The sequence below is a fragment of the Callospermophilus lateralis genome, chromosome 13, assembly GCF_048772815.1.
Source record: "Callospermophilus lateralis isolate mCalLat2 chromosome 13, mCalLat2.hap1, whole genome shotgun sequence".
NCBI lineage: Eukaryota > Metazoa > Chordata > Mammalia > Rodentia > Sciuridae > Callospermophilus > Callospermophilus lateralis.
The window spans coordinates 65,344,543-65,456,705 of record NC_135317.1 but is presented as its reverse complement, the minus strand read 5'-3'; the positions used below and the strand labels follow the sequence as shown (position 1 = coordinate 65,456,705).

The 112,163-nt window shown below is 39.9% G+C and overlaps 1 protein-coding gene and 1 non-coding gene across 2 annotated transcripts; one reads left to right on the top strand and one right to left on the bottom strand.

Annotated features, from left to right (window-relative positions):
* Positions 1–4,453: 4,453 nt before the first annotated feature.
* On the top strand, positions 4,454–89,275 carry Tgfb2 (transforming growth factor beta 2). Its single transcript, XM_076873061.1, has 7 exons — positions 4,454–5,524; positions 57,128–57,291; positions 80,188–80,320; positions 80,441–80,551; positions 82,050–82,227; positions 83,327–83,480; positions 86,821–89,275. The coding sequence occupies exons 1-7, from the start codon at positions 5,179–5,181 to the stop codon at positions 86,977–86,979; spliced, it is 1,245 nt and encodes a 414-aa protein (XP_076729176.1). The 5' UTR covers positions 4,454–5,178; the 3' UTR covers positions 86,980–89,275.
* LOC143379772 (U6 spliceosomal RNA) lies at positions 68,516–68,618 on the bottom strand. Its single transcript, XR_013088550.1, has one exon. It is a non-coding gene; the product is annotated as a U6 spliceosomal RNA (small nuclear RNA).
* Positions 89,276–112,163: the final 22,888 nt, after the last annotated feature.

Here is a 112,163-nt window from a genome sequence, read left to right as displayed (position 1 = left end):
TGTAAAAAAATGTATGCAGGGCATGAAAAAAAATGGACTCCAAACATTGATTTTGGATTTTGGAATCGGATAAATTACAAGTAAGACTGTAAAAACATTCAGTGTATTTTTCATATTAAATGATTATTTTGCATTTATCAAGTGTTACTATTTGATGAAAAATGTGATTTATTATGGGGCTAGGGTTATGGCTCAGTGGTAGAGCGCTTGCCTCGAATGTGTGGGGCACCAAGCTCAATTCTCAGTACCACATAAATTTAAGGAAAAAGGTATTATGTTCATCTACAACTAAAAAAAATTTTTTTTAAATATGATTCATTATAGTACTTTCCTATATTTGTCCTCTGCACCTCCTGGTTTTAATGCCAGAAACTTTTGAGGAAAGCTTTTAAAACTTAGAAATGAAGTTACCCTTTGATGAGAATTAGGACTTATTAGATCAGATGCTCTTGCATGGCCCATAGGGGTGAAACTGCAGGACAGGGATGAGTTTTGTTCAATCTCTTGTAGGAATTGCACATGACTGAAATGAGTAGACCCATTAATGAACAGAGGAGAGCTACTGGCTGAATAGCTGCACCCTGTCCTCTGTTCTGGAAACAAAAAAAAAAAAAAAAAAAAAAACCATTTTAGGGCATTAATTAATAAGAGAACTTAATGTTGAATGCTTAACCACACTTTGGTAGTCATTTAGCCTTCTATTTGCCAAGTGTGTTTTCTTGTCCTTTCACAGTAACTGGGTACAAAATATTTTAATGTACATATGATATATATGATAATTAAATAATGATCATGTGCCCAAAGAAACTGCTAGGAGGAACAACCATGAAGCAAATTCTTATTGAGTTATTTCCTGGCCTTTTCATTCTATTTATGTTTGCTAAAGAGTGGAGGCCAGATGTATTTTACTGCAAATTTCCTGACAATTGAAGAAGGAATAGGATAAGGTAATTGTAAGTAACCTTTAATGAGCACATACTAAGTCCCAGGTATTTTCATAAGTACTTTATCTACCTTGTGTAATTTAATCCTCACAGTAATGTTATGTGGTGCATACTCTGTAAATAGCTAACAGTGAAGGAGCTAACAGTATCAAAGTAATTGGTCAAAATTACAAAGCCAAAAAGGGACAGGAATTTGAACCCAAGAAATTTTGTCTCTGGAGCCTGCCCTTTTGAACACTGTGCTCCTCTGCCTCCTTGAGGTAATCAAGACAGTGTATATAGTTTATTCTTTTAGAGTCCCTAGCATACAGAATCATAGAAAATTTAGTGAATGATTTGCTTTTTGAATACAGAGATGAAAAGGCCTTGAGTTATTTAATATATGAAGGATTCCTTTATGATAACCAGGGAGAAAGCTCTTGCAGTCATGCCTGTTCCACCCTGAATAAACTGCTCACCTAAGATATAGAAAGGGGGGGTCTCTTCCTCTCCTACACAGGGGACACTCTGCCCATTCCCCTCACCAGAAGAATTTACCACTCCCTTTCTGTCTCACCCTCCTTGACTTTGGGGAAATTAAAGCAGCCTCTTATAAAACAGGTCAGAGGTCTCAGGTCTAAGGGGCATTAAGTAAGCAATATGTGTTCAACAAACTAAGCATTATGAACCAAGTGTGGATGTTTATGTTGGGAAGGGGGTGGTTATCAGAAGAACTTATGGCTTATGTTGTTTTCCAGAAGTATAGATGGGCTTTTGCTTCTCTACCCACACTCTGATCACAGTCCATGAAAACACAGGTGCATCTGTGTAAATACCACAAAGGTAGTCTCTAAATACAGTGAGAATGCTCACTGACTTGACGGGAAGCTGAACCCACATCCTCCACGGAATATGCTGACAGCTAACTCAGGAAGCCAACCATATTCCGAAGTGACATTGTACTCAGCAGCTCTTTTGTAGTTCCTGCTGTATGTTCTATAATTGCTCCAGCCATAAGAATCTTCACTTTTTGTCTTCTGTATAGCTTGATTACTGCAGCTCTCAGACTGAAAGGAATGACTTCACTTGAAGTGAAGGAATGGCTTCACTATGAACCTCCATCTTCAAGGGAGTTAAGTTTTCTGCACAATTTTCAGAGTTTTTTAATGTAATAATGAGAATTATGATTCTCTATATCTCCCCAACTTTTTGACCATAGAATTCTTGTTTGTCAGAAAGTATTCTGGGATTGGGGTTTCTTTAAAGTACATAATGCATAAGGATGTAGTGGATTCTGATGCAAAATCCAGCTCTACCACTTACACTTACTGTGTGTGTGTGTGTGTGTGTGTGTGTGTGTGTGTGTGTGTGTGGTTTTTTTTTTTTTTTTAATTTGTTTTGTTTTTTTGTTTGGTACTGGGGTTTGAATCCAGGAGCAATTTGCCACTGAGCTACATCCCCAACCCTTTTATTATTTATTTTGAGACAGGGCCTTCCAAGGCTGGTCTTGAACTTGCTATCTTTCCTGCCTCAACCTTCTGAGTCTCTGGGATTACTGGTGTACATCACGTGCCTGACTTACTGTGATGTCAAACAACATATTTAACTTCTCTGTGCCTCAGTCTCTTCATCTACAAAATGTGGATAATAATGTCCTACATTACTATGTGTGATGTATGTTAGCTGTTATTGTTATTATCCAGTCCTCTACTGATATAGGCCCCATACACATCTAAAGTTTAAATCACAAGGAATTTTCTGAAACGTTTGAACTAGGGAATATCTGGACTAGGGAGTAATCTAGAGGTCTTGAATTTGGGGGAAAACTCAACAGAGTTTCCAGTTTAAATCATCTGTCTAGTCAGTATGGCCACAGAGTCATGCTAAAATTAAAATGTTGACTTTGAGCAACTAAAGGTAAAATAAAAAGGGAAAATTGAACAGTGGCAAGAATTATGCTTGTATTCATTAATTTGGACAAGGTTGAAGTAGAAAATGTCAAGTTATGAGTAGTGTAAAACAGTAGACATCAAACGCTTAAAATTCCAGTTTCCTGGATATAAACTGTGGAAAGAATGAAGTTGGTTGACAATGTCTAGTCTAGGAAGAAGAGAAAGCCATACAAGAAATGGTCCAGGCAGCAAATTAAGAAGATGACATCCATGCCTTCAAAACAGTGAAACAAACACAACATCCTTTAGGTTAAAAAAAAAAAAAAAAAAAAAGATGGATCTCTGTTTTCCAACCATCTCACAATCAAACGCAGGATTAGGTTGTAAGCAACAATCTAATAATTTTTTAAAAGGCTTCAGAATAACAGCCAGTTATGGGATCCATAAAATTAAGGATAGGTCAAGAATCAGACTGGAAGGCATGTTTTCAGAGCTAGCCTAGCCCTCAGTGCACTGTTGCTTCCGTGTGTGTGTGTGTGTGTGTGTGTGTGTGTGTACACTCGTGCACAGAATACAGAAGAGAAAACTTAATTCCAGAGCCAGCTATTCAATCTAGGAGGCTGCGAATGAACCACACTAAATAAAAACGGAATGCTTGATAGACGTTCTTCAATAGACACAGCCAAAATGCCTATAGACAGTAAATAACCGTAAATCACTGTTGTCAAGGCGCACGCTCCACTCTATCCCTCCCTTCCCAACAACAGTCCTCATTTCCACACCCCCCTCACAGTTCGGGAGAGCTCGTGGTCTAAGTAACGAGAGGACTTCTGACTGTAATCCTAGCACGTCACTTTGTTGAAGGCAAACACGTGGTTCGGAGAGAACTTATAAATCCTCCCGGCAAGATCCTGATGTTATCTGCTGGCAGCAGAAGGTTCGCCCCGAGCGGAGCTCCAGAAGCTCCCGACCAGAGAGAGAGAGAGAGAGAAGGACTGGAGGCGAGAGAACGAGCCAGGGAGCAGAGCAAGGGCTCAAATGAAAGAAGCATGAGAGAGGGATGGAGAACATTAGTATAACGGTCTAGGGAGCCATTCTGGGATAAAGTGAGGTGCTGGCCGGCTGAAGAAAGGAGGAAAAAGAAAGAAAGTGTATTTCAGGGCGGCAAGTGCCTATCTAACCTTAGACAGAAAGTCCAAGCGGGATAGAAGCCAGGAGCAGTTGGGGAAGGGTGGGAGTCCAAGGGAACCCCTAAGCAACTCCCTTAGGAATAAAGCTCCGCAGCCAGCGCGTCCCTGGGGCTGCTGTTGCAGTCCGTAGCGAGTGAAAGCGACCGGGGCGGTTGATCGTCAGTTGCCGGGTTGGCCTTTGGAGCGAGAGGAGAAGGAGGAGCAGAAGGAGGGAGCTGGAGGCTGAACGCGTTTGCAGGCGGCGGCGGCGGCGCGGCAGCAGCAGCAGCAGCAGCAGCAACGTGGAGTAACCGAGCGGGTCGGCGCACGAGGGCCCGGGTGTAGGCCACAGCGCGCCGCTCCGGGAGCACTAATTTGCGGCCTCGGTAGCCTCTGCTGGCCCTACGGCACCGGAGCGAGTCCCCAACGCGCGGTGCGAAGCGCATCTGCCTCCCCGCGGCGCTCCAGGCTCGCCCGCAGCGCGTGCACGCACACGCGCCCGCGCGGACACACACACACACACACACACACACACACACACACACACGTGCGCTCCTCTGCTCCGGAGCTGCTGCTGCTCTTGCTCTCAGCGCCGCAGTGGAAGGCACGGCCGAATCTCTCCTTCTTTAAATATATTAATTACAGCCCGGGTCAGCATCGGCGGCCGCCTCACAACGCTCCCGACGCCCCTCCCGTCAGTTCGCCAGCTGCCAGCCCCGGGACCTTTTCATCTCTTCCCTTTTGGCTGGAGGAGCCGAGTTCAGATCCGCCACTCGGCACCCGAGACTGACACACTGAACTCCATTTCCTCCTCTTAAATTTATTTCTGCTTAATAGCCACTCGACTCTTTTTTTTTTTCCTCCCCTCATCTCGTCGCTCCAAGAAAACTTTTTCTTACTCCGTAAAGTCAGGGTTCCATTGCCCATCCTATATTAATATTTCCACTTTTGGAACAACTTGCATTTTCTTTTTTTTTAAGGAATTCAGGCAAGATACATTTTTTTCTACTCAGCATTGACTTGATTGTTTGCAAAAGTTTCGTATTAAAAACAAACAAACAATTCTACCCAATCTATGCTTTGAGAATTATTGGCTTCTATTTCTTTTCTTTTTTTTTTTTTCTTCTTTTTTTAACCAGAACAAAACAAAACACTTTTTCCACCTTTTTTTTTTTTAAACAAACAAACAAAAAAATGCACTACTGTCTGCTGAGCGCGTTTCTGATCCTGCATCTGGTCACGGTCGCGCTCAGCCTGTCTACCTGCAGCACACTCGATATGGACCAGTTCATGCGCAAGAGGATCGAGGCGATCCGCGGGCAGATCCTGAGCAAGCTGAAGCTCACCAGCCCTCCTGAAGACTACCCTGAGCCCGAGGAGGTCCCCCCGGAGGTGATTTCCATCTACAACAGCACTAGGGACTTGCTCCAGGAGAAAGCGAGCCGAAGGGCGGCCGCCTGCGAGCGCGAGAGAAGCGACGAGGAGTACTACGCCAAGGAGGTTTACAAAATAGACATGCCGTCCTTCTTCCCCTCCGAAAGTAAGTACTGTTTCTCGCTTCCCCAAGGCTTAACGCTGGCCCGGAGCTCTCAGAACCGCAGCAGCTCTGGGAATCGCCCTTCCCTCTCTGGGTCCGGGTTTGCTCTTTTCCGGTTCTGTCCTTCGTCCCATTCACCTCCCATCCAGTCGTGTGCTGGAGACCCTCAGGCTTTAAAACGTTCACTGTCTGCCGTGTTTTTTCTCCACCTCTCCCTTCCCCCAACGCCTCGGTCCTTTTTAAGGAGTTATTCTCCTTTGCTCTCCCCTGACATCCTCAACTCGGCCACCAGTTAGGAAGCAACCTTCTTCTGTCAAACTGTTGGCGTTCCCCGGAGCAGGAGTTAAACTCAGAGGATCTTAGTAGCTTGTTTTCTTTGCCCCATTGGCGTGGGGCGCGCCAAACTGGAGCACGAAGGGTTAAAAAAAAGTGGCTCCAAACTAGCCTCTCCGGAAGGCGCCCCCTTTCCGAGCCGACCTATCAGCTGGTTCCCCGGAGCCACCTCTATTGTCTCTCACTCCCCTAAAAATGTCAGCATCGCCAAAACAAAACCTGATTTGGAGACTCCTCGAAAACCCCTTAAGTACTTGAGGTATCTATTGCAAGCTCTAGGTGTTTACATTCCCCCTAGGCAAACCCTTGTAATCACGTCCCCTTTTGACTTCACCTGGAGCAGTAGAAAGAACAGCTTCGTTTCTGACGTTTTTTAAGAAGGTTTTACTTCACTTTGTTTTTTCAGAATTCACCAACCGTGCCTTCTTAAAATCGCTGGGTAGCAGGTCATTTTTCTTAGGGGTCTATCGTTGATCATTTTAAACCTTGAGCTCTGTACTCCTGCCCTTTCATAAGTTTTCTGCAGTGCCTTTGGTGCATTCCTAAATCTGAGAAAAGACAGCTGATTTTAAAGTAATAATAATGTTTATTATTATTATTATTATTATTATTATTATTATTATTATGCTTCCCTGAAAGCAGTGTCCTCAAAACTGGCTGGCACACAGTAGCACTGAGAGTGAAATGATTTATTGTGGAGTTCTTTGGGGAGGAGATAGAATTATCTCAGATTTCTTTAAAGAAAGAGCAACAGCAGCAGCAGCAGCAGCAGCAGCAGCCAGTGATACCTGAAAGGGTTAAATACCAGGAAGAACTAGAAGAAAAAAGTGAAATACACTTCAGCATTTGAGTATTCCAAATCCTAAGTCATAAACTTTTCATTGGTTGCCCATTTCTCTCCTCCCCTTTCCATACCCTATATACTTGCTGGCTGCCTTTGGGAAGTCTCCGGGTCTGACTTAATAGATAATACAGCCATCTTGGTAATTTTATCACCGAAATTCTAATTACTGGGTGGTGCTTTTCTTTTTTAATATTTATTTTTATTTTGACAAGTCTCAGCGATGTGACTTGCCATGTCTTGTATTAATGGCCTTGGAATGTCTGCCCATATGTCTATCCCCAGTCTTTCTGGACACCTTTCTTTTGCTGCAGTTGTCTTCTCTTGTTATTCAATGGCAGAAAGAGATACAGGGAATCCTGGCAAGCAGGATAATTTTATTATCGTAATTATGGCACTGTCCACAACATCAGTGACAAAATACACTCCACCCTGGTTATTCCCCTTGGGAAGCAAAACTCTCTATCTGGGATGGAGCCAAGGAGATATTAGGAAAGAAAGTTCATTGTACTTAGTCCAAAACCATTGAGACTGAACAAAGAGTTGAGTCAGTTTGCTCTCTCTAGCACATGCACTGGTTCTACTGGTATTTGGGGAGACAAGCAAATGTTATGTAGGACCTGGATAACTCATCCTTCAGTGTGTACATGCAAAAGCTCAAATGAACTGCCATGTGTTACAACACTGAGAGGTCTGATCTCACCATTCTATGGATGTGGAAAGAGCAAGTTATCCAAGAAGGCATTCATTCTGAGTTCTCTCGAGCATTCTTAAGTCTGAGAGATGAAGATGAGCTGAGACAATCCAATCCAGGATCATGGTCATCAACAGATTGGAAAAATTCTTGGATTATTAGGAGGATTTCAGAATATGGCATCTAAGACCAGTGTGTGGGTTCTCCTTTCCATTCTGTCCTCAGCTTCCAGACAAATTAAAACCTCTGATGAGATAAGGATAAAAAATAGACTATCGATGTTCAATAAACAAATACAGGCTGTAAGAAGCCTGTGTACTGTATGGAAGTTTAGGAGCAGAAAACCATATTAATAGCAGAGTTGATACTCTGTGCAAGAACTGTGGATCATTTTATAGAAAGTAGGTTAACTGATTTTCCAGCACTTTCTAGTTATTCTGGACTACAGTGAACTCTTCCAAAAAAAAAAAAAAAAAAAAAAAGGAAGAAAAGAAAAAAAAATTACTCCACCATATTTTTTAAAAGCAAGTTAAAAGTACAGCATTGGTTTTTATACCAACTTTCCTTCTTGAAGACTTTTCTGCCTAGCTTTTAACTCGCCCGTCACTGAATTGCTGCAGGGAGGGTGTGCGCCTGTCATTTCTTGCAGTGGATCCGGTGAGGGTCACAAGTCTCAGAGATGAAGGCATGGGAAAGATCACTGGTTCATTTTTTTACCACCGACTTATTAGTGTTCAGGGAGTGACTTCAGTTCAAATATTACAAATATGCTCTAATTATACTCAATGAGCTATATATCACTACAGATTGCTGATAGCCCTTTGTGGGACATTTTATGAAGTTCAGACTAAATATTTTTAGCAATGTGGAGATTTAAAAGTAAAAATATAAGAGATATTGTATATGCCCTCAGGCATATTTTGTCTTAAATATTATCCTTGGCTAAGTGTACTATATAAATACAGTAAATATGAATAGAACTGGTCAGGTGCCAAGCTCCTAGTATGAATTTTAGTCAAGAATGTATTTATGGGATATAAATAATACTGTGTCAACATTTAAAGAAGGGGTCTGATTAGTTTTGAATTTATTCATATTGATCTTTTCACATGCTGTTAGTTTAAGACTCAAAGTGGAGTTAGGCTAAGGTTTACCGATGGTTTGCCCATTGGGAATTAAGTGAACTTTGAATAGTTTGACAATCCATTTGAAGTCAATTCAAAAGACACTGCACAAGGTTTTTGAAATTTAGAGAATGACTGTTGAATCAAAGTAGCATCTGTAGAGGCTTGGACATTCAGAAAGAAAAAAAAAAAAAGGAAGAGACAGGTTTTCAGTTTCTTTCTCTCCTATTTTCATTGTAACAAATCAGGTAATGTTCCAACCATGGAAACCCTCACCTTCCCACCCCCACCATCTCTGCAGGGACAGTTGGCAATGTCTGAAGACATTTTTTGGTTGTCATGACTAGGGGTGGGGTAGTACTACTGGTATTCATTGGGTAGAAGCCAAGGATGTTTCTAACCTTCCTGTAAAGCACAGGACTGCTCCTCCTTCCTCCATATATCAAGAATTATCTGGTCCCAGATTTCAGTATTGCCCATGGTTAGGAGCTCTGGAACCCTGGTATTTATCTTGGCCCACTGAATTCTGTTAGTAGTACCATTTTAGAAGTAATAACAAAAGTAAAAGATCTTTGTGACCAAATAATATTAAAATGAAAGCATTGAATATGACAATCAGAAAGTTATCTAATTAAATAGAATATTAATTAGACCATTTTGTATTGTGTATACTTGAATATTGTGATCTTAGCATCACCTACATTAGGGACATCGACCTTTTCCTTTTATTTAGTTAAGAAATGGTGTTGACCCTTCCATGAGTAGCCTCACCCAGCAACAGTAGGATGTTAGTCAGAACACAGCAAAAAAAAAAAAAAAAAAAAAGTGAGGAATTACCTTGGATTTTCCTTTCAAGTAAAATAAGCTGTTTTGTGTTAATGAAGAGTGGCATCGCCAACCTAGGGAACTGGAGAAAATAATCATTTTTGTTTATTCTACCATACTAATTTAGATAAACTAAAATATTCAGCTTAAAAAAAATCACAATGAGGTTACCTTTGTAATTGTTTCACACAAATGCTAAACATTTAATACTAAGCAATCTGCTTTTCTATTTTCCTGTAATTTTCCTAGTGAAATTTTGGAATATAAAATGAATACCAATGACACTGGTTTTGGGGAATGTGACTTAGTCTTCTCTTCATGAATATGTCTCTCTCTATACAAATGGCTGGTCTGTTGGCCAACTGCCCAGTGAAGGAAAATGTTAGCAGTTTCTGGAATACAGTAGCATATTTGGCTTATGTAGTATTTTTGTTTTATTTTTTTTTAAAGGTTTTCTCATTGTGTTTGTGTGTGTGTGTGTATGTGTGTGTGTGTGTGTGTGTGTGTGTGTGAGAGAGAGAGAGAGAGAGAGAGAGATATGAGATCAAAGAACAGACATGAACTCTTTGACTTCTAGAAAGATTTATTTATGTGCAACAGACCAAACTTTAATTCCTTCTCTTTTATTGCATCATTGCTTGTACTAACTCTGGTACCTAATTGTGGTTACATTTAAGTTAGGCCACATTCTCCTCTTTCAGGATTTCCTCTTTTTTACTTTTTAGACTAGAAAAAAAAAAAAAAAAAAAGTCCTCAGTTTTTCACTGAAACAGTTAGATAGTCTTTGTTGCCAACGTAGGCCAGCCGGCCTTATGCTTCTCCTGAGGAGACCCTGCTGGATAGAGGCTGGTCTTCAGAGAAGCTTGAGGGGTGTCCCAGGACCACTTGACCTCTTAGAAGGAACCCTGGGGTCCTCTCTGTCTCCACAGCGACCCCTGTGGACTACCCAAGGAGCTGCACTTTTTGAATTACAGTTTCTCCCTGGTGAAAAGACGATGATGTAACCTAGTCACAGCATCTTCCATATAAAGATATGAAAGAATGACAGATCATTTTTCCTAGAGGAAACGGGAATGTGAGAAAAAGGCTAATGACTCACTGTTGAACCCACATCAAATCTGGGTTAGAACTGAGGAGTTCATTGACTCCTAGGCCTTTGCCCAGAGATTACAACACACTTCAGGCTGCAATTTTAGAAGGTTCCGGAAGATAGACTGGAGGAGCCTACCTCTGGGAGAGGTGTGCAGGTCACCATTTGGGTGCAACTCCGGCCTGACTTTTACCCCACTGCCACCCCTACCCTTCTTTGGAGGTTCAGGAGTAAGGTGAACTGCAACCAGGAGAATGTGCTGAAGATAGCCCTTGCTGTTCTCTTGATGGAGAATTTCCGGTCCTGAGGGGATCCTGCAGAGATCACTTGGATCTGCCAGATGTGCTTTCCCTGCTTCGGCAGCCCTTCTGCTTTAGGGTGTATTCCATTTTGCAGATTCTGAACAGCTTGATGAAACATGGCCCTGGCTGAGATAAACAAATATTTCCATTGTAATTTTGAAAGCACATGGTGTGCTTTTAGTTTTTCGAGTGTCCTTTAAACAAAAATGGTTTTTAACCTAGGAATTCAGTGTTCTCCAAGTATTTTACCTTAACTTTGATAATACATTAGGGATTCTTTGATGGGCTTGTTTAGACTGAAAGGCTTGCTTCTGTCATTTGTTTACATGAAATCTGCATCAGACTCCAACCACTAGCTACTTCTGTTCCTCATTCATTTTGTCTCTTTTCTGATGTCTGATATCCAGAAATGGGTGTTTGACTGCACTTCTCCAGCACCTTGCTGCCTGGATCGGCTGGGTGGCCTTAACTCAGCACAGGGCTTGCTCCTAACCTCTTCCTCCCAACCTGTGATTTGTCTTCTTGCCCTTTGCTATGATGTGCATGGAAGTCTACTGCTTATACATCATGTCCCTGTTCCACACTCGGCTGAGTCTCTGGGAGACAGAAGCCACTTCACTTTAGTGGGCCATAGTTTCTTCACTGGGCCACCTGCTTCCTGGAGGTGCAAAGGATTGAGATGATGTTTACGAGGAAACACCTGGCACAGCTGCATTGGACATGTAGCAGAGCTCTGCAGGGCAGCTCTTATTCACTGAATGGCAAACACCATTGACTTTAAGATGCACTGTTATTTTATGTGCCACTGAGAAAGAAGTATCACTCTAGTTAATGCTAAGGTGGCATTGATGAGAAAAGAAAATCTGTACTTTAGAGATATTAAAATGTGATAAAAAGTGACACCTGGGAACCGATTCCACTTCAGACTTCCATTCCCTTTTTTCTTTGTAAGTTCCAATCAGTGAATCTAGTTTCCTTGTTCACTCTAGTTTCCTGATTCTTTAGGTGATCTTTGCCATTTATGGTCAGGGCACATAGAATGGCAGGGCTGGTAATCTACTATATGAGAAAGCCTTGAGAGTTTAGGCTTCTTCGGTTCTGCTTTCTTAGATGACATCCAAGACCTTTCAAGGTCTGGCCCCACCTTTGCTCAGCCCCTTCTCTTACTAAAGTCTGACATGAAAATTACATTCCCACTATATCACCTTCTTTGGTATACACAAACGGGCCATTTATTTTTATGCTCCTGAGCCATTGTTGATGCTGTTTCTTCCACTGGGAGTATTATATTTCTTCTTCTTTTTTGCATCACTGGAAATTGAACTCAGGGGTGCTCTACCACTGATGACATCCCAGCCCGTATGTATGCATGCATGTATGTATGTATGTATGTATGTATGCATGTATTTAAAGTCAGGGTCTCACAAAGTTGCCCAAGCTGACCTTGAACTTGGGATCCTCCTGCCTTGACTTCCCAAGTAACAGGGATTATAGGTGAGTGCCACTGTGCCCAGGTGAGATCTGTCTTTTATCACTTATTATAAAAGCCCTTCTAGCTTTAGTAAGATGCCACCTCCTTAAGAGGCCTTCTTTGGTTTCCTAGTCTTGCTGAATTGGCTCTCATACTACACCGTCACTATCTTAAGTTTTATCTCTATCTCTGCCTCTTTTGTTCTTCGTAATTTCTCACTGTGCTCTGGGCTGTCTTCTTTATTGGTTTGTAAATGTTCTCGGAATAGGAACTGAGCGTCTAACTTCTTTGCACTCTTACAGAACCTCGCATAGTGTCTTTGTTCAATAAATATTTAACAGATGAATGAGCCCTAAGATTGAACCACCAGAGGATCTGAGTTCAGAGGGTCTGGACCAGGTGACATGGAACTGAAATCTGCTCACCTTCAATTTCAGGGAAGATATACTTAATGGGTATCACGGGCCAAGAGGCAGCCTAGGGCTTCTCGTGACCTTACATTTCCTGTTGCCCGTTTTTCAGACCATAATGAAAATGATGGTGATGATAATGGTGAAAGCTAACCTTTATTGATATGTCCTCTGCAGAGATTTAAATACTCTATGTGTATGTTCTAGTTTCTTCATCTTCACAAGCATCCCTTTGAGGTTAGCACTGATTTTTTCCCCTTTAATATCTGAGGACATGGATATTTCTATTTCTAGCAGTGATGTGTTATAGAAGTAAGGCTTTCAGTGACCACAGAGAGAAGAAACCATAATACAGACTAGAAGCCCTAATACAGAACCCAGAAAACGGAGAGCATAACTGTTCTTGACCTCTTGAAAAATAATGTAGTGCATCTGGGAGAGAATGGTGACTCTTCTAGCAAGAATTGAATTTACACAAGTTGGCTTTGTTTTCCTTGCCTCTAACATATTCAGCTTTTATCTCTGTATTTGATTGATCCCCAAATTGGAGATTTATCAAGTCCCTGGTTTTGATCTTTCCCTGTAACCTTTTTCCCCCAATAAATTTTTGACAGCTTTGATTGATAAGACATTCCTCTAGTCTCTTTCAGAGAATTGTGTTTGGGAAAGCAGGATGGTGCCATACATGAGCATGGGCTTTGAAGCTGGACAGATCCAATAAGTAAAGAAGGAAGAAGAACAAACAAGGGAATTGCACCAAAGGAATCTCAGAGGTTAAAAAGGAAACATCAAAGCCAAGAAATCCTACTCTAGGAAGGGTGTGGTGGTGCACACCTGTGATCTTAGCTACTCAGGAGGCTGAGGCAGAAGGATCACAGATTGGAGGTCAGCCTGGACAATTTAGTAAGACCCTGTCTCAAATAAAAGTTTTAAAAAGGCTGGAGATATAGTTCCATGTTAGAGTGCCTGCTTAGCATGTGCATGGCCCTGGGTTCAATCTTCAGTACAAAAAAAAAAAAAAAATGTCCTACCATAGTCACAGTTGTTAAGAAGTGGTCCTGTTTTGGTTACAGATTGGCTCTCTCCTTGAGAGTTATCAGAACTGTCTCATTGATATTCAAGTTGCTTCCTGCAGAGTTCAGATCTGGGCTCTGCCTTTGTTGGCATAGTAGCTGGGTTTGGAGCCCCTTCTCTTGACCTGGCCTCTGTTATTTCACTGGGTGAAGACGGCCGTAATAAAGTCTTGGTGAGGAGGCGTGTGAGGAAGCACCTAATGCAGCTACTCCTGGCCCTTTCAGTCCCACCCCTCCTCACAGGTTCCTTTTCTTCCTTCTTCCTTTGGCGAGAGTCTCTGTGGAGGAAGAAGCCAGGACATTTGGAGCCAAGACTGAGTCTGTTTTGGCAGCTGTGGCTAGACTTGGATAGACCTCATTTCACCTTCATAACCTAGCATTAGCCACAGCAGTTTCTGAGCTGTCAGGTGAAAAGGGCCTTAGCAGTGGAGTGACATTAGGAGAACAGGTCTCAAAGAGGAAGCTGCATGAAAGGAAGTGGAGGAATTGTTCAGGAGAAATGAAAACCTGGGTGCTGGTATCAGAAAGCAAAACTACCCTAAAACCTCAGAGCGTTGTTGGCAGTGCAAGGTGTTCACTGAGAACCGAGTTAGCTTCTGGCTTTGCTGGGGCTCCCCAGGAACACCACTTCACTGATGTGAGAAAACATTGCTGTCTGACAGGAATTGAATTGCTTGGATTTTGTGTCTCTTACAAGAAGGGAAAGCCTTATGGTGCTGAGAAAGAGATCCTCTGTGGACTGGGACCATCCCTTCCTCTGTTCTCTCAAAAATGAGCACTTGGATTTGTTATGCCTGATAAGTAAGAAATGTTTGGCTTAGATGTTCCTTTAACCACAGCGACTGAGAAACAGAAGGCAAATGGAAAATGCTTTTTGGATGTTGTGAAGCCCAAACTTTCTGAAAATAGTTTGAACACATTTCCAAGCCTCCACAGGCAGCTGTTTTCCTTCACACTGCATGTTCCACACATCTCTGTTCCCTGGGAGAGGGTCCTTGTTGCCTCAGGACTTCCTGGGTCCTTGTGTGTTGGTAATGGGGAAGCAAGTTGTTCCCAAAGAAGAGACACTGTGTTTTTGAAAGAAAAATCATGGAGCAGCTATTTGAGCAGAGGAGTTGCTTTTTTGGAGTTGTTGTTTGTTTCAGGAAATACTACAGCATCTTTCTGGTTTCATGAAAGCAAATGAAAGATGCTGGGACTTCAACCTTGGCTTTGGCCACCTGGCTTTCCCTGTTAGCACCCTGACGAATATCACATCTGTCTTGACAAATTAGTTCACAGATAATCACTCATTCCTGACTTTAGGCTATTCAAGCCATCTTTGTTACCTCATCTTGTGAACAAGAATGCAGAGTTTGGTTGTGAGAAGGACACTGAAATGACCACAGGGTCCACTGACCTTTGTAAAAATTTATCTGAAAAAAAAAAAGATCATTGTAATTTTGTAGTGTATTTTATGAGTACTGAAATATTTCCTGTTGCCAGAATATAAATGGGAATATTCTGGAAAGTATCATTTAATTTTTAAATTTTGGACTCATTTCAGTATTGGTTATTTCAATCCTTCTTAGAACAAGTTTATCAGAGATGATTCTGTCTACACCATTGTAGCTGTAACTTTGTCATTCCTTCCATTGGGGGGATTCTTTCTCATACAGTCATTAGTTTCTTTCTGTTGACTTAGTCACATTTTCACTTCTGCTTTGACATCTTCATGGCAATCTCACTGGAGTCATTTTTACTTGTTTTATAATGAACTCTTATAATTAAGCTGCTGGCTCATAAAGCCCAAAAGAAAGAAAGGTCTGATTTTACATTATTATTATTATTAGTAGTAGTAGTAGTAGTAGTATTAGTATTATTATTCTAGAGGCATTTCACCACTGAGCCACATCCCAGCCCTTTCTTTTATTTTTTATTTTGAGATTTGGTCTTGCTAAGTTGCTTAGGACTGAGCTAAGTTGCTAAGGCTTGCATTAAACTTGTGATCCTCCTGCCGCAGCCTCCTGAGCCACTGGGATTACAGGCATGCACCACTGCATCCAGCTTGATTCTACTTTAGAAGGAGGAAAAAACAATCATAGACAGAGGACATTTCATTTCTTTGCAGAGGATGGATGATTTAGTGAAGGAACTGTCCCCTTGGATGTCTCTCTTTCAGAACTTTTTGGGCAAATCTTTCCACATCCAGGTGAATCATCCCTTGGTACTTTTGGCTCTGAAATTTGGGAAGGATGAAGAAAGGAGTGCTTCTGAGCTCCCAACTTTTACCTGCAAGTGGCAGGGCAGAACCAGAGCTGAATTATAGCCATCCTTTTAGGTGCTGAAGCAGCAGCCCCCCACCTCTTTATGCCTGTCCATCAAACTCCATCACCGTAGGTTGCTGGCACTGTCTACACCCTGTTTTATATCTGAGACACCTTGAGGCATTTTTTAAAAAAATCTTACCTATTTGAAAAGTAATTTTGCCACTCATTTGGTCCTCTTTAGTATTAAACCTTCAGTTGTTAAATGTGTGGGCCATAGCCATGAACTAAGGTCTGACTTACCACTGTTTTACCGACTAGACTTGAGTTTCTTTCTCCATGGAATGAGGTGACTAGTGCTCATTTGTCTTGGAGAGAGATCATTTCAGAATTCCACTGTCAGAAAATATCACCATCAATAATGAAACTATGCATGTAGAGTCATGTCAAATGTCATTAATTCTTATTCTAAAATAGGGTCTCAAACCAAGTTGACCCCAAATCATTGTATATTTGGAACAGTTTTCCCTTTCTCAGTAATACTTGCTGGAAATTCTCTAAAAAGAGTTTAGTGTCAGGAGGAAAGATGGCATCCATGTTTAGAATTGTTAAAATTACAAGAGATACATTGTGTTGTTGGAGGGGTTGGGAGGACTAGAGCAGGAGCTAATTTGACATAAAGTTTATTGAAGCAATTTTAATGGGATTGAAGCATTTTAAGGAAATTTTTAATTCTGAGACAGGATCTCACTAAATTGCTGAGGCTGGCCTTGAACTTGTGATACTCCTGCCTCAGCCTCTTGAGTAGCTGGGATTACAGGAATGCACCACCACCACTGACTGCATTGAAGCATTTTTAATTCTGCTTAAGGTATTACAGCAAGAATGGCTTTATTTCTAGTTAATAAACATTTTCACATTATATAAAACTGTTGCTTACTCAGAACATATATAAACCTTATGAGGAGATACTTTTTCCTTGACCCACCTAGATGGATTGCTTTGAGGTCAAATGATGTTTTATAAATGGCCTTTCTAACCTATAAGTCACAAAGACCTGGACGAATGATTCTCAAATTTACCATGTAAAAAATCAAGCATGGTGCTTATTAGTAAATGTAAACTCCTAAGCCTTTGTCTCCCACCCCATCTCCAAATTATTATTCAGTGGCTTAAAGTTAAGCTTCAGCAACCTGCATCTTGACAAGCAGGCCAGGTGATTCTCTGTCAAATGATTCAGAAACATACTCTGGAAACATTGTTGCTTTGTTGTTTTATTTCTGAGCTGTGTTGTCACAGGCAAAACTGAACCCCAACACTTACAATTCATATTAGAATCATTTAGTTATTTTGTAAATCACCTATACCAAATTTGAATTCTAGGACTCCTATTTTATAACTTGTATAACCCATAGTTGCCCATTTATTAATTATGAGTGCCCAGAGTCTTCTAAAAAGCACTGTCTCTAAGACTATAAATGTCTCAGATGTTTATAGTGTTTCACGTTTTACAAACCATTTGGCATATATCTAGAGCTTCACTGATCTTAAAAAAAAAAAAAAAAAAAAAAAATCCATACCCCAATACTGCTTCAGTCATGTAGATGACTGAAAATTGATAACTTAAAAACTAAGGACTGCTTTCTGAGGCCTGAGTAGTCACTATTCGCATCTTTATGTCTTCATCCAATTCATGATCTTTTTTAAAAATATTTTTTTTAATTGTGGATGGACATAGTATCTTTATTTTATTTATTTATTTTTATGCAATGCTGAGGCTTGAACCCAGTGCCTCACATGCAAGGCAAGCACTCTACCAGTGAGCTACAACCAGCCCCAATTCATGATCTTAATTGCTAAGGCTCTGCTTGAAAATAAAACAGAAAAAAAGAAAGGAAAGAAATAATTTTAAGATTGCAACTTCATAGCAGAATGAAAGTAAACCAAAGGTGCATATTTAAGTCGGACATGCTGGAAATTGTAAATGACAATAGTCACGTCACCTTGTTCCTACCTGTGACCTGGGTGACCTAGGGCAGTGTCAGGGATCTGAATCCCATGGATAGAACTGTCCCTCTTCTGTACCACGACATCCAGTGGCCTGAAGAAGGTGCTGTTTCCCAGGAAAAGGATTGAAATCCCCCCAAGAAATGCATAGGGCCATAGTTTGGAGAAAAAGTATCACTAACCAAGCGACTCACTTTGCATCTTCTACCTTCCTTTGGTTATTTTCTTGTGGATTTTTATTTAGGATAACTTTCAGCATCTCTTTTTAAAGACCAACTTTGAATGAGAAATCTTTGATTGCTAATCTTGTGACAAACAGTTTACACCCAGTGTAGCTTCCTGTCTTTGCTGACTGGTTATTTGAGGGAATATTCTCCCTATCAGGCTGTGGAGAAAGCTCTTAAAATAAACAGCATGGTTGCTTCTTGGTAGGAACATATGGGAACAGATGTCAGCTGGAAGCAGCATATGGTGGCATCAGGGTAGCAGAATGTGTTTCTAGCAGCCCAGATGCTAGGCCTTCATTTCCATGCCACACTGGCCACAGAGAACCCCCATCTCAATGAAAGAGTGTGTTGGCTAGACCGCATAATCCATGTATGTGTGAAAAAGTGTCACTGGGGTCTTTGTAGGAGGCTGAATGTTGGAGATGGTAAGTTGCAGAGTATGGGAAAGGCTGACACTATCCATGTTAAAATTGAGTGATAAAAGGCACAGATCTGACAAAAAAAAAAAAAGAGGATTCCATGAAGCCTTTGTTTTTTATCCAAAGAAGGGTTCAGTTCAGGGAAGGATTCAATTCAGGTCTGAATAGTGACAGTGTTACTTGCAGAAGATATGCCCTGCATATATAAAAGATGCATAGTTTCTGTCTATGCAAGGAGCCAGGACAGAATTATATCATGCCAGGCCTAGGAGGGCTCAGTTACATAGCTAATATGATTGCATTCCTTAATCACTTTTATTTGCGAGTCTTTTTAAATATAACATCTCATTCCTATCTTATAAAAACTCTCAGAGATAGCATTATGTCTGCCTCAACTTGTAGGCCCTGAAGTTCAGGTAAACTCCAGGGCTTGTCCAAAGATTCATGAGAAATCAATGATAGAATGGGGATTTTAGCCTGTATCTTCTCATCCAAAGCTCCTGTAGGCAGGAAAGCCTTTGAACACTGAAGAATTCTTTTTTTTTTTTTTTTTTTTCAATTTGAGACTTTTTTTTTTTTTTTTTTTTTTTTTTTTGGTGTAGTTTTGTCTCTAAGAATCAGGTGGGAAATATCCAAATTGCTTTTATTTTAAGGAAAGTGAAGCTCAAAATTTCTGGATGTCATACTCTGAGGGGAGAAATGTTTAATCCATTTCAGAGAGCTCCAGCTTTTGAAACTGTAGCTAAGCAGCTACAACCAATATGCCCTTGTACTTTTGACTCATTTCAAGTCAGAGTTTTCATATGCCAGTTAAAAATAATGACAGGTGGTTTTAAGAACTCTAAAAATCTAGGCCAGCCAAAGAAACACCAGGTATTATTCTTAATGGGTAGGCTGTCTTTGTCAAAGAGGGCTAAGACTTCTCTTATTCATCTTTAGTATAATTCAAGGTATTTATTTTACTGTTTTAGTTTATAAATTGTACATTGTCATTTTAATGTTAGAGTGTGTTAAAGGGAAAACAGAATCCAGGAGTCTGATAGCTGGTTAAGGGAGGCCAGGAGATCTGGGAGACCAGAATCCAGAATCCTCTATAGATCTTTGTGTGTGATCTCCTGACCCTGGGTTGCAGGGACCTTGTATATCTGGGTGGGGGCAATAAGAACATTCAGTGAGTCCCTCTTCTACTTTGAGTCTTTGTATAGTTCTGTGTCGGGCCTCTCTTCAGTAAAATAGCTAATGACTGTGCTTTTTAAAACTCCTAGCTGTCTGCCCAGTTGTTACAACACCCTCTGGCTCAGTGGGCAGCTTGTGCGCCAGACAGTCCCAGGTGCTCTGTGGGTACCTTGGTGAGTACACTCGTCTGCTTTATTCCTCGTTTGACGTGGTGATATCAAGTCCGTCTTTGGTTTCTGTCTCCTGTGGGATGCACATTAGAGGCTAAATAGGATTCTGAAATGCAGCCTTGTAGCTGAGTTTATCACAAAGGTGCCTGACATTTCCTAGTCAGAGTTTACATGAGAAGAGCTGATGAACAGCTTGGAAGATGTGCCATGACTTGACTGTAGCTTGTGAAAGTATTACTTGGGGGTAATGAAATATGTGTTCCAAGGGGACACAGAGGGATTGGAAATATTGATCTCCTGATCCCCAGGGAGGCTTCTCTGGAGTGTTGAACAGTATAGCCTGAATGTAAAAGGAAGGTTGTTTTTTCATATCTTGTTTATGTGTGTGTTGCTATTCCCGACACATAGTAGTTGCTTAATTAATGTTTTTGTTCTGAACTTAAGGGGAAAAAGGAGATTTTTCTCTCCTTTGAGGTTTTTGCAGGAGGCCTAAGGGAGAGTTATGCTGATGCCATTATTTGTGACTTTCATATTGACATATCTGAGTTGCATTAGAAAATGGACTGACAGGGGTCAACCCCCAGCTAATTGGACTTGAGCTTGCTGCTTGCTTGAACTATTTATCCCTGACCCTCACACGAAGTGCAGGCTTCTCAGAGCCAGTGCAATGGGTTAGGAAAAGGAGCACCAAAGCCAGAGGTCTCTACCTCTTTCTGATTTGGGACATTATTGTATTGCCACCAGCATTTATTGAATGCCTTCTGTATGCTGGGCAATGAGTCTGGACCTAAGAATAGAGCTTGAGTGATCCTAGCATTCAATAAATTCAGTGGCTGAGTTGTCCCCAAATCCTGCTTAAGGAAAACAAGAAACAGACTCACAATCCTGGCATGAGTTAACCACCTGTATTTGAGGCCCTGAGAAGGTTTTGATTATGTTGATTGTAAATGTGGGAGGGTGGTGACCTGGATAGAGACAAAGAAAAATGTTTCTATTTTTCTGGTAGAAGCCTGGTTCCCTGGATATCCTATTCTGTAACTTACCGTGCTTAATCTTTCTTCTTAGGAGTCAATATAGTTTATTTACAGTGGCCTATGCTGGGATTTCCTCAAAGGGGGAAAAATTAAAGAAAAAACAAAAACAACAACACCCTGATTCTGTTGAGAGTACATGTTTATTTTACTACAGAAAGCCTCAGAGTGGCTAGAAGCCGCTATATGAATGAAGAGTAAAAGATTTAATGCATGCTTTTAAAGCCCCCTTTAAAGCCAGTTTGTTGGTTCATGTCTATAGTCCCTGCAATGGGTTGGAAAGAGGTAGGGAGGCGGAGGCTGGAGGATTGCAAGTTAAAGAGGCCCCAAGCAACCTATTGAGAACTTGCCTCAAATTTTAAAAATAAAAATAAAAAGTTTAAAAAGGCTGGGAATATAAAAGAAAGGAAGGAGGGAGGGAGAGAGAAAATTTGAAAGAAAGAAAGAAAATCCAAACTCAATAAAGTAAGATAATTAAAACTCCCTTTTGTGAGACAAACTATATTTGAATTTGAATTTTATTTCACTCCTTAAACCCAAGAGTGGAATGTCCCGTTTTTCCCTACCCACTGACTGGCTTGTTGAAAGGAAGAGAAGGGGAAAGAAGAAGGAAAAATTTGTTGGAGACACCTCATGTTGCTAATCCTCATCCTGATTCTCCTTATGTTGCTTGGGCAGGGAAGGCCAGGAGGGCAATCCCCAATCTTCAGGAAGTTGGGGTTTGGAGAGCTAAATGCCTCCTTCTTGGTCACAGATCTAGATGCTGTCACCCATTCATTAGGTCCCTTTCTTCCCTCCTGCTTCGGACTGATTTCCTTTTCATCCCTCCCTCTGGTAGTAAAGAGGTCTTCCTTGGTTCTTCCGTTGTTTTTTCTTCTTAGAGTCTCCTTCTTACTTGGGGTGATTTTTCTTAACACCTTTATTCACTTGTTTATTTGTATGTGGTGCTGAGGATCGAACCCAGGGTCTCGAACGTGTGAGGGGAGCGCTCTACCGCTGAGCCACAACCCCAACCTTTGGGGTGTTTTTTTTTTTTTTTTTTTTTTTTTTTATCACTTGTTTGTTTTAAACTTCCCTTTTTCTTTGGGGAAAAACACAGGGAAGCCCACCTGCTCTGAAAAGACCAATTGTTTCTCCAAGCGTGTGGCCAGGTAGATGGGGCTCAGCTCCAAATGGATTCCCCTGAGTGGGAGGCTCTTCTACTTTCCCAGCCCCCTGCTGACCCTTCTCAGACCTTCCATGCAGGACAGTGGGGCTCTGCATGTCTTGTCTTGTCTTTCTTTCTTCCTTTCTTTCTTTTTCTTTTCTTTTCCTTTTTTTTTTTTTTTTTTTGTCTCTGTTCTTAGAAATAGTAATTGAGTAAAAATGTAAGTGAGCGTATGCCAGGGGGCAAGCATCCAGGGTCAGGGTGAATTTCTCCATGCTGAGTGTGATTCTGAACACTCGTTAAGTGGAGTGGGCCCATGCCAAGCAGCTCGAGGGCCATCCCTGTCACCTTGGGTGACCGCCTCTCCGTTCCAAGGAGATGCTGGGAGTGGCTGGAGGCATCGTGGAGCCTGTGGCGCCTCTTTCTTTCCTCCCTCTGTAACCGAAGTGTGGTTGATAACTGCATGTCAGACGCTGATGCTGATGGTGGCTCTGGGGCTCCATTGCCTTGAAATAAGAACAACAGGGAAGATGAAATGGTCCACGTCCTCACAGACCATGTGGTTGCATAATCACTTTTCTCTTTCTAAATTAATTACCCCCAATAACATTGGTGGAGGTTAGGATGACCTGCCTAAGGTTTCCTAATAAGATAGAGGAATCCAGGGCTGGGGTTGTGGCTCAGCTGTAGAGTGCTCGCCTCACATGTGCAATGCCCTGGGTTCGATCCTCAGCACCACCTAAACATAAAGAGCAAATAAAATAAAAAAGATATTGTGCTTAACTACAACTAAAAAAAAATAAATAAATATATTTTTTTTAAAAAAGATAGAGGAATTCAGAGGACAGGCAATAGAGACAGTGTCTCTACATGAATGAATGGATGTACAATCATGAAGGTGAATTCCACTTTTTAAGTACTTACTGAGTAAGAGGCTTTTAAGTAACTCAGTTAAGATGTAAAGATGTTGTTGTTAAAGCGTGGCTTGTATTTGTATCTCCTGAGGCATCTTTTTTTTTTTAATTAATTTTTATTGTAGGTTGTTCAAAACATTACATAGTTCTTGATATATCATATTTCACACTTTGATTCAAGTGGGATATGCGCTCCCATTTTTACCCCATATACAGATTGCAGAATCACTTCACTTGCACAACCATTGATTTACATATTGCCATTCTGGTGTCTGTTGTATTCTGCTGCCTTTCCTATCCTCTACTATCCCCCCTCCCCCCTCCCCTCCCCTCTTCTCTCTCTACCCCCTCTACTGTAATTCATTTCTCCCCCTTATATTTTTCCTCCTTTCCCCTCACTTCCTCTTGTATGTAATTTTGTATACCCCTGAGGGTCTCCTTCCATTTACATGCAATTTCCCTTCTTAAAAGCAGATTCCCTGGCCCTGTCTCAGACCTGTAGAGTCAGAATGGCTGGGTGGGCGGAGCTGGGGACTTTGCATAGTCCAAACAGGCAGTGCAGGTGCTTCTGGCCTTGAGGATGTTTGCAGCTGTGTGAGGCAGCAGATGCAGGTCTGTTTACTTGTAGACATCCTGCTGGGAGGATGCAGATCAGTGAGGCCTCTGTTTGATCAGCTGGCCCTGCAAGCATGGGACCCTGAATCTACAGCTCTAGTGGAGTTTTTGCTAGGTGCTTTTCATTTTCTTAAGTTCATCTAAGTACTGAGGTAGTCCTGTTGCTAATAGTATCACACAAATCCCTTGCTCACTGTTCATCACAGAGGGGGGACACTGACTGTGCAAGAAAGTAAAAAGGGTCATGTAGAGAGGGTGGCAGATGCCCAGTTTGGAGATTATGCATGGGAGTGAATTCTTTCACCCAAGTGCCTTTCACTCCAGGCAATCATGGAGCGGGAAGGGGATTTTTGAAGTGAATATTTAATGCATATGTGACACATACTCTATAATGTATAAGTTAATGTATAATTCCCTGGGGTAGTTTGGTCAAAGCACTGCCATCCTCTTTACGGCCAGAATCCCCGTTCTGACACATTCCATGGGGTTAGGATCTAACCAACAATGGAATGTAAACTCTATTATCTCAGCCAAACTCAGTTTCAGTGAACTACAGTTTTCTCATTCCAAATGGTGTTTTCTTCAAGCAGAAGTATTAGAGCAGGTGGGAATCTGACCAAGCTATTAATAAGTAAAGTTAATGATAAATGACTTGGTATTTGATTTGTGCAACCCTGGGCCTCCTGGTATTCTGCTGTGATTTTTGAACCACCCAGTATTTTGAATCCAACCATGCAGTATGAATATTTTATGATTTTGGTAGTGTATGTGTGTGTGTGTGTGTGTGTGTGTGTGTGTGTGTTTTGTCATCCTACCATTTAATGAAATATCTAGTTCTCCTAGGTGGTATGTATCATATAAAGCCTATGTGGCTATTAAAATATGAGAAAAAAATAACTTTCCAACACATCTTCAACCAAAAGATCTCTCTACATTATTTACAAATATAGATAGGGTTCTAAAATAAATGTCCAGTGCATGTAGAGATCTTTGGCAGGTAAAAGAGGACATTCTTATGATATACTAATTTATTCAGTGGTATTTATTGTATGTCTACTTGTATCAGGCACCCATGGATGATAGGCATGGATGATACCCAGTGAGTAAAACAGTAAAAATCCTTGCCTCTGTTGAGCTTATATTCTGTGGAAGAAGGAAGAAAATTAATAATAGAGGTTAAATAAGAATGATAGCATTTGATGAATGTTATGGGGGAACGAGTAGAACAAGTTTAGGATAGAGAAGTGAATTACGATTTTAAATAAGCAGGCGGTAGAAGAGTTAAGGCAGCATTTAAACAGACTTGAAGGAGATCAGAAAGTTATGTGGGGAAGAGCGTTTTTGGCAGAGGGAACTGCTAGGCTATTTCTGGCCTGTTCTAGGATTATCAGAAGTGTCCTCAAAGATGAGATTAGAAAGATCATGAGTGACAATTCATGTGGGACCTCGTAGGCCATTCTAAGGTCTGTGACTTTTTTTTGTCTGAATAAGATGGGGAGAACGGTGGTTTTCGCCAAGGGCCCACTATGGCTATTAGATTGGGAGTGGAACTTAGGGTGGCCAGGGTAGAAGTGGTAAGTATATGAGCAGCCTTGGTAATGCACTGGCTGGAACTTGGTGACTGCAATCCTAGGTAAAACCACACAGGAATCTCAGACATTCCTTGTGCCGAGTTCTTTCTTCAGCAGATAGTTTGAGAGGTTCTTTATGTAGATTCTGGTTTTTTGTCTGTTTGGTGGTTTTTAATAGTCCTGAGTTATTGGCAACTCACCTCCTTCCTTTCTGGCAAGGAGTTGGCGCTGTGTGAAAATAGCCCTGTAGGTCTCCCATCTTGTGCTGACCAGCGTGCTGCAGCAGCTGTTGGAGTTTATGCTTGCTGTAATGCCTGGTCATAGCCCCCCTGGACTCCATAGCCAGGGACACCTGGCACTAAACTCATAGATGACCATGCTTTAGCCTTCAAGAATGACAAACTACCTTTCCAAGTCAGACTTGGAAGGATTTTTGGATCTGTCCAGCTGTGCCTAGTGCAGGAAATGGAAGTACCCTTGCTTAAATGTTGAAATGGGGTCATAAGCCAGAGAATTTGTAAAACTATGTCTCTTATCAGTCAAAAAGCATTTCTTTTGGAGCAGAATTTGCTTTCTAATTCTTAAGTTTTGAATGGCAAGAATTACACTGGGATTCATCCATCTGTATAAGAAATATTGATTGAATCTCCTGGGTGCCACATGAAGCGTAGATCCTGTCCTTGGGGAGCCTACAACTTAGTGAGGAAGTCAGGCAGCCCAAACCAACCAAACCAAAATGCCAACTCTGTGTGGTTGATCACAAGTGAGACATCTGAGAAGCCAGAAGAAGAATTGTTTAACTTGGCCCAGAAAGGTGAAGGAAGTCTTCTTGTGGGAGATGATATTTGCCTCCTGAAAGATGACCTTTGAGATTGTAGTTTGGCCATCAAGCAGCAATAGGAAGCTGTTTTATGTTTTCTGGAAGGAGAATGTGTTAGTCAGCTTTTCATCTCTGTGACAAAATACCTGAGAAAAACAACTTAAAGAAGGAAAGATTTATTTTGGCTTATGGTTTCAGAGTTTTTAGTCCAAGGTCAGCTGGCTCCATTGCTTTGGGCTTGAGGTGAGGCAGAACATCATGGTGGAAGGGTGTGGTGGAGGAAAGCATCGGCTCCTGAGGGCCAGGAAGCAGAGAGAGAAAGAAAAAGGAAGATGTCAGGGACAAGATGTATACTTCTAGGGCACATTTCTAGTGGTCCCAGCTCCTACAGTTCCCACCTCCTTCTGAAAATGTTATCAAATTATAAATCTATCTATAGATTCATTTACTCCTGAGGGTGGAGCCCTCATGGTCCATTCGCCTTCCCTAGAGTTCCCACTGCTGAAAACTGTTTCATTCGGGACTAAACCTTCATTCAACACATGAGCCTTTGGGCAACACTCAAGATCCAAACCATAACAAAGAAGGTTTGTCCTTGCATATTGTTTCTTCCTATGTGAGCTTGCATAACCCCTATCTTGATGAATCATGAAACAGCAAGAAAGCTTAGTATGGTCTTTGGAAAAATTGATTTATTTTTTAAGGGAATCTTGAAATGCTGGGTCTGGAGAATAGTCCAATATGTTTATGTCAAGTATTTATTATTCAAAGCGAATATGTTCAGAAGACATACTTGGCCTGTTGTATATGAACATCCATGTAACGATGTGCTGTGGTATAGTGGGACTCTGTGGAATAAAGCACTGTTTTACAATTTCAAGGTCACTTTCTAGGGCTTTTCTCTCAGTCTCAGTTGTATACAATTAAAAAATTCTCTCTTATGCATAGATTTTTCATTCATTCAACTTTGTGCGTTGGCTAAGCTTTGCTTGTGAAATCTCCATGCTGGGACCCAGGCCAAGGGAACAGGCCCCCTAACCTGAGCATGCTTATCCCATGGTGGTTGCCCCAAATCACATTCAGTGGCTAAAGCAAGTCAAGTGGCCATGCCTGATTTTTGTTGTTGTTGCTGTTCATGCACAAGGGAGAGGTAGCATGGAGATTGACCTAGAGAAAAGGGACAGCCAAAATTTTGAACAAATGATAGTTTAATATAGATAGTAGAGGAGATGGGAAAGAAGATTTCACCCCTGTTAAAAACTTGATATTGTGAGAAGGACATGATCAGAGCCACACTGTTGCTGTATTGGTGAAATTATGGGAAGCTTGATAATAGATATTTACTAAATACTTAGCAGGTTGATTTTATACCGTCAATATAAATGTTAATTCCCTCCATTTTTATAAATGACTTGCTCCTCCAATATAGAGCACGTTTATCTACATAAAAAGCACAGTTGGAAGGACCAGGTTTCTGAAGCAAGTCCTGATGTGTTATGTGAAGTTTATGTATGTCAGGGAAAGTGAAACTCAGGCTCACCTCCAAAACATGTAGTGACATCCCTTAGCCTTAGGGTCTTAGATTGCCACCCTGGTTCTGACATGCCCAGCAGTATCTGGAAGATGTTGTCCACAGTAAGGATTCAGGCTAAGTTTCCATGAGAGTATAAGTCTGGAGATGTTTAACTGTTTGCTAGAAGGAGCATGATTTTCCTGCCTCTTATCTCTCTTGTGTGAGTCCCATGCCAACTTACACATCACATACTGTGTCAGTCCCTAGAATGTTGTCTAACCTGAACCTTGGTCCCCTGAAAGTGACCCAACAGGTAGATTGTTTGTCACACTCCTAATCTGTTGTATCCAGTGAGCAAACTGAAAAGTAACCTTGTCTAGCATGGGGCATTTGCTGTGTGAACCCCAACACAGTTACAGCTCTCTTCTCTGACAGCCCCTGACTGTGCAAGGTAGCTTGATGCTTGCAAGTTCGTAAATAATTATCTCCACAGCCTATTCTTAGTAGCAACAGATGCTAAGCTTTTCCAGCCTGCTCTCAGGGTCAGTGGTGGGAAAGAGGAGAAAAAAATGAAAGCATTGTTTTGCACATGGCTGGACATCTGTATTTCTGAATTGCCCTGTAGTGGGTATGATGCAACTGCTGGAGCTGTTTTGCTGAATGTGAACTTTGTCCACCAACTGGAGTCTAAATTGGTTTTGGATCCTTCTGAAATCTAAATGGCCAGACCATATTTTTCTAATATTCAGTTGGATTGTATCTTTGCTCTGAAGTGGAGCTGACTTCTAATGTGTTCACATGAGCAGCAGGGGTTGCCTCTCTGTTTTCCTGGTCTGTGTACTTGTTTTCCCAAGACTGCTACTTACTTCTTCCATTATCCATATTTGGGAGACCAGGAAAGTAGTTCCCTGGGGAACCCAGGCCACTGGGACTTCGAGGATGGTTAATTCTAGTGCTATTGTCAGGCAGAAAACAGATGGCTTTTCAGAAGTTAAACAGGTGAATCACCTGGAACAGCTAATTTACCAGGTATCAGGTATGCTGGTAGCATGGCAGACTTGGACTTGGGCTTTATATTTCAAAGTGTTTGGGTTCTGGGTTGGAAACTCCCAACTGTCAAGGCTGTGGTTTGTCTTTAGTGACTCTAGTGAAGAAGTATTTGACTTCACTATGCACCAAAATCACCTGGTGAGCATTGAATGTATTACGTATCTTATTTACCTCCTGAAATTCTGTCTCAGTTGGTTCACCTTTTTAGCTTTAAAAACCTCTCCAGGTGATTCTAATGCAAACCAGATCTGGGAACTTCTGTTTTGGGGATGTACATAGCTTTTCATAAAATTGTGTGGCTCTATCTAGCTATCTATATTTTATTTTGCATGAATTTCTGCATCAAACCGGCATCTATTTAAGTAGGGCTATTGATGGATGGGGAGCATGGATTCTGTCTTCAATAATAATATCACCGGTAACAATGCTAAATATCAGTTACTGCATAGTCATATTAGACACTGGGTTAATCCCTGTATTAGCACTCTACATAAACTCCACTATCACTGTCAATTTTATGGATAAGGAAGTTGAAGCTTACAGACATTGTATTTAATTTCCCCAAGTTATACAACTGATAAATGATGGAGTCAGACCTTGAACTTGATCTGTCTGAATCTACAGCTCATCCTATTAATCACTCACTTAAGCTAAATTTAAATAATTTTTTGAAAGAATGAAATATCGAAAGAGGAGAATCCACCAAGTGAGAACCATAGTCGTATCTGCATGTGTTAAGGAATCATTCTTTTCTAACAAAGAAAAAGAGATGTGTTTGGATGTGTTTCTATCCTTCTTATTACTTTTTTTTCTTTTGCAAACAATATTTTTCTCCTAAAAACATGTGGAACTTAAAGGCAGGCAGCAGATCCCGTGGGTTTGAATGCTGGTATTAGAATTAAGCAGTGGCCTCTGAGCTCAACTCAGGCACATTCTTCGTATTCCCCATTTGAAGAATGGAAATAGTTTCTTCTGATATGAATTTATATGGAGGATAAGTGCAACCCTGCAGTTATTCTCTTGCCCAGGCTGGGTAATAATTAGAGTATGCAATATAAAATCCTGGTGTTTTTCATTTGGTTCCCTGAATAGAACAACTGTTTTTTGTTTTGTTTGGTTTTCAAGCTGGTAAATCTGAGGAATTACTTTTGACTTAGATGACTGCATTGATTCTCTGATGCCTATTAAAAGATTAGAATAGTACCAGCACCTATCATTGGGGAGGACTCTAGAAATTCCATAACCAGTTCCTGAAAGACCTGTCAGTCCCCATACATAGGAAGGAATGTTGCAGATTGAGCCATCCAATAAATATTTGTTAAGCAAAGGACTGAACAGATTTTGCAAATATGGGTCACAATAAAAGTAGCGTCCTGCACATTGCTAAGGACTTCTTGGGAGATGAGGGAGGTCTTAGTGGATTGTTATGCTCCCACTTTCTTCATGGGGGTCCCATGGCCAACTCTTATTTGCCTACCTGGAGGGACTCTGTATAAACCAAGCATAGCAATATTAATAGGCTTTAAAAAGAATCTCATCATCACTAGCCTCTGTTTATATCTTTCAGCCTTGATGAAAGAATACTGACTTTTTCTTCCCCTAAGTAGTATTTTTCATATTAGAAGTTAGAAAAAGTTCAGTGTCCCCAGGGCACATAAGGAGTAGGAGAAAAACAGCTTGCCAGCTCATGTGAAAGATGAGAAGTCCGACTTCAGTGCCTTTGTATCCCCTGCTATGGGGACACCTGGATGAGCCCCTGTTCCCTCTGTGAGTTCAAACTTCTGTCACTGGTGCTATAAAGGGACATTTAGGCCTGTGTTTGTGGGTCTGTAGCCAGACAGCACAAGTATTTTTAGGGCTCTTCTTGTCTCAATTTGATTTCTGCTTGAAACTTTAACACATACAGGCTGCACCAAATGACTTTTAAAGTACTCTCCGGGTAGTGTAGGAGGTTTGGATTAATACTACAGCCTTTAAACAGTTTTTTCTTTCTTTCTTTCTTTTTTCCTTTCTTTCCTTCTTTTTATTGCTAAATATCCAACAGGCTGAACGGAGGAAATTCAAGTCTAACCCTGGAGGGACCCCTGTTTAGTCATCTGTCTAGACAGACGGAGTTCATATAATAGGCCTTTCTGTTTCTTTTGCTTTGTATGACAGACGGTGGTCCCTTTCTTTCAACTTAGTGAAGATGTCAACCTTTGTTTTGTTGATCCCAACCTGCTGTTGATAAGCCAAGAAAGTGACTCAGCCGTGAGCCAACAATGACTCTTGAGTGTGACAGGCTGTGATCTCATGGAAGACAAATACAGGTTTTGCATTAAAGGCGACTTGGGCAAAATCCTGACTGTGTTACAGGAGGACAGTCAGTTAGTTACCCTTTGTGTACTTCATTTTTCTTTTCTCCAAAATGAGGATTAATTTATAAAAAGAAAACCCTACTCTTCATTGTTCTTTAAAGATAGAAGTGATCTGACATATAAAGATATCTTGCACATAGTAGGGGCTGAATAAATTTTCATTCATTCGTCACTCATTTATTTCAAGCCTTTAGCTTTCTTGCTTTCCTATTCTAAGAACCTAGTGAAAAAATAGGAATTCTAGCTCATGTTTTTAATATCAAGATGACATACTTTGAGAACAGCAAGTGATATTTTTTCAAAGTCTAAAAATATTAAAAAGCCATACCAGTTTCCGTGATAGGAAAATAATACTGGGGATATTGTTTTAAAATGTGAGGCATCTAAAAAATAGTACAGTTCATAAAACTGTTCATAAAAAGAGAGGAATGGTAGTTGGCATAGGCTGAGGTAGGGAACAGGGAATTACTAATCAATAGGTATAAAGTATCTCTTCTTTATTTTATTTTTATGTGGTGCTGAGGATCGAACCTAGAGCCTCACGCATGCCAGGCGAGTGCGTGTACTACTTGAGCCATATCCCCAGCCCCATGATATAAAGTATCAATTAAGCAAGATGAATAAGTGCTATAGCTTTGTTATATAGTGTATCTCTAGTAGACAATAATATATTGCACATTTAAAATTTTGTTGAAAAAGTAGGTATCATATTGTTTTTAACAAAAATAACAAAAAAAAAATGGTCAGAATAAGGTAGAATTGAATTCTTTGTCATCCTAGGAAGGATGGAACTTCTCGAACTTGCCTAGAAGGACTGTACATATTAGTAACTCTTTTTATACTTAAGTGGCATGTTAGTCATCTCACTTTCTAGTCATCTCACTTTAAGTTCCACCTGCATTGACCCTAAAAACAAGGATCTAAAAAATGTTTAATTTTGTTTAATTCACTAACATTCAAGAACTCGGTGCCTGAACTAAAAAGATGAATTAAAAAAAAAATGAAGATTGGGGTTGTGGCTCAGTGGTAGAATACTTACTTGCCAAGCACATATGAGGCACTGGGTTCAAGCCTCAGCACCACAATAAGAGTAAATAAATAAAGGTACTATGTCCATCTACAACTAAAAGAAATAAAAATTTTAAAAAAATTAAAAATGAGATAAGAAGGATTGAAGCTCTCCTAAGACAAGAATTTTAGACTTCCCAATGGGAAGATGCTAGGATCACAGGATCCAGGTTTAAGTGGAGGTACTGCTGCTTCTAGTGACATAACCTTGGGCAAGTTCCCTTTTTAAGCCTCAGTTTCTTTTCTCCTATTCAAATGGGGTAATTTGGGTGAGTATATGATAAAGGACACACTCCCAATAACTAGTAGCCTTGCTTTTGGTATTGTTATTCTATTATCTTATTATTATCTATTATTCCTGTCTTCCCATAGATTAGAGCCTATTTGTGGAGACAAATTTGTAAACCAACAATCCTACACAAAGAAAAAAAAAATTTAAATGCCAAATGGTATTTACAGTCAAAATACAATGGGAACACACAGGAAGGGGAGGGGGGTGATTAATGAAACCAGCTTGTAAGAGAAGCCACCCCTGATGTCCACAGAACCACATGTCTGTTTGAGCCATGAATAGCCCCAGTCTTTACATGAAAAAGGATATAGAATATGCAGCCTGTTTGTCAGCTGTTAGAGGGCAGAAGCAAATGTGGATAGTAAAACTTCTCACATTAATGTATGGTTCAGGACATCTTCCTACACTGAAATTCCAATAGGATCCAGGACTTTACGTGGCTTGTGGCTTTGGATATGGTACGTCTGAGTCATGTCTCTTTCAATACAACTGTAATCAATAAAAATCCCTTTGTGGTTAACCACAGGGCATCCCTCCGAACCAACCCCACCCCCACATCAGCGCTATGATTCAATTTAGTGCTCCTCCCCCTAATAGACTTCACATCGGGAGGCACTTGGCGCTTCTCCAAGTACAAAGAGCAGACGTCCTACTCTTGCTGACCCCTGTTACTCTGATGTCAGACTTCACTCAACCTGGACCCTGGGAAGATCAGTCCAGCCCGATACCCCGGGTGGGGAGAAGCCCCCCAATTTCATGGGAACACAGGAGAGACACTTCCCAAGGATGTAGTCTGAGGTCCCAGAGAGGCATCCCCAAGTCCAAAAGTCTTTTCTTCTAACTAATGTAACTCTGGCCTCTTCCTAGATCCTCTTTAAAGTGAAGGATGAGACAAGGGCCCTCATGCGCCACCAGCTCCTTAGCTGTGATTCGTTCTGTATGTTGTAGTGTGTTTTGTTTCTTTTTCTTACCTGGAAGTGACCTGAGGCACAGCATGTGTGGTGGGTGCACAGGGAGGATGGGAGGAGAGGCATGGAAAGGCCTAGAAGGGAGCCTCCAGCTCCCAGGGTCTGTGGCCAGCACCCATCTGGCACAGCACTTCCTGAGCCAGCTGAGCTGAGAAGGGTGCCTGCCAGCAGAGTCCAATTGTCACCCAGCAGTCCTTGAAGCATGACTTCTGCCACTTACAGAGGACAGCTGGCTTCTCTGTTAACCTTTCATAGCAAAAGCCAACTGAAAGAATGTGGTGTGTTTAACCTTAAGAAAATGCTGCCTCTGTCTCTGTTCCTCCCTAAAGCACAAAGTTAGCATTCCCATGTTTTTCTCAAGGTTGTCACTTGGGAGGAGATTTCGTTTAAAAGTTCTGAGGTTAAAGATCTGGAAGGGAAAAGAAAGCTGATGGAAATGGTCTCCTTTTTCTGTTCACACATCTGAGAGAGATGTTCTCTGAGTTTGACATCTGAAGAGGGAGGCTGAAGCCCATCAGCTGTGCTCTAATCTCCTTTTACTATTGACCTTCACTTGCTTTGGTTGTTGGACAAGAGACGAGTCTAGAAATGTCCAGTTGTGATCAACTTCTCTTATTTACTTAATGAATCAGTTTACTCTTTGTTCAGTACCTATTTCCTGCCCCTTTTGTCCACACCTGGTATTTGGTCAGTAACAACAACAGTAATAATAACGAGAATACTGCTTCTTGTCTGCAAAGTACTCTTCTGTGCATATTTGAGACTGATTCATTGGATCCCAGCAGGATTATCATTTTCTCCATTTCACATATGAGGAAACCAGAGGGGAGAGAGATTAAGAACTTGATGGAAGCATTAAATGGCAGACCAGTGACACCTACCTCTGTCATCATTACCCACTTCCAATCATGTGACCTAAAGCAGCAGTGTGGTGAATTGGTTAAGGGCACAGACTCTGCACTGAAAATGGCCTAGGTCTAAAAGTTTGCAGAAAGACATTCTACTCTAGAAAAGGATTCCACCTGATCTAAATCAATATACTCTCACACCAACTTAAAAACCTTCATGGTGCACACATAGGCCGAACTCCTTAGGGTCTGAAACTGGGAAGAGTAACCAGCCTGCCAAGTTCTCTTTCGATGACTTTTTTTTTCCTTTTTTTAAAGCTAACCCCTTTGATTAGCAAACAGTACAAATGTTTATAGAGTTGGAAGATTTTTAATATCTTTATTTGAATTGCACAGAGCGGCCAAATGTAATTTGGCCCCAGGCTGCAGAGTGTATGTGTCTGGGTGCCAAGAAGCAACTGCGCTCCGCCTGGAGTGCCACGCATTCCAGACCTGTTACCTTGTAAGTGTAATATTTACCAGATTTTTGCTTCATCTGGAGATGAAGAGCAGAGCTGAATAGAGAGAGTGGGGGATGGGTCAGGCTGCTGGGAAGGAAGCTCAGGGTTCAGAGGAATCCTTCAATGAGTAGGTAGCTGGGAAGGTGAAGGAAGATTTGCCAGAAACGGCCTTTTGGTTGGCAACTCTGGTGTCTGGGAAGAAATCAGAGGCTAATGTATTAGGGTGCTTGCCATGTGTCAGGCACAGTGCTAAATGTACCATCCTTTTTTACCCTCAATTCTATGAAGTAGACATTGCTCTTACCCTATTTATAGACAGGGCAGGTGCTGCTGAGAGGGGTAAGTGGAGAACACCCAGCATCAATTCTGTGCTGCCTCGAGGTCTCTCTTTACTATAGTAAAAGGTACGGTATAGAACAAGAGTGAATGCATCACCCTGAGCCAAAATGAGCTAGGGCCCCTCCTTGCATCTTCTACTATGTTTCATTCCTTAACCTCCCCAATGGCCCTGTAGGTTAGGTGTTACTGATATCTTAAATATGAGAAAACTGAGGCCTAAAAGGTTAAGACATTTGCCAAGGGCTACACTGTTATGTGGAAGGGACAGAGTATGGTTTCGGGTCCGCTAAATCCTTAAATCGCTTCATGTTAATACATGGCATCTTCCTTTGGCACCACTGACAAGATCAAGCAAAACAAAACCCTAAAACTCTGGACGAGCTCCTCTCTCTAGGATGTTCCTAAAAGAAAAGGGGCTTGAGGCAGAGTTCCAGATGGTCTGTTCTGATCCCTGTACATCAATAAACAGCGCCAGTAAATGAGATCATGTTGGTAGGAGTGGTGTGTGTGTTTGTGTGTGTGGAATACCCAGGATCAATTCTGCGCTGCCCCAAGGTCTCTCTTTACTTTGGTAAAGATGGTATAGACCAAGGAGTGAGCGATCACACAGGGCACATGCGCACACACATGCAGAGGGGCATTGAGGGCTAGAGCAGAGAATTATTTTCAAATTGAAGAAATTAGCAGTTGCCAGAGACGCACATGTGCAGTGTCCTATGATTTTTTCCCATCATCACTTCCTCTGATGAGTAAAGATTTAAGAAGTGCCTGTGGGTCAGCAAAGGAGGGAGAGTGAATGCTGATTTCTAGTTCTTTCCTGCCTTTACCAGATGGGGACCTCCATTAGTACCCTTTACTGTGCCTGAAATTTTTTTTTTTTTTTTTTTTTTAACGTGTTTGTGTGAAATGAACTGCTGTGTTGAAAAGGACCCCTCCACCCACCCTGGCTCCTCCACCTCTTGCAGTGCTCAAGTCTGTCTTCCAAGGAGGCCAGAAATACAAACAGAAGAGACTTCTTGCTCCAAGGCCCCTTGCGAGGGCCCTTATTCAGCTACTGCTCCCTTTGCTTTTGGAGATTATGCTTTGGTTGAATCTCACCCAAGAACCAATATTTTTAGTTGAAGCTGGAAAATTATAAAAGCAAAGGTGTGAAGTGAAGCTGTTTGGTGAGTACTGTTTGTGGAAAGACAGTCACCCCCAGTGAGGAGGACATGTGCTCAAGACACATGCTCAGATTCCAGCAGGACCACTTCCATCAAGGTGCTCAGTGATGAGAGGCAGATGAAGTGGTAGTCTTAAACCATGGGTGGTACCTCCACGTTAAAGTAGACAGTCAGGTTGTTTTCTCTGTAGAAAATGGGATTTTCCTCTACTGGCTTTCATGCCACTGTGTCAGGTTTAGACATTAGGACAATGGAAATTATCCAAAGGATAATTTTCCATCATTTGAAATATTAAAGTAGAAGAGAAGTGGACTGACATGCTTGTAATGAACAAGCCAGTCTTTGGGTAGAGGAGTTGGGTTTTGGAAAACAACTTGAACTCATCAACTCCTGCTCCCAGCCTAATGCATGATCATCTTCAAATGCCACCTCTGGTTTTCTTAAACACTTGAATCTTCAATGGGCATTCACTTATAAGCACTGGTGATATGTGGAGGTATGACATGCTTTTCCTTTTTTGGCTACTTATCTCTGTTTTTGAAAATAAATGTCCATGGGGATGAGGAGGTTGTTGTATGACATATGCCTACTGCAAGTTGTTCTGGGAATCTTCTTGAACAAATTAGTTTTGCACATGCCTGTAATCCCAGTGGCTCAGGAGGCTGAGGCAGGAGGATTGTTGAGTTCAAAGCCAGCTTCAGCAACTTAGTGAGGCCATAAGCAACTCACGAAGACCCTATCTCTAAATAAGGTACAAAAAAGGGCCGAGGATGTAGCTCAGTGGTTAAGTTCCCCTGGGTTCAATCCTCAGTACCAAAAAAAAAAAAAAAAAAAAAAAAAAAAATTCTTAATTGAATACCAGATGAGAAAGAAAATGAGACTAAAAGGAAAAAAGAAAGGCAATTCCCAACTAGGAAGCAAGAAAACTGTATTAGGGGCTTAAATTGTTGGATTCTGTCCCTAGATATTACAGGAAAGCACTAGCATCAGATTTGTGCTGCAATCAGGGGTTTAATCCAAAGTCTATGAGCATGAATGGACCAACATTTAGGCAGGATCTGAAACTTCTGTTTTGTCAACGTATAATCCTAGAGGGATTTGTTAGTGACCTTTAAGAGGATCCAAAAAACAAGATAGGAAAACATGTCTTTTTTTTTAATGCATTGACTATTGCAAATATAAACCTTCATTCAGAAAAACACAGCATTTAGAAATACAATAGCAGGTTTGCTAATTTGCCTTTCAGAAGTCCCTTTTCATTTTCTTTTTTGATGGGGAAGCAGTTATAGGAGAAGTAAGAGTGTGAATGGCAGGAGGGTGAGGTGTCGCAGGCAATATCACATAGGCCCCTATTGGCTTCAGAGGCAAATAAAAATTCTTACCAAGAACTGGCAGCCCTTGCGTAAGTCCTTCATCCTTTATGCTTGGGATGTTTGGGAGTTTTTTCCTGGAGGATTTAATCACAGCAGCATGTTAGAGGACTCACAAGATTCAGTGACATGTTCCATGAGTCAGAGATTAGAAGTTGCAACAAAATCAACTGTTGGCTTCTGAAGAACTTTCCATGAAAGGCATTTTTTCAAGAAAGAAACATCACCTTTGGATTTCCCCATCCCCAAAGGTAGAGAGTAAACACATCCTGACAGAAAGCACCACATTCCCAGAATCATTGTGAAATGACACTAGCGTGTTTTCTCTGTCCTTTTCCTTCCTTTTGACATCACAGTTTCTCACTCAGGAAGATTTTCTGGTTGTTATAGCAGTTCCGTAAAAATGAGATATAGAGAAAGTTGACTGGGTTTGTTTAGATTATATAAAGTAATTCATGGTTTTCCCCTTCTCTTCTACAGTATCTTGATTCATTAAAAAGAAAAAAAATGGAATTAAAAAGCATATCTATTTTGAATGTACTGGGTGTGTGTTTTATTTTTAGTGTCTGTATCTTGTCACTCATTATTTTATAGGGTTGGAAGTTACAATCTTTTTCCGGTAGATAATTAAAATAGCTATCTATATTGGAATAGAATTAGAACAACATGAGAATATCATGACTGAAAAGCATTAGCAGGCACGTGGGATATTGGAAATTCTTAGAAAAACAAATATGTTAAATGCAGTCTATGCTATTAAGTGTTGTAAAACAAGATTTTGTACAATACGCATCTTACTTTTGAAGTGAAGTACTAAAAGTAGTCCATCATAAGTCACTTTTACTCTGGCTCCGCCACTTATTAGCTCTGTGACCTTGGATAATTGTTTAATTCAAGCAGGATGGTGTCATACAATGAGAATGGACTTTGGAGACGGACAAACCCAATAAGTAAAGGAAGGAAAATAAATAAAAGGGAATTGCACCAAAAGAATCTCAGAGGTTGAAAGAGAAGTGATAGCATCAAAGACAAGAAGTTCTACTCCAGGTCTCTGGCAGTTGTTAAAAAGTGGTCCTGGTTTGGTTAGCAGTTTGGCTTTCTCAGTACAAGTTATCAGAACTGTCTTGCTCTCCTTAGCCTCGGTCTCCTCAACTGTAAATGGAAATAAAAATAAAATCTACCTTAGAGTCCTGATGAAGCATAAAAATGAAAATCCAAGTAAAACTCAGCTGCTGTATTGGCCCCTTACATATCGAAAGGTTGGCTTTCCAGGTAGTAGATTTAACAACATTCCTTTGCATTGTATCATCCTTCCTTAGGTTCAGTAATAATCCACTTACATTCCTAGGGTCTGCTCAGAACAGAACAGAAGGTAAAACTAAAATCCGTTAAGAATGGATGGTCACCATGAACTTGGAACATGACCTGTAGGGAGGATGGGTGAAGCCAGAATGTCTCTGACAGATGAAATGAATTGGTTGCAGGTGCTTCAGAGGCTTCCTGAGAGCACATTGCATCCCTATGCAGTAATCATTCATGGGGCTGATGATACGGTGATCTCACATCACCCCCTTGAGAGTGGCCTGGGTCTTATGCATTGAAATCTGAAGGAACCTTTCCCAGTTTGAGCTGAATATGGTGAGTAGGAAGAGTGCACATTAGAAGTTAGGATCTGGGTTTATTCTTTTTTTTTCTTGCTTACTCATACTTTTGGTTATTAGCTCTGAACTTCAGTTTCTTTATCTGCAAAATGGGAGATCTCTCTCAAAAGTTGCATGGAGGACTGGGGATGTGGCTCAAGCGGTAGCGCGCTCACCTGGCATGCGTGCGGCCCGGGTTCGATCCTCAGCACCACATACAAACAAAGATGTTGTGTCTGCCGAAAAAACTAAAAAATAAATATTAAAAAAAAAATTCTCTCTCCCCCTCTGTCTCTCACTCTCTCTTAAAAAAAAAAAAAAAAAAAAAAAAAAAAAGTTGCATGGAATTGGATAAGATCATGCAAGCGAATGCTTGTTACTTTGAATGACCTCTAGGGGAAATGTGGGCTGCAGATTCTTATTCAGTAAGAGTAAGTTTGAGTGCAGTGATGACACTTTGAACTTATTTATCATTATACATTTAGCAATAGTGCTTTCACATGCATGATTGTATTTGAGTCTGGCCAGAGCCTGTGAAGTGATCCCCAGTTCACAAGGCATCGTGAGGTTATGGACCTTCCCTGAAGTAGCACAACTTTAGAAGCTAATGGGAATTTTTTCTTAGAAGCTAATGGGAAATCTACCAGTGTTTGGTAGATTTTTACCAAAGGTTTTAATATGACTGCAGGTCAGAACTAAAGCCAAAGTCTCTTCACTTAGCTGAAACAGACAACCTTGAATCAGGAGCTAGAAAATGACACAAGAAATATGGCCTGAGCTGGTGACAGGCTGGTGAAAACGTACAGACACATGGGCCTTAAAAAAATCTCCTTCAGAACCTGAACTATGCTTTTTATAAGTTTGGTCTTTGGACTCTGATTGCTGCTTGGCTCCTTCTCATAATTTTCCTTTAAGGAAAATTGAACATTCAAACTGTTAAACTGGTGGATTTGTCTAATAAACCTCAGTATCACAAGTCATCTAGTTCTGTCATCTCTCCTTGAGTTCTGTCAAAAGAAGCCAGCTTCTCCCAGGAATGTCCTTAGCTCCTTTGTGGCTGATTATATGGAAATGATGACCTAATGGGAAGCTGTTCTGGGGTTTTTCTAATCCTTGGTCCTTGAGTACTATAGAATAAACCTTTATCTGGAGGGGAGGGGACATGGAACAGTGGAAAGTATGAGTTGGGGTCAGATAGGCTTGGTTTACAATTTTCAGCCACTTTTCTGATTTACCTGCATGTTATTGCACAAGTAAGTAGAACCTCAGTCTCTCCATTTATACAACGGGAGTGGTAGGGATTGGAAATTATCTTGCACGAGGTTCTCTCAATAAGTAGCATTGATGTGAGATAGCCAGATGTCATTAAGGTTGAAAATGAGACTTTATCCAAGAAAGCACTTTGTAGGTTGTTTTCCAGTGTGGATCCTGCTAATAACAATATTGTTGCAAGTCTCCTTACAGATACCTGGTATATTAGATAACCCAATGGGACAGTCTCTCTTATTACTCCATCAGTGCTTTTCTTAGACATGACCTACTGAATAAGAGGCTCATGTCTGCCCACAGGTTCCTGATACTAATAGTTATAGGCTGAGGAGCAGAAGCAGAACCAATGACCATCTTGGTTTGTTGGATCCTATAAGGCAGAGAAGGGATAGTTCGCATCTACAAGGTTCCAATACCCCTGCTGTCTTGAGTTTTGTGATATTCTCTGTATTCCTGCTTAAAAGTTTTATGGCATCAAACTCTGAAAGTCGATGTGGTCTTTCCCCTTTTGTTCCCAGCATCCTGCTAATAATGTAAGCTTATAATTATTGGGCATTTCTATTTTATAGTTATTGTCTCATTTAATCTTTAATAGCAATCCCTAGAGGCAACTGCCAACACTATGATTATTGTTTAAAGATACGGAAGTGCACTGTAAGTGCCTCTTCTTCAGCTACTCACATCTCTCCACATAAATACCTAAAGAGGTACTGATGATATACCATATGAAAAAGTGTTGTCAAGACAGAAGGGAGAAATCGATTCTGGCAATACTTTCAGAAAAATCAACACTTTGCTGGACTTTCAAAGATAAACATAATATAGCAAATAGAGAAGGTTTCTGGGTAAAGAACTAACCTAACATGGGTGTGGTGGCCTGTCAGCACTTGGCTTCCAGGATGTCTTTATCTCTAGAAAAGTCATGCCTTACACAATTCACAATAGCCAAATTATAAAACCAGCCTAAGTGTTCATGAACAGATGCATGGTAAAGAAAAAGTGATACACACACACACACACACACACACACACACACACACACAAAATGGAGTTTTATTCAGCTATAAAGAAAAATGAAACTATGTTATTTGCAGAAAAATGGATGGAACTTGAGACCATTATGCTAAGTGAAATAAGCCAAACTCAGAAAGTCAAGGGTCATATATTTTCTGTTATATGTAGAAGATAGAATGGAGGGACAAAGGGATGAGAGTAGTGGAGGGAGGGAGAAGTGCTGGAGAGGGATTTTGGTCAAATTATATTATTATCTTGTGTGCACACACTGATATGTAACAATAAATCCCACCATTATGTATAACTAAATACAGCAATAAAAATGTGGAGGAAAAAAAAAGAAAGGCTTGGCTAGCTTCATCAGGGTAGAGCTTTCAAATGTGGAACTCCAGGAACCTCAGTGCAGGCAGCGTCTCTCCCAGCCTGAGATGGAAGAGTTTTTTCCAAGCCAACCATTATTTTAGACAGGAGGGGACTGAGGTGGGTGGGGTTGATGATGCCCCTGGTGGGATCTCCAGAGAAATCATACCACCTATCTTAATACTCGCTTCTGAAAAGCACCTCACATAATGCATACTTCAAATCCTTTCATGGCCCAGTAGTCGCTATACAAGACCCCTCTGCACCTGACCTTGTAACTTCCTTTTACCTACACTGGACTGGTGGGGAAGGTTATTCTGATTGAAGTTTGGCAAATGCAGTTGACTCTTTGTTGACTGTCTTTATCTATTGAGCTTGTAAAATGCCTTTAGGATTCTAGGATCTTTCTCTGAGATATTTAAAAGGCTTGAACATCTCTGTCTGTATCTCCTCTTCCCTCTTCTCCAGTCTCCACCCACCAGTATTATACTACATGGAAATCAATGCAAACTGGAAAGTTTACAGAAAGCAACACCACATGTTGGTGTCCTCTGCAGGAACAGTGGACCTGTGCACCCACAGAGAAATGGGTGTGGAATTAGACATAGTGTATTATTATAGTAGAGCTATGGAATATGCAATAAAAAGAGTAATGTACAGTTAGTTGGCTCCAAAAGAAAAAAAGAAGGAAGCAAGGGGGTCAGTTGGAATTTTTAAGTCTGTTTTTGGGCCACACCGATTGCCTGTCCTAGGCAGACTGACCTCTGTGAGGCATCTTGAGAGAGAAAGGTATGAAGCTTGTCCCTTCACACCTAAGGACAATTTTATTTTATTTTTAAAACTTTGAGCAATAAAGTTTTTAAATTAATGCATTATAATTATGCATAATCATAACATATAATCAATAATATGTTGTGTATAATCAATTATATGTAATTACTGTCACATATTCATACATGCCCACAATGTAGCAATATAATTTTAAAAGTACAGTATGATTTTGTCACTGAAACTGATGATCAAATATTATCTCTATTATTACGAACACTACTGTAGCTGCTTGTTGTCCAGTCTCGCCCTCACCCACCATGAAAAAAAGAGCAGACATCTGTAGACATCTCTATTCCCTGCTGAAATATGGAGACCCTGGCACTCTTTCTCTTTCTCCCTGATTCTCACCTCTAGGTCGTTCCCAAAGTACCAGTTACAGAACAGGTCCATTGTGAGCTTCTGCCTGAACATAAATCACTTTCTCCATCTTGGTCCCTTTCAAGCACTGTCACCCCCGAAGCTCCTGTGCATTACAGATGCTTCTGTACTTGACACTAAAATAGCTATTCACAATAACAATGAAGAGAAGAATGCTCTCACCAGAGGATCAGAGCCTGATGAAAAGGCAGCTTGATTTTGAATGTTGTTCTCTTTCTTCAAGTTAGAATATGATGAAGGTCCTTCTCAGCCTACTCCATTTAGATGGCGTGTTGTAATGGGATGTTTTGTTCCCTTGGTTACTTTATTCCTTACAGGGGAGTCTATTCTCAAACTTGACATCAAAAGACCATCATTGAATTAGCACTTAGAAGTCTAGGGAATGGAGCCTGCCATGGCACTCACTGTGATCCCAGGGACTTGGGAGGCTGAAACAGGAGGATCACCAATTTGAGGCCAGCCTTAACAACTTAGCCAGATCCTGTCGCAAAATGGAAAAAAAAAAAAAAAAAAAAAAAAAAGACTGGAGATGTAGCTCAGTGGTAGAGCATACCCTGGGGTTGATCTTAGTATTGCAATCAATCATCACTCAATCGATAAAAGGTCTAGGGAATCATTTAAATCAAATCATTTCTGGGCGTGGTAGCACATACTTGTAATCCCAGCAGTTTGGGAGACTAAGGCAGGGGCATCACGAGTTCAAAGACAACCTTAGCAAAAGTAAGGTGCTAAGCAACTCAATGAGATCCTGTCTTTAAATAAAATATAAAATAGGGCTGGGGATGTGGCTCAGTGGTCATGTGCCCCTGAGTTCAATCCCTGGTATCAAAAAAAAAAAAAAATCAAATTATTTAGCCTTTGCATTATGGTTTCCCCAAGGTCAAACTGTGTGATGCTATGTGATTTCCAGAGTTTTCAGGTTCAAGTAAAATGAAGTTTGTGGAAATGCTTTGTGCAATATAGATCCTATAAAGATCTGAGGGACTGTGATTAATATTCATTGTCATTGCCTGGCTCAACTGTTGGAAAAGGGGTTTAATTTTCTTTGACTTTGTGATACGTATTGAGTACCTATTGGGTATTAAAAGACAATTTTCTGGGCTGGACACAGCATTAGGAAGATGGTAGATTCAGCCCTTGTGTTCATGAAACTTACAAAATGTGCTCTCACCCATACAGAGTTGGCACTCCCAGTACTGCCCCATGAGTGTCCTGGTTTGGAAGTCTAAAAAGGAATTCCTGGGTGTAGTAAAATAGATATGTGCAGACCTCCTCCTAGCCCTCTATGCCAGAGCTACAACCAAGCAGTCACACAGCTCACTCCCTGTTGAAGAGAATCCTTCATGGAAGAAAAACACTGAAGAGAACTGGGCGGGGATTTTCAAGGTTCCCTGGTCCAAACTCCTCTGACCAGTCAGTGTACCCAGGCAGTGTAACACAAGTGTTGTGTTGTACAGTATATATGAGTGCAATTTCTTTATTGATAGCCTTTCAGTACTTTTACATACAAATACAGAATTAATTTATTCAGATGAGATTATTGACCTGGCTTTCTTTCTTTCTTTCTTTCCCTCCTTCTTTCTTTCTGTTTTATTAGGAATTAACTTCACTGAGCTATATAACTCTTTTTCTTCTTTTTTGTCTTGAGGCAGAGTTTCATTACATTGCCAAGGCCAACCTCAAACTCACAATTTTCCTGCCTCAGCTTCCTGAGTTGCTGCGATTGCAAGCATGCACCACTGTACCATGCCTATTTTTTTTCTTTAATTTTTCTGACACAAGGAAATCTTCCAGACAAATTGCCAAGTCTTTAAAAGTAGTGTAATGAAACCAGTGCTATATGGCAAGAAATGGACATCATTAGTGATATAACTCATAGGCCCTGCCACAGTAAAATTTATTCCACTGACTTTAGGGTGTTCTTATAGCCCTGTGCTGGCTTTGTGTGGAATTTTCAGAAATATATCTTTGTTTTATATGTGCTTTATTTTGGTTATATGTGTATATATGCTCACTCTGGAACTCTGTGAATTCTATTTGCTTTCACCCTAACACATTTATAAAGCACTGGCCTTATTGAAAGAACTCTTCTTTAAAGAGGACTTAGTAAATGTTATTAAGGTGCATAGGAAGATCATTGGCTTGGGCCTAAATGAAGGCATTTGTGTTTTCTCATCTACCCAGCTGTCTTTCAGAAGAGAGAACAGGGGAAACTTCAGAAACCAGCTGAGTTTTGACCCCTGCTGCAAAGCTATCTTTAAGGCTTCTCAAAAAAACAGAGAGTGCTGTATGACCGATCTAAGTGTCCCCAAATAGAAAATACTCATTCTTTCTTAAGAATTATCCTTCCATTCTCAAAATTACAATGCCTCCCAACTTTGCTGAGGTATAACATAAATCCAGACTAGTTGAAAGAACCCTTTTTTTTTTTTAAGAGAGAGTGAGAGAGGAGAGAGAGAGAGAGAGAGAATTTTTAATATTTATTTTTTTTTAGTTATCGGCGGATACAACATCTTTGTATGTGGTGCTGAGGAACGAACCCGGGCCGCACGCATGCCAGGCGAGCGCACTACCGCTTGAGCCACATCCCCAGCCCTGAAAGAACCCTTTGAATGACTCTTTTCAGTCAGCTTCCACTCACAGTGTCCCTCAGAGCAGATTAAAATTTGGACATTTTATAGCCTCTGTACTCAAAAATAATGAGATTGAAGCACAACTGTAGGGCTCAACTAGTTCAATTAAGTGAGAATAACACATGCTCACACTTTTTGAAGGACTTAGCCATGGTCTGGGTTTGCAATGGAGATCCTTAAAGACTATTTCCCTTCCTCACACAAATGGTGGCCCAGTGTTGCAGAACAGAAAATTGCCTAGCACCCAAATGAACACGATCTCTTAAAACAAGCATAACACCCCTGGCCCCATTCCAGAACTCATTCGTGCCACGGTTCATCTGGATTCCTATAATTCCTGTACGTTCCCATATCTTAATTGCCCATACCTGTGTTGCCAGTACAAACAGGATGAGAGAAGAGTGCACACCCTTAATGAATCCATCTACCAACCTTAAGAAAGCTCCATTACTTGAAACTCTAATGTTCTTTGTAAGGCCCTGAATGGCAGTCTACTGAAATGCTACGGTGAATAGTAGATAGTTAAAAATTTCTTCTGAGCAATTCTTAGTTTCTACCATCTTTATATTCCACATAGAGAGCTACTATTTAGCATGAAGGAAAAATCAGAACTTCCATTCAGCTGTTTTTTGAAGGAAGCATATTTGGAAACTCTGATATCACTCTGAGAGTGCTGATTAGGGGAGGATGGGCATTCATGGGTGAGGTGGGTGCCAGAACCTTCCTCAGCCCTGTCTCATGAGCCATTTTCCATGGACACAGCTGGCCTGCAATCCACCGTGAAGATGTGCCACTGGGAGAACCAGAAGCCTCATCATGGTGATAGGATGTGACCACAGATCCTCCAGGGTCACCTTCCTTATAGTCTTAGCTATTCCCCCTGGAGCTGAGCCACACCATGTCCAGTGCAGGTACAGAGAAAGTGCTCAGAGATGAGGGTCTGGTGTGGATTTAGTTTGTATTCACTCAAAAAAGCCCTAGAAACTTTGTGGCTTATGTGTGAATTTGGGGGATTGAAAGAAATAGATACTAAAGATCTTCCTGATCTTACAACTCTGTCTCCTGTAATATCATTTAACAAGTAAATGCATAGATTTACCATGTCAGACCTCAGACTCAGCACATTTGAAATGAGGAATCAAATCAAATAAATATACATAGAATAGTGGGATGTTGTGAATCTTGCACACACAAAAAAAGCCTCAGATGATGAAATCTGTAAAAGAGTGAAAAAGATTTGAAATGAATAGAAAAGTTGATATGAACACAAAGTCGAAAGAGGGGGTGCAGGGAGGGGAATAATTGATTGTTAGAGTACATTAATCAAAACACAAGTTCCACAATGTGGTAGGTAATAGTTCTACTCTATTCTGCCTTAAGAATTATATTCATATTTAAGTGTCCAGTTTTAAGATTGGAGTCAAGAGAAGAATAACCAGAGAAGGTGAATCACTTTCATGAAAAACAATGAAAGGAAATAAGACTTGTTTGCTTAGAAAAGTAAAGAGATGTGGAAGAGAAGACATGAAAACTGGTTTCAAAATTTCTAAGTAGGATCAAATGGAAAGGGAGTAGATCATCTTGTGTGGCAGTACTGGAACCATTGTGTGGCCCTTGTAAATAAGCAGCTCAGCTCAGGTTAGGGAGGAACTGTTGTGCAGATGGAACTGTCAGAGGCTGGAGAGGACTGGCTGAGTTCTGAATTCACTGGCCCTAAAAGCCTTCTGGGAAAAACTATCTTTTATTATTGTAGAGAAAATTATTGTAGGAGTTAGATACCAGTAACATGGAGTGGGCACCTAAATAGGTGCCAGGCAATTCTTTGGGTGCTCTCATTTCCACTACATTGAAGAGTTGCATGAGAATGAATTTCACTTTATTTGCTTTACTCTCTTACGCTGGATAATCTAGACCATCTATTCCCCTTTATGTTTGCTCACTCCCAAACCATGAATTTAATATGTTAGTAATAACAGTCCATGCCACTTGGTTAAGTTGGTAAACAGCTTACAATCCTAACAGGGTGTGTGCCCTGCCACTTATTAACTTAAGCTTTAGGGCAAAGCAACAAATCAACACAGTGCCTCAATGTAATTAGGCGATTGCATTACAAAAGAGAGAGAGAGAAAGAAAAGAAAAGAAAAGGCCACAAGCAAGAAGCTTACAAAAAATACAAAGAAAAGCTCCCAGTAGAAGTCACTTATTGATCATTATGCATCGCAGCTATAATTTTGTAAAGATTAGAGAAAGATTTTCAGGCTAATAAGGAGCCACTGTACCCATAAAGCATGTCAAAAATCCACACCAATCATTGTAGAGCTGCAGGGGAAGTGCATTGGATTCTGGACAAGGGAACAACAGAGTTTATTTGGGATAAGAATACTTTTGGTGCAAGGATGAGCAAGAATGTCCAATGTTGAGCAAGAATGTCAGGGTTTGTGCATTTTAATCCATGATTTGCCAGTGTTTGGTGTAATCCTGGAAAGTTTTGATTCCTTGGTTTCTCAGTCTGTAAAAAGGAAGAAAAATAAGGTATTTCCCAAGTTTAACTCATTCAAGACATCAATGCATGTGGCTTTCCTTTTATTGACCTTGCTTAAAGCCATTGACAAATTCTGGAAAAGTTGTGTGGATAAATGTGTGGTAGGGTGCTTGGCTCTTCAAACACCATTAGTGGAACAAAAACACGACTGTTTTGCCCCCCTGGATATCAAAGAACAAAAATATAGATGGAAAGGAAGTAAGAAAATGAGGAGAGAAAGAATATAGAGCTAAGGAAGGAAAGACTGAGAAAAATGGGGGGAAATCACTTTATGTGCTTTAAAGAATATGGCAGAGACAAGCCGCTTCAGTATCTGGTTCCAACTGTGAGGACAGCCTGCCACTGTGAGACCATTGGGAAGGGATGTTTCACATTCATGGTCCACCTACCGGCAAAAGTGGATCCAGTCATATTTCTTTTATGCTTATTGTCTTTGAGTCTCCTCTGGCCTCGCAATAGGAAGAATCAGCCTGCCTTTGAGGCACCCAAAGCTTCACTGCAAAACCCAGCACACTAACCAGATTGCCTCCACAGCCCTGAGCTTGCTGAGAAATGGGGAGGAGCTAGAATCAAAATAGGTGTCTCCCTGTTAGGTGGGAGTTTATGGGGGTGATGGAAACTTTGGAATAGAAACTAGAAACCCCATGTCTGTCACAGTTCAAGAAAACCAAACACCATGGGCCAGAACCACTGTTATTTTACTTTTTTTTGCACCGTGTAAGAAGGAGCCCAAACACTCATGCTGACAGTACGCACAGTCTCAAATAGCAGCTCGATGAAGGCCAAGTCACAAAAGCTGATGCTGACACAATTAGGCTCACGATTGCCAGAAGAATGTCAAGTTTGACACCATCCCCCTCTTGGAGACTCCCACTTTAAATCGCAGATGCTCTGGTGCCTTGTTACATTTAATAGGTGGGATGGCCGGAGAGAAAATCAGAAACCACTGCCGATGCGCTGTTTATTTCTCAGTCATTTTGTGTTAAATTGCTGTGACTTGAATGTCAGCAGTGTTTGGGATGTGGTAGTGAAATAAAATCCATATCCAGTGTGCCAAGACAAATTTCAGAAAACCCCAAAACACAATTGTCTTGGTTTCTTACTGGCTGTGTCTGTGCACATACAAATAGTAGCTCGTTTACTGCCCTCCAACCATTTGGTGGGTTGCTTGTCTTGCTGCACTCTGGGGGATGTCTAATGAACCCCAAGCTACTTCCCTCAAAGCTGGGGATGTCAGGAATGAGGGGCCAACACACTCATTAAGGGTGTCAAAAGTCCACACCAATCACTGCTGAGCTGCTTGGAAAGCAGTTGTTTCTGGAAAGAGAAATGGGGAGTTTGTTCTGTTCATTCGAGGGCCTTGGGCAAGACAGCCAGGGGATGCTACTGGGGCACAAATGTGTGAAGGTCTGAAAGATATGGGGCAATCGTGGTCTTAGCAAAATATGTCTTGTGGGGGAGCATTCACAGAGTGGAGCATTTCTAGCTTTCAAACCAGGGCCGTTGTGTTAAGGAGTATCAGTGACAATACCAGGAGGGTCTTGTGTTGCATTGCAAGGTCAAGATGATCTCAAGCTGAGGAGCACCAGCTTTGTACCCTTTTTTGGTAACCATGCATCAGTGTGTGCGTTGGTGTTTCTGCCTAGAATCCATTCATGCATTCCACTCAGAGGGTTCCTTCATAGAAAAGGCAGGAGATTCCAGTGAAAAACCAGGGACTATTGATGGTGAAGCCCAACTCATCTTGACCTTAGCCAAAATGATTTCATTTTCCACATTCTTAATTTCTTTATCTTTGAAATGGAATTTCAAACATCTTTGCCGAGATGAAAGATATAAAGCTATTATATAATGGGAAGAAGGTCTTGAAGTAGGATTCCATATCTGCCCTGAGATCAGGCCAATACATTTGATGATGGGAATGGTGGAATGGACATACTTTATTCATCCCTAATGAGTTCATGATACTAGATAACTGGAAGAGAAGCCTGGCCAAGTTCATTGAGGTCAGACTATCATTGTCTAGGGCAGAAGTTCTCAAACTTGAGTGTGAAAAAGAATCACGTGGTATTGGATATTAATACGTTTCCCAGGTGATTCTGATGCAGGGGGTGAGTGAACTGTTATCTAACAATGGGATTTAGAGGACAAAAAACAATTTTTGGAGAGCATCAAAATGAGAATGATGTGATGGTGGAGCTGAAACTGAGGTGGAAGGCCATCTGGCTCAAACTCCAAATAGATTTAAGAAATGCAATTGTAACTTTAGGGAAAGGTACATCTTGCGTATGTGAATTACTCCAGTGAGGTGAAGCTCACTACCTTGAAAGACAGTTCCATTTTTTTTTTTTTTAACACTGCTAAATTATTAGCTATTTCTTTCAACATTGAGACTAAATATGATTCCTTGAACCTACAAAAAGTTCGACTTTTCCATGTGCAAACCAAGATTTTTGAAATCCCTAATGGATTCGATGCCCCTAAACCCTCTCTTCTCCAGGCCAAGCATTACCATCTCTTTTCAGTGAGGGGTGTTCTCAGTCCTGGCTGGATGTTAGAATCACTTGAGGAACTTAGAAAAGTCCACCCTAGTTCAATTAACCATATTCTGTGGGTTCCAAACCAGGCATCAGTCTTTTCAAAGACCCCCCTCTACTGAAGTGTGCAGGCAAGGCAGACTGCTATGCAAATCCAGAGGAATCCTGCTTTTCTGTTTTGTGAGCTTCAGGGCTCTTGGATGGCTGAAGCTTCCTCTTTTCTCTTTCTTATTTTTTATTTTCTTTGGTGTAACACCTGATCAAAAGTTTAGATGTCCCTTTGTCCTTCTTTCTTCTACTCATTTTTTAGGGTACCTAAGAACCTCCCAAGGAGTTTGCTAAACTGCAGAACACCATCCCCACTGTTTGTGAAATACTGTTACATAAGATTCCTATGTCCACTCTAATCCACAGGAACCTGCACTGTGTTATAAGACTCTTGCAGCTTTTCTCCTAGGGGTGAGACTTGCTTAGATTTGAAGATCACATGGACAGTGAATGCACCAGGCAGGAAGGTACACAAAACCTCTATGCCAAAAACAATCCCTTTCATACGCACATCTTCTGAACTATTGACCTATCTGGCTTAGCTCAGAAACTCCCCAGGTACACTGAGATCAGTGCCAAATTTCTCTTGGGGATTTTGGTTAATGCTGACTTTGAGAAAGCTGTTGTTAGACCTTAAGGTCACTTTCTTCTTACCTCTTGGACTCTTCTAATCTGCTTTTGATTTTTACCTAGCACTAGTTTCACCAGTCAGGAGTCAACCAGTATCTTTTATCACAGTGGTTCTCAGTGAGATGGTGCATCCCCCTCTCCTGGATGATTTGTATTTATCAAAGCTTCCTGGGTGAGGCCAATGCTGTGGGTGAGGAACCTCACTCTGAGAACCACTGCCTTAGCAAAGACAGCAAATGCTCACAGATCATTGACCTAAGCATTTCAATGTGTCCCACCCTTTTATTTTCCTGCCAATTAATGGTATAACCAACCAGACAGGGAATAAAGGATAGGCGTATGATTGAAGCATTGCCCTGCCTAAGGACTGAGCTCTGAACAGTCTTGGGATAGTTCTTGAAGGCACCACATCTACATTCTCTGACAGAGCCCATCCCATATGGGTGATGTTATAAGATCTTTCTTCACTTTGTTGTTTTTTTTAAAGTAGTCCTAACATGAGCATTGCAGTGAAGGTGGAATTGCATCCCAGCAGGGATGTTTGCTGGGAAGATGAGAACCTCTTGTTGTCCCTTATGGATGGATAAGGCTTTCAGTAAAACAGGTGGGATACTAAAGGACAGTGTGGAGCTGGGGAGGTGTGATACTTTTGGTGACTAATTCCTCTCCATGCAGGGGAGAGGAATTAAGAGTACCCCAAGTCATTTATATACCGCCCAGGACACTCAGTTGCTTCTGCTCATTCTTTGCTCTTCTAATTAAGTCTATCAGGCAGTAAGAGAGCTTACTGCTCCTGGGGGCATTCACAGAAGCTCCAGTGACCACTTGGCAGCTTTGCTGCAGAGTGGGACAGGAAGGGTCCTAGTGGAAACTTTGGCTAGACTCAGCACTCCACATTTCAACCTGTTTGCCTATATAATCTTAACAGTATGATTCAATACCTACTACCTCAAAATACAGATGAACAAACAGATTGAGAAAAGCCAGGTGATGTCCCTTTTGTCACGTAACTATCAAGCACTGGTTGATTTGGGCTCAGAATTGAGACAGTCTTAAAGATCCTTTGCTATATTAAGATCTTCTAACTCTGTGTGTCTGCAGCAGGCTTGGGTTCAAAATTTACAGGACCTTTCTTCAACATGAGAATGTGAAGCCTCTTGTTCAAAAAGTGAGAAAAATGCTATTGGAGAGCCTAGAATATGTATATGTTTTTGCTTTGTTTCATGGTCTCTCTCTCAACCTATTGTTGCTTATCTTCCCTCCCTCCCTCCCTCCCTCCCTCCCTTCCTTCCTTCCTTCCTTCCTTCCTTCCTTCCTTCCTTCCTTCCTTCCATTCATTTTTTTAATGGGCTATTTGTTATTGTGCTTTCTTGGGCATGAAAATACTTCTCACAAGAACTTGGGGCCTGTCCCCCAAATTGGCGTGTTCAGCCCACCAGCGGTTGGATGTCCCCTGACACCAGTTATAAGCCTGATGCTTCATGAAGTCAGACATTCTCCAATGAGAATGCAGCTCCTGCTCATGGGATTTGCAAACTGTGCACTGGGCTATACTTGGTCCTTAGATTAAGAGTCAGGGAGCAGCATGCTCCTACTGAGATGCCCATTGAATGCCCTGAGGCTCTGCCCGCTTCATGGGAACAACTGCCAACATGCCCTTCCTTGAAGTGGCATGGATTTTGTGCCTAACCCTGATCTCCCTGGGGGGCGGAGGATGGCAGTGGTCACTGGATGGCCAGGAAAGGCCGGAGACAACAGACACTAAAGAGTAGGATACAGAATTCCTGGAAATGGATCAGCATGAAAGCTGAGTCTCTATGCCACTGTAGTGCTCCCTTGTCCCATAAAAACTTCAGTTGCAAAACATTAATTCAGAAATAAAATTAAGGATTTCAAGATGGTGACTACAGACCATTGAACTCATATGTGGAGCTTTCTGAGCATGGGAATCCTGTGTCTCTTCTCTGGTCACATGCCCATGAAGCCAGCCCTGACCTTAAAGAACCAAAAAAAAACTATAAGTGAAAATCCTGGAGCCAAATATAGGAGAACAAATAAGTTAATAAATTATTTGAAACAGATACAAGTCAGTATATATATATCATGTCTATAAAGTTTGTGATTAAGTTCTATATTTAGGTTTTCTGTATATTATTACTTTGGAAATTAATGACTGGTTAGATTTCCTTGTTATTATTATTATGTATTTTATTCTTTTTACATTTCTCATTGTCTCAAATTTGATTTATCAGGCATTGAATGTGGCCAGGTTTGAGGTGAGGGGGACACTACTCACTTGATGTCACTCTAGAATCTTCTATGTGCAAGATTTTCCCTGAGAGGAAGGCACATGGGAAAGCATGAGAGGAGGACCAGAATCGGCCTGCTGGAATGAAACCAAAGGGTTGAAGGAAAATCAGTTTGATTGAACTAAAAAAGTGGGTCAAATTTGGGAGGAAGAAGTGGGCCAGGATGTGAGTGTGGGTAAGTTGGCAAAGGTCAGGCACAAGTACCTGACCACCTGGCTGTGGAATCAGAACCGGGATTGGAATTACAGAGGACATTAGAGAGAGCTCCCATTCCAGAGGGGGAAATGAGTTCTTGGAGGAGGCAGAGGAAAAAGCTCCATCCCTCCAAGACAAAGTGGGTGGGTCGGGGCTGCGCTAGCCATTAAACACCTACCCTGCAGCTCTGGCACCCTAAAGGCATGCGCCTGCTCCTCCTGACTGGTTGTAGAGGGGCCTCTTTTGGTTCACCTGCACCCTGCATCCAAAAGCATTTTTGAAGTTAGGCAGGGTCACAGATAAGGAGAGAGTAATTCATAGCAAAAAAATAAAAATATAAAAAACAATTTTTTTTTAATCCAAATGAGACTTTTGGCAAGTTGGTCAAGTCCATCAGCCAAGCAGGGACCTGTGACCTAGAGAAAGCGACAGCAGGGGACAGCTGGGACTGTCCCTTGGGATTGGGAGTTCTTTGGTCAGCAGTTTTTATTGTGGTCTTGTGTGCTGGCGCAGGGAATGGATAAGGCGGCTGCTTCCTCCGGGCTTGGTTGCTTTCATGTGGGGTTGCTAGTGGGGGATGCTCAGCTGTCCTTTCACTTTGTGCATTAACTGCTTCCATTTATAAAAGCACCCCAGATGCAGGTTTGTATTGTTCGGCAGTTGAAATATAAACTGCTTCAATGGTTCTGAGAAGCCGAGAGGTGGAGGGCTGTTTGCCCATGTGGAGGGAGCAGAACAGAACAACCATCCTCAACCATCAAGCTACTCCTGTAAATATTTGCAGACGCCCCTTCAGAGCTTCAAAAGCTTAGGACAGGATCATTGGATGATTTGCTTAGAAAAAGAAGAAACAAAATTGACCTCATGCTCTAAGGCAGCCATAAAAAGGAAGAGTTGTATATGGACAGAAGACCACAAAGGGGAAAAAATTGCTCAAAGTTTAATAAACACAAAAGAGAATAAAAATAAATCTCAAGAGCACTTATTTACAAACTTGATAGAAGGATAAGATTGAGGCAGGCGGGCGTGAAAGATGGGTGTTTGGGGGAAGTAGAACAGGCCTGTGGGGGATCCACAGAAAGAGAAGAAAATGAACGAGATGTTTACTCTTGCTAACAACAGGAAGCACGCTAAATTAGCCTTGCTCTTCCAGGATGCTCTTTCAAAGGATGTTTGAAACTTCTGCTGTCTCATGCTGAGGATAAGTGAAGATGAATGCAGTCACTCCGCCTGCAGAAGGTTCTGGCCAAGAGGGTGTGCAAAGCTAGAGGGCCTGGCCCCAGCTCTGCCCAGCCTTCTCTGTCCTGTTTTGGGTTGAGCTGGCTAGGATAGGACCAGCTTCTCCCGTCACTGGGGTGGGCATATTCTAGGGGAGAAGCAGATTTCTTTCTTTTCTGCAGTACCTTTTCAGACTGCTATGCTAGGGGGCTCCAAAAACCTTCTGTTAATACCAATTTCTGCCCGCCTGAGACTGCCCACCACCTATTCCGCAGTGGCAATGGCTGCAGTGGCTCATCGCTCTGTCTGCATGAATACTTTCTTTTCTCTGAAATCTGGATGCTTTGGATTTTTGGGTTTTTTTTTTTTTTTTTTTTTTTTTTTTTTTTTTTTTTTTTTTTTGTGTGTGTGTGTGTGTGTGTGTTTGTTTGTTTCTGCAACTTCTGGTTCACTAACTACAAAGCCTCAATTCACACAGTGGTTTTACGAACCAGCATCGAGCACGGCATGGTTTGAAATTCATTTCTTCTGTGTGAACTTGAATCCAGAGATTGTCAAGTATATGGGGGAAAAGATGAGGGGAAACTGCCACAAGGGGGAAAATGTAGAGCTCTTAAGATGAGGAAATGTTCGTGTGTTCTTGGCTTTTTTTTTTTTTTTTTTTTAAAGCATAATTGTCAGGGCATGGATTTCCCAAGAAATCATGAAAGGTGTTCATTTCTATTTTAAGCTCCACAAGAAGGCTTGTTTATTTAATAAGCAAGCATTGCCAATAGCCAGATGCCTGTGTCCTTCAAGACTCTCATTGATAACCAGCTATGCAAACTGGAGCTCTTTGGTGAACTTCATGTTTGCAGAGCACTGTCCTGAATATGTGGGAAAAAAAGGAAAGATCTGGCAAATAAAGTCTATGCCCTTAAGATTCTTAAAATTTCTCAGGGGAAAGCAAGATAAACAAACATGATGCAGAAGTAATAAAAATTTTGCTTGTAAAGAAACAAACAACTGTGAATGATCATTTTGTCAGGAAGCTACCTAATGGAAGAAAGGGTAGAAAGAAATGGAGCTACCAGATTGGATGCAGTCCTCTGGCATAAGGAAGCTAGATTTGCCCATTTGGGAAGAAGATGGTAGAAACATATTTGTCAAGTGGTAGGTCCAGTGTTGGTACTCAATAAATGAATGCTGTATACGAAAGCTTGGGGATAGAGTTGACCTGCTTTTTTGGTCCTGGTATAGCCTCAGTTGTATATTTAAAGGCAATTGCAGATTATTAAAAAAAATAACAGCAAAACTCTAAGCAACCCATGAGCTTGAAATAATTGTGCACTCTCTGCAACTCTTTTGCATGGTTCAGACGGAGGGAATTTGTGCTAATTCTTATTATTAACTAGGATTACCTTTCATCAACAGAATTATAAATAATGAAGAATTTTAAGACTGGATTTGGTATAGCCAACTTGCTAATATGGTTCTGTTTATTTCTATTTCCTCACCATAACTTGGTCATACGTGTGTGAAAAACCAAACTATTGTAGCCAAAAAAGATGAAATACATGGGCCTGGATAAAAGTAGACTATTTGGATGCCAAACTTTCAAGGAAAAAAAATACATGGGCGAACTGCTTGCTATTTTCTTGGCACATCTGATTAAAGTGTATGCAAGGCCGACAGCTCTCTCCAGGCATCAACTGTCATGAACTTGGTCCAGTTCATAACCATCTAGGATTTTCCACCACTCCGTGAACCTTCAAAGGACAGGGTTAGCTGCACGCCCTCCAATATAGTTCGAAATAGTTTGTTAATCTCTATTAATATGCTACTCCTGTAACCAAGTGCACATGTTTATTTTACTTTTTGTTCTGGTTAAATTGTTAGTGGTAGTAAATTGACCACTAGAAACGAAATCACTGTGTAGATTTTTCCCTTATGGTTTGGCGGGGGGTGGGGGGGGACTGTCTCACACCACGGTCTTTTTCGAGAGCAGAATGGGTTTTATCATTTAATGATTGCCCTAACTCTTTACAGATGCCATCCCGCCCACTTTCTACAGACCCTACTTCAGAATTGTCCGGTTTGATGTGTCGACCTTGGAGAAGAATGCTTCCAATTTGGTGAAAGCAGAGTTCAGAGTCTTTCGTTTGCAGAACCCCAAAGCCAGAGTGCCTGAACAACGGATTGAACTCTATCAGGTAAACTTTTGTTTGGGTCATTTTCAAGGGTAATTAGTTTGAGATTTGCAGATAAAATACTTTCTACCCTCTTAGATTTTCTTAGCTGGCATAAATTCTACTATACATGGCAGTTGTGATAGAGAGCCTTCTTTATTATTACTGTGAGAATGATAGCTTGGTCCTAATCGCTCAGGAAGGGCAGTATCAAGCACTAGTTTAGTGGCATTCACACTACTTCAGTCCCACCTTTGGGATGCTTTAGTCCAAGAGCCAAACCCCTCATCTGGGCCGTCAGATACTAAGGCTAGATTCCATCCCGAGGAAGAAGTCAGCCGACCTTCTGCTTCTCATGCTGTGTCTGTCTCTTATTTTCCTCTTTCCTTCCATCCTATTGTATTTTCGCTCCTTTTCTTCTTTACTTCCTCATCTGTTTACTAATTTCATTCAGTTTCTTTTTTCCCCTCTAATTTTACCCACACTCTTCAATCTTCCCTCCTCCCCCAAGCCCCTCTGTTCTCCATAATTTCATCTCCTCTCGTCTTCCTAGTAGAGTTGGCGGGGCAGCTGTACACATTTTGACACATTCAGTTGGATCTCAGGAACCAGTTGATTGTGTCAAAAGATGATGACCACGGGTCTAGATCCTGAGGTCGCAGGCCTGTTCTTCAAAGTCCATTATGTAGGTGGTAGCTTCAGCATCACCTTGGAGCTGTGAGAAGTGTAGAATCAGAATCTACATTTTATTGAATCTTATTGAATCAGAATCTACATTTTAAGGAGAACCCCCAGATGATTCTTATGCACAATGAAGCCCAACTCAACAGACAGTTAAACTATAGCATGGTGTCACGTACATAATATATGCCCTGGAGGTCCACCAGGGAGCTGACGTTTGTGTGAGACCTCCAGAAGAATCTTCAGATATAGTAAAACAGGATGAGGGGTGGTCATTCTTGGCAGGAAAGGCTTGTACTGGGGACCAAATCCAGGGCCTCCTATGTACTAGGCAAGTGCTCTACTACTGAGCTATATAATCAGTACCCAAATGACACAGGTTTATTTAGGGTACCTGGCACATGGTGCTCAGGACCTGGAGATGAGGAGAGAAAGATACTGCCCTCCAGGCAGAATATGAGAGGGAGACTAAAGAGAATTAAGAGCCCAAATCTGGAATCCCCAAAGTCAAGGAGCAGGTATGTGTGACAGTATGGTTAAAAAGTAGGCTTATTTGAGGAAGGTGAAGGAATTGACAGTCATGTGTGCATTCAGTTATTTGGAAATTTGGATAATGAAGCTAAGAATTCCCCTTATATTTATTATGAAAATGGGAATTACCCTACATCAATGTTGTAAATGAGATCTCAGGAACCAGTTGAATGTTTTAAAACAGTTTTCAAGTACTAGTTGATATGCGTGCTCATGAAAAGTAATTCTTACTTTATTAAAATGGGTCTTCAAGAACTTCTGCTCAGGGATCTTTAAATCTTGATGTGTCTTCTGAGAGAGCACTATGAGGTGTGACAGATGGCCAGGCCCTGGGCTTCTACTACCAGTGCAGTGTCATGGTGTACTTGTGTGTGTTTAGAAGTGTGTCAGACGACACTGACAACTGTCTTGTGGAGTTAGTGCTACCAGGGGTTCTTTCTACAACTCTATCCTTTCTCTACTTGACAGAGACACTGAGTCACAGAGAAATGAAGTAACTGGGCCAGGGTCACATGGCTAGGGAGTGGCAGGTCTGGGATCCCATTCCATCTCTGGCTTCCAAAGCCCTCCTGTTCCTCACCACGTAACTATGCTGTTCATAGACAATCTTTCCCTTCCTCTTTCCCTCAATAAGAGCCAGAAGAGAAGAAAAATAAGGAAAACTAGGCCAGAGGGTGGAGTGATGTTTGGAAGAGGAAGCAAAGATGGTTCCTGTGAAAAGAAGCCAGATTAAGGGTAGCCAGATAAATTGCAAGGTGATTTCAAACAAACAAACAAACATGAGAACATCTCCTGTGTCTCCTTTTTTCCCTTCTTTTTTCAATTAAAACACTCAGTTTCTGTCTGGGCTGATGACTGTATTATGGATTATTCTCTTTGATGCTGTTTCAGTTATGTGGCTTCAGTAAATTGAAGGCAGGGTCTCTTAGTTCTTGTTGCCTGCAACATAAACTGCTAAATCACTGTTATTCTTTGATATCTTGGCCTTTGCTCTGATGAGTGGTCTCTGCCAGAAGGCTTGCTGATGACTTCCCTTCCTCCCAGAGGCTATCCTGGCTCTAAGAAGGGATGCATCCAATGAGGCTGGTAAAATTGGAGGAATTTGGTGAGTTCTTAGTAGATGTGTCCCCTTCTCAGAGATTTTTTGCAATATTAACTACTCCATGACACAGGCAACCAGACCCACGTGGATTTGAGTCTCTCACTTGGAAAGGGTACATCCCAAGATGGAAGTTTTTAGTTCTAAGAGGCAAGGGCATGATGGTCACTGTCACAGAACACCTGTAGGAGACAGCTCCAGCAGAAAAGTAAGAAAGAATCACACCTTCTAATCTGTCTGGAACTCACCTTGCAGCAATATCACCTCCTGAAAATAGCTGATGTCCAGGAAATGCGTTAGAGAGGTTCCTGACCACAACAAAGCCCTCATACAGCTGAGTTATCAGGAAGGCAGCTGAGCCCTTTATCCACTTCTGACCAGGTGGATGGTCTGTAGGACCACAAGAAGTTAGAAGCACGGAAGAAGGGAAAGCAGAGGAAGATACCCTGACAGCCACAGAGATGATCCTTTAGAGCTGAGGTTTTGCCAGTTGCAAACTAACTCAGGAAATCAAGTCATGGAAGCAATGCCTGTTGTGGGCAATTTTGCTAAATCTTCCACTGTTGATAGTTAACCTCTATTTTATCTCCTTGGCTCCCTACCTAGTTTCTGACTTCTGCTTCTGGCTTTTTTATTTGGAGTCCCACTTTTGGATTGTTGTTTACCAACTTTCCATTTGCCTCCAGCTGTCATCTAGAGGTCTTTGCAACCTTAAGTAATAAACTAACTCCCTTTTGTAGTCCCAGGACAGAAATTGATGCCTGTGATTACAGCCTTGAATTATGAAGGTGAGGCTAAATTATATTCAGGAAAATTGAACACAGGCAATAAATTTTAGAAAGGTTTATATCCAGAATTGCTGAAATATTACTTTGGAAAAAAAAAATGGCTTGGTGCTTAAATGGGCAGATCTCCAACTATTTGGAAAGCTTGTCTGTTCCGAAGAACAAAGTCTCTAAAGTTTCTAGATGTCCTTTGATTACTGTATTACCTGACATATAGTTGACATTCAACTCCCTAGAGGAAGTTAGGGAGACTGTGAATCAATTCTTAGGGTGCTGAGATAGTTGTATGAGTGATTTATTAGGATTTCTTAGATGATTGATTTCACAGTTTCCCATGTATGCAACTGTGTGTGAGCATACATGTGAGCACAGGTACTTCCTCATCAAGTGTGTCTTTTATGAGGGCTACCCACAGTTCTTTCTGGGAAGAAAAAGGACAATTGCTTCTGGACAGATGCGGTTTCAACAAGCTCTCTTGGTGATTTGGATGTGATCCTTCTTTCCTTTAGAACTGCATCTTTCCATTCTCATTTGGAGAACATTGGGAGATTGAAGACCTATCCCAAATTGGGGGGGGGGTGGTCATTCTGTCCCATACAATATTTCCTGGTACTCTTTTTAGAGTCATAATATTAGCTTGATATCCTAAAGTAGCACCTCTGAGAGTGAGCTCAGGGTTGTCTGGTCCCAGGCTATGGAGGTCTGTTGGTTCTTCCTATCTGGGAGATTTGGGGACCTGAGATTTTGATGAAATTACACTGAGCTTGGATAAAACTAAAAAACTTGGGAATTCAAGGTTTTTACAACCTTCTCCTCTTTATAAAACAGTCTGTCAGAAAGGTAGTAAAATAAAATCTTACTGTCCTACTTGGTGTAACCTCTATCATGTTAATGAATCCTAACTAGCATATACTTCTATGATCCAGATATGGCTTCAAATGTATGCCAATAATGTAGGAACTATGAGAGGGATAAAGCCCTTTCATAGATGTAGGCAAAGAGGAGAGAAAAATCAACTTTTTCCAGATAGAAAGTATCCTTGCTAGGTTTTTTTAGTTTTTTTTCTTTTTTTTTTTTTTTTTCTTATATTGGGGGATTAAACCCAGGGGCACTTAACAACTGAGCCACATCCCCAGCCCTTTTTTGTTATTTTTATTTTGAGTCAGGATCTTGCTAAGTTGCTTAGGGCTTCACTAAGTGGCTGAGACTGGCTTTGAACTTACAATCCTTGTGCCTCAGCCTCCTGAGTCACTGGGATTACAGACATGCACCGCTGAGCCTGGCTTCTTGCTGTGTTTTTAAAGCTTTATAACAAAGGCAGCCTTTATTGAAATATGCTCAGATAAATCTCCAGTTCTCTGGGAGTGGTTTCAAACCCACAAGTCAGTACTGCTTAGCCCATCTGGAAATTCGAACACATCTTTCTTTGATTAAGTTGCCTCTATATTTATGATTAAAATCATGACTGGAGTTATAAGATAGAGGGAAACTACAAAGGCAAATCTTTTTCAAGTTGAATATCACTTGTATGGTGAGCAAGGACACCTGCTACCTTGGAGTGTGATGAATTCTCCACCGTACAGTGAAGAAATCAGGCCTGGAGAAATTACTGGCTTGTCTAAGCCAGTAATTTGTGTCCCTTGTGTCCCTAAAGAATTCGTTGGGGCCATCGAATAATACCTATGCTTAGATCTGCTGATCGGATAGGACTTAGACCTCTGAGGCATTTCTAGTTTCCCCTCACAAACCATACCCTCTCCACACCTATTTTCAATTACCTTACCACCTCCAGGATAGTAGGATTCATATCACTGTTTGGTTATGTATTTGCTAAATTTTTTTTTAAAAAAACTATCCAAAAATTGTATGGTCTCAAATAATATCCATTTTATTTCATTTCATAATTTGTTTATGAGTCAAAAAATTTGGTCAGGGCTTGGCTGATATATTCTTTAGTTCCATGTGACTTTAACTGGGGCTACTTGGTGGCATCCAGATGGCTGGTTTGAAGGATCATTGATGACTTTTCTCATATGCTTGGAGCTTCTGGATGGCAGGAAGGCTGGACTCAGCAGGGACCCTCATTCTCTCTTCTGTCTCAGGGTGTTTCTGTGTGGCTTCCATGGAGGCTCAGGAGTTGCTTTACAAGGTCGAAGCTGCCAATCCTCTTGGCCCAGAACTGATATTACTTGCACTTTACTGATCAAATGAGCTACAGGGCAGCCCAGATTCAAAGGGAAAGGAAACAGACCCTATTTCTCAATGGGGATTATGTTAAAGAAGTTGCATCCACGTTTAATGACACCCAGCCCCACTGTGTGACGTGGAGTAACAGTTGGAAAATCCAAAGTGAGCACCTCCTTGTTCTGTCTCCATACTCATTTCCAGCCATCTAGAGATAAATCAGATTGAGCTTCTGCCTTTCTGTTCAGGATCTGGTGGAAGAACAGACCAGTAAGCTATGACTCAACAGTGTAGTCTTTTCACCAATAAGACATGCCCACGGTACTCTAAGCAAACTCTAGAGAACCCAGAGAAATGCCTGAGATCCCATTCTGGTAAGTTATATTCATCTGGGTTGGTTTTGTTTTGTTCTGTAAGTATAATGAAACAACTGAGGTTAAGTACTTAACAGAGAAAAGAGGTTTATTTAGCTCAGTTTTAGAGGCTGAAAATCCAAATAGCATGGCACTGGCTCTGGTGAGGATTCCCTTGGCTACATTGCCTTGTGGCACCATGATAGCAGGAGCTTATGCAAGGGTAAAAGATGGATCACATGGTGAGTTAGGAAGCTAGAATAAGGGGGCTAGGTCAGTCTGGCCATCTACCTCTTAAAGTTTGCCTCATAAAAATTCCATTACCTCTTATCACTGCCACAGTGGGGTCCAAGCTCCCAATACATGAATCCCTGGGGGACATACTCAAACCATATCCAAATCATAGTGCGAGTTATGAGACTTTGGGGTTAATTTGCCATTTTGGTTAAGTTCCTTGAGTGGACAGACATAATTCAAAGAGGCTGAGCCATCTATCTGAATCAAGATTCTCTTGAGCCCAACAGTATTTATTTCAGGGATATTTGAATAGATTAGATAGAGAAGTGGGTTTAGTTCATTAGTGTGCATAGTATTATGTTAGGACTATCTTCATTGTGTTTCAGTGTGTTTGCTACCTTTGGGATTTGGTGGCTACCTCTGTATTCCCTACTCACCCTTTATGAAGCAGGCTGGTGTGGTGTTCAATGTCATGGGAAATATGACCTAAGTTTTCTGAGGAATTCCTGATTCACTGTCCATTTATTGTGAGAGTGAGATGAAACAAGGTGTATGTTTGCCAGGTGGAAAGTGGGCACCCAACATATGTTTTCCTTCCATGTCACCATCTTAGATTTGACTTCTGTACCTGCCATTCCTCCAGGGGAAAGTCTTTGATTGACATATCAGTGAAAATCAGTTACCAGGTCATTTTTAAGACTAGCTTATGAATTCCAGACGGCTGAATAAAATTATGCAAAAATAACTCCCTGAGGAAGCACAGTGGTGTACTGAGTTCATATGTCATACTGCATCAAGAGAAGGAGCTAGCAAAATGTCACCTTCTCATGTGAGGCTGGTTGTGGGGCCACTAATGTTGGCACCAGACAGCTTAATAGAAGACACTCTGCTGGTGGGTGGCTGTTCCTCAGTGGAAGACAAATGTGCTGAGATGAAACAATCTCAGTGGGTTTACAAAAAACCCTGTATTTCTTGACTGTGGCCTTCAAAGACTCTGGCACTATTCATTTTTATAGAGAAGTAGGTCACCCAGCTTCAGCACCACCGTAAGCTTGGCAAGGGAACTCCCTTGTCTTCTGATCACTCGATCAGAACTTTGACAAATGAGAGTAAAACAAAAATCCCCTCCTGCTTTCTCTGACCTCTTTCTTTCAAATGTGGCATTTAAATCCTTGTTTAAGTTACATTTGAAAATAACCAGCTTTTCCAACGCATGGAAATCTCAGTTCTAGAGGAGGCTGGTTGCAAGGATATAAAACAGTGGCTAAATCCTAAGTCATTTATATCTATTTATTTTTTTGGCCTCAAACTGTATACTAAATGGATTTTCAGATTTGAGGATGAAAGGGTGAATTGAAGTTTATGGAGCTAATAAGTAAACAACAATTTCAGTAGGGAAGAGTGAATTGCCTTTAAGGACATTCTGTATAAAACACCTCTGCAAAAGACTTTAAAATGTGCATCCCTAAGGCTTTAGGGTGAAAGTTCAAGGTAGATGGCCAGGATCTGCTTTTTAAGAGACTTCAGAACTAAAAGGTGAGGTTCCTATCATGTCAAGGATCACAGTACTACTGGGGTTAATGACACTCTCCCCCACTACACATGAAAGCGCACACATGAACAGTGATACAGAGTTCAGCTTTCACTCTCATATTGCCCAAAGGGGTGTAAAATAAAAAGAGGTCAGCCAAAAAAACTGACTATCTGTTAAATTAGACTTGCAAAAAGTGCTACCCACCCCCGCCAAAAAAAAATAACTATACTGTGCTCCTGTTTTATGGAATTTTACGGCATACAATCCCCTTAATACTGAATCCTAACCTGGCGCCACATTGGAGACATACACAGCATAGAAACCACTTTAAAAAACCACGAGTTATAATAAACACTTTGTTTGTACAAGGCTATTAATATCTCGGGGGTTTTTTGAACTGATCGGATGGCATGCTTGCCTCTTAAGGAGATTGGGTTGTTACCATTTGCATTATATTATGATGTTACTTAGAGTCTCTGTTAACTCTGAACAGATGAGACCCCACGAGTAGTGTGAATAGAGAGTCCTTCTTCCACTTTATTCAAAGAAAAGTAGCAATCATGCAATAGTAGCTGACACTGTTTTTCTTTTTTTAATAGTGTGACCCAGTAACTATTGATGATTATTGATAACATATATAGTGCTTACTATGTGCTAGGCATTATATTGTAAGTGCTCTCTCTCTCTCTCTCTCTCTCTCTCTCTCTCTCTCTCTCTCTCTCTCTCTGTAAATACACACACATCCCCATAGTGGTTTATTTAATCTTACCTACCCTGTGAGGTAGGTACTGTTATTATCCTTATTTTATAAATGAGGATACTGGGGTAGAGTGATGATAAGTAACTTTCCTAAGCCATGCTAGAAAAAGGCAGAGCCAGAACTCCAACCCAGACAGAGCGCCCAGGGGCCATGCTCTAGACCACGTCACCATACTGGCAGAAGGAAGCCTACAGAGTTGATTCCTTGTGGATTTAAGGCATGGCTTTGCCCCTTTGGGGAATCTGAGGAAGCCCTTATTACTGAGGCAATTCAAAAAATCAAATGAAATGCAGACCAAAGCATCTACTTGACAAAGATTTTGAAAGGCCTAGGGATGATGCATGGAATCTGCTAGCTCAGTGTCTGCCTCCTCAACACTTACTGTTGTTATTATTATTATTATTATTATTATTATCCTTACAGTTTCCAGTGCATCCAGTTTGAATTTCTATACAAAACAATATCTTGAATTTACAGTCTGTTTAAAATCTCTTAAAGAAAGCTCACCTTATCCCCTATTGTTTTAGGTCTGGGTTCTTGGTTGCTTTCTCAGGAGTTTGCTTTAGGGTTACCTTAAAGAATATTTTTCACTCACTCCACTCATGGTGGTCTCATTCAGTTGCTGATGAGCAACTCAGGGTGAGAAGAGAGGAGAACTTGCAACCAATAAGTCCTGGTTTAGCTTTCTATCTTTTGCGCGCGCGCGCGCGCGCGCGCGCGCGCGCGTGTGTGTGTGTGTGTGTGTGTGTGTTGGGTGGGGTTACTGGGGTTTGAACTCAGGGACATTCAATCACTGAGCCACATCTCCAGCCCTCTTTTGTATTTTATTTAGAGACAGGGTCTCACTGAATTGCTTAGTGCCTCACTTTTGCTGAGGTTGGCTTTGAACTCCCAATCCTCCTGCCTCAGCCTCCCAAGCTGCTGGGATTACAGGCGTGCACCACCGCACCTGGCCTCTACCTTTTTTACTTACTAGCTTTGTAGTCCTACAAATCACTCATCTCTCTGAGCCTTCATTTTTCTTCATAAAATAGAGACGGCAGTTTTGTCTAGTGAATTACCACGAGGAGAAACCATATATAAAGTGTGGCACATTAGATACAGAAGCAGTGGATTATTATCAGAATCTGTCTTGTCCTCTAGAACGCAGTTTCTATCTCCCCTAGAGTTGGCTCATGCTTATGGAGCTACTCCATGACAGTGTCAGTCATCTCCGATTGGACGAGGTCTGATTCATTTCCTGTTATCAGTGGAAAAGAGCAGACTTACGGGAGCAGCCGTCATTTTATTATTCTGTTTGCTTTTTCAGGTCTCTAAGGGGAGCCACATGGGCTGGGGGTTGTGATGTATCTTGCTTTTCTTTTTGAAGACTGATTATAGAGCGATTGACCCCAATGGTAATACTTTTTACCTCATTCCCTTGTCCCATAACTACTTTTTTCTACTCCGCCATCCCACAAATGGACTGGATTCTTTGCCTCTTGAATCGATTTTCAGTAAGTCCCCACCCACCACCCATCCTGTTGTAAACGTTCAGTGTGCCGTCTTTCTTTTCGGTAATTTCCACTAGGGCAAAAACTGTTCCAAGGCAGGATGTGTGCTTCTTTTTTTTTTAATGCCACCGATGATCAGAATATTTTTTGCCACTCCTGTGTTCAGAAGATCTAACACATTCTCGAGAATTCTTTCAGCAGGGATGAATATCAATGCTTGAAAGGTAATGTTGATTTCTTTTTTAGAAAATTGCCAAGGTTCTAAGCAAATAGTTCAAGCAAATAATTAAATTGATCTTCCTAGTTTTTGTTAGCTATATTTGAAATCCAGCCTCTTCCCATATCTCTGTTGCTTCCTCCCTCTCCATTGGGTTATTCCAATGGCCTCTTAGTCTCTTTCTTGTTTCCCTCAGAAGCTTTTGGTAACTTAGCAGTCAGCACTCCCTGAGGAGATGTGGGTCATGTCAAAATCCCCTGTTCACTGTGGTCACCCTACTGTGCAGTGGAACACCCGCCCCTGTTCCTTCTATCTGGTATAAATTTACCAGCCTCCCTCCCTTCCCCAGCTTCTGCTAACCACTGATCTACTCTATTACTATGAGATCAACTACTGCATATTTCAAAGCAACTAGAAGAGAGGATTTTCAATGTTCTCATCACAAATCAATGACAAGTGTTAGAAGTGATGGATATATATGCATTGCTCTGAATTTATCATTACACAATGCACATGCATCAAAACACTGTACCCCATAAGCATTTAAAAACTAAAATAAAACTTCTTTTAAAAACCCCCTGTTCTAATCCCTACAATGGCTTCATATACCACAGACTGTGCCTTATGCAGCTGCCTCCACCTGTCCCTTCTTTGCCTGCTCTTTGACTGTAACCTCTCTGACTCATGAGGCTTCCACTTGTTGACCTCTTTGCAATTTTTCAAACACTCTGAGCTCATTTCTCCTGAGGCTTGTGGCCACCGTTCCCTCCATCCACAGTGCTTGTCCCCAGCTCCCCACCTGGCTCACTTCCTTCTTTCCTTTTGGTCTCTCCTCACCTGTCTCTGACTCAGGGGGGCCTTTCCTGGCTCCCCTGTATGACATCTCAGTGTCTCTCTGCTGAGCATGTCCAACCCCATTCTCCACTGTACTCTTCTCCTTGATACTTTTCTTTATAATTTGTACTTGATCTTTTGCTCCATCCTTAGGCGGTTTATGGTGTTATCTCCACTACTGGAGATAATCTCTTGAAATGGTTCTTGTGTAGTGGGTGATTAATAAATGTTTTTGAATGAATTTATGACAAATTTCAAAAGATTCAAGTACAAGCAATCTTGTGAAAATAAATATGCAACTTCATGCAAAGGTTTTTTTTTTTTTTTAGAATTTTTTCTTTGTTCTTTTTAGTTATACCTGACAGTAGAATGTATTTTGACATATTATACATACATGGAGTATAACTTCCCGTTCTTGTACATGGTGTGGAATTATACTTGTCGTGTATCATATTTGAACATAGGAAAGTGATGTCAGATTCATTCTATGGTCTTTCCCATTCCCATCCCCTCTCCTTTCCCCTCATTCCTCTTTGTCTAAAAACTATAGATTGCTTCATGAATTTTTGTGTTGTCCTTGCACAGTGGCCATGCTAATCTTCTTGGTATTGTTCCAATTTATATGTGCTGCCAAAGTGAGCACCAGGAAGAGATTCTTTTAAGAAATCATTTATTATGGTTGAGAAATTCTACATTTTAAAAAAGATATGGGTCAATATTTATGAAGAAAGGAATGCATATATCTACCCATTTTGTATTATTTATTCATGGCCAATTCTGGTGAAATAGAAAATAACAGCATAGGTTAAAAAAATAAAGTTGCAAGTTCATGAAATGGATATTCTTGAATAACTACTATGGTTTAAATATAGTTTATTCCATAAAGGTTTGTGTGCTGGATGCTTGGTCTCAGTGTTACAGTGTCAAGAGGTGATGGAACCTTTAAGATGTGGGGATTAGTGGGAGGTAATTAGGTTATTGAAGTGCTGCCTCAAATGTGATCAATTTCTGTCTTGTGAGTGAGGGTTGTATAATGCATACTGGATTAGTTACCTGAGAGCAGGTTGTTATAAAGTGGCAGCACCCACGTTTGTCCTCTTCTGTTCATGCCACTCACCATTATTGCCACCAGCCATGTTGTGAAGTAATAGAAGCTCCTTACCAGAGGTCAGTTAAATGACTGCCTAAGCTTGGACCCCAAAACCATGAGTAAAATAAACCTCTTTTCTTTATAAAGTATTCATCCTCAAGTATTTTATTATGATAATACAAAACGAACTAATATAGTAACCCATAAGCTCTGTATATTTGTTGAAAAACTATGCAGGTTCATTACTATATAGACACTTCTATCTAAATTAAAGTGTTTGGCTGAATATTAATAGGGATTTAAATTTAGTACAGGTCCTATATGTCTTAAGAGCTAGGAGAATGGAAAAGGGTGTTTGAAGGGTGTTTCCCAAGCATGTGTATATTGAAGTCAGAGTGGAATTGGAAGGTGAGGTCAAATAAAGAGATATGGCCTCAGAGATCAGAAGATATGGCCTCAGAGAACTCTCAGACTTGTTGTAGAGACTCCCTCCATGACAGGAAACAACTGGGTAATTGTCAGAATCCATAGTGTGTGATGGAGCTGCAGGGATTGAGAGAATTCAGCCAGGAGAAGAGTGTTATCATGTTGGCTTAGTTTTCCTCCAAATTTTGCCATTACACATTGTGCCACACAGTCTCTTTCTTTGCCTGCACTGAGGGACTTCTTCCTGTTACGTCTTTTTCTCTGATGGTCTCATGAATGCATTTGAGCTGCCACATCTGAGAAACTGTCCATTCGCACAAAGGACTCCTTCATCCTGTAGACCTGTGAAATGAATTCCCTTATTTATGCACACATGAATAAAAGCCCATCTGTAGAAAATGGGGGGGGGGGGACAATATAGAATTATAAGGTGTTTCATCACAGGAGACAGACTTTCTTGTATGTATGTGTGTGTGTGTGTGTTGAGCTTGAAGAGGTATCTAATGACATTCCCATAAAGATCATTAAAGATCTACATATGCTCTACTTTATCATGACTGCGCATCGGAATGTATAATATAGGTACTTATCAATGTGCATAACTATGTACCGTGAAGAGACTGAACACGGTGACCCAATAATGTATCTATCAGAGCTCCAAAGAGGCTATGTTTTTTACTTGCTTCCTTCTTCTGAGGCTCATGTATATTTCATGAGGGCCGACTTTGCAAGCTCTCATGAAGTTCTTGCCAAGTCTATTTAGGACATCTTAGGTGCAGTTCTGAAGGAGCCATGGCAGCTGCAGCACATGATGATGGCTGAAGTAAGGTAAGCACTGGGTCTGCTAAACTGCTTCTGAAGAACAATAGTGCATTATGTTGGTTTGTTAGGCAGCTCTGAAGTGGCCCATGTGGTCAAGCAGGCTACACTAAACAGGAAGAGTGAACTACATGAGTGCCAAGGCAGAATAAGCAGTCTTCCCAGGTTCTGGTTCTCCATAAGGCCTCACTTTGTACTACTGAAATTTCTCTTTCTTGCTTTTCCTCCCCCATTTTCATTGCCTTCCTAAGGTGGGATAAGTAGAAAGGATAAAATACTGTATACAATTGCCTACGCCGTTTGGTGATTCTGCCCTCCTTGACATACCTCGCCTCTGTGGGGCTACATGGATGCGTAAACAATGCCAAGAAGCTTTTGTCTATCACAGTAAAACACTGTCCATGGGCTTGTCACTTGATCATGTGTGTCTTTCTAATGAAGTCTGTTAGTTGATGAGAATTTACCAAGCAGGGGCTGTGTGTGGAGCTGTGGAGAGGACTCTGGGGGGTGACAAGAAAGAGAAAGAACATTCCTTTCCCTGAAGGACTCCACAGTTAGACTGAGCATTTAGAACACACTCAACATAGCCTAACTTGTGAATACCCACTCTTATGGGGTAGCCAGACCAAAAAAAAATTTAAAAGGTATGTTGACGTTCTGATTCTCAGAATGTGACCTTATTTGGAGATAGGGCCATTGCTGATGTAATTCGTTAAGACGAGAGTCATGTTGGAGGAGGGTGGGTCTTGAGTAATCATATGACTGGTGTTCCTATAAGAAGAAGATCATGTGGCCCGGCATGGTGGCGCTCGCTTGTAATCCCAGCCACTCTGGAGGTTGAGGCCGGAGTATTGCAAGTTCAAAACCAGCTTCAGCAACTTGAGCAAGGCCCTTAGCAACTTAGTGACACTCTATCTCGAAATTTAAAAAAAAAAAAAGTTGGGGGAGGAGTTTTCTGAGGATGTGGCTCAGTGATTAAGTGCCTCTGGGTTCAATCCCCAGTACCAAATAAATAAAGAAAGAAGGCCATGTGAAGATGGAGGCTAATCAAAGATGAAAGCAGGGACCAGAGTTGTGTGGCAGAAGCCAAGGAGTGCCAAAGATGGCCAGCAAACAACCAGGAGCTGGAAGGAGCAGGAGGGAAGGGCCTTTTCCTAGGGACCTCAAAGAGAGCATGATCCAGCCAACACCTTGATTTCCAGCCCCTAGATCTGGGAGAGAGAGAGAGCATTCTCTCATTTTAAGCCACCCAGCTTGTGGTACTTTGTTACTCCTGTGCCAGGAATCAGATTCATCAATAGCTTGGCCTTGCCTGACTCCTATCAAGCAACCTTATCAGAACCCCAAGTAAGCAAGTTCAGAAAGGGCAAAAGGCCACTGAATAGAAAGTGAGCACCTTTATGTGCCCCCCTGTCTAATGAGCCAGCATGTCTCTATTACCTGGACTGGGTCTCTCGGTGCCCAGGATCCCTGCCAGTCTTAACAGATGTTGATATGAATTTTTCTGTCATATTCTTGCTCCAGGAAATTCCCTGACTTCCCTGAGCTGGAGTAGACGTCCTGCTTCTGTCCGCTCATTGTGCCCTGTGAACGCATGGCTTTAAATTCTTAGGGAGATGTTTGTATTCCCTTACTACTCAGTGAACTCTTTTAAGAACAGGGACCATTTCATTGTCCTGTAATTTAGGTGTCATTCTTTGCTTACATCTGGTCTTTAATATTTGTTGAACCACATCAGAGAAACTAAGCTATCAAATAAATTCAAACAAGTGAAGAAAGGAAGACTCAGTGCATACTAGATGCTCAGCTGTTATTCTGAGGATGAATGAATGACTAAACAGATTAACCAAGCATGTTAAGTAGTTCAGCACCTCTAGCTCTCATCATCTATTATTTTTCTGTCATTATTATTTTTTTACTCCTCCACAATCAATGAAAACCTTCTGGAGTAGGAATGTTGGTGTGGTATGTTAGAGTATCACTTGTTCCTCCAATATATAAGCCCAAGAGTGTGTTCCAGGGGTGTGCTTTATGTGTCTGTCTCTGTGAGTTAGGATTTCAGAAGTATAAGGATTTCAACTCACAGAGTCAGTTTCTTCTAAGATCAAATCAGTGAATATATATTCCTTATCTGCTAGTGCCAGCAAACTAGAATATAAGAGTGTGTGGAGATTTAATTAAGTTTTTGTTTCTGCCCATCTTTGAGGAGCTTAGTATTCCATTGGAGGAAATAGACATGTATATACATACATAGTTCCCCTCACAGTATGTGTGAGGGGTCAGATATCCAGCATCCAGTAATTACATGGGGAGCTAGGAAAAGAAGTCTGACTTTAGTTTATACCAAAAGTAAGCATTTCATTGAAAAGCTGGAGTTGAAGTTTGAATTTGAAGAATGGAAAGTTTTCTCTTTTTTTTTTTTCTAATTTAGTCAAAAATTTTTAAGGTAAATATCAGAGGTAGGAGAAAAGCATTCTGATAGGGTTACTAGTCTAAAGACAGATTTTAGAATACATAATATATGTTTTAGGGATATTATTTAGCTTAGGCTTTCCAGAACGAAAGGTGAGTCTACAATGAGAGGTTGGTAGCCAGTTCTATATCAATTATACTGTATGCACTAAGCATTAAAAGCTTCTGGAAGTTTCTGAACAGGAAAGGAACATAATTATGCAATCATTATGAATAGCAAACACTATGATTGGTAAGTTGCCTATTCTGGGACATTCAATGATCTCAACAATGTAAAAGGTGAGTTTGAAAATCAGATTCATCAATAGCTTGGCCTTGCCCAACTCCTAAGCTTCTGAACCCTTCCACTATGCTAACAATCTTCAAGGGCAGTTGGCACAGTCCTATGGATTCTTCAGAGAACCTAAGGGGCCACTGAGGAAATGGAATGAATAGTCAATTGGCCCAGGTGGGTGGACTCCTGGTCTAATTAGTCCTCACAATACACTTCAGCTGGTGAAATTCAACTTTTCCTTTGCTGTATAAAACCTGCCACAGAGTATTAATTAAAGAAACAGCTAACCAGGAAGGAAGTAACTGAGGATCTGGGAACAGGTTCCAGTTTTGGTCTTATGATATTTAACGTTGTCATCACCAACCTGATGAAGACATTGGATATGCAGTCACTAGTACTATGTGGCTACAAAGGCTAGTTTACCTCTGCAAACTTAAAATTCAGAGATCATGTAATAAAGTACAAAATTAATACAGACATACATATTGTTTGCATTTGCTTCCAAGAGAGAGAGAAAAAAAAGAATTACGTAAGTATGGACTACAGTAGTGGCATTCAGAGTGGTCCCTGAACCAGCAGCTTCTGCCACATGTGGGAACATGTTAGAAATGCAAATTTTGGGTCCCAACCTCATTCTATTAAACCAGAAGTCCCGGGGCTGGGCTCAGCAACCTGTGTTGATGAGCTACTCAGATGGTTTGGAAGCAGGCTAAACTTGGAGGCCAATCTTCCCTTCCTGCTTGCCTTCCTTTATTTCTTCCTCTTTATTACCTCATTACAGAAGGGATTTGGAAAATCAGACATAATGACAGTCTGTGTATAATAACAAAAAAATTGCTATGTCTCAATGGTGTGATGCAGCTACTGCCAAAAGTAAATCATTTGCATTAAAAGTATTGTTCAGAACAAGGTGGGTAACAGCAGCTACTTGCAGGTCCACGTTCTCCATTCTGGATATCCTCCATATACTGCTAGACTTTATCTGGAGTATGTTGAGAAACTAATTTTAAGAAGGATATGGAAAAAAGGCTTGGCAAAGATAGTGAAACACCCTGAACTTGTCCTGAAGGAAGCAGTTGAAGGACACCACTGTTGTGATTGGGGCCAGCCATGGAGAGGAAAGAGAAAATGCACTATTGGAAAACCCCCTTGCTGGCATTAAAAGGGCCAAATGTTCATCCAGGTTCTTCTTGATAGGTTTTGCACCCAAGTAATTCAGGCTTCTTTTCCTTTAGCTATAGAATGTAGAGACTAAAAGCCATCATATTTACCCCGTGGGGTTTTTGTGAAGACTGAAAGACATGTGAAGATGTCTGAAGAACTACAGTGATTGTGCAAGCACGAGGCAATGGTGCTACTATTAACTGAGACCACTTGATGGGAATTTCAAGTCCAAGATCTAGAAGAATACGATCAATTTGAATTGTCCAAAGTGGGATGACCTTTCTCATAAAGTAGAGAGTTCATTGTGCTTAGACAAAGACATATTAGAGAGTGAGTTGTGTTGGGTTGGAGCACATGGTCTCTAAGTGCCTTTCCAATGCTGGTGATTCATGTCACTGAAGTTAATAACTCGTGCTCATAGCCAGCAGAGTGAATGTTTAATTCAACATTTGTTAGTCACTCTGTACAAGTCACAGCAAACACTTAAAATATTTAAGTGCATTTAAGGATTAAATACTGTTGAAGTACTAAAAACATTTAACACCAAGTGCATTTAACACCAAGATGGACTAATACTAATTACCTTGATGCCAGTTTTTTTTTTTTCCTATAGAGCTATTGTTATAGTCCCTTTCCATTAGAAGTCTGATAGAAATACATCCTTGGTCTCCTGTAGGACTGTTAGTATCTGATTATGAAAAGTTAACATTGAATCCCAATATTTTCATGTAACTCTGTGATGACTCATAGGAGTGTAAGTGATGTCGCTGTTGGTGTCTCAGCCAAATCCTGGCTTCAGTTATACCATTATTTCTTTAAGTCCAAGGTTTTCTCTGGCTATAATTTTGCATCCAGACTTTTACTTCTTTTTTTTTCACCCCCAAACTATTGGGTAATATGAGTGACTTTCACCTCTATTCAGTCTCTGGCTGGCTACTTGCCAGTGGTGGAGAAATGAATGAATCCTTTTGTGTAAGGGTTTTGTAACTCAGTGAAGCGTTTAGAGCCTTTGCCAAAGGAGATATGTGAGTATTTTGCACAAGTTATATATAATATTTATATACTAGTAACGTAAGTTCACCAGTGTTGAAACACCTCTGTGGGTGGCGGCTAAGCCAGAGACAGCTAAATCTCATTTTCCATACTTTAGAAGCCCTCCTTTCTAGTTCAGTCAGGAACTGTTGTTGGTCAGCTGTTTAATTAAAAAAGAAGTCAAAGTAGCTGAGTATATAAACATAAGAGGAGAGAGACAGAGAGATGCAAACCTTAAAGTTTTGAACTTAGAACAAATGTATGTGAATATATGTCTATATGCACATATGTATACACACACACACACACACACATACACACAAACTTACATACTGAGGTTGAGTTTTTTATAAAAGGTCAAGGAATTTTCTTTGACATAGCGGTGCCAGTTGCTAATCTGTGCTATATTTTTTTGCATGAACACATTCATAATGCATCATCTATAATTTCCAGTTTTTAATTAATTTGAAGTAGATAGAACTTAAGAATAATTGCTGAACACCCTGAGTACAGGATTCCTCTAGATTTTCATCCTATTATTTCTTTTTTGTTATATATTTTATAGCTATCTCCCTCACACCTAAAATTAGGGAAAAAAATGATTGTGGTAAAACATAGAATAAAAGCTACATTTTAATCATTCTTTATACAAGTCAAGGACATTAACTGTGTTCACAATGATGTGCAGTAATCATCACTATCCATTTCCAGATTTTTTTTTTTAATCTTCCCAAATAGAAACTATGAACTCTTTAAACAATAAAGAGCCATTACCCTCTACTCCCAGTCCTTGGTAACCTCTATTCCTCTTTCTATTTCTGTAAATTTTCCCTGTTGTAGATACTCATGTAAGTGAAATCATGCAGTGTATGTCCTCTGTATCTGGCTTATTTCAATTAGTTTAATATCCTCAAGGTTCTTCTTTGTTGGAGTCTGTGTCAGAAATTTTCTTTCTTTTCATGACTGACAAATATACTTCTGTATGGTATACTACATTTTGTTTATCCATCATCTGTCAGTGGACATTTTCCCCCGGGTTTTGGCTATTGTAAACAATGTTTCCATGAATATTGTGTAGAAGTATCTGTTTGAGTCTCTGTTTTTAATTCTTTTGGATTATGCCCAGGAGCAGAATTGCTGGATCATATGATAATTTTATGTTTACTCTTTTGAGGAACTGCCAAATTGTTTCCAAAAAAAAAAAAAAAAAAACAAAACACTTTCTCTTAACATCAGTTTGTCTTTGTGAAGAATTTCCATGACTTTCAACCTGGTTTTCACAGAAGCAACAATTGTCTTTTCTTCCAGTCCTGTATTAATCAGTTTGAGCCATTTAATTAACTTTTATCATCACAATAACAAGTCCAAGTATTTAGAAATGCATACAATTAATATTCACTAAGTGTACAACTCAGCTGGCAAGACCAGCAGTGCTTAGAGAGTAAGTTTTCAGCCTTGACCCCAGTGTGCTGTGGGTACCAGCCAATACAAAGAACAGAAGGTGGAATGGATGGAGTCGACTGGTTAATCAGGCCAGTTCAGTGCTTGCAGGTGAAGAAAGCTTCTGCTACTCACCTAAGTTGACCTTGTCATGATGAAATGTGTAAGAAATTATTATGGCAGATCTAGAAAAAAAAAATCAGCCGCCCTGGAGAAAGGCAGACTTCGAAGGCTAAAATAGAGTGAGAAGTTGGCTGATCTGGTCAATTTTGTATAAATTATTGAATGTAAGAAAAGACTAATGAGCAAGAGCAGCAGGTTGATTTCCCAGGCCACTTCCTACTTCGGGTGATAAATGAAAGAGAAACAGGGGAAAGGGAGTTGTACCTATTCTTAGGAAAAAAGATAGCTTTCAAATTAAGATTCCATGCTAAGATGTGATTAGAATGTGTTCTCGACCATTCCAAAGTGAAATCATGAAGCTATAGAAGGAATACTTTTATATAGCATCTTCCATCCTTGTTAGCTACCCAGATGATTAAAGGCTTGAGAATTGCCCCTCTAAATATGGCCTGAAGGAACTGGGTTTATTCAGCTTAGAGAGAAAAAGCAAGCATGCTGAGGGGGACTTAATAATAGTCTCTGAGAATATGAGGGATATTCTCTGAGTGATGGAAAGCAGCTGTTTCCTGTTTCCACTAAGGACTGCATAAGAAGAGTGGAGTTAAATTGCAACAAGTGGGTGTAAGGACTCCTTGTCCATAAAGTTCAAGACAATAAGCCCACAAGACTAAAGTCACTTCTCTGCTTCAGAACTACAATAGCTAACTCTTTTGGGGGGTGATTTACATGTAGCCTGTTCCTGAATCTTGAACTAGTAAAACATCTAGATGACCTTTCACCCTTCCAGAGTATGAAGTTGTTCATTGTCTGAGCTGGCTAATGCCCTGATTGTGGAGGAAGCCATTATCCTCAGTCTTTCATGATATTTAAACCAGAAAGAACTCCAGTCTCTTTGCTCCCCTTTGTTGTGTTTTCAGAGCAAGATAATCCAGATTTATTCCTTCTCTATGAGGTAAAGAATTTTCATAGACTTGCCAATATGTATTTTTATTGTCCACTTGGTCAGTATGGTCATGATTTATTTATTTAAAAGAAATGCAGTGTCTTCAGTGATATTGAATATTATATATATACATATGTGTGTGTGTGTGTGCGCACATGTACATATATGTCACATATGTCATGGGCATTTAATATGTGATACATTTATTTTGATATATAATTAAACTATCAAATCATTATGTGATATATATTATATCACATAATAATGAAAGCAATGTTTTAGGACCATAGAAAATATGCAAAACATTATGTAATAGTGCATCACTATAGGAGATCAGCTAGGAGAAAAATCTAAAGACAGAAAAAGGAGTTCTGGGTATGTTATTAACTTTTAGCCAGTAAGACAGATGGAAATGCCTGAGAATTTCTTTTCAAGCATTATTTTTATCCTTCCTATCCTATGTTAGTTTAATTATGCCATTTATTCTGAAGTGGATAAGTAGTGTCTTACTTGCCCAACTGGGAGTTATTTTCAAGGCAAGCTTTGATTCCCAGAGGACCGACTGATGTTAAGCAAAGTTACAGCTTTATGTCAGCATTAACTGTGTGTACATTCCACCATGGTATATTTTCATCCTGTACTGACATCTATTATAATCTTATTTAAAGATCTCTGCCTTTATTATTAAATGTGTTCTGCCATCTGGAAAGGGGTCAGGGTGAATCATGATCTGACTTTGACTTCCCTAACTTATTTTTTTTTTTTTTTTGGCTTTCCAAATTCCAGCACTGAAGTAGAAAAATGACTTAGAGTTGCTTTGTATCCTCTTTCTGTGCTTGTTCACTGCTAGGGACTGAGGGACTTACTTCACCCCCCCCCGAGTTTCTGTTTCTTTAATCTACCTTACAGCAATATTTTGAGGATTACATTAAGTGAAACAATGTGTGCCAAACCCAGAGCCTGTTGTGCCCAGCCCTCGAGTCATGTTTATTTGCTTCTTTAATTCACAAAAAGAATCATTTGCCTATTGAAGGATCATGATTGCTTCTGGATCCTCTTTATTTATAGGGGTTCTTTGGACCATTGGGGCAGGCCTGTAGAATATGATTTGTGAAAAATTCATGAGGACACCCAACAGTCCAATCATAAAATCTCTTTCCTCTTTTATACTTTCTTAATCCAGAAAAAAATGGCTACTATAATGCCAAATATTCTTGTGTTGTCAAATCATCTGGAATAAATTGTGTCTACACACTGACAGGGAAAATGCATTTTAAAATCAATAGGAAATCACACTTTTTTTTTTTTTTTTTTGCTTTGCAAGGCTAACAGAGAGTTAATAAATTATCTAGATCTTCAGAGAGTCACTTAATAGACAATGATTCAACTGAGTCCTATGCTTTGAAATGCTATCAAGTTGAAAGCATGATCCTTGACTTGGAGAAGCTTGTAAACTTGTAGAAGAGACCAAACCCATAAGTATGAAGAATTAGACTGAATGTGAGAAAGGACAGAGAAAACAGGTCCTGAGACCCTAAGTACTGAGGAAGCGGAGGCTGTAGGTTGAGAGAGGATTTACTGTAGCTCTAGGAGACTTAGGATGGTGGTTTGGTTCGTAAAACATTAATGTTTCAAGATAGAATTGTTGAAAACCACCACAACTATTCCCTTCCCATAGAAACCCAAGAACATGCTGCAGTTGTTCTTTACTTATTTGAAATCAACATTTCTTTCTAAAGTCTCAGTTTTGAGCTGATTTGCTTTCAGCCTCTCAGAGGCACACTGTGCCAGATTGCTCCTGCCCAGATTCATTCTTAGCCTGTGGGATATGGAATATCTTTATAAATCATCACAAGTCGCACTGAGAGTAAAAATCCCAGCTAGAGGCTTACCTCAAAAGCTGAGGCAGGACACATATTTTAATGTCAATGGATTTAGGAACCAAGGTTAGGACCTTGCTGTCTTTGGCAGAAGATTTATAATTCAGGGACTTTGGAGAGTGAGTGTTGGGTTTTCTGAACGGGACCTCTCCCCCTGTCCCTCTCTGTACCCCGGCTCCCCAAATTAAAAGAAATAAGGAAGCAGAACAACAAAACCATTAACTTAATAGCATAGAATTTATGGCCAAAATCTCACAAAGCTTATGTCAGCAAAGCAAAATAATTACTGCCACTTTCTTTTAGACACTTGGCTTTATGGTTCCCGTCACCTTTATCATAACATGCAGCTGATTTAGTAGCTCTATTTTTCATGGCAAATGGCCTGGTATTATGTTTTTATGCATGTGGCCATGCTTGAGATGACAATACGTGGACACACTGGTGTGCAGCTAAATTTAGATAATGAATCAGGATAATGTTAATGGTTTGGGTTTCATCAGGCTGTCAGTATGCCAACTGAGCTTTGGCTCTTGCCTTGTCTCCCTGTAGATCCTCAAATCCAAAGATTTAACATCTCCAACCCAGCGCTACATTGACAGCAAAGTCGTGAAAACAAGAGCAGAAGGCGAATGGCTGTCCTTCGATGTGACTGATGCAGTTCATGAGTGGCTTCACCATAAAGGTTATAACCACCTTCTAGTTTTCTCCCTAGATGTGGCCCTAAGTTATTGTAAATTGTTTGCAGATTTAAAAGTGCAGACAATATACTTATAAATGACCTCCTTGACTTAATGTTTTCCAGATAGGAACCTGGGATTTAAAATAAGTTTACATTGTCCCTGCTGTACCTTTGTACCATCCAACAATTACATCATACCAAATAAAAGTGAAGAGCTAGAAGCAAGATTTGCAGGTAACTGAAACTACGTGGTGGGGGAGGGCTTGTGTTGATAATCTCATGAGGATGAAGTCACTTTGCATTTTGGATGAAGTGTGGGGAATCATTCATCTGGGCAAAAATATGGCTGGAAAAAAGTATAAGGAGGCAGAAAAGATTAGAAGAAAGGGATTGTTTCCCGGTTTTCATACTCGGCAGTACCCCACCATGACTTGGTCAATACTAACTGATTGGCTCATCGACCCTGAAAAATATTGACTAGTCAGTTAAACTCTTTATTCTTCATTTAAGCAAAGCTCATTTTCCATCTATTATGATATTATAGAACTATATGACATACACTCAGTGAAATCCATTGATAAGTCCCTAAACCAAATATGAGAAACCGACAACTGTTTTTCATCAGAGAAAAGAGTCCTCTCAAGCCTCAGTTTCTATGCCTTAACTTCCCTGTGTTGGAGCAGTCGCCCTTTTCTACCCTGTACCCAATATTTCAAGTTTCTTCCTTATCAGACTTTTATAATAGCTGATCAACACAAGGCAGGCTTTAGATTTCCCATGCCCACTTTTAAGTGAACTAACCAAAAACCAGAGAGAATGAGAAGACGCCAAGGGCTTGGGTCACTTGGTGCATTGGATAATGAGCCACTGGGGGAAGAGACCAGAGGGAAGCCTGTGCCCACGTGCCAGTTCCACATCGGCCTACACTGACAGGTCAGGGAGCTGATTTCTCTTCCCTCCTAACATCACCTGGGACCTCCATCCACTTTTAAAAGGCTACAGTGGCCCCCGCTCATGGAAAAATGCTCCCAGAGGTTTCGAGATTTATTTCAGTCTCTAACCTAGTCATGATTCTCTTGAGTGTGGAGATTAAATGCTTAAACTGGCAGTCTCCTGAGCATGCTTTGGGGAGCTCAAGTTTCTAAATCTCAGATGGAATCAGGAAAGTGTTGAGGATGCCATAAAATAAATGAAAAAGCCCTTTCTTTGCAGCTTCCCAAAATAGCATTAGGTAAGGGTGACTTCTGTTTCACTTGAACTTATTTCACTGCCATGGAGCTAAGTCTCAGTTTAGGCTCATTAGGAAAGTCTTCTGAGTTTAGCAGTCTTAGGAAGAACGTGAGCCTGCGGGTGACAAGGCATGTTCTATGGCTGCACGTTCATTCGTGGAGGGTTTGAACACAGCCTACACTGAGGATCAACTAAATTAAACTGCCTAGGTTGCCTGTGGCTATGGGTCAAAGTCTTCTTCTGCTGTGACTTCCTAAGCCCTGCCTTTGATGCTGTGCTGCCTTCTGATAAGAGACCCACATACAAGAGTAGTCACCTGTGGTAGTCCTATTGTGCCACATCTGTTTCCATGGGGAATGACTATAGCCAGCCAATGCTGTCATGGTGGTCATCACTGCTATTTGTGACTATATACAAAAGAAAAAAAAAATATATATATATAGCTGATAATATATGATGAAGGTAAAGCTAAATGTTTATTACCCAAATGCATTTTTTCAAGGTATTGATGGCACCTCCACATATACCAGTGGTGATCAGAAAACTATAAAGTCCACTAGGAAAAAAAACAGTGGGAAGACCCCACATCTCCTGCTAATGTTATTGCCCTCCTACAGACTTGAGTCACAACAGTCCAACCGGCGGAAGAAGCGTGCTTTGGATGCGGCCTATTGCTTTAGGTAAGGAAATGGAGATAAAACCGAGCACCTGTGTCTGTTATACCTCCTTCTGCCTTTACTTTTTCCTACATATTGACTTGAGTTGAACTCACAGACTGAGGGTAGGCAGAGGACAGTACAGCCCTGGTATCTTGTAATACTGTTCCCCTCAGAGGCTTTGAGCAGTTATTTCTCTGTTGTATTCACCAGCCCGTACCAAAGAACAAAGGGTGAAGGGGGACAACTAGCCCCCCATGATGATCCCCCAAATCCCTCTGAAGGGCTTTGATGCTGAAAAAGAAAATGAGCTCTCTACCCTTCTCCCCAGAGAAAGTAAATTCATTCTAGCTGTGTGACGTTGACTCTATAATTCAGCAAGACCCACCATCTGTGTGACCTTACCCTTCTCTTCAGAATGCCTGTGGTCACATTTTTTTTTGACAGAAACAGAGATGAGATAGCACAGAGTGCCATTAGCTACAGAATCTTACCGAAGTGGGGGAACAGGGCGAGAACTTATTTCTCATTCTGTGGTTTCCTGTCCAGTTTGGTAAAAGGAGTTGTGGGACGATGCCGGGTCCTCCATGATAGCAGTATCAGAGGTCACTAGGAGAGTGGCATTTTTCACTTTCAGAACCTGTGATTGCATGCAACTTTTCCCCTGATTTCTAGTATATTGTGATCAAGCAATGGGTGGTAAAATGCAGGATATATTCTCAAAGATAAATGCCTTAGATGGTTCTCTGAAAATAACTGTTGTACTTTGTTTTTAATGTAAAAGGACAATAGAGGCTAGCTGGCACAACTGCCCAGCGGTGGTCAGAAAGGAAGGTCCCTTTCAACCACCTCCCTACATAAGCATTTGAGAGTAAAGGTTGGACTTTCTAGGTCACAGACCAGGGCGTCAGAGGATAGAACTCATAAGGGAAAGTCATCCAGCAGGTCGTCACAGCATCCTATCATCAAAGTCACTTGAGATTACAATAAGACCACTGAAGCCTAGCCCAGGCCATGTGGTCATTGGGTGCTTGTTGGACAAATGAATGGGTAGTTCTTCTGGTTTGGGATAAGGCAGGTGGGAAATCAGCTTTAAAATCTCCACTGATGTTTCTTTCAACAGAAATGTGCAGGATAATTGCTGCCTACGTCCACTTTACATTGATTTCAAGAGGGATCTTGGGTGGAAATGGATACATGAACCTAAAGGGTACAATGCCAACTTCTGTGCTGGAGCGTGCCCATATTTATGGAGTTCAGATACTCAGCACAGCAGGGTAAGTGTTTGGCTAACTCATCTCCTCTGTTCTAGGCTGTCTGCTATTGTATTTTTAAAAGAACTGTAATGGTCTTTATGCCCTTTCGCCATCATGTGTGCCTAGGTGCTGGATAAATCTTTTTAGATGAGGAGAAATGTAGGCTGTAGGTAAAATAAAAAAGTAACACTGATCCCTTTCAAAAGCAGATTACACCTTCTCATCAAGATCATAAGCGACTTGAAGAGAGTTTTGTTTCTTGTTGTATATTTTTAACAGCTATAAACATAATTAGGTTCCCCACTCCACACACACAAAAAACACTTTGAATCAACATACTCATAGTGTCATATATAGCTAAGGTGTGTAGGGACCCAGAGGTCCATCTAAAAAAGTATCTGTTATCACCTCCGTTTGGGACTGACATATTAGAAATAACACTGAAGACTGCAGTTGGTGCTTTGGTGTATGATTTACTATAGTAGGAGAATTAGAAAGTCCTTTAACCTCTCTGAACCTTAAATTTCTAATTAGTAAGAAGGAACGTCTATATTAAAAGTTATCTTTTTTTTTTTTTTGGTTCCAGGGACTGAACCCAGTGGGCCTTACCCATGAGCCACATCCCCATCCCTTTTTATATTTTAGTTTGAGACAGTCTTACTGAGTTGCTTAAGTCCTCGCTAAGTTGCTGAGGCTGGCTTTGAACTTATCATTCTCCTACCTCAGCCTCCAAGCTGTTGGGATTATAGGTTTGTGCCACCAAAAGTTATCTTTAAATTGATAATGCTGAACTGGAGAGCTGTTGTGAAATACAAAAATGATACATGTGAAATGATTGGAAAATTAGCATGAGTCTTTCTGAATACAGCCCAAAGTTATCAAGAATCTGCATATATTTAGTCACGTTATTTCCATCAAGATAGAGAGCTAACTCAGAAGGCAGGTCCAAGTTTGGGTGCTGTGGGTTCCCAAATCCAGATCAGCAAAATCTTTTTCTTTATAATAATGCTATTTGTCCATCTGTTTCTTCTTTCCTACATGCTTCATGATGTAGGATTATAGAGATGGAAAGGACTTCATAAATAATCTTGTTCAAACCTTAACATTAAAAAAAACAACAACAACAACAGAATGTCGATTGTGTACATGACTTGCCCAGGATCAAACAGAAAATGAGGGACAAACCAGGGCTTGGAAGGCAGCCGTCCTTTTTTATATAACCAGGTCTCTATTTGCTCTGTCTTACTGAGTATAATTCCTAAAATGTGGCTTCACATGGGGGTTTCTATTCTGCTCTTTATGCGACTGTAAATCTCCCTATTAAAGCGGCATTAGAAAAATTGCCTTCACTGCAGGGTAGGAAAATGAACCTGCTGCCAAAAAGAGCACAGAATGCATTCAGCTGAATTCAAGAGTTTGGGGGGTTATCAATTATTTTAGACAATCTGTGTTATAAAAATTCCTCCTTAGTTCTCATGAAAAATCATGTGTTAGTGGAATACGAAGTATATTTATTTATAAATGCCTGCATAGGCTGGAAATGAAATTGACAGATATGGTCCCCCTTCCTTCAGCTGTTTTCCCAACTCCCCTGAAGGCTTTGGCACTCTCGGGTGACCACGTGCTTGCCCATGTGAGGGAAGCTTGCTCATGCCTGTCCCTTTGTCTGAGCTCTCTGGCCAGGCTGCTTCTTCTGGGCTGCGGCAGCAGTAGCTGTAATGTGGGCACGGCCCAGCTGCCAAGTAGAAACATAATTCTCCTCCCCGATACACAGAGGGAGTGTGTGAAGGCTGAGACCAGGCTTGTTTTTCAAGGAGAGAGGAAGAATAACTGTCATGGTCACAAATATGTGGTTTGGACCGTTACCCAAGACACCAGGGGTAGCTTAATAAAGTAGTCAGTGTTGCTGCACTGAACAGATCTTGTGTCTTAGGATGAAAAAATTGCAGTGAATCTCGAGGAAAAGGTCACTTACTGTTTGACTAACACATTAATGGCATCCTTGGAAATATCTCTGTGTCATCAGTGTGGATCCTACATACTTCCATTAGTAAAAGTCATATACTCTTTGATACAGAATGGGGACAAAAGTACAGGGCTAACTACAGAACTTTGTCTTCATTCCGTTTTAGAACTGGCTGTCCACTCCTCCCTCTCAGCCACTACCATTTATCATATGAAAGGTTAATGGAGGGTTCATAATTATTTTTTAATGTACTTTTTAGTTGTACATGGACACATAACCTTTATTTTATTTATTTTATTTTTATGCGGTGCTAAGGATCGAACCCAGTGCCTCACATGTGTCAGGCGAGCACTCTACCGCTGAGCCACAACCCCAGCTCCATGGCGGGTTCACTATTAATACTGCTTTTAAGAAAAATCTAAGAAAGTGAATAATGAAGAATGTAGATTGCGTTTGATGCCATTCTTAACATTATTGCAGTTATGAAACAACAATAAATGAAAAGACTTTTAAAAATGACAATTTAGGCCAGGTGGCATGGCACATGCCAGTAATCTCAGTGATTTGGGAGGCTAATGTAAGAGGATTGCAAGTTGGCAGCCAGCCTCTGTAATTTAGGGAGGTCCTAAACAACTTAGTAAGACTGTCTCAAAATAAAAAACAAATAAAAGGGCTGGGGATGTAACTCAGTTGTAAAGTAGTGCCCCTGGATTCAATTTCCAGTACAAAAAAAGAAAGAAAGAAAAACGTCAATTTGGTGACATTAAATTGTCCTGCAAAGATAATTAACATAGAAAGATTTTACATTATAGAAAGGTGTCTTTCTCTATGCCCAAGGGTAGATTGAAGCTCTTATGACAATTTTAAACATTTTATTATTTTTTTTTTATCCGTGTATTTATGATCTATTCACCTAGCAGACATGTATTATTTTGTCCAGTCAAGACTTACTAGGGCTACATGTTACAAAGTCTACAGAGTTCTCAACCTCAAAAGACCTCTTAATCTTCTTGGGAATTTAAAACATACACTCACAAACAATTTCTGTTAAAAAGTAATAAAGAAACAAGAACAAATACTACAAGATCTGGCAAATTTATGTGGCAGTGATCAGAGTAGGTAAGTTGGGAAATTAGGAAAATCTGCAGAATGAGTAATTTTGTCCAATCTGACTTTTATAGATCATTTGTTTAAGATGCAAAAAACAAAAACAAAAACAGTAATATACCCCAAATAATTAAAATTGCCTACTAAGTGCTGTGGCTGATAACAATGTAAAATGGTTGTTGAAAAGATAATATGGCTTTTCTTTCTCTTTTTTTTTTTTTTTTTTTTTGTTTTTGCTCTTATTTTGGTCTTGCCCTGTGGTATCACTCCTTTCCTGTGTCTCTTCAGGTTCTCAGTTTATATAACACCATAAATCCAGAAGCATCTGCTTCTCCTTGCTGTGTGTCTCAAGATTTGGAACCGCTAACCATTCTCTACTACATCGGCAAGACACCCAAGATCGAACAGCTTTCCAATATGATTGTAAAGTCTTGCAAATGCAGCTAAACTTCTTGGAAAAACGACAAGACAGAAATCATGATAACAATGACAACAACCATGATGATGCTTGTAACAAGAAAACATAGAGAGCCTTGTTTCATCAGTGTTAACAGATTTTGAAAAAGCGGTACTAGTTCAAATACTTTGGAAGTTTGCGTTCTGTTTGTTAAAACTGGCATCTGAAACGAAAAAAGTGGAAGGCCTTATTCTACATTTCACCTACTTTGTGAGAGAGAAGAAGCAAAATCTTCTTTTTTTTTTTAAGAAAAAAAATAAACACTGGAAGAATTTGTTAGTGTTAATTATGTGAAAGAAAAAAAAAAAAAACAGGAAAATCCCATTAAGTGGAGTTGCTGTACGTACCGTTCCTATCCCACGCCTCACTTGATTTTTCTGTATTGCTATGCAATAGGCACCCCTCCCGTTCTTACTCTTAGAGTTAACAGTGAGTTATTTATTGTGTGTTACTATATAATGAACGTTTCATTGCCCTTGGAAAATAAAACAGGTGTATAAAGTGGAGACCAAATACTTTGCCAGAAACTCATGGATGGCTTAAAGAACTTGAATTCAAACGAGCCAGAAAAAAATAAGAGGTCATATTAACGGGATGAAAACCCAAGTGAGTTATTACATGACCAAGCGAGTCTGCATTAAGATAAAGACCCTGAGAACACATGCCGTGTACCAACTGCCTAAGGAAGCTTCGTGTAAGGTTCAAACACTTAAAAAGCCTGTTAATAAGAACAGAATGAGTCTGTAAGATTTTTTTTTTAAATTTTCCTTTTAATTGTAAATGGTTCTTTGTCAGTTTGGCATACCAGTGAAATGTTGAAATGTTTTGACATGTACTGATCAAACTTAGGACCTTCGAGTATTGCTGTATAGCTATGCTACGGTTTTTATTTTTTCTTTGTTTTGGTATATGTAACCAGTCCTGTATTATTAAAATAGATGGGCATAGAAGCCAGCATAATTGAAAACACATCTGCGGATCTCTTTTGCAAACTATTAAATCAAAACATTAACTACTTTACGTGTAATGTGTAAATTCTTACCATATTTTTTATATTCTGTAATAATGTCAACTATGATTTAGATTGGACTTAATTTGGACTCTTTTTAATGATCATTCACAATTGTATGTTTCCTTTAGCCGGCCAGTACTTTTGAGTAAAACCCCTAGATTTTGACTTGCACTATAAATACATTTTTAAAATAGTATTTGCTCTACTTGTGCTTTGTGTATTGTTCATTTTTATGACATAAGCTACCTGGGTCTACTTGTCCTTTTTTTTTTCCTTTTATGAAAAGAATAGATTTGAGTTCAAGTGGTCTTCCTTCATCTTCTAGGCATAATTCATAACCAAGTCAGTTAGGAAGCTTCTACTTTAGGAAAATGGGGATATTGTGAACACATAGATAAGTGGGGGAAATGTTTTAGTTTTAATCTTGGACTGAGTTAAGAAAGGGTTCTCTAATTTGACTTAATTAGTGTTTTCACAGAATTTCATTATTACTTTAAAGTGGGCAGTTCAAGGAGAACATCTTTTCCTTTAAAGTGAGATTTTTAGTGTTAACGGGAAATTGAAAAATAGACATTTTATTTGGTTTTTCAAAAGAGGGAAGAGTCCAGGTCAGCATTAGTCATTTCATTCATTTCACTGAAGTTAAGATTTTTATAGATGTTCTTTGAAGGTTAGAAAGGCACAAGCCAGAGCCTCCCCTGATCAAAACATTCTTTCCTTCCTCTGAATGAGAGTCACCTATAGCTGAGGCTAACACTTACTTTGCTTTAATAACTGAGTTGCATCATTGCAGAGGAGGTACCTTGTGTCAGGTTTGTAGGATATATTTGTCACTTATTCAGGTTTAAGATAAAAATGTACAGGTAAAACAATGGAATATTTTCAGTTTCACCTAAAAGGCAGCAGAGTGAGGCACGAATCCAAAGAGAAGTTGATTGGTATGGTGTGCTTCTTTTTTGGAATTTCTCACCATGAATTCAAATGAAGAATTGGATTTTGCAAGTTTGAAAACTGGAAAAGCAAGAGATGGGATGCCGCAAATAGTGAACAATCCTTGTGTTGGGTGGAACCCAATCCCAGATTTGACTGTGTGTTATTTTTTTTTTCCTCTTCCACTTTTCTATTAATTCTGTGTAAATCACTTTTATATCTGCAGGTATTTTCCTCTCAGATAAAACGACATTTTGTTTTGTATTATTTTGTCTTTCCTTATGAATGCACTGATAATATTTTAAATGCTCTATTTTAAGATCTCTTGAATCTTTTTTTTTTTAATTTGGGGGTTCTATAAGGTCTTTATTTCCCATAAGTAAATATTGCCGTGGGAGGGGAGGGTGGTGGGAGGGAGTCGGGGAAGTGTTAGTACGTGGGTGGGGACAGCAGTTTGTATGTGTTAAGCAGCAGTACAATTTTATGGTTGGCATGGTTAAAAAGATGGAATATAAGAATAGCTGTTTTGTATTTTGATGACCAATTATGCTGTATTTTAACACAATGTATGTCTGTTTTTTTGTGGTGCTCTAGTGGTAAATAAATTATTTCAATTATATGTTGCTGTGTTTTTCTATTCTTAGTAACATCCTTGAGACCAGCAAACACCCGTGATGCATGATGCACTGAGAATATTCTCAAGCTGGAAAAGTCAGGTCACCCCTAAAGTTGTCCTTTGTACTTTTTTTTTTTCTTCTTCTTCTTAAGAATATTTGCTTCAGAAATGTCATGCTACAGCTCAAGAGCCAGGACATATCTATCAAGGACTGAAGAAAGCCCTGTGCAGTCTTTTTATTCTCTTATTTATTGCTATTTGGTAATTGTTTGAGATTTAGTTTCCATCCAGCTTGACCGTCTACCAGAAAAAATGCAGAGAGATATTTCCACCATGATTTGGCTTTCTGGTTCTATGTTCTGCCAACCCCAGGGCCAAAAGAACTGGTCTAGACAGTATCCCCCGTAGCCCCATAACTTGGATAGTTGCTGAGCCAGCCAGATGTAACAAGAGCCACGTGCTCTTTAGAGTTGGTTGTTGGGAGCAGCTTACTCCTCTCTCAGTTTCACCCGTACCACTGTGCGCATGTGTGTGCAACACACACACACACACACACACACACACACACATACCACCTTATTCCCTCAAATATCCCTGGCTGTTACTTACAAGACCAGACTTCTCAAGTGAGTTGCAAGTCTCAATAAATAGAACTAATAAAAAAGTAGTTGTGACTCAATCTGGTTTCCTTGCTTTAGCTAATGAAAGAACTAGTTTGTGCCTGTTGTGTCCTCTGAGCATCACACAGAAACAAACCACCTAATTGAGTATTGAAGCATATAGAAAATGTTCCCTCTTCTGCAATCTTTCATGTGTTTGATCATTTAAATGCAACTCCTAGGCAGAAGAAGTGTTCCACTCTCAACGTAGTTCAGCTTCTGTATAGAGTAAGTAGCTGGTGCCAGGCCTATCACTCCAGCTCACCACACATTTAATTGTTGAGGGTGGAAGGGTATTTTAGGATCACAGTGATGCAAAGAGCCACCTAACAGTTGACCCTCTGGTGCATTTCTTGGCCACTCTATGTCTTTGTCAGTTTTGTTGTTGATGGTGGTTGTGCTGGGGGTTGAACCCAAGGCCTGATACATGTTAAGCATGCAGGGCTACACTTGGCCCCACCATTTCATTTGAGGATAAGAACATCTGCCTTGCTGATTTTTTTCTGTTTCTTTCTGTGCCCTTGTGGTTAAGTGAATGAACCCCTGAAAAGTACTTGTCTTAGTGTTAGGTCTGTAGCTGATGATCACTAAATGGCAATCTTGACAATATTTTTCAGTCTGTTCTGGTTTTAATTTATTTCACTTCTGTTGTAATGAGCATTTAATTGCCAATGTATGGCCTAGGTCTACACTTCTACACTTCTGCATCTTGATACTGTAACCTTCAGATCCTTAGCTCATGAATTGATGAAGCCATCAGTCATTCCTGAAGATGTTGCATAACTCTGTATGTTAATCTTCTGGTTACATCATGGGCAAAAAAAAAAAAAAAAAAGTTTTAAGTTAGAGTGGGAATCCTCATTTTAAGCTTTGCTTAAACTTGAAAAAAAAATCAAAAAAGGGATAAGGTGTTCAGTTGCATGACTCTATCTTTAACATGGTAATAATTTTAGTGTTCCAAGCACATAACAGACACTGCTCTCTGCTAACTGATTAAATCTCACATTTAACCCTAAGATGTAGGTCTTTGTAATATAAATCCATTTTCAGGGAGGTAAACAGATGAAGCATGGTTAAGTTAACTGGTCCAATAACATAGTTTGTAAGCAGAGGGTCTAGGACTGAATTGTACAATACACTAGCCACATGTGGCGACTTGAGCAATTTCAATATGGATAATATGAATTGAGATATGCTAGAAGTATAAAATACACACCAGATTTTGAAGACTTAGTAAAAAAATGTAAATTGTAAAATGCCTCATTTATAATACTTTTTATATTGGTTACATGTCTAAATAATATAATTTTAGATATATATGGGATTAAATAAAGTATATTATGAAAATTGATTTCACCTGTTTCTTTTTCATTTATTTCATGTGGTTATTAGAAAATTGAAAATTACATCTGTGGCTCATGATTATGCCTTCGATTTGTTGCTATTTAGATGGTTCTGGGGTAGCATTTGAAAGCAGCTGTGTTTAGAAACAAAAGCTCAGCCACTCCTTGAAGCTATATTTCCAGCCTTTGTTTCTGTCATTGAACCATTTCAGGTCATACTCTATGAAGCTGCTATTTTTGTAGGTCAACACGTGTTGAATAGTGGCAGTTCTCTAGTGTGCTGATTGACAAAGGTCGTGATGAAAATACAAATCTCACGTAAACCTCAAGGGTTTACATAAACCCCACCTGCCATGTCCTGCTAAGTGACAGTGCAACCTAGGCAAGCTGGGCCATCCTACCAAAAATCTTCACTAATGTACTTGTGACAACTTTCCCAATCATGTTTAAGGGAGGAGTCACTAGTGTTGAGATGACATTGATTTTCTGGAAATAAGCTGGGCTCCTTCCTCAAGCTAACAGCCCTAGAGGTATGGATCTAGGCTTTTATTTCTGAAACTAATATAAGTGGGGATACTTTCTAAAAAAAAAAAAGTCAAAATTTAAAGTACAAAATTTGATTTGGAGCCTTCAGGAAGAGCCCACAATGAATCTCTGGGCTTTAGTTAACAAATTCCTTTGTTTCTATGAAAGCTATACCTGTGATTTTAGCAAAAGCTAAATCCCCAAACTGCTCCTGCAACTTTTTTTGTACTAGAGATGGAACCCAGAGATGTTTAACCACTGAGCAACCTTCCCAGCCCTTTTTATTTTTTATTTTGAGACAGGGTCTCACTAAGTTGCTTAGAGCTTCACCAAGTTTCAGAGGCTGGTCTCGAACTTGCCATTCTCCTGCCACAAGCTCCTGGAATTACAGGTGTATAACACCATGCCCAGCCCCACGCTTTTTTACTTTCCTACTAAACTGATCACTCTGTTCTCTGGCCCTTTTCTTGTCTCTGTCAATATATTCTACGTGCTAAACAAAGAAAAATAAAAACCTGATTTTACTACCATTCCAGGTCAGAGGCAATAGAGGAAATATTTTTCTACCTCTTTTGGAACATAAGAACTAGATCCTTTGAGGTTGGAGAAATCATTAATACAAATATTATCCTGGGATCAACATATATGAATACTTGAGATTGCAAAGGGAAGGATTTTCAGTTGTCTTTTTTCAAATAAAAATATTGCTTTAGGTTTTTCCCTAATTGAATCTTTATTTCCCTGAAATACTGTGTCCTTTGGTTTCTTTATTTCAGCAAGTAATGGCTGTTTGGAGAAGGGATGAGTGTGTTCCTGTAATTGGGCAGAGACCTAGTAAAAGGAACAGAATGTACTGAGGGAGACTTTGTGCTCTGTGATCAAAACTAGGAAAATCATTCAGCCTTAGAGAACAGACATAATTAAACAGAAAGAAAAAAAAAAATAGTGGTAAAGAAAATGGCCCAGTATAATCTCTCAGCCTTCCCCCGCAAAGCAGAATTTTTCTCTCCTGTAGGTGCCAACCCCACTGAAAGAACACAGATGTGTTCTTCAGGTGACATCACCAAACTCTGGCCAGCCCTAGAGATGGAAACCCTCTCCTTAGGTCCAAATCTCCATTCTGAATCATATAGAAAGTCCCAAATCTCAGGATGTTGGGAGCAAACAAACTAAGAAGTTATGTAATCCGATACTGCTCTAAAGGCAATGTGAAGTCATGCAGTTTGGCTTATCCTCAAGCATGGGTGTAACACTAATTTCTTCATTTGAGACAAAATTAAATTAAACAGTACAGAAAATGGAACAGAACTTTAAATCAAGTGGTAGTGGTTCATTTAGGGAAGGATCAGATTTCATATCATTGTGTGCACATCTTCCTTTTTTGCTCATGGTTCTGCATAGCGGAATTCAGATTCCTACAAAGTTGAAACATAAAAGATGGCCTGAGATCCCTAAAGAAGTCTCAGGGAGATCCAGCAACCTTTGGAAAATTGTCTCCTTGTTACAGACTCTAATAGTCAACCATGAGGAAGGACTCCTATAGAGTTTGTTACCCAAGGACATATAAATGTAAATCGTAAATAGATATGATGGAATCAAATAATACATAATATATTTTTCAATTTATACCTGGATGTATATATAATTTTAAATGTTATATATACGTGGTGTAACGTGGGAAGTAATTTCAACCCAAACATGGTGGCAGTGATTCTGATTTATTTACTTTTTATCAGGGACCTGGAATAGTGAGATTCATGCGGGCAGGATGGAAGTGGAGGAGAGAAAGGACAAAGAGAGGTGGATGAGGAAAGGAGGGGGAGACACTGAGCACCCACTCTATGCATTCTACAGCTTTAGTCAAGACTGGTGTCTGTAGACTAGACCAAAGCACCTAAGTGAGTGGGGAGAGAAAAACAAATTGTTCCACCAGGTTGAACTTCAAGCAAAAGGATTCAGACCAGGAATCTGCTGTGTCATTGTCTTTCAGCAGGAGTCTGCAAAAGCTGAAGTGCTAGATGCATCAATGTTGTTACCTGGTAAAGGTGCTCCTGGTCCTGTCCCTGCCCTGCTGTGCTAGGTTTCAGGAATAGCCACACCCTCCTCCCCCAAGAGGCTCCTCAGCACAGTGAATGGTCCCAATCCCATGCTTCCTACTCTGGATGATGGCTCATTTAACTTGTGGTTCCAGCAACTTAGTACACAGCTTAATTCATGTAAATTAAAAAAAAAAATGTGTGTGTGTGTCAAATGGAGGAAAGGCACAGATGGGTTTGTAGCTTCAGCTCTACCACTGGCCATATATGGGAAAAAAAAAATCCTTTTATCATTGCCTTCTTCAATAAAGCAAAAGCACTGGATTGGGTAACCTATAAAGTCCTTTGCCTTATTTTTTTTTTTTTTTTGGGTCTTGTTTGGTTTTTCTTGATTCTTAGGTTGGCCTCCTGTGTTTTTCTCCAATTGCATCAATGAGCAGGAAGCATCTATTCTTAAATTCACTCATTCAACACATTACTGGGCATATCCTGAGAAAGTGAGGAAATAAAAGCTGTTCAGACCTCACGAAGATTATGATTCCTTGGTCCCCTCCTTATTAACGAAACCCTAATCCAGTTGCCTCCAGTCCCCTCTTTGCTATTTCCTTGTGGAACTTGATACTTGATTTCCAAGAAGAATCCGTATTCTTCCTGTCTCAGGTTGGGCATGAAGTGAAAGAGAGGTAAAAATTTCATTTTCTGGTCTTCGAACCCAAAGCAGTACACAGGGAGCTGTAGCTAAGGATTTCAACCGTGCCTCATCTACACCTGTATCTTATCCCTGTGACCGAATTGTGGTCTTCAAGTCTACGGTGTGCGATGTGGAGGTCTTGAAGGAGGTGCTGAGCGTTTGTGGCATGTGGGAATGGTACAGGACACTAACCTGAAATAAAACTGAGGCAGCTGCAGGGGCCCTCTCTTCTTTCGATCATGCAAGAGAGACTTTTAGACTCGTGGCTTAGAGTAACAGGCGTAAGTTTATTAGAAGGGATAGGAAAAAGAAAAGGGAACACTCTGTTGGATGAGAGAAGGATGGTGCACTTCGCCTGCTCTTTGGTTTTATTGGGAGTCATAAGAAAGTTTCTAGGGAGTCCAACCCAGGTCCACTTCTTGACTTTTGAGTGAGTATAGGAACTGCACAGGCGACCTCTTGAGAAAGGTTGTGGTACTCGCAGAATTGGAATCAAGGAAATAGAGTCCCCTGTTTTTGCCTCAATTTCCTGTCCCATTAATTGTTTTATTAACCTTGAATAGGCCTCAGCAATCTTTTTTTTGTGAGTGTCTTAATGTTTTGCTTGCAAATGTTATTGGGGCTTGTGACATAGCTTCTGTGATAAGAGAGGGTCCAGACCATCTATTAGGGTGTGACCTGATTTTGAAACAAACTTTTCTTAAAGGCATGTAATTTATGGCTGGGGAAGGTTTTGACACACCAGGTTCGAATCTTCCAGATGCTTATCTGCAGATAGAGCTCCCTAGAGTTTTCAATTCGTTGTTCTTTCCCTGCTCATACACTCATGACTGACCAGCTACCTAACAGGAAGATCATGAATTACATAGTCAAAGAAAAGTCATTGGCAGATCGTATTTTCCAAAGATGCCATAATATACCCCATCCCATGTGCCCATCTTATATCATAAAATGGACACTCCTTCCACACATATGCTATCTCTCTAGTTCCCTTGGATCTGGCTGGATTTGAAACTACAGTGGATGTGATGCTACAGGATATCTAAACTTAGGTCATAAAAGATAATATAGCTTTTGCTCGGTTCTCTTGGGATGTTCATTCTTGGAAATCAGCTGCTCTGTTGTGAGGAAGCCCAAGCCACATGAAGAAACCATGTTGAAGTTTCCAACTAACATCCCCAGCTGAGATCCCAGATGACAATTAGCATCAACTGCCAAACAAGTAAATGAGGAAGCCTTCAGATGGTTCCAGTCACAGCCACTGACTTCCTGAAACCGCTCAAAGGACTTCAAGCCAGAATTGCTTAGCTGAACCTAGTCAATTCCCAGAACCACAAAAGGTAACAATAAAATAATTATTGTTGTTTTAAGCCACATTTAGTGTGATGGCTTACATAGCAATGGGTGAAATAATCACTTTATTTACCTTTGCAAAAATTGATTAAACCAAATCAATGAGTAAATAGGAAAATGTCAACAGATACTTTATATGGTACCATTTAACTTAAAAATAACTTTCTTTTTGAGTGAAATTTGTCATTCAGGAACTTCTTATCTTATCAAGAACTGTACTGTAACAGTGGTCCACTTTATTGCTTTGGATATAGCCCTTTCTGCTCTGCCACTGCAATTTATTTTTAAAACAGACATATTTCTTTCTCTTCCTTTTTTCCCTGCTCCTCCCTAATCTCTCTCCTTCTTTAATCTCAGGGGAAACAGGATTACCTTTCTTCCCCATTTTAGGCAGATTTATCTGTACATGAGTAAACACCCAACATAGGAAACATAATAATCCAGACTTTGGGCATGGTACCAGAAGATATCAGACATGATCATCTCCCAAATTAACAAGTGAATTACAACTCCATCAGAGAACACATGAAATGTAGCCTTTGAATCACCTCTTTAAAAGCCCCCTGATCCTGCTAATGGGCAGAATCAGAGTTCCTGGGACTAGAGACCCGTGTATTTCCCTTTTGCTAGCAAAACAATAAAATTTCTTTTCTCCTTTTTCAAAACTGTGTCCTCATTTATTGGATTGGCCTCAGAGACAAGGATTAAGGTTTTGGTAACAGTATGAGTTGTTAAAAATTCAGAAATCTACAGTCTCTGTTCAGGTGAATCTCCTTATCTTGTAAGAGATAATTATATAAATAACTAATGTACAATATGAAAGTCAAAAGCAATTAATTTATCGAATATTTATTAAGCACCAACTGTGATAGGTGCTCTATGGGTATTGAAAATGCAATGTGGTTTGAGGGACAGGAAGGAGATCTTAAAACAAAAGTAAAAAGCTCGTCTAGGTAAATCTGATGCAGTCCTGTGCCAGAATTTATCAACTATATTTAACCAAGTAAAATATAAACTTATGAGAAAGTGTTCACCACAACAGGGCCATTTCAGTGAGACGTGAAACTGCAAATATTTAAAAAACTATCAATCAGAAGATGAGCATCTATAATGTTATATGATAACAAACTTCTCCAGAAATCTCCATCTTCTTGGCTTCATTCTCTGGTACACGATGCTTATTTACTCATCTAGCTCTCCAAAAGCAATGCCCAGCTCTCTAAAAAGAAACATCTTTATTTCCATTTCATGCACGGTGATGGCACTGTTGGGTCTCTTGGGAAAATGTCAAATATCGACCATGAAATGTTTAGAAGATCACAGTTTGTTATTTTCCAAAAAGATGTACCCTGGGACAAAAAGGAGAATTATTTCTTCACATGATGGTGCCTGAACTTCGTAATGGAAGTTTGGCAAATGGGGTGGTCTGTGATCCATCATCTCAACTAGACATTTCCTGTGGGCCTGAGTTTTTCTATGGGAACTTTCATGAAAATTTCTCTCCAAAAGAGTCCTTCCCTGGGGGCAGTTCTTGCTTGTCTCTCCCCATCTGATGGAGACGTCTGGCTTTGAGATAAGTCCCAATCAACTCAACTTTATTGAAAAAGTAGCAATTCAATTTTACCCCCCCACACACACAAATTAAACCAACAAGTTGATTAGTCTTAGGATGCCAAAAGAATATTTATTTTTTTTCAACAACTCCTTTTGTGTTGGCATGTGCACCTTTAATGAGGAATGTTTCTGAAAAAAGAGGAATATTACCTGAGTTTATGATTATGAAATGAACATATTCTCCACTATATTTTACACTTTGGCTCAAACATGTTTTCCTCTCAGCATCTATCTGCCTGGTGCAGAGGGTGGCAAAGTGAATGAGCAAAGAGTTAGTTCGTCTGCATGGCCCAGGATTTTGTGCTCAGTTGGTTTAGGGAAACCAGGTTACCACATTTATTTCTCAAGAAAACAGACCCAAAAGAATGTGAATGCTTGACCTATACAGTCCCAAAATAAAATGTGTGAAAATGTGAATTCATAATGCTTGGCACATAATAGGTACTCAACAAATGTCAGGGTCTTCCCCTTCTCCCTAATCACATTATAACCCTTGCCTCATGGTTTTTAGTGGCAAATCTCCCCTTAAGACAGCTTCCAGACTTTCTTCAACCCTATTCCAAGGAAACTTGTTTGACAGCTATTACCTGGCCATCAGGCAACACTTGTATAAGTTGCTCATCAATTAGGAGGTGCACACCAATGTGAACCTGGGTCTACAGATCCCTCATCCAGCCTCACAGCTTTCCAATTACCCACTTCTTTTGGAAAGCTGCCCTAGCTACAACTGTGCCAAAGTCCCCCAGAGGGTGATTGGTCATTATCTGATGTCCTTGGAAGGAGGAAGCAACCTGCTTTTTTTAAGGGGAAAGGGAGGCAGCAATTTCTGACAGCTGTTGAGACTTAGGCCTTCTGGGAATTTGCTCAGCGAGTTTTATAAAGGTTGTCTGCCCCTTACCATGGTGGAACACAATTGCTTTTAAGGAATGTTTGGATAAAATATTTTCCAGGCACACTTATCCCTCTGAAAGCCTATGTTACAGGTGACAGCATTCCAATTTTGAGGCATGACTTGTGCCGATCCACACAGGCAATGAGTGCAGACACATTCCATGGGCCATTGGTCAATTCCTCAATAGACCAGAGAGAAAAAACCCACAAAGGAAAACTTGACCAATAATGGGGACTAACTGGAATCATGTATGGAGACTTAGAGTGAAAAGTTCTTCCCCAACTTGTCTTGCTGGACTCTTCTACTATCTTAAACCATTTCTCTTGCCTGAACCTCTACAAGTCGTGGTGAGTTGGATGCTACTCAGTGTGACAGAACGTGATTGTTTTGGGGCTATCCTTGGTCATGACCTGCTGAAGCTAAACCTGAAAAGTACATTGACTATTTCTAAATAATAGTTTTTTTAAAAAACCCTATATATTATATATAAGAGTAAAAGAAAATACTGCATTAAAAAAAAACAGACTTATGATAAGACAAGTAGAAATCACTAACCCAAGGACAAGCTGTTGTATGTGGGTGATTTAAGTTTTTATTTTGAAATATCATTTAATCTTAAAAGCAAATGATTATGTATTTGGTCAGCCTGAAGAGAAGATGAGAAATGGTTGTCACGGGAACATCTATATTTTTTTCTAACAATTTAAAATATAACCACCACTATGTTCTTAATAGTCTCATATATTAAAGGCCATATAATAATTCCTCTGATGGTCAATGGCTGAGTAAAATATTAATCTTTCCTGATGTAATAGGAAGATTTCTTTAGTGAGATTATGAGAATATGAAAGCCTAGATTATCCAGGTTCACTGTGGCTGTCAGTGAGCTCTAAGCTGAATTTTATGGTCTATCACAGGTCTCCTTTTAGGTTTCTAGGTTGCCAGGTAGAATTTCTTCTCCACTCTCTGCTGTCCCCGAAGCCCTGCTCTGTTTTTTCTCTTTTTGCTGCAATTCATCCTTTCTGCATTTAGACAAGGCATAATAAATCAATAAAAGGAAAGATTAACATCGATGAAGAGAAAGGTAGCACAAAGCTTAGTCCTCGAATGAGTTGTCACAATTTCCAAATTAGGGTGTTCTTATTAAAAGAGTTTTCCTTTGTTTTTAATCTATTCCTATTTCTTTTCTTCTATTTTATCTATATTTTCTACCTCCATTTAACTCTCCCTATTCTCCTGTATGATTAGAGTCTAGTGAGTAACACAATCATAAAAGTTAGTAATTCTAGGGCCGTGAGATGTGGGATACCTTCTGGAGGCAGGAAGGCAACACTGAACTTTTCTTTTTCTTCAAATGTAAAATAAGTAAAAGTAAGCATATCTTTTAGGATTACAGATTATATTATAAAATAACTAGCATAGTTCCTGGCACATTGAGAAAAAAAAAGTCTCAACAAACAGCAGTATTGATACTTATAGCATTTATAGATCTGTAAATTAGATGATCCTTTGTTTCAAGTGATGTTGTCAGAAAAGTCCTGAACTGCAAATCAGGAGACATCATTTGTTCTGGTTTTAGCTGTGCTTCTTACCAGATATGTGAGCACAATAGATAAATCACTGAATCTTCATTTGGTGGAGTGGATAATGAGGCACTCAGCACAGGTGTATATACCTCATATTTAGTTTAATATGAGAAAGTAGAATGAAACATAGTTGAGAAAATAGAATGAAACAAGTAAAATATTTTTACAATACAGTCTAATACGGTGTATCTAAAATATTATTATATGTAACCAATACGAGCCTTTATTATTGAGAAATTTTACGTTATTTTGATTTTTCATCTTGTCTTCAGAGTCTGAAGTTGTGCATACATTGTGCATCAGACCAGCCACACAGCAGTTCTCAGTAACCATGTGTAGCTGGTAGCTACCATATTGAATAGCACAGACTCAAAAGCCTATGTTTCTACACTAGGAAACAGAAACAATAATTAACACTCGATACTGATGAAGATGTGTGAAACAAACATCTTTCTGCAATGGGAGTAAACACATAAACATTTTGCTTTTAAAAAGAATTTTGACTGGAAAAGATTCTTATAAATATTATATACCTTCAGTATTGCTACTGTAGGAAATTATTCTAATAAAATAATCCAAATCTCTCCAAGCACAAAAATATTAATTATAATATTCCTTGTAATTATAGAAATCAAATATATTTGAAAGGCCCAACAATATGGAATTGGTTGAATAAATAACATATATAGCATGCATCACACAGTATAACCATATAGGGTAATGTTACATAGTGGTTAAAATCACTCCTTATTAAAAAGAGATGGAAGTATTTTAAAGCTGAGTTTTGGTAATACTTGCATGACAGAATAAATATGCTAAAACTCACCAAATTGTATATCGTGAGAATGAACTCACGATATACAATTTGGTGAGTTTTAGTGTATTTATATGCAGTATAACATGCATAAATTATGTCCCTCAATAAAACCTAGAATGTCATGAAGAAATATTTAATGAAATGTTAAGTGCTTGAAATCATTGGTTCAAATTTTTCCAAAAATTCTACATTTAAAAATACAAAGACATATGAAAAATTTTACAGTAGGCAATAAGATTTGGTGACAAAATTATTTTCTTTTTTTGTGTTTTCCTGTATTTTCTATAAAAATATTTATTAGTTTTTCATTAGGAAAATCGAACTGTCACAAAATTATGTTTATAAAGAATGCTTGGTGTCACGTAAAAAATACACCTAGTTTAATTTTAAGTGACAGGAAACAAAAGTGTATGTATGAATGACTGAACCTTGAGAAGAGTAAACTGTTCTACCCTGAGTTGTGGTGATACTTGCATGAAGAAATAAATATACTAACACATACCAAATTGTATGTCATGAAAATGTTATAGTGCATAAATTATGTGTCTCCAATAACTGTATCTATTGCTGTTACTAAGTGCTTTGCATTCATGCATACAATAATTCTAGAAGACAGATCATATTATATACTCATTTTCCAATTGAGGAACATGGGCTGATGAGAGGTTAGGTAAATTGACCAAAGTCACACAGGTCTTAAGAGGAAGAGCAAAGAATATAAAATCAGGCAATGGTTTCCAGAATCTATTCTCCTAATTCAATTCAGCACAGAATAGTTTTTACATAAAGTTCCTGCCTCCATGTGATGGAAAAATAGTTCTTTCTGGGTTATTTTTATAATTTTCACATAGTAAACATGTATTACTATTATATAACAAAAATTTTTATTAAAAGATAAAACAAGAAATATCAACAGCCTAAGCCAGATAAACACAGCTTATTCTACAGGGTTTGGTAAGGATTAAATATAAATATAAGACCTTTGTCTTCACTCTGTAAAGTAATATAAGAGTTTCACTAGGACTGTTGGCACAGTGTGGGTCCTTGATTGCTGCGGCTGACTTTCTGAAGAGCCATGAGGCAGAGGGAGGGGATGCGGCCCAAAAGGGAAGTGCGTGGAGCTTACTTAGGCAGGTAGCCAAAATGGCGGCTTGGCCACTGCTATAGCAATGACACCAGATGAAAGTGCATCTAGGATATTTAGGGATAAGATCCAGTAGTTCCAAGTCCTGTTGCATTGAGACCAGGGTCTACTTCCCTTTTGTCTGTTATTTGTCATCTGAAAAGGGTCTTGTTCTGGAAGCATTTTATCCATTAAATTTAGTGCCTGTCTTCTCTTCCTAAAAGTGGATCTGTGTCACTCAGATTGTTGATTCCCTATATTCTCTTTTGGAAGTCTCCTGAGCAGGACAGGAGTAAGTGCAATATGTGAGATCACAGCAGCAAAGGTGACCTTGTCTGCAAATTGCAAGTGTCCTTCCTTGCCACAGAAATGGGATTCCAAAACAGATCCAGCCAGAGCCAGCTGAGGAGCTTCACAGAGTCACAGCAGGGTGTTCAGCTTTATACATAGTTGTGGGATGACTCACTACCAAATGCTTCCTAAAAGAGACTCCTTAAGTTACGGTAACATTTTAGAATGGTATTTATAGTGCCAATAGAAAATAGGAGGGGCAAGTTATTTGGAGCATTGCCTCTTTCTGCACACCCCTGCCTCCCTGCCAGCTATTTCTCTCTCTCTCTCTCTCTCTCTCTCTCTCTCTCTCTCTCTCTCTCTCTCTCTCTTTCTTCATTTTCCAAGTCTTCTTTGTCCCCTGACTGAAGGCAGAGCCTGCAAGAGACAGGCTTCCAATGCCCAAGGGGGCTCTGCAATTGACCCCCTCACTGGCAGTAAACAACATCTCAAGGGTTCTCATTATATCACCCTCTCACCCAAACCCCCCCGCCTTAGCCTCTCAAACTGGACCCTCCAATCTGTTATGCTCCTTCCAACAGCTCTGTTCTCTGTTTAGTAACAATTCAGATGTACTGTCCTGAAATGAGTGGAAATGCCAGAGGTTATTTGTTCTGGTTTCCTTCCACTGTGTATGCTCAGTTTCCGTGGCTGTCCGTTGGTTACCTAGGATATGGCCAGGGGAGGCAATGGATTGGCCGGGAGGTTGGATGGATTCCCTGGGAGGCTGCAGAGCAGGGCTTAGTGGTCAGTAGGATGCCCTAATTGAGTGCCTGATTATCCATTCACTGACCCCTTCTGGACTGTGCTCACAGTGTCCTTCCCCAGGACTCTGGAAGTTTTGCATACATAGCCTTATTTTGTTTTTTCTTTAACTGGTTGTCTAAATTTATGTATCTGTCTACCACTGGTCTATGGAATCCTTTAAATCAATGATAATATGTTAGTCTAGATTGCATCAGCACAGTTCAAAGCACACCCGAGAGGTGCTTAATATACAGAGGTCTAAATGAGCTCTTTCTCTGTGTATTAGTGTTGTTTTGTGGGAGTGAAGTTTCAAATAAGATTTAGCCTTTTATTAGGTTTATTTATTATCCATCTATTTGTCAGGACCCTTAGATATTTTAATGTGTTTAATTTTCTCTACAATTCATTGATTAAGTGAAAATTATTGTTTTCAGCTTACATATTAAAACACCTAGTTCAGGGACATTAAGTAATTTTGCCTACAGTCTCTGCTATTAAGTGGTAAAGCTAAGATTTAAGACTCTAGGTGTTTTATTGTTTACACTTCTCCTTAATGCCCCCCAAACTAGGTTGTTAGCTACTATATGTATGCTTTAATTGTGAGAACTAAACTGGGAAAATGTGCTTTTGTGAAAGAGCATACTCAAAGAGTTTATACTGAAAATAAATGCATAGCTAGACAAATTTTTTGAAGTTTATTACTATGGAAAATTCCAAACATACACACAATTAGAAAGATTGTACAGATTCCCCATGTATCCTTTATCTAACTGTAACTATTTCATCCACATTTCTACTCATTTTCCTCTTCTTTCCACTGGATTATTTTGAAAGAAATTCCAGATATTGTATCAATTGACTAAGATATTTTAAAATCATTAACACGATGTGCCTACTCCTGGAACAGGAACATGTCCAGACCATTCTGATAAAGCTTACTAGAGAAATTGATTACCTCTGGAATCGGCATCCACCGAGCTGCTGATTTTTTCAAAAGAATAGGGCCAATAGTTTACATTATCTTCAGACCCCATTAGTTTGTTAGGAGATAACATGTGTCCTGGATTAGTTGAAAGCAAGAGATCCATTAAATGTACTCCATATTTAGATTGATTCACAGTTTGGGAATAGGCCTGCAATTTTGCATGTCCCAAGAGGAACCTCAACAGAGTGCTCTAGATCAGCACAAATGAGTTAAACTTTCAAGTGTTATTACTTTATTTTCCATTGCAGATTTTATATGTAATATCACGTAAGGGAACATTTTCCATTCTTTTCAATGGACTCTCTGTCCATTTCTCAGAGACTGGTTGTTGGTAGTAACAGCAGGAAGGATAACATCCACAGTATTTTCCCATTACACCCTCAAGAGTGCAAGACTGGGTTGGAGAAAGAGCAAACATTTAAATGCTTATAGGCAAACTTGCAATTACCCTAGCATTTTTTTTAGAAAGGAGGAAGCCTTATCAAGAATGGCCTTTTATCGGAAGGGCATTGTTTTTACATTATATTCTTCATTATGTTTTGGGTTAGGATCAAAACTAGAGGTTCTGACAGTGAGATTTCAGGAAGAGGTCTGAGAGACATATGTGTGTGCACACCAGCCTAAGAAGGTGGAGAGTGGTGTGTGGAGGAGATAGGAAGGACACATCCACCAGGATGAGAACCATTTGGAGTCTGTAGCTTTATATACTTTGGAAGCTCAGGTCTAAAAATAACTCTCATTTGGAACGGTTGTTGTTTATCTGTATCCTGGGTTTTCCCATTCTTAAAAATACCCTGACATGCACATAAAGACTGTGTTCCAAAGGCTAATGCTCTTTAATCCTGAAGGGAGTGGTGAGTAAATTCCTTATGTATCAATCTAAGAATAGGTCTTGGAGCTATTCAAGGGTATGCCATAATGTGAGTGATTTCTCCTTTTTTTTAAAAAAAAAAAAAAGAAGTAAATGGTCAAATGGTCATGGATGGAGGAAAAGAGAAGTAAAAGGAAAAGATGAATAAAAGCATTTGGACAAAATAAATATTATCCTTAACATTTGTGGAGAGTTTAAAAGAATTATTGCATAGAAATGGTTTTATCTGAGAGTCGGGTGGGGGAAGAAATTGTGTGAGAATATTTTCCCCTTGTGGCATTTCCAACTGGAGTCCAACAGGAAATTCTGAAAATCAGGGGAAAATGAGTCTTTTTTTTTTTTTTTAAGGCTGCTTTGCACTCTGAATTTTTTGACTCAAGGGATTCTGATTCTTTCCTCTGCATTCAAGAGTAACAGGCCTCGGTCATGTCCAGCGTGCCCCCTCAACAGAATCCCTTTCGTGTATCTGATTCCAACAGAATGTCTGGCAACCAGACTCTCTGAATCAGCGCTGTTTCTGCACGGCTGCTCCCACTGCGCTGGAGTCCAGGCGAAGAGCAAATAAAAAGAATTGAAACTAACTCAACAGGACTGGTGAAGGTTTCAGAGAGATCCCAACTTTCTCTCTGAATTGACTGCCCTCCTCCATGCTCTCCATGTGCCTGGGCACCAGCCTTTAGGTTGAAGGATTTGCGAGTTATTTCTTCACAGTACCTGTTTGAATGGTGAATTAAAACAAACAAAAATTTAAAACAGTGTACATCTGAACAAGTTGGAAAGGTCAACTAGGGTTTGCAGTGTCTTTGTGTGTGTGTGTGGTTTTTTTTCATTTTGTTTTGTTTTGTTTTGTTTTGAAAGGATGTATTTCTGCATGACTCACTGAGTTTCTCACTTCCAGCTAGACTTATTACAAAATCAATCTGGGAGACAATGAGCCTGCAAAAGACTTCACTTCATGGACTATGGATGGACCCACTGTACTCTCAGGCAACCCTTTGCTAGTGGGCCATTCCTTAGTCCCCTCCAGGATCACCAGCAAAGTAAAAACCTGTCCATATATAACAATTTCTTCCTCCACTGAGCCTTGTTGCATTTTGGGAGAATCAGTGGCTACTGGGACTTTTCTCTTATGCAACCTTACTGGGAGAAAATAATCACTCTGGAAAGGAATTATATAAGGGATGGTGAAAACATTGCTTATGGTGATTGTTATTTTGAAATGTTCTTTTTTATAATGTATTTCAGGCACTCAGTTTAGATTTCAAGTTTTCAAGAAAAATCATATATAGTAAGAGAAAAATATCCCTGCCCTCAAGAACCTATTGTTCTGGTAGCATTTCTATAGTCATCTTTGTTCCTATAGGACAGATTTAGGTGTCTTCTCAAACATCTAAGAAGGCATCTCAGATATTATTTAACTGCCTCCTGAGAGAATTAGTTGTTTGTGGCCATTCCCTCTTTATATTTGGTGCAATTTCAAAGAATAATTTAACTAATTTTTTTTTTAAATTCACAAATATAGACTAAAGATGGGACCACTTTAATCATTTTTCAAGACATTAGTTTAATTGCAAAAAAAAAAAAAAGCCTTAACTATAATTATATATTATGGTATATGTAGTCCCAGGCTCACCCTTTCTCTTAGTGCCTCCCCTCCCCCCACTGTCCTGGATGCTCTCTACTCACATGCTTGTGTTGGTACCTTAACACTCTGAGTGCTTAGCCCAACTTCTTTCCTGAGCACTGATGACTCCTCTCAAAGGATTACCTGAATAATTCACTCAGGGGATTGGTCATTTTAACCCAATGGTTAAAATCTGGAGAATTTTTTGTTTGTCACAAATTGGTTTAAAAGGTGCTCCTCACATGTTGGGTAGAGGCTAGAGATGCTGTGAGACATCCTACAATGCATGGGGAAGGCTCCGACCACAATGACTTACCTGGTCCTCAATGTCAAAAGTGCCTCCATTGAGAAATCTTGCCTTAACCCAAGATGAAACTGAAGTAGTTTTCTTCCTAAATCACACTTTTCCCATTAAGTTTCCATTGAATCCTATTTATGCCCTCCTTTGAACTTTACTACATATAGTCATGTATTACATGGTACTGCTCTTTTGAATTGTGAATATTGAACCTGAGTGGTTTTTTTTGGTGGTGCCGGGGGATCCAACCCAGGGCCTTGTGCATTCGAGGCAAGCACTTTACCAACTGAGCTATATCCCCAGCCACAGATAAATGACTGTATCTTCAGCAAATGATTGAATCCTGAAGTTTGAAGATGATACACTGGGGTGATGACAAGGAATCCAGATAAAATTTGGGCAAAAAGGATGCTCTTAGAGACTTAAACAAATTAAGCACATACATAAGGGGAGAGGACAGCATGTCTTTATTTAAATGGGCTAAGATTAATGATAATCTTAACCCATTTAAATAAAGCCTTGCAATACAGAAAATAAGAAATAACAGAATGGATGACTTAGGTTTAGGCTTAGAGGGCTCACATTGCTGAATTTGGGGGATATAGATAGCTATAGAGTGTTGCTTCCTGGTAGATGTTGGGAATTTCATTGAACCCCATCTTCACTCAGATGACATAATCCTTAAGACCTTTCCCTTCCATTTGCTTTAGTTCCAAGAAACATCCAGATTAATAAACAAGCTTCTCATATGGGCAAATGGAAATGTTTCCATCAGTTCATAGAAAGGGATATTGGATAAGAGAGGCCAGCATTGAGGATGCTGGACATAGTTATCCCACATAATAAACTAGTAAACTCTCCTTTTTGTTCACATGTAAAATTCCCATGAACTTAGAGTATGTCTCTTCAAACTTTTATCCATGCCCTGGGTGATTGATAAGGTCCATTTGCTGGACCAAAAAGTGTGAAGGACAGACCCTGGTTTTGGATCATTCACCAAAGCAATACCACAATGGGCACTACTTGACCAAGAGTGTCCTTTGTGATATCCCTATTTCTCCCCAAGCCATTTGTTCCATCTTCAAATATCTTAATATAAGATTTCCATTTCCATCCCAGATCATTTTATTTTCACTTTTTTTTAAACTTCCAAAGTACTTTGAAATTTTCCTTCATACTTTATTTAAAAATATTCTTATGGAAGGGAAAAAAAACCTCACATGAAACTTCTTTTTAATAAAGGAAACGAAACGGGAAGGTCAAATTGCTTTTAGAACTTTTTTATAGATCTGGAAGCACTGAAGACATTTCATCATTAAGAAAGTGTGACAAGTAACGAGTACCATTGACTTAGGGTTTCTCAGGGACAAACCAAGAATAGCGAGAGATCTTTCTTAAGAGACTCCTTATTTGACTGCATTTTCCTGAGAACAGCTAGGACTAATTAGAAATAACTTACAGCTTGTATTAGTTACATTCAAGCATTTGTTAACAAGCTCTCATATGCAAAACAAAGATTGATTTCAACTTGATTCGTCACTCTGGTTCTTTTTCCATGTTCTGCTTACATCTTTCCATTTAATTGCAAGTGTCTTGTTTAATGTCATTAATTAGCAGAGGAAATATCTCGAGTGCTCCACCTAATTATAATCCCAGTCATGAATGCTGGAGAAAATGTGGTTTTTACTAAAAAGAAAACAGTCTAGAACAATGTTATGCAGTTTATAAATTCCACCGAACCACTGTACAAATAAACAATGCTACTGAATCACACAACAAATCATCTCACAATTAGGCCACACAAAACCAGCTGGTTTACAAAGGAGCCCGTGAGCCAAGGAGGAGAACTTTGAAGATAAATATTGCCATATGTGAAAAGAAAAAAGTAAAAATCCCAACAAACCTTAATTGCATGGAGCTTCATTTTCAAATGTTATTTGCCGTGGGAATAAAGGATTTCGTGTTGTGACCCATGACTGTTGTAAGCATCCTCTACAGTGTGGGGGATAGAATTACAGATCTGATTGGAGGCAATGTAGTCCTACATACATATGAAATGTGCCTCCTCCTTGCTTCATCTCTTCCTTCTCCCCTCATTCCATTGGCATTTCTTAATACCCAACATACATGATCAATTTTCCATTAATCTGCATGAATTCTCCACTTTGTACCTCAATTGAAAAAAACAGAATGTTAAATGCCAGTTGGCCCCTCAGAACTGAGTTAGTGGATATCCCCAGAGCATAGACCCATTTTAGTATTTGTTAGAGTTCAACAAAAGGCTCCCTAAATTTGACAATCTATCCCAAAGCCAAGCATTAATGCTCTTTGGCTTAACTACAATTCTTAGATTATTTTGCCTTTGACAGTAATGGCAGTTCTTAGATTATACTTGTCACTGACAGTGACTGCATTTTTTGAAACTTATCTCTAATTTATGTCAACTAGTAGTCATAGTGGGACATTCACTATAGAAAAATAAGAGAAATCCCAGGGTGTTAGAAGCCTAGCTAGTAGTTCCAAGATATGCAGGCCATAGTCACCATTTATGAAGCCCAGACACTGAAAGACTTAAAGAAAGATTCTAGGAAAATCTGACTCTATTTTAATATTTAAATATTTATGAATGCAATACTTCACTTTATGAAGGAAACTGCTCATTAGTATTATGTGTAAAATATTGATAAGCATAGTTTCTCTTTATTCATAGATGGACAACTTCATAGGAAACTTTCTTTGGTCCATGATAGATGAAGTGACATTAATATCAAAACTGTATCAATGCCATATTTGCATTGTTTCCCACGATAAGTTCTTTTTTTCTCATGCTTTATAAAAGAAATGTTTCTTTCTCCTTTTACTTTCTCTCTCTTCATAAATTCAGCAATCAAATATGCCTGAATCACATTAGAACCTCCCAAAGGAGCATCCAAGCTTCTTGGATAGTTATGTTTCATAACATCTATCAAAATATGATGCAGAATGTTTCAAGGTTGATGGTGGGATAAATGCTGTATTTTTTGAGCAATTACCATAATAAATTAACACATTTTATTTTAGGAGTTCTGAGAATAAAATTCAAGTAGCAAGAAGAGACTGAGTATTTTGTTGGGTTTTACAGTGAGAATGCATCATGAATAGAAAAAGTTGGAAAGCACCTATTTACTTAAAGAGGTATTTAGAATTTAAATTATGTATAATTTGGGAGATCTTTTTTCCTGTAGTTACTAGTCATAGGTCATTATCTCCAAGAGTGTTCATCAGGCATCCTCCATTGTCATCTTCTCAAGAATTGCTTGGATCATTGTTCTTCCATTAAATCTAACTTATACTTGAAATCAGGAGTGTTGATTAACACCATAAATATCTGTTGTGATGGTGAAGAGAATGATAGTCATTTGATGTTTCCTTCTATATCAACTATGATGGCTCCTGTTTGTTATGAACTCCAATAGCAGTGATTAAGACCATGAGTTTAATTAAGATCATGGGTTATAGAGACACACATATTTAGCTCCTAAAGTTGTACATGCGTACAAGTTACTCCATTATTAAGCAAAAGTGATATAAATGAGATCGGTTTTAAAGTAAATTGTATGTACAAGGGCACAAATTCTCATGGTCCATCCTCTTGTTGTATTGCTTCTTCCCCCTCAACACAAACATATGGTCTCATAGTTGGGTGGGGATGGGGGGGACTCCCTACTATTGGTTGACTGAAGAAGGAATCCATTTGGACCTGGTTTATAGATAATTTTTCATGATGTGCCATCCTTACTTAAAGGTAGACAGATATAGTGTTATAGTCCTATTCTGGGGTGGTCCTAAAATCAGTAATAAGGAAGTTATATACCCATGGGTAGAACTCCAGGCAATATACCTGATTTCCCATCTTGCTTGGGAAGATAGATGAAAGTTTTTTTGATCTATTCATCTATTTGACAGGCATCTGGGTTTATTCCATAATTTGGCTATTGTAAATTGTGCTTCTATATTCATTGAAGTGGCTGTATTGCTATAGTATTCTGATTTTAGTTCTTTTGGATAAATATCAAGGACTGGGATAGCTGGGTCGTATGGGGGTTCCAATCCTAGTTTTATGAGAAATCTCCATACTGTTTTCCAGAGTGGTTGTACTAGTGTACCTCCCCCCACCATCCTTGCCTGCATTTATTATCATTTGTATTCTTGATCATTGCCATTCTGACTAGAGTGAAATAGAATCAGTGTAGTTTTGATTTACATTTCCCTGATTGATAAAGATGTTAAACGTTTTTTTTCATGCATTTTTTTGACCATTTGTGTTTCTTCTTTTGAGAAATGTCTGTTTACTTTCTTTGCCCAGTTATTTATTGGATTATCTGTTTTTATATTGTTAAGTTTTTTGAGTTTTTATATATTCTGGATATTAATTCCCTATCAAAGGAATAGCTGGCAATGATTTCCTTTCATTCTATAGGCTCTCTTTTCACGTTTTCAATTATTTTCTTTACTGTGCAGAAACTTTTTAATTTGATGGCATCCTACTTATTGATTCTTGATTTTATTTCTTGAGCTTTAGAGGTCTTGTTGAAGGAATTGGGGCTTGCACCTATATGATAAAGTGTTAATCCTATGTTTTCTTCTAACAGTTTGCAAGGTTTCTGTTCCAGTTCCTAAGTCTTTGATCCCTTTTGATTTGACTTTGTGCAAGGTGAGAGACAGAGATCTAGTTTCAATTTTCTACATAAACCTCTGTAGTTTTCCCAGCACAATTTGTTAAAAGTCTGTCTTTTCTCCAAAATAAGTCTTAGGCAACTTTGTCAAGTACAGTTGACGGCAATTATGTGGGTTTGTCTCCGTGTCTTCCATAGGTCTTCATATACCTATTTTGATGCCAATATTATGCTGTTTTTGTTACTATGGCACTGTAGTATGATTTTAGATTAGGAATTGTGATGCTTCCTGCATTACTTTTCTTGTTTATATTGCTTTAGCTATTTGGGGTATCTCATTCTTCCAGATGAATTTAAGAATTGTTTTTTTTTTTCCTAAATCTATGAAGAATGTCATTGGTATTTTGAAAGGGATTGCATTGAATCTGTATACTACATTTGATAGTATGGCCGTTTTGACAATATTG

Coding starts and splice junctions, on each gene's coding strand:
- Tgfb2 (XM_076873061.1), top strand. CDS start 5,179: ATGCACTACTGTCTGCTGAGCGCGTTTCTGATCCTGCATCTGGTCACG. Junction 57,292..80,187: donor AACGGATTGAACTCTATCAG/GTAAACTTTTGT, acceptor GTCTCCCTGTAG/ATCCTCAAATCCAAAGATTT. Junction 82,228..83,326: donor GATGCGGCCTATTGCTTTAG/GTAAGGAAATGG, acceptor TTCTTTCAACAG/AAATGTGCAGGATAATTGCT.